This window comes from Falco cherrug, chromosome Z (genome assembly GCF_023634085.1).
Source record: "Falco cherrug isolate bFalChe1 chromosome Z, bFalChe1.pri, whole genome shotgun sequence".
NCBI lineage: Eukaryota > Metazoa > Chordata > Aves > Falconiformes > Falconidae > Falco > Falco cherrug.
The window spans coordinates 11,065,522-11,204,810 of NC_073720.1; the positions used below are offsets into that span (position 1 = coordinate 11,065,522).

General features: G+C 52.0%; 6 protein-coding genes and 1 long non-coding RNA gene across 31 annotated transcripts in view; 1 reads left to right on the forward strand and 6 right to left on the reverse strand.

Moving 5' to 3' along the window:
• Positions 1-5,125: 5,125 nt before the first annotated feature.
• On the reverse strand, positions 5,126-25,932 carry VCP (valosin containing protein). The gene is made up of 17 exons (XM_055699341.1): positions 25,756-25,932; positions 20,690-20,801; positions 20,143-20,315; positions 18,510-18,652; positions 17,409-17,539; positions 15,521-15,652; positions 15,002-15,104; positions 13,063-13,196; positions 12,678-12,813; positions 11,529-11,641; positions 10,701-10,865; positions 10,470-10,592; positions 9,161-9,373; positions 7,575-7,883; positions 6,482-6,637; positions 5,985-6,139; positions 5,126-5,585 (listed from the first exon to the last, which is right to left on the reverse strand). The coding sequence occupies exons 1-17, from the start codon at positions 25,770-25,772 to the stop codon at positions 5,480-5,482; spliced, it is 2,421 nt and encodes an 806-aa protein (XP_055555316.1). The 5' UTR covers positions 25,773-25,932; the 3' UTR covers positions 5,126-5,479.
• On the reverse strand, positions 21,316-25,742 carry LOC129734734 (uncharacterized). Its single transcript, XR_008730267.1, has 2 exons — positions 23,994-25,742; positions 21,316-23,160 (listed from the first exon to the last, which is right to left on the reverse strand). It is a non-coding gene; the product is annotated as an uncharacterized LOC129734734 (long non-coding RNA).
• Positions 25,933-27,312: 1,380 nt separating the features above from the next.
• Positions 27,313-37,361, reverse strand: FANCG (FA complementation group G). 2 transcript variants are annotated; one of them, XM_055699342.1, is made up of 14 exons: positions 37,235-37,361; positions 36,955-37,045; positions 35,320-35,451; positions 34,486-34,679; positions 33,646-33,799; positions 32,386-32,516; positions 31,873-32,019; positions 30,893-31,053; positions 30,585-30,651; positions 29,804-30,129; positions 29,609-29,664; positions 28,903-29,040; positions 27,893-28,025; positions 27,313-27,544 (listed from the first exon to the last, which is right to left on the reverse strand). In XM_055699342.1, exons 1-14 carry the CDS (start codon positions 37,319-37,321, stop codon positions 27,427-27,429), a joined length of 1,935 nt encoding a protein of 644 aa, XP_055555317.1. In that variant the 5' UTR covers positions 37,322-37,361; the 3' UTR covers positions 27,313-27,426. The 2 variants fall into 2 exon arrangements, with proteins under 2 accessions (XP_055555317.1, XP_055555318.1); XM_055699343.1 differs by lacking the exon at positions 27,313-27,544 and having other exon boundaries at positions 27,888-28,025; positions 28,903-29,038.
• Positions 37,362-39,497: 2,136 nt separating this feature from the next.
• Positions 39,498-54,330, reverse strand: PIGO (phosphatidylinositol glycan anchor biosynthesis class O). Of its 3 annotated transcripts, XM_055699338.1 has the most exons (11): positions 54,283-54,330; positions 53,499-53,992; positions 51,967-52,110; positions 50,346-50,469; positions 49,181-49,340; positions 48,533-48,706; positions 45,058-46,630; positions 44,328-44,531; positions 43,814-44,016; positions 42,946-43,016; positions 39,498-42,340 (listed from the first exon to the last, which is right to left on the reverse strand). In XM_055699338.1, exons 2-11 carry the CDS (start codon positions 53,989-53,991, stop codon positions 42,220-42,222), a joined length of 3,267 nt encoding a protein of 1,088 aa, XP_055555313.1. In that variant the 5' UTR covers position 53,992; positions 54,283-54,330; the 3' UTR covers positions 39,498-42,219. The 3 variants fall into 3 exon arrangements, with proteins under 3 accessions (XP_055555313.1, XP_055555315.1, XP_055555314.1); XM_055699340.1 differs by lacking the exons at positions 53,499-53,992; positions 54,283-54,330 and adding an exon at positions 51,530-51,748 and having other exon boundaries at positions 51,967-52,102; XM_055699339.1 differs by lacking the exons at positions 39,498-42,340; positions 42,946-43,016 and having other exon boundaries at positions 43,834-44,020.
• Positions 54,331-54,725: 395 nt separating this feature from the next.
• On the reverse strand, positions 54,726-60,007 carry STOML2 (stomatin like 2). Its single transcript, XM_055699356.1, has 10 exons — positions 59,855-60,007; positions 58,809-58,961; positions 58,374-58,473; positions 57,698-57,756; positions 57,263-57,364; positions 56,581-56,715; positions 55,916-56,060; positions 55,493-55,572; positions 55,130-55,258; positions 54,726-55,021 (listed from the first exon to the last, which is right to left on the reverse strand). Exons 1-10 carry the CDS (start codon positions 59,903-59,905, stop codon positions 54,890-54,892), a joined length of 1,086 nt encoding a protein of 361 aa, XP_055555331.1. The 5' UTR covers positions 59,906-60,007; the 3' UTR covers positions 54,726-54,889.
• Positions 60,008-60,084: 77 nt separating this feature from the next.
• Positions 60,085-102,119, reverse strand: ATOSB (atos homolog B). Of its 11 annotated transcripts, XM_055699347.1 has the most exons (12): positions 102,045-102,119; positions 95,216-95,305; positions 83,853-84,063; positions 70,405-70,497; positions 69,622-69,823; positions 66,669-67,918; positions 65,011-65,069; positions 64,595-64,691; positions 63,960-64,118; positions 63,470-63,538; positions 62,206-62,411; positions 60,085-61,864 (listed from the first exon to the last, which is right to left on the reverse strand). In XM_055699347.1, exons 6-12 carry the CDS (start codon positions 67,734-67,736, stop codon positions 61,711-61,713), a joined length of 1,812 nt encoding a protein of 603 aa, XP_055555322.1. In that variant the 5' UTR covers positions 67,737-67,918; positions 69,622-69,823; positions 70,405-70,497; positions 83,853-84,063; positions 95,216-95,305; positions 102,045-102,119; the 3' UTR covers positions 60,085-61,710. The 11 variants fall into 11 exon arrangements, with proteins under 11 accessions (XP_055555322.1, XP_055555325.1, XP_055555320.1 ...); XM_055699350.1 differs by lacking the exon at positions 83,853-84,063; XM_055699345.1 differs by lacking the exon at positions 70,405-70,497.
• Positions 102,120-123,003: 20,884 nt separating this feature from the next.
• The window catches only part of UNC13B (unc-13 homolog B), a 214,306-nt gene continuing 198,020 nt past the window's right edge, over positions 123,004-139,289 (forward strand). For 5 of the 12 annotated variants that reach the window (XM_055699323.1, XM_055699327.1, XM_055699328.1 and 2 more), the window contains exon 1: positions 123,004-123,162. In XM_055699323.1, coding sequence (XP_055555298.1) covers positions 123,141-123,162 — 22 coding nt within the window. In that variant the 5' untranslated portion in view covers positions 123,004-123,140. The remainder of the gene's footprint in view (positions 123,163-139,289) is intronic. The other 7 variants (XM_055699329.1, XM_055699330.1, XM_055699331.1 and 4 more) reach the window with 2 other exon arrangements.

Sequence of the window (139,289 nt, forward strand, 5' to 3'; positions counted from 1 at the left end):
CCAGCAGCATCTCCATGCCTGGGGATGCTGGTGGTACCTGCAGAGAGGAAAGAGCCCCAGCCTCCCCAGTTCTCACCACCTCTGAGGAGGCTTTTCTTGAAGAGATTGGAAGGCTCTTTCCTTGCTCCCCAGACACGGTGTGGGGTAACCAGGACAGTCACAGCCACATGCCCCCCAGCTCCTGTGCTGTCCCCCACAAGGAAGCCCTCAGCGACCCACCAGGGGATCTCCATCTGCCCAGGAAGGTGTCTCTTGAAGAGGGACTGAGGTTCTTTGATAGTGCCCTGGAGGCGTTGGGGGGCAGCCAGGAGGCTCCCAGCAGCATCCCCATGCCCAAGGACCCTGGGGACCCCTGCCCAGCCATCCCCTACTGGGACTGTGACTTGCTTGTGCTGCCCGAGGAGCTCCTCAATGGTGACTGCAGCGTCCCCAACATCGCTGACGCCATCCTGAGCTCAGATGAATTCGACATCAGCTGGATGGAGCCCCAACAGCTGTTGGGGGGATGTGGGCATGGAGCTGCCACCACCCCAGCCTGCCATGCCAGAGCAGCAGCCCAAGAGACAGTGCAAGAGCCCCTTGCTGCGGCCACCCAGGAAGCACAAGGCACTGGCAGCCGGCACAGGGGTGGCAGGGGGGGACTGGAGCCAGAGCAGCCCCGGGACAGGGACAGACATGGGGGCGGCAGGGCAGGGGGCACGCACACACCACAGCAAGGGCTGCAAGGCCTTCGTCACCAACACCACCAGCGTCCCCTCCAGCGGGGACAGGGCTCGGTGTGAAGCTTAAACTTTGGGTCAGCCCTGCAGCTGGCGTTCTGGGCTGCATCTTTTCTTGCGCTTGCCTCCCTCTTGCCAGCAGAACTCTCTGTGGCCCCCGAGAGCTGCAGGCACTGGCAGTGCCGCTGCTGCAGGGCACAGGGGCTTTGGGGCAAGAACGATGCTCGATGCTCGGGGTGGGCCAGCATGAGAGGTGAGGTGCTGAGCAGCAGCAGCACCAGGAGCTGCGGCGTGCTGTGTTGGACTGCACCTGACTGGACTCCAGAGCGGGTCCCAGTGCCCTAGCAGCCTCCCTGGGGCTGCCCTAAGGAAGGGGCTCAGCCCCCGAGCCCGGGCACTGGGGACTGCCCTGGTGGGGATCTCACCCCACACCTGCAGCCAGAAACAGAGAGGTGAGGCTGCTTCCCGAAGGTGCCCTTAGCCCCACTCTCTGGAGCTCGGCTGGGCAATGGGCAACGCTGGAGAGCCAGTTCAGGACACTTTGTGGCCGGAGCAGGAGATTCTTTCTTTTTCCTCGATTCCCTCCTTGCTGGTCTTGTGGCTGCCCAGGGTGCAGGCAGGCGAGGGGAGGGGGGTCCCTGGCTGGCCTGCAGCTCCCTCCCTCGCCAATCTTGGGGTGGTCTGTGGGTTTTCTTGGGTGTCTGTCACAACGGAGGGAAGACACAGTCACTCAATATGAGTGATCAGCAGACTTCGTTTATTGTCCCTTACAGTCACCTTTTATGCCTTGTTATAATTAGCTCATACATATTACAAAAGTTAAGCTCATTATTGGTTAGTTGCCTAAATACCAAGCCCGCCCCTAGTTTCTCTTCTGTAGTTATCTGTTCCCACCTGCAACATTCTTTTCCCACCGCGATCTTCCTGATATTGTGTAACGAGAACAGCCAAAGACAGTGTATTTTGCTTTACTTCACATAAGCTGAGAGCGATGTGCATTTTTGTCCAGCCAGCTGGACTATGTCTGTGTGACCCTTTTCAGCTAGCCAGTTATCCACAGATGTCTGTCAGTAAGGAACATCCATTGGGCAGGGGCTACTTGTGGAGGAGGAATGCCTGTGGCAGGGGGATGCCCTTGGGGCAGGGGCAGCCATGGGGACATGATTCACAGAGCCAGGGCTGCCCCTGTGGAGGGGTACCCTTGGGCCCAGCGGTGGGCATTGCAGCAGGGTGGGCACTGCAGTGGGGTGGGCACTGCATCAGGGGTGGGCAATGCATCAGGGTGGGCACTGCAGCAGGGGGGCACTGCAGCGGGGGGGCACTGCAGCGGGGGGGCACTGCAGCGGGGGGGCACTGCAGCAAGGTGGGTACTGCATCAGGGGGGCACTGCATCAGGGGGGGCACTGCATCGGGGGGGCACTGCAGCAGGGGGGCACTGCAGCGGGGGGGCACTGCAGCGGGGGGGCACTGCAGCAAGGTGGGTACTGCATCAGGGGGGCACTGCATCAGGGGGGGCACTGCAGCAGGGGGGGCACTGCAGCAGGGGGGCACTGCAGCAGGGTGGGCACTGCAGCAGGGTGGGCACTGCAGCGGGGGGCACTGCAGCAGGGTGGGCACTGCATCGGGGGGGCACTGCATCGGGGGGGCACTGCATCGGGGGGGCACTGCAGCAGGGGAGGCACTGCATCAAGGGGGCACTGCATCGGGGGGGCACTGCAGCAGGGGAGGCACTGCATCAAGGGGGCACTGCATCGGGGGGGCACTGCATCGGGGGGGCACTGCAGCAGGGTGGGCACTGCAGCAGGAGAGGCACTGCATCAAGGGGGCACTGCATCGGGGGGGGCTCTGCATCGGGGGGGCACTGCAGGGTGGGCACTGCAGGGTGGGCACTGCAGGGGGGGCACTGCAGGGGGGGCACTGCAGGGGGGGCACTGCAGGGTGGGCACTGCAGGGGGGGCACTGCAGGGGGCGCACTGCAGGGGGCGCACTGCAGGGGGGGCAGGGTGCATCTGCGCCCGGGCCGCAGTGACAGGCGCCGCCGTGCGGCCGGTGCTGCCCTCTGCTGGCAGCTGCACGCGCAGGGCCCGGAGCCTTCCGGGGCGCTGCAGGAGGCCCCAGCCCTTGGGTCAGGGACCCACCTCTAACCGCAACACCTTGTCCAGCGAGGGGGTCTCCCATCCTGCACCCACCGTGGCTGGGCTGCGGCTCCTATGGGTTCCCATGGTCCTTGTGTGGCCCAGCTGTGGGGTGGGATGTGGCTCTGCAGCCGCACGGGGAGCCCCGGGTGGCGCAGGGAGATGCCAGCCACAGTGGCAACGGAAGGGCTGCCCTCAGCTGCCACCTTGACTAGTCTCACGCCATCCACAACAAGCCCCAGCTACCAGAACCTTCCCCCCCCAGCACCTTTGGGTGCTGTGCAGGGGAGGAGGGTGCCATGGGAAGGCTCTTGCCGCTGCAGCTACCAGGGGTCTCTGCTGGGGTCGTGGCCCCTGGAAAGGGGCATGGGCTGGCGCCGACCCAGTCCCCAGTGCCAGCTGCTCTCCTGGGACTGCTGGGGGGTTGGGGAGGGGGGGGAAGCCAGCCAAGGTCCCTTGCTGCTGCAAGTACTGGTGTGGGGGACAGCTTCAGCCCCCTAGCAGGTCTATACACTACTCCAAGGCATGGGCAGGTGCCCTCAGAGCCCCCACGGGCACTCTCCCCACAAAGAGCCATGTACCATAGGTGGCAAGAAAGAAAGATAAGGTTTTCCAGCGCTCCTGCTGGATTTAAATAGCATCCTGAGTTAAGAGAGGCAGCAGGGAAGACGGGCTGCTGGGAGCTGGGACATGCTCACCACCGTCCCATGGCCTGGTTGTCCCAGCCTCCCCAGCAGGCTGAGATGCCAGGTGGGATCTCTGCCCAGCACTTGCTGGGTGGTAATGTGCTCAAACAGAGGGAAGAAACCCAGCCCCTGTCAGAACCAAGGAAGGCTTTGGGAAGAGTCCTGGAGAGCTCCTGGGAGGGTGCAGAGCAGCCCCTTCCCCCTTCCCGGGTGGCTGAAAGCAGCTGGTTCCTGGTGCCCCCACCCCAGATGGAGCTGCCTCTCTCGGGGGTCGCAGTGGGGAAGCAGTAGGACACGAAAGCAAAGCCAGCATCTGTCCCGCGGGAACCATGGGGAGAAGGGCAGGCAGGGAAGTGGCCCTGGGGTCAGTGTTTCCAGGTGCCACCTAACCCAAAACCAGAGCTGGTGGGGGGCAGGGAAGCGCCAGGCCCTGCTGCCATCGGAGCTGGCAATGGCAGGAGCAAGCAGCAGTGTTTTCTCTAATAGAGGTGGCATGAGGACAGGGTAGACATCTCTGAAGTAGGACAGAGCACCTGAGCCACCCACCCTCCCCAGGGACCTGCGTGGCCTCCTACCCCAGCAGGAGCTTGTCCTATTTAAAGGCAGCATTCCCGACTCCAGCGCATTCCTCCCCGCTGCCATGCACAAGCCCCCTCTCACAGACAGCCCCGTCCTTCTTCTGCCATCTTGACACTCCCCTCTCCCCTTCAATCCAGCTGGTTTGATGGAGCCCTCCAAGATCTGCCAGGCTTTGGGGCCCCACATGGGCCCCACACAACTCCTGCAGCAGGGGAGGGGAGGCAGGGAAGTCAGAAGGGCCCAGGGCAACCTTCTGCCGCACCATCTGCATTTAACACTCTTTGTGGAACCCTCAGCTCCTGCACCCCCCAAAGGCCGACGGCACACGTATCCTACGGCTCCTGCCTCCAAGAGGTTCCGAATCCAGCCTCCCACCCTGCTCCTGTGTACATGATGGGACCAGACCCAGGGCTTCTCACATAAACCACCAAGAAGTAACACAGCAGCAATTTCCTCAATTCAGAGAGGGAAAATAAACCAAGGAGCAAGGCAGCAAGACGGAAGTGGAAGGGAAGGAGAACCATGGTCAGAATCCAACTAGTGTTCAGGGCACAACCAGAGATCCAAGACTGTCATCAGAAAGCCAAGGGGATGCACGAAGCGCTGTGCTGAAGCTCCCCTCTTGCCCAACCACAGCGGTGTCACCCCAGCCCCAGAGACAGCCCAAGTGCCACCAGACAGGACAGATGAGACACGATTCGTTGGAGAAGTCCTTTGCTGCAGAGGAGCCAAAGCAGCAGGAGAGCTGACAGCTCACGGCAAGCATCGCAGCAGCAACACCAGACACCTGCTGCCAGGCTTTCTTGCCAAGCCAGGGCAGTGGGGAGGCACAGCCAAACCCGCTTCTTCAGTTAACGCGAGCTAAGAAGTGTTAAGAAGCGCAATCCCGTACACAGCAGGGACGTGCACATACAGATGGACCCCACCAGAGGAGCATCCCACGGCATCCCAGACACCGGCTTACAGACAGCACCAGCACCACACAAAGGAACTGCCAGGGCCTGGCTAGAGTTTTGTGGGATTTTTATTATTTTTATGGGGTTTTGTTGTTTGTTTGTTTTTTTTTTTTTTAATATAGGCTAGCGTTGTACCCTTTGCTAAAAGCTGATTTCTGCCACATAAACTAGAACAGAAATTTCTCAGAAATTAAGTCAGTTCCCCTCCTTGTTAATTCACTGTCTGCCTCCCAACTGAACAACGGTCTGGATTTGTGCCTGCAGAAAACATTCCCTGTACAAAGTCTGACGTGCAGCTACACTGTTCTGACTGAGGAATGAAGAAGCCAAGAGTCCATTGAACATTGGATTTTTCCCTGTACAACGTGGCCTAGTTTGGAGGTTGGTCGACCAAGGACAGCAAGTTAACCGTAGAGATCATCATCGTTGTCTTCACTGTACACGTTGCCCCCGCTGCCACCTCCTGTGCCTTGGCTCGGACCAGCACCGCCCTGGCTGCCCGACGGGAACCTGTGTGCAGCAGCGCAGAAGAAGAGATGCTGTTCAAAAGCCTCCGCACAGCTCAGCACCATCCCCTCCCTCCACACCAACACCCTGGTGCCAAGTAGGACAGGCAGAAGAAATGGGATGAAGCCTTAGGACAGGTCACACAAAAAGCTCACTGGGCTGCCGCTTGTGTTAAGAGGAAAAAGGGTTGATGGAGCTCAGGAGCACGAACAGAGCAGCTACAAAACACCTGCAGCACAGCCTACACCTGCAGTGTGTACTGGCCGTTGTACACACCGGGGAGAATCAGAAAGCATAGTGGAAAAGGGGTTTGTTATCCAGAATCCAGCAGAAATCTGCCTTGGTGCCCTGCTTTGGGGCCAGCTGAGCCATGCTGCCCTCCCTGCACCTCCCCATGGTTACCTGAAGCTGCCAAAGCCACGGCTCTGCTGTAGAGTCTGTGCAAACATCTCGTATTTCCTGATGTCGTTGTCACTGACAGAGCGGCGAGCAAAGCGCATGGCCTCCTCAAAGTGATCCCTGCGTATCTCGGGAACCGGGTCATCCTCCTCCACTTCCTGCAGCAGGACAGAGGGGCCAGGTGAGCTGTGTGCCTGAGCTCCACGGCCCAACAGCCACCCACAGCCTCCCTCCAGGCCAGGATGCTCCAACACCCACCAGCGAGGGGGCTGGAGAAAGATGCTGCAGCAGAGTGTGAGTCAGGGCTGCAGCAGGGGCCTTCTGAGCAATACTGACCATGAGCCACCCCAGGAGGGCCTCAACCTCCCACAAGATGAGAGCAGAGCGCTCCAGCTCCACACTCTGTGTAAAAGTCCACTTGTCCCCATATGACAATCAGAGGGAGGAACACTTGACACCTCACACACCTGAGCAGGGAAAGCTCACAGTGCCCCACTCACCATGGCAGAAGGGTTGGTTTGCCTCTCGCGTTCTCGCCTGATCTCACTCTCAATGGACTCACGAATGGCCAGTTTGCAGGCACGCTGGCAAATTTCTGTCAAGTCAGCCCCCGAAAAGCCATTGGTCATCTTAGCTAGGAAATCCAGGTCAACATCCTAGTGGGAAAAGACAAGATTTAAAAAAAAAAAAAAAAAAAAAAAAAAAAAAAAAAGGCAAGCAAGAACTTCTCCTTAACACCTTACATCCTCAGGTGACAGAGAAGTGTTTTCAGATCCCATGGTATCAAGGTGCTGCCTTAACTCTGGCCACTTTTGGAAAGATCAGCTTTTAAGGTTCCTGTCTTTGGAAGTTAACCACACAAAGGCAGGCCACACTCCCCACACACCCACCAAGAATCCACGAGGTGGCTCTAAATGCCTCTGCACTTGTGGATTTAGGATATGATTTGCTCAGGTCTCAGCATTAAGAGTCAAACAAAGCACTGTCACACTGGAAATGGGGCACAGGCAGACCAAAACAACTGACAGTTCTCCTTCCCCTCAGCTGAGGGCGTAGTACCACAACCTCCTCTGAAGCTTTCCTTCCCAACAGAACTTTAAAAGGTAAGCTTGGCATAAAAAAAGCTTGAGCTCTCACTTGACATCTGCTTTTCTCTGATTAACTATCAGTTGAATGATTGCCTACTCCCCAGGCAAAGAACATAGCTCTTGCGTACGATAAGAGTTAAGCAACAATTAACTGCAATGGTTCCTCTTTCCCCTTCCCACCCCTGTGTCCTACATTAACTTTTCTTTCAGAGTACAAGGATCTTTTCCATCTTGCCACAGCAGGCTTCCCTGTTCCCGTGCTGCGGGCAGAACTCCACCATGTGACAAAGACCTGCTGTGCTTACAGACGGACGCCTAGCTTTGTTAACACCTACCTCAAAGATAAAGACTCCCCCCTACCTCTTCATTTCCATCCTTCAGGGACTGAAGGTTTCCCAGCTCTGCCCCCAGCATCCACAAGCCCTCTGTTCTGTCCACTGCTTGTGAGGAACACGTGCAGCACACAGCAAACCCAAGTCAGGCACGCTCAGGTCACAGATCCTACCTTGGCAACTGGTGATTTCCTCAGGTTGGCCTTAAGAATAGCAACCCGAGACTTCTCATCAGGCAGGGGGATGTAGATGAGCTGATCCAGGCGGCCGGGGCGCAGGATGGCTGGGTCAATGATGTCTGGCCTGTTGGTGGCTCCAATGATGAAGACATTCTTTTTGGTGGACATGCCATCCATCTCAGTCAGGATCTGGTTGATGACACGGTCTGCAGCACCACCACCATCACCAATATTCCCACCTCGAGCCTTTGCGATGGAGTCCAGCTCATCAAAGAAGAGCACACAAGGGGCTGCTTGGCGGGCCTACAAAAAGGAAACGGGAACAATTAGTCCATGTTAATACCACCCAGTGAGGAGCATGCTGACTTCACACTCAGCCTACCCTACTATTACAGCAGCTCAGAGGAGTACCAAAGCACTGCTGCTGCAAGAAGAGCTTGAAGGAGCTGCTCCAGAACAGTCTCCTGCCACACAAACCTTCAATTAACTCCTCCTGAACAACAAGCTGAATTTCAAGAGCCTTGCCGGAGTAGGCAGAAGCGTGGAAACTCCAGTGCCTAAAGGGAAAGCTGGAGTCAGTTTGCCTTGCAATTTTCCTTGCAAGGCCAGGGGACATTAACTGGTTATTTAGGGCCTCAAGTATCAGTAGGCAAGATATATCCAATGGAAAGGGGAAATCCAATAGCTGTCTTCAGCTACCTAATGGGTAGTCACAGGGAAAAGGGAGCCAGATCCTTCTTTGAGGTGTGCAGTGAAAGGAGGAAAGACCACAGGCACAAACAGCTGCAAAGAAAACTCCAGTTAGAAATAAGGAAAAAATAAATTCTTCACAGTGAGAGTGCTCAAATACTAACACACATGCCCAGAGAGGTCAGGAACTCTCCACCCACAGCATGTGTTAAGAACATGAGGCACTGAGCAACCTAATCAAACTTCCAAGTTATCTCCCTGCTCTGGACAAACAGCTGGGCTAGATGGCCTCTGAGGTTCTCTCCCAACCTAGGTTCTTCTCTCTCACTCTCCTTCCAATTTTTTTTTATCAGCACCTTCCCTGACCACAAAAGTGAGGATTGCCAGGATAATCCACACAGATATGTTCTGGAACAGCAGGCAACACTACCTATGGAGAAACTGGGCAGGAGGAGTGAGCTCCTTTCTAAGCCATGTAAATTGCAGGACAAGAACCTGAGAAGATATTTTGCAGATTTTTGACAAGATATTATGCAGGACAAGATATTCTGAAAATCTGTAGATGGTGATGGCTAATGAGGTGTTAGGTCTTCAGGGACGTGGATGATATCTACGCCATTCTAATGCTAGCCTCACTGCTAAGGCACTGGGGCATCTATCACCCTGTAACAACAGATGTAAACTGTAGCCAGAGAAAAGGGTTTAAATAGCTATGTTGCTGAAGAGGGTTAATTCCCCAACATCAGGAAGGCAGCTCCCGCTCTCAGTGCAAGTGGACAAAACACAAAGGACACAGACAAGAACAAGGCCAGTAAGGCAGATGCTGTGGAGACAAAGTTCTGGGGGTACCTCAGCACAGACACAGCACAGGGAGCAGAAGAAATGCTTACCTTGTCAAAGATCTCACGCACGTTGGCTTCAGACTCGCCAAACCACATGGTGAGCAATTCTGGCCCCTTGATGGAAATGAAGTTTGCCTGGCATTCGTTGGCAATGGCTTTGGCCAGCAGCGTCTTACCACAACCAGGTGGCCCATAGAACAGAACCCCTTTTGATGGGGTCATACCAAATTTAAGGAACTTGTCTGGGTGCTCCACAGGATACTAAGGGAGAACAAAACAAATAAACAAAAATCTCCTGTGATGAGCCAGGACAAGCCTGTACCTTAGAATCACAGAATGGTTTGGGTGGGAAGGGATCTTCAAAGATCACCTAGTGCAATCCTTCTGCCATGGGCAAGGACATCTTTCTGTAGATCAGTTTTATTTCTCCTCCTACCAGAAACACTACGTGCGATTTCTGATGGGTTAAACACAAAAGATCCTGCCTGCTCAGTGCCACTGGAGTTTTTAAATGGACACTGGTTCAAAGACTGGCTAAATTGGAAAGCTGCCTTAAACAACCTATTTACCTCTAAGAACTAAGTACCAGTTCAGGTAGTTTTCCAGCACACTTAACCCCAACTTCACTCTGCCCTGCAGAAGCAAAAACGAACAGCTCATTATCTAACCTATTCCCTCTGCTCTCCAGAATCAGGCAAGATGTGTGATGTGAGCATTTATCCTCAGCAACGAGGTCAGAGATAGGTGATGATTTTAACATCAGAAAATTAAGACTGAAAATTAGATTCTTTTATTCACAGACAGGATGTTTCTACAGTGCCAGCTGAAAGCAGGAACGTATCAAACCCTAACCATCCCAATGCAGTCAACAGGAGTTTCCACAGAGCATTCTTGACTTTTTGTCCCAGTCTTTCCCTCACAGAAGCCTTCACAGTTACTTCTCACCTGTCCCTGTACTAATGCTGACAGGAAGCCCTTCAGAGGCTCTCTGTGTGAGAATCTTCAACCACTTTCTGGCATATAAAGCCACCACATAACAGGACTCTCACAGTGGTCCCACTGCTGGTCTCCACTTAAGAGAACCAGAATGCTGCTGTTTCAGCACGTAGCACAACACCCACCTAAGATGCCACTGTAGACTCAGCTATGGAAAGCCTGATGCTGCATCCCAGCACTTTCCAAGTTCACTAAGATGGAACAGCATGGTATTTTTAGTCCATTACAAGCAAATACCATAAAAACCTCTGCATTTAGCCAGTTCACAGCCCAAACAGGAATCTGAAGAAGTTCTGGATTTTATTATTATAATTCATTTTTCAAGCTGACTAAGCAAAAAAATGTGTTGAAAAATCCTTACTTGTACAAGCTCCTGGAGTTCTCTCTTTACGTCCTCTAGACCACCAATATCTTCCCAGGTAACTTGTGGCACCTCCACCACAGTCTCCCGAAGAGCAGACGGGTTGCTCTGGCTCAGAGCCCACTACCATTATAAGAAACGGCATTATATGAATTCTAACATATTATGTTCCACTTGCTTCAGATAAGAAATTAGACATTGCAACAAAAAAGAGGGGCACTCCTGCATTACCCTGAAGTCATCCATTGTCACAGCCAGTGAGTTCATCACTTCTGCATCGATGGTTTCATCTTCTAGGTCTATGAGATCCATCTTCTTTCGGATAGCCTGAAGGGCAGCTTCTGAGCAAAGAGCAGCCAAGTCAGCACCAACATGGCCATGGGTCTCGTTTGCCACCTGAAAGCAGAGCACTGACTATGACTCACAGGGATACACGCAAATGCTCTGCAAGGGCAGCGCATGCTCTGGTCACTCACTGGGAAGGGCAACAAAGCTCTGGAGGACAGCAGTATCAGTGCTTTCCTGCAGACTCAAGCCAAGCATTACCACATATGTAACAGGCAAAGACACCACTGTTCCACCTCCTACTTGAGATCCAAGCTGCAACTGGAATTCAGATGGTATACAGAAAGATAACCCTGAGGACTGCAGTTCTTCATTCAGGACAGAGATTACAGGAACCATCCAGTTTACACAGGATGTCCAGTATCACCACAATGCTCACCCAGCTCTCAGAGAGCTGTTTCAGGCTTGCTTTACTGTTAAAGAGAATGCCCAGCAAACAAACCCAGAAGAACAGGGGCAAGGCATTTCCAGACTGGACTGATGATACACATTTGTTTCTCTTAGCCATGGCATTCTTAACTAGTGAGTAAGGATTTTTGTTCACTGGTAAACTAGTTAGAAGGAAGCCCAGAGATCACACATTCACAGTTTCATGCTGTCCTAAATGAGCAACTGCATTTATGCGATCAAGGCTTAACAACTCTTCCACTACAAAACAGAGCACTGGGAATGTCTCTGTGCAAAGACAAGCTTTCCTAATAGCACGCTACTCACCTGTTCCAGATCCACATCATCAGCCAGTTTCATATTTTTTGTGTGGATCTGCAGGATCTCCAGGCGCCCGGTGGCATCTGGGATACCGATATCTACCTCTCTGTCAAAACGACCTGGGGAGCACAAAACATACGTTGAGCTGCTGATGCTGCAAACTAGCAGAGCTGCGGTTGCTGCCTTCCTCTGACTGAACATGATGACAAGCCACAAACACATACAATTTCAGAAAATGCCAGAGCTTTGGGTTTCTCTGCAGCATCTGTCAGCACAGCAGCAGAGTCAGATCAGAAAAGGAGGAAAGGCTTTAGCCATTTAGGGAAAGTGAGACTACTGCATTAACTAGAGTTCAAAATTATGTGACACACTGGATTGTTGGTTTAGTAACTTTCCAAGCCTCATTGTTATGAAAATATGCTCCCCTGAACCAACACACCATGAGATATTTTTGTTTATTTCTACCTTTGTGTCCTCATCACAAGAGTCCGCAAATACTGACAGACTTCATTTTTCAGAACTTTCACAGCAGTACTGAAGTGGTGAAAAATATAAACTGCCCCAGCATCTGAAGAGAGGTATTACTGCAATATCAACCAAGGTACATGCACCTGTAATTTTCCTCTGGCTATAGACGGGCATTCAAATGGCTCGCTACACATTTAAGAGGCTGTTTTCCCCTGCACATGTGACTGGTTTGCTATTACAGACTTCATCAACTGGACACACACCAGACATTCATTCACAATGAAAAGTTTAGAAAACCTGGATCTCAGAAACTACCAGACTTCTCACCAACAGAAGAGAAATCAGACAGTTCAGAGCCTTCTGCAACCTAAGGCATGAACATCTCCTTAAGCACTTACTCTTCAGTGTGTCCTCAACCAGCTTCACTTAATAGAAGCTAGCACACTTTTCCACTCTGAATTATTTTGTTTATTTCTGCAAGTTCTAACCTAATACAGCATGGAAAATGATACCAAAGTGTGGAAGCCTAGAGATGAATTTCAAACAAGCAGCTGGAGACAAGTTGATAGTTTATGTAACACACAGAAGATGTTTAATATTAATTTCTGCTCAATTCTTCCAAGGCTCCTGAAGCATAGCCTGTAACAAAGTATGTGATACACAAGAAAAAACTGCAATCATGGTTACCAAATCGCCTGAGTGCTGGGTCAATGCTATTAGGTCTGTTGGTAGCTGCCATAACGATCACATGCGCTCTCTGTTTCAGTCCGTCCATAAGAGTCAACAGCTGAGACACTATGCGACGTTCCACCTCCCCATGTGTCTATGGAGAGAGATATCAGTGGTTAGACCAAAAGCTCTACAACACAGCACAGGGGCTAGTACTGCACCAGAGTGGACAGATTCAACAGCCAAAAGCTGTCAAGAAACATTGTGAACTACATCTAATTCTTCTCATGTCCAAATGAAATCGAGCATTAAGTACTGCTTTACCCTATAGTCAAATGCAGAGATTCATGCCTGCTGCTACCAAAAAGATTGTACTTCTTCACCTTCTATATGCTTTCTTTACCTTCTCTCTCTTAGGAGCAATGGCATCCAGTTCATCAATGAAGATAATGGCAGGAGCATTCTTCTCTGCTTCTTCAAAGGCTTTCCTCAGATTGCTCTCAGACTCACCAGCCAGCTTGCTCATGATCTCAGGACCTGAAAAGCAGCAGCACTGTGGCACTCAGAGAGGCAACTAGCCCCAAGACATGCAGCTGAATCTGAATTCTTTTAGGTCAATGCTCTTGTGGGACAATTTGTATTTTAAACCAAAGGAAATACTATCAACAGAGTTCACTAAATTTGCAGCTGAACAGGCAAGAAGGGCATGCAGAATTACTTTGTATCATTATTCTGGTGTTTTCAGTTTACTCTAACAGATGCAAATGCAGCACTAGTCAATAAGCTCTTTAGCTGCCTCTTTCCTTACCTTATTTCACACTTGGTAAGCTGCTCTGTAATGTGCTACCACACACTGTTAATGGCAATCGTAACTTGTAAGAAGAGCAAACAAATTATATGGTGATGAATTATCAGGGTAATTAAGGAAAAAGCTCCAAGATACTGAAGCTGCCTTTAGCTTACATTACCAGGTATACATTTACCTCTCTAAATTCCTACAAATGAGTTTTTTTTAAAAAAAAAACAAGAAAACAAAACCAAAAATCCAAACTCCATCTCCTCTCAAACGACACATTAAAAAACATTAAAAAAGTGTAAGCAAATGAGTCCCAAGAGAAAGGACAGCACTCCTCTGAGATCTCCTACAATTGCTGAGAACTAGTGCAGGCTTACAGATTTTTTTCTGTTTTTAAAGATTTTTCCATCATGCTGATGGGAGTGGTAATGAACAGAAAGTATGCTTCTAAAAGATCCAAGAAAAAGAAACCTGATCCTCAGGAGTGCAAAGCTGCTGGCTGACTGAAGCACCCTAGCTGCAGAGCCACTGGTGCAGGCAGGTAGTAAGACTGCTTCAATACAAGTAATTCACCAGTTCATGCCAGCTCTGCTTACAACACTGCCTGCAGATCCAGGCTTGGGACGAATGCATCACTAACCCTGACAATGTTATTTTTATTATGCAACAGAAGTACAAGTGTCTATAAAGAAACGGCTGGCTCATTAGCATTCAGTGACAGCTTCCACACACTTTAGGAAGTATATGACAAGGGTGACATATGGTTAAACTGAGCCCATTTACATCTGATATCTTGAGACACAAAGCAAGTCACATCCCTACTGCTGGTCACTGCTATGCTGTGCTATGCAGTTCTTCACTATTGCCTTCATGGGTCTATGTGATTGAAAACAGAAAAGAAAACCAGCACTCCTTAAGTAAAAATGTTCAGTTATTCCAGCACTGACTGTAAAATGGGACAGAAAATTCAGAATGTGGTCCTTACCGGACATAAACCAGTAACAATCTCAACTGCAACATATGAGAGTTCTCAATAGGAGGTTCTCTCACCTGTAGCTAAGTCCCAAGGTACTCACAGCTTTCAGGAAAATTCCTCCCAATGGATGTTACGTGAAACAAAACTGGTCTTGTGCTTTACTTGAAAGGAAAGAGAAATCCACAGCAGACCACCTTCTTTTCTAAATGGAACATGGTGCAGCAATAAAAGCAAGTGTCCTGCACCCATATACTTAGAATAATCTCAGCACTTCGCTCCCAGCTCTGCCCTCAGCAACATAAATGAACAGACAGACAGACAGACTTCAAGTCCCTGTGTCGCAAAGCTGTCTTCCAAGCACCCTACTACAACACAATCAAGCTGAAGTGCCACTACAGATGCTTCCACACAAGTGGCCTCCAAATGTCCCCAGAGGCATGCTTGAAAGAGGTAAGGCAGGATGTCAGGCAGACACTGTGGCTCTACAAGCCCTATTAACACCGTTCATTACCATAAGATGGATGAATAAGCACATAGCAGATCTGGGGCCAAAGCAACCACAAACCTTACCATTTATCAGGAAGAAGAAAGCCCCTGTTTCATTGGCTACTGCTCGGGCAATCAGTGTTTTACCAGTGCCAGGAGGACCATACAGTAGGATCCCACGTGGAGGCTGAAGACAAAGACAAGGGACTTTGGTGAGCTAGTATCTGAATGCCCAAGTAGCTTCACAGTGAAATTGTACACACTTCATAAAGCTTGTCTGAAATTGAAATTGATGCAAACTCATGCAACAGCTGTCATCCCAGCATTGCTATCAACACCCTCACTACTTTGCGTGTCACATGAACAAAAACCTTGCCAGCAACTGACAGCACTGATTCAAGGCATCGTTCTGCTTTACAAGTTGCCAGTACTTTAATACGTGTCCAGAACATGTAAGCAAGTACTTTCCTAACACCATCATTAAAAAAAAACAACCAACCACAAATCACTTATTTGCCCTGCCAATGCCTCATAAACCTCTGACATCAAGAGTCATCTGCAAGGGCAAGCTCACTCATCCACCTGGTGCACACGGAGACCTACCTTCACTCCTATGGCTTTGAAGAGGGCAGGGTGTCGGAGGGGAAGTTCCACCATCTCTTTGATTTGAGCCAGCTGCTTCCGGCAACCACCAATATCATCATACCCCACTTCATTCAGTGACTCCTCTTCATCCTATCCAGAAGGAAATACATCAAACATTTGAGTGAAAACAACAGTTCAATAACCCCTCCTAGTCTACAGAAGCCAGGAATCCAGGTTTTTGCTCCCAGCCACTTCTTTGCTGTCTTGATATTCTCACTTTAAAGTCTTCCTGGTGTCTTCTACAATTGTTTCTTAGCTCTGTCTTCCCAGACATACAAAGGGAATTGCCTGCACATACCTAGACCTTACTAAAGCTCAGACTCTTGAATGACAGCCTCTGCTGCCAGGCTCCCTACAGACTCAAGCACAAAACAAGCTCTGGGACACTCTGACATGGCTAACAAAGATAGTAATAGACAATGAAGCTCAGTATAAAATACACTTTATTCCTTAAACTATTAAGCAGTATCTCTACTTGACATACTCTAGCTATCATACAGTTCTGAGATGTACTGCTGTCTTTTAGGATTGACCCAAATTAACAAAGAATATTAAGATCAAGATATGTGGATAAGATCAACTGCAACCAACTCTTCCAGTATAGCTCTACAGCATCCACTCATGTGGTTGTCCAAATTTCTACTTGGCCTTAGTTATCTGTAACATTAGGCCACAATAAAACAGTAAAATAACACAGCCTGGAATCTCAGAGGGGCTCAGTCAAACCCCACAAACAGGAACTACTACCTCAAGCAGGTCACTCACAGTCTGGACCTACCAAGCAATGAAGGACTCCACATCTGGAGATTCCTACCCTCTCTGGGTCCTGCTGCAAGTTTGGGGGGAACATTTTTCCCAGTATCTACTGGGAATTTCCCTTGATCCACCTTATGGCACTGCCCCTGGCCCACTCCCTGGGCACAGCTCTGAGAAAGAGCTTGGTCATCTCCCCATTCCCATCAGGCAATTGCAAGTACACCTGCCCTTTTGCCTTCCAGGACTCTCCAGACTGCATCATCCCACTCTACCTTCTGACCTCCAGCTCCTCATCATTTCGGTGGCCTTGGCTGAACCTTCTCCTTTCCGTCTCTGCTGTGTCCTGAAGAGCCCAAAGTGGAGTCATGGGGTGCCCAGATGCAGTCTCACAAGTGTCACACAGAGGTGAATTTTTCAGAAGGCAGCTAACTACAAACTAGCACTCACCCTGATCTGCAGGCAGTAAAAAGGCTTTTACTTCATGAAGTATGCAACCACCTTAGCTCATTTCTCTGAGATTCCCTACTCTGTAACAGTAAGGTGGTCAAAATCTGACAGAGAAGCCACTTGGGCTGCCTCAAACCTGGGACATTCAAGGCTAGACACCTTATGGGACTGGGGATTCATTTATTTATTTATTTTATTTTTAGAAGTCAACCATTTTTGGATTTCAGATTTCTCACTGAAAAAGCACTAATTGCTTTCTTTTCACGTGGCATGAAATTTAGTGACATTGTAAGCTCTTCCTCCTATGGAACAAGGCAACTTTGGAATTAAAAGACGCACCCAAGTCCAGCATGAGATATCTGGAAGCAGATGCAAAACCAGCTGCTGCCAAAGTATGTCATCTCATCAGCAAACCTACGCACTGGTTGCTATCTCAGCATATGAGGAAGGACACTGGAAGTAAATTTCTCTGACGACCTCCAGCAGCAGCTCATGTCCTGAAACTGGAGTTTGTAACCATTACATTCAATACACAAAATGACAAAAACAGGAACCACAAACACTGCTGCTCTCATCCCCTGTGACAGAAACAGACTTTGGACAGAGTAGATTCAGGAGAACCATGTGGCAGGATTCTGCTCACCTCTCGTTTGATCGGCTCTCCTTCACAATGGATCACTGTGTCCGGAGCCACTATGCAGTATGGACTCGGATCTGTCTCCACCACTTTGAACTCCACTGCACGCATCCCTCCACGCACCAGGAAGATGTCACCTGTAAAACCCCACACTGCAGTAGCCTGCTGCAACTGACAGCTGCAAAATGTTGACCCTTGTACTACCAGCAGCCCCAGAGGACGAGGAAGTGGGCTATGCAGGCATACACTGCTGTCATTTGAAACTGCTCTGCATTTTAAACTCCAGAGCTGCTGGAGTTGTACTGTGACTACCCGGGCACCATTTAGATTCGCAGCAGTTAAAAAGTTCTCAAATTTCATCCAGTAACAAGCAGCAAACCAAACCAGCAAACAATAGAAAAGAATACTCTGCCTAAACACAAAACACAAAGACAAGGAATCACATTTCTTTTCCATTCAGTTTCAATTTAACGTTCCTGAAACAGGCAAAAAGAACTAGCTTAATGAAAATCTATTTTGAAGTTATTATAACTAGTTGGTACTAGTTATAACGGGTTGTCTCCAGAAGCAGAATAATACTGCACTATGACTCCTGGCTAAACCAGGCCACAGCATAGTATATTAGGACCTATTTGTTCCAGCAGAAATGCTACTAGCACAACTTCTAAAGTGCACTTACTTTTCTACACATTCTCCCAGTTATTTTGAAGAGGTGAATTTATCAGAGCAAGCTGATATACCCAAGCAATTGCTCAATATGCAGGCAACTCCCCAATTCCATCAAGTGGTAGCAACTTAGTTTAATGAGATTTTCTCCTGAGTTCTACCCTGAGCCTTTTCTGATGCTCTCCCATCTCATGTAGCAAAAAAAAAGAAATAATTAAAAAAAAAAAAAAAATCAAGCTGCTCTGCCAGCCAGCAGCAGCAATCATACTTTCTTCTGAAGATCTGGAAAAAAATCAGCAACAGCAAAATCTCACTCTACAGATGTCAGTCTAATGCTTCGCAGAGATCTCTGCAAGCTTCTAGAAATTCTCTTTATTCAGAACAGTCTCAGGACTAGCTCGCACTCGCTGCCATCAGGACTTCAATAACAGGCACTATTACCTTTCCTGATGGGCCTGTACGCTTCCAGGAAGTACGGCTTGAGATAGACCTCAAACAGATTCCCCGTGATCCCTTCTACCGTGTCATCAATTGGAAGCACATGGATACGTTTACCGTATTTCACATCAGGGCAAGGCTGGATGCTACAACAGAAGAAAACTCCAGTTAGATGGTAAATCCACAAAGCTCACAAGCCTCGTAATACACAATAAAACACTTGATACACCGTGAACAATTGTTTACAATTGGGTTTAATCACAATTCTCACTGGTTCTTATAAGACTTGTCTCCCTTTAAAGGCATAGCATTATTTTTTTTCACCCCATGTTCTGTGCAGAGGGGGCTTTGTCAGCAGGGGGCTTTCTTTGCTCCAGGCTGGATCTTTTAGTATGCTAATTAGGATACACACATAGTTCAAGTAATTTTATGTTTGGTCTCATTATCTCCTTAAGCCTACCTTGTTATGTCTCAGCTTGACTTACTTTATGGCATCTGTTCCTTCTCGTATGACCATGACCGTTTATAACATCCCCTGTTTTTCAAAAATCTTTCTTGTTTTTCATTATAGATACTTGCGTATTTTGTCTAAAGTTAAATAAGAGACTGACCTTCTATTAACCACATATACGCAAGCCAGTCCAGTATGGATCCACAGACCAACACAAAGCACTGTTCTGTTCTGGCTACTGCGGTGTTTAGAACTTGCATTTTCTAGTCATAGGGGTATGGGTGGAACAGTCTCATTTCTCTCCTCTACAAAGTTTGTATGAAACACATTTTGCACTTTGGAGATCATTCCAAGTACCACCTCAGAAAGTTTAGTGTCAGAAACCAATTCTCCCAGAACATGCAGGACATTCCAGATTAGGACAATGCTCAGGAGGAGTAGCTATTAGCACTCCCATATTTAAGCCTGCAAACCAGCATCTGTATGTTTAAGAAATGCTGACCTGCTTTCCCCCACCCCTCCCACCACAGAACAGAACCTGCGTCCCATAAGCTGAAATACGTACTTCACTACTTTCTGCAGGTATTGTGCAATAAAATTCCTGCAATGCTTTTTAAAGCATTTCTAAATTTAAAATCATTTTTATATCAAGGACTGGAATATAAACATCCTTTGGGGATGTTGTAAACTTGTTATGTGACTGCTTTATGTTTCTGTCACTCATTTCCAAGCAAGTTTTAACTTCTTTTTGCCACAGGGAAGCTCAGCTACTACGAGATCGATTACAATGTTGCTTTAATACCTTCCACAGTTTACACTGTGGACATTTAAAAATTTAGACAAGACAAATGACAATATAAATTTGAGAAGATGACTGTGACAACAGTGGGATGAATGAACCACTCAATTTAATAGCAGGACATGGGCTCCTGAAGGTGCTGAAGAGATTTGAGAATCTTTAGCACAGATTTTTAGTATTAATTTGAATATGCATATAGCCAGAAACACAAGCAAAAATAAATTGAGATCCCTGATCCTGAAAATGCTTCTGTGATCTCCTCTGGAAGATGTAAGAATATTTCCTTGCAGACCCTGCTTCTGCTGCTGACTCGATCAATTCAGGGGCAGCACACAAATTATTTAGGTAGCCCAGGGCTATGCAACAGTTCGCAAATGAGTCCTCACCTGATTACATCACCCAGGCGCACTCTCAGGTTGTTTCGAACAACCCTATTCATGCGGATCTTCTCATCTGAGCAGGTGTCATCTGACAGAACAATACAGACTGCTTCTCTCCTCTTCTTTCCTTTTAGCAGGACAGTGTCCCCTCTGAACAGCTGCAACTCGTCCATTTTTGCCTGTGAACAGTAACAGCATTAGAAAAACCTTTTGACCGAACAAGAATTCAAGCACTTGAAGGAGAGTTACTTGACTTTGGAGAATTACATCTTGGAAGTGATAACACTAAATTCACAAGGACAAGAGGCTCCCACTACGCCGCTCAAGAGCTGATACCGAAGCCAAACTGAGGGCACAAACTCAACTGAACCCTACAAATGGAGAATCATTGGAGATACATTTTATCATGGAAGAGTGTTAGGAAACCAAACAACCAGCAGCAGCTTCTGACACAAATACTTAGGCTCATGTTACAAAGTTACACTTCAAGTTAATACACAGTAACAACTTGCAAATTACCAGATTAACTGCTTTGATTTTATAGATGACACACCTGGGACAGTGACACAACACTGTTGTCTTCGTTGATGGCCTCATCAACAATTAACCGATTGGGCCTGTTCTTCTGCTTCAGAATAGCAGTCGATAAATCATCCACTTTAGAACTGGAAAAGAAAACAGAAGTTATGAGTCTGAGCAATACTGCTCCTCACTTTCCAGCCACCCTGTTTTCATCTCCACATTCTAAAACTTTCTTTGTTATCTTTTAAAAAATATGCTTGTTTGTAAAATAAAGAACATTTTTGCCTGACACCAGCTGCAGGAGTTCAAAGCACAATGCTTTCTGTCAGTAAATATAACTACTTTACTAGCCTCAAATGGAAATAGCTATGAAGCCACCTTTGAAAAGAAGTGGTCAGTGAGATGTTGCTGACTCTAAGATGTTTTGCCTAAAAGAATTAGTCAGACTCATCTGAAATCACATGTAACCACTGCCACCACAACAAAAGGTCAAGTCTATTTCGTGTCAAATCCCAAATAAATAGAGGAATTAAAGGACAATGCTGCAGACCCCCTGACAGGAAGAGTTGTAAGAGTTTAGCCTGTCAAGGCCTATTAGTTAAACCCAGCAAGCCAGTAGAAATATTCAAGTGCTCATGAAAAATGGGGGGGGGGGGGTGTTTATTTGGGGTTTTTTGGTTGGTTGGTTGGGTTTTTTTAGGATATAAGCACCTTTCCGTAATACTTTCACAGGAGTCACTGCAGCTCTAGCCCACTATGCCACAAGAAATATGACGGATAATTTGTTTGCCTTGACAAAATGAAGCAAATCAAACAGCAAGGAAATGGAAGAAAGGCAGATTAAATGTTTTCCTTCAAATCTAATACGCTCCATTAAAGAAATATGAATTCAAATCTTTTGATTCCCAAGGAGCTCTTGGAAGTTGTATATTTGCCAGCCACAACAGTGGCTGACTGCTGTAACTTTCCTTGACAGGCACCTGACTCTTTCTCCAGGTATTCCAGATGTGCTGGAATGCTAAGGTCAGAACAGTTCATTTAATTCTGACAAATAAGACATTTGTCCTAAGCAAGCAGCAAGGGTAGGAAACTTTGTGGACAATGGTGATGGCCACACACTTTGGCTCCATTTCGCTCTTTTAGGGACAAAATAACCAGAAGAAATCACACCTTGAATGGAAGTGGCACAGCAAGCAGCTACACAGCATGAAGGCAGACCGTGGCAGCAGTGTGTCACGTGGCACACTCACTGCATTTTTCAACGTCCATAGGAAAGGGGTGACATACCTACAGTGTGATGCTACCCAAGGGCCGCCCACCTCTCAAGATAAGGGTTTCTCCAAGACAGGCTATGCTGTATTGGCTCCCTTCTCTGACACATAAAAGGGGGAACAATACCACGCAAGCCTCTGAAGGCAGCCAGCTTGTTTCCAAGAGGTTTTAAAGAAGCCCTGGAAGCATAGGAAACATGTTGCAAATGACAGACATTATTTTAAGTGAACAAAAGGAGCTGCTGTAAAATATGTCTTTCCTGGACTGCTGGTACTGGGAAAGTCGCCTTTTTCCCCTCTTCATTAAAGAGTGCAAGTGGTAAGACATTGCCATCCATCCATTTCACTGTAAGATGTTACAGATCCATTCTCCAAACCCAAAAAGACACAAGAAAGGCTGCTGGGCACATCCTGGAAGAAGCTCATGAATTCCATCCGCAATCTAAAATGTGGTCTTGGTGAAGTCCTGAAAAGGGTGGTATTTCTAGGAAAACTGAGAGAGCAGTAAGAAAACCAAACAAATACACTGTCAGGCCAGACAGGATCATGTGGTTAAAACAGAAAAAAACCTCAACAACCTATTTGTAAGGACCCTTCCTCAGCATTAGCTCCTGGCCACTGGAAATTAATTTAGCAGATAAGAGTTTAAAACTTGAGCTAAGTGACACCAGAAAGAAACAATACTCCTATTTAGCCTGTTCAAAGTATGAATGTAACTCATACTCCTCCACACATGAGATGTGGATCCAAAGGCCTTTTGATAAGAAACTGCTGCCAGACTTTGACTACAAAAGCCATTACTGAAACTGAGTGGCTATCCCTTGGGATGCAGAGACTGCCGTGTAGTCTAAAAATCAGTTTGGGACACAAGATAAAAATAAATGGAAAAGGAACTGGGCAGCAAGTGGAAGCTTTTGGAACTGTCCACAAACCAAGAGCTGTATAAAACTGCAAAAAAGTTCAGATACCTCCGACACACAGCAGTGCTGAAGAGCACAGCAAGAGGTCCACTTAGTTCTGCTGAATGGAAAAAAAAAGTTTTAGTACTGAAGAACTGAACCTACAGTTTCCTAAGTAAGAAGCAAGGGCTGGATCAATGTTGCTAGTACATTACTGCGCTTAAAGCAATCAAAAAGCTTGGAGGTATTAAAAATGGAATGAAGGTCTCCCAGAAACAGCATGCAGCCATCTCAATGTGCAGGGTCAGCTTCAGTTATCTGACTGGACATTTCTGCAAAGAAACAAAGGTGTTATGAAATTGTATGTCAGCTACACAGGAAAGTGATGTTATTTCTCCTACAGACAATGGTAAGGACTCTGAGAGACAAGCATCTTCCAGTAGCAATTCAGAATATTATTATCATCACTATTTGCCCTCCTTGCATCTTTCCTGGGGGTTCCTTGTGCTGTAACTGAAATGACAGAGCAAAATATATCTGTGCACCTCAACCACGCTCAGACAATCCCTGACATCTGGGTACCAGGGAAGGAGAGCGTGAACTGAAAACACTAAGCAGAAAAGCTTAAGGCATGGGTTGGGGCTCTCTTCTGCCAACTCTCCTATATGTGTTGGCAAGACTTCAGTGAAGGGTGGGACAGACAGCTAAGCTACGTAATTTTTAAAGCTCCACCATGAGTTTCCCATCAGAGAAAGCCTGGTGCAAATCCTCTAGATCATCTCTACTCACCCCTTTTGTGAGCTCCCTCACTCCTTTCTTTCACTGACTCAACAAGGAGATAAACTGAACACAACATAGCTTTAGAGCTGTTTTGGAACTAAAAGGAAATTCAAAGCCTGCATCAAGCCTGCCCCTAGAGAAAGGTCAGAAGCGAGGACATAACCCCTAGGCACAACTAATGGCCGAATTTGTATATGAAGTGCAAGACATCAATAATATTGAAGCAAATACATACTAGCCCTAAAGACCAACAGTAACAGGTTCCCCGTTCCCACCCTGAACCCCCTCTTCTCTTTCAGTAAAGCAGTCCAACAGCCCCATTTGACACAGGGAATGAATGGTAGGGGGGACAGAACATGGGGACGACGAATTTGCTACAACTTACATCCTTTGTCATTTTTCTCTATGCCACAGCTCTCCTTGTTCAGCATGTGATAAGGCCCAGAAGTTATGCATTGTGGTGGATGGCATGAAGAACAAGACCAGAAAGTAATTACCAATTAGCAGTTCTTCTGAGAAAGACTACCAAGCTCCAAGGCTCCACTTAAACTGAGGAAGCAAGTTCTTCCTGTAAGACTGTGCTAAAACTATAGCAAAAATTCACTGACTCAAAATGATTCCTGCTGCAGTAACGAAAGTGAAAACGGTCAAACCCTCTGAATGCTGGTGTGCCTTTTTAGCTATATGCTCAGGAACTTGCTTCCAAGATAAAACCTGTTAGTGGTTTCTTACCACCCTGAATATCCACATTACAGACTGAACTGCTTTCCCCAAGTATGTATTAAAAAAAAAAAAAAAAAAAACCACCACCAAAAAAAGCTCCAAACACATTAAATATTTTATCCATTGAAGTAAATGAGTGAGGTATCTGATGACTGCAGCCACTCACTGGAACAGCACATGACAACCAAGCAGTGAGTTCACACTCACGCTTAAGATGCCAAGTTCTCAAACACTGTTTCAGACAGGTAGGCACATGAAAACAAGAATCCCTTCAGAAACCACACTGCCTTAGCTCTTGCAATGCTACTCGCTGTGGTAAGGCTCAATTCCGTAAGATGGCTGCCAGAAGCACTGACCCAAAAAAGGCAACTAAGAAGTAACTCTTTTCCAGTTGCAGAGTAACTTTTGTTGACTCCTATGTGGTGAGAAGAACTTTGCTAAAGTAGAAATTTCTTTTTAAAGTCACTGTTCACCCCACTCAGCTGCAAGACACACCTCTGAGACTGTCACTTCCACCACAAGCTCTACCATGGACACCAAATTCTTGGCACAGCTTGCTGGAACTCACTCAACAGGACCAAGCAGATCTAAGTTTCAGGAGTTGCAAAAGAAAAGAAGAACATCAACGAAGGACACTGAAGGACCAAAAGCGCCTCTGGCAAGCCCAAAATGTCACTTCAAGTAGTCCTGAATTTGGGCAGTTTCTCTTTAGGTGCTATTTTTACTCCTCTCAACGTGCAATGAAGTAGCTTACACACATGGGCTAGGAGCCAAGAGACCACTATTACTCAATTCATTTTTGAGGAGCACGAAAGACGATCCTCGGCCTGGAACAGAAAACCGAGCGAGGCAAGACACCAGAGATGAAAATATAGCCTATTGCCTCAGCTGGCACAGAGGGCAACCTGGCACAACATGTCTGCCTCTGCTAATGCCAAGTCACTTGCCAGACCGGGCCCGAGGGCCGCTGCGAGGAGGAGGCTGGGACGTGCCCCTCGCTGCCCCACCAGCCACTCCGAGGCCTGGAAGACAAAGCCCGCTCCGGCTAACGGCCTAGCCCTGGCGGGACGGCCCGGGCCGCGCCGGGGCATGGCAGGCAAGCGGCCCCAGGGCCCAGCGGGAGGCTCGGCCAGGCCTCGCCTCCGCCCCCCCACCCCCACCCCATGACTCGACACTTCCCGGGGAGGCCCGACCGGGGGACAGGGGGGCGTGGGGAGCAGCACGCAGGGAGGTGCCCATCCCCCTCCCGGCAGTACCCCCGCCTCCTCTGGGCCTGCATGACACAGCAGGAACGCGGGACGGATCGGGCCCGCCGACGGGCCGCGCCGCGCCTCGCCGCGCCTCGCCGGGCTAGGCCGGGCCGGGCCCAGCGCCGCTGCGGCGGGGCCTAGGCCGCAGCCTCCCGACCGGCGCCCCGCGCTTACTCTGATCCTGAGGCCATGGCGCTGGGGGGGAAGGGGCGAGGGGAAGCGGGAGGCGGCGACTCCTCAGGGCGGGCGGCGGCGGCGGGCTGCGGGTCCTGAGCAGGCTGGCGGGGACGACGGCGGATCCGGGCACTTCGTGCTGAGTGAACCTCAGAGCCGACTCATCAGAAAGGGGAGCTCCGCCGCCCACCGCCTGGCCTGCCTAGCAACAGCGTGCGCTGACCAATCGGAAATTCCTCCCGGGCGGCGTCTCAGCCAATGAGAAGGGCGGAAGTGGGGGGAACGGGGGGTGGGGTGTGGGGAAAAGACCGGGGGCGCTCCTTCCTCCGCCCCTCCCCTCTCTTTTTACCTTGCCAATCGTCACGAGCTAAGCGCAGCACCCGTCAGCCAATCGCAGCGCCGCCCCCACCGTCTCTGTTCTACCGGGCAACAGGGGCCGGGCAGCAAATGGCAAAAATCCGCCAATAGGAAAATCCGAACAGGAGGTCCCGCCCCAGCGGCCTCCTGGGTTAGTCTCCCCTCGGATTGGCTAGCGCTCGAGGAAGGGGGAGAGGGCAGCAGGGCTGCAGCCAATCGGAAGGGGCAGGGGGCGGGTGCTCGGGCGGAAGAGCGGGTGCTGAGGCGCGGGGCGGGCTTGCCCGGGCACGGAGTCGCGGCGCGTGCTGTGTGGCGTGCGGCGCCCGCGTCCCTGCTCCCCCATTTATTTGTTTATATTCCTGGCGGCTTTTCTTACTGGTGGATTTTTTTCCGGCAGGCCCGGCCGCACAGCCCGCTGCCCTCCGAGCCGCGGTCCCCACGCCCCCGCCTGGGTGGCGTTTGCCTGGAGCCTGAGCGCGGCCGGAGCCCAGCGGCACACGCAGCCCCGGCCCCGCTCCCCACCTGCCGGCGCCGGGCGGCCGGGGCAGCTCCTGCCGCCAGCTCCCCTCGCTGCCAGCTCGCCCCTTGCCATGCTGCTCCCAGCCGTTCCTGCCCCCTCCTGCGAGGCAAGGCTCGCCCAAGGCTGATCTTAGGCAGTCGTGGGACCTTCCGCACCCAAAATTAGCTCCAGCAAAAGTTGGGCAGGAAGGTGCCCCTTCACCCCTGCTCATGTCACAGAGGGACCCAGAGCCATGCAGTGCGGTGGGCACAGACCCCCAGGGATGCCGAGGACAGGCAGGCACAAGCCTGGACCCTGCCACCATTCCTGGCTCATGCAGCACACTGGAATTCAGTCCTCAGCGCTGCGCGCTTCAGCGCAAACCACGTCTCTGGGCTCCAAAGTATGCCGAGTATGAAGCCAGTATACAGAGCACAAGTAGGACAGATGATCTGACAGCCCCTTCCTTCATGAGGCTGTCTGCTCTGCCACCACCTCCCTGGAGCCCGGAGCACAGCCAGCCCCACCGCGCACAGCTGCACAGGCGATGAGGCTGCCTCTGCCTGTGATCTCCCACAGCATAGCCCACAGGCTCGCAGCAGCACCAGGCAGCATCAAGGCCATGACTTCAAAGGTCTGCTCCTGAAAAAAGGGCACAGAGCCAAGGTTTTTATTAGAAAAGAAGATATATTACATTTCAGTACTTTGGAAATCAAGCTTTATTCAAGAGTGATTGTGAGTCTTAGAGCAGTCCTTAAAGGCTTCAGGCCAGCTTGTGCAGGGAGACTTCAGCAGGTGAAGATGGTGAGATTGGGTTAGCTCAGGGGGTCCTGGCTCGTAGTCTCCAGGTAATCCTGTATGCTTCTAGCAAGAGATTCACTGTGTGGGAACATCGTCTGCTTCAGACACGAAACCAGGTACAAAGGGAAGGGTCTGAAAGAGAAGGCAGCGTTGCTGCAGCAAGGACTGCAGCATTCCCTTGCCATGCTCTGACGAGGAAGTTCGCTCCCTGTGCGCTGTGCAGAGCCCCCCAGCTCTGCCCCTAGCCTCTGCGCTCCCATTTGGCACATGTCAGCTCTTTTGTGCTCTGGGGAGTCCCCGCAGAGCCACAGCCCATGGTTTCTCCCACAGCAATGTGTCTGAGAAACTTCCCCCTGCATCTGAGCTGTGGGTGCAGGCTAGCAGGAGCTGCGCTAAACCATCCACGCAGTTTTAAACAGGCTGTGCTGCTGGAGCTCTCACGTGGCCAGTTGAGATCCCCCCCCCCTTCCCCCTACACACCTTCTCTGCCCTTCCTGCTGCCCATCCTCTCCAGGGGGGCTGTGGGACGACTTCTGCCAGCGAGCAGCCGCCTCCTGCTTTCGGTTCAGTTTCCACAAGGTCTGCACCAGGTAAGAGGCAGCAGTTGGGTCACCTGCAAGACACAAAGGGGAATTTCAGCCCTTAGCAGAGGAGGAGCAGGTCCTAAGCACTGCTGTGGTTTGCAGGGTGTTGCAAAAGAAGCTTAGAAGCCAGAGGAGGGATGTGAGCATGAGGAGAGGTGTCATAATGGGGAGGAGACCATCCTGGTTGCATCACTGGCTCTAATTAACTCTGGGGCTGGCAGCCAAGGCAGATGGCATTAGCCCTGCAGCACAGCCAGCCACACCTCTGTTTGGACACAGGTTAGGGTTTTCCTTGCAGGCAGGTCTGCACCCTGAAAGGTGTGGAGCCTCAGTCAGGACTGGGACCGGCAGGTTTGGTAGATCCTGGTGAAGCTCACAGCCCTGCAGCATGTCAGCACAGCTGGAACACTAAACAGGGCAGGTCACCCCTGGGAGCAGCACTAACCATGCCTCAGCTGTGCTTAGAACATGTACAGCTCCCCGTTCTGCTCCCCTCTCCCCAACAGGCCTCTGCACTTGGCCTGTAGACTGCTAGGCATGGATGTGCTGCTTCCTAGGATAAAGCCAGACTCCAGCTCCTCTGTTTTGGGAAAGCAGACCCTGTCTGGGAGAAAGCTGGCTGTGCCAAGCTAGGGTTTGGGCAGGAAGAAGAGAGATTTCCAAGCAGGGCAGGGTTATGATACACTCCTCTGACAACAGTTTTGGTCTGCTTCTCCAGGGCAGTGAGCTGACCAGGCCCCAGAGAAGCATCTCAAGTATGTAATATCACTAGTAGCCTTACTGTAGTCCCTGACATACAGGTAAGTGTGGTCTAAAGCATAAGGCCTTTCTGCTGAAGGCAGCAAAGCAGCCTAGGACAAATTACTGGAAAATCGCTTCTGTTCCTCACCAGAATGACCCTCTTACCTGGTGAGATCTGCAAGCCGTGCTGGAAATCCAACAAGGCTTCCTTGTGCCTCCCCAGCTCCAGGAACTGCATACCTCGCCCAGTGAGAGAGAGAAACCTGATCTTCTGGAGCACCTCCACTTCTGGCAGGGGATCCTCTGGCACAGAAAGACACACACACCTGGAGACAGCATTCTCCAGACATTCCCTCCCTTGTTCCAGCAGGCTGAGCCAGGTTAGCAGTCAGGACAGGCAATTTACTTGGGCTGCTCATCTTCCAGCTCCACAAACCACCAGTGGCAGAGCTCAGCCTCTCCGCCAGGCCAGAAGAGGCCAGGAGGTGGCTGGGGGCACGTGAAGACGGCCCTTACATTGGTACATTACATAGCTGTGGTGAACAGTGACCTGGGCAGCAGCCTGGCCTTTGGCTGCCCACCTACACAGCTGGTACAGATCCCTTCTCTGAAATCTGGATTGGAGAAGCTTCCCAGTTCACAGCCCATTTAACTGTAACCTAGAAGGCTGGGAAGGAGGCAGAGCCGAGGTCAAACCCTGCTCCAATCAACCCAGTCTCTTCAGAGGCTCCAGTGTGCCACTGAGCTCAGCACACATGGGACAAGTGCCTCCTGCCACAGGTGACACTGGGCCTGGCACCTTGCTCCTGCCAAGCTCATGGATCCCAACCCAGCCAAGCCCCACACAGCTCCCAGCTGTGCAGCGTCCTACCTGCTGGTTCCACACCAAACCCACAAAGCTGGACTCGACAGAGATCGCCAAGGCACCTGTGGGTGGGAGGACAAAGGAGCTTCATGGTACCACTACTGGGCTGAGAAGCCAGCTGCAAGTTGTCAGGCCAGCGCCTGCACCCTGCCAGCTGTTGCTGCCTGCTGGGGAGGCCTCTTCTCCCAGTGACGCTGTCACCTGCTGAATTGCGTTATTGCCTCCTTGCTCTTGCCCATTTTGGCCCACGCCCAGCCCTGGTGCAGGTATCCAGCTGCTCTCCAGGCAAGGCAGCAGAGACTCTCCTTCTTCTGGGACAGGAGGCCACCTGTCAGCCCTGCCCCTGGCGATGGGCACTCTGGTTCCTTCACTTGAAACACCCGTAGGATGAGGCGAGTTGTCCGGCTGATGACCTCCTCACACACAGTTATGGCGTCCTCATGCCTCCCAGCCTGCTCCAAGGCAGATGCTGCTTCCAGGAACACCACGGGGATCCTGGGCAGAGCTGAGCTACTATTTAAGGGCACCTGGTGAACAAAAGTGATATCAGTGCTCAGATACAGAACTGCAGAGCACCCAGCCAAGCAGAATGACTCCACACTTACTGGGAACCGGGAGCTGCTGCCCAGCAAAGCTCATACCCACTCCCACAGACACTGGAGCCTGTCAGAGGAGGCAGACACTGAAGTATAATCAAGGCAGCAGATCCCTATTCTTGAAGTGAAGGACATCCAAAGCCAGGCCGACAGCTGCTCCCCACAGGGAAGGGGAAGCTGTTTCTCCACCACTTGGTCTCTGGTGTGAATCCAAGGGCACCCATGCCACAGGTCAGAGGTGCCAGCCCCCACCTCCCGTCCTTCACATCTCAAACTAGACACTGAAACTTAAGAGTCCAGGGGTGACACCTGGGCCCAGGCCTTTGCACAGGGATCCAAACCTCATCTACCAAGTCACCAAGGGAGCTCTCCACCAGGACACCTACCTGCTGCTGCAGCCCCTCCTGAAGCAGAGCCAAAAAATCCAGGTAATGTTCCACTGCATCAGCCACCCTGCAACAGGGACAGGACATGTGGTGGAAGGAGCAGAGGGACCCCAAGAAGTTCCAGCAGCCAGACAGAACCTGGATCACCAGCCTATAGACTCTGCCTGCAACACACTCGCTCTGATCATGATACCCTTGCTTTGAGCAGACCTACAACAGCAGCTGAACTGCACGATTTCCAGGAGCACAGAGAAAATGGCAAAGCCCAAACAAGCAGCATGTTGCAAGCAGACCAGAGGCACTGTTACCTCCCTTCCTGGAGACACCGCTGTGCCAGCAGGTACTTCACTTCAGAGGGATGGCGATGGCAAAGGAGAGAAGCTAGTATTGGTGTGTGGACCAGAAGCTCTATTCTGATTAGGAAATACGGACTACAGGAAGCAGCTGCTGGAGGGTTTTTTTCCAGAGCCTGTGAAACAGGAACAGAAAATATGGTCAACACAACGCAGGCCAAGTCCCAAGCAGCTGCAACCACTGGCCATTTCCGGCACCTGGAGATGCGCCAAGACAAGGCACTGCACTTCATAAGCACAGCTATGCTGTTCTCACTTGCTACAGCACAGCCACTTCCAGGAAAAGCAACCGGGACCACACAGGGACAGGCAGACTTTTGATCTCCACCCACCATCAGGAGATTTGCAAGATCACCCAGATCACTTGAGGTTTTTATTTCAGTGTTCTCCGAGCTGCCTGGAGTGCCATCTCCAATTGCAGCCACAGACCTAGTTAGACCAGATTTCAGGCCATTTGTAACTACAGACCCCTCTCCACAGCTGAGTTTGTCTTACAGATTTCAAACAGCTGACAAGCTAACCTGGTGTCTACCACTGTGACCTGCTCATCCCAGGCAGACTAAGGTTGCTATGGCTAATGCACACCCCCTCACAGCCACAATCTGCCCTTTAAAGGCCTCTTTACTGTTAGATACTTTATTGAAAGACTGATAGCTTCTGACCTGAGAGCATAACCTCTTCTCCCAAGCCACCAAAAACATGAACTCAGACCCAAAGGTCTTGCCACATCCAACTGCCAGGTGCTGAGCAGGAATTCTAGATCTTTATGGGCTCCTTCCTGCCCACTGCTTGAAGGCACCACCATGGCTGGATTGCTATGGTCTATTCTGGGGAGCCCTCCAGGGTCAAACAGCCCCTCAGAAGGCAGGAGCCTGCTTAAAGCTTTGTGCAGGCTCTTATGGGCAAAAATAACCCAGTACAGGAAGCAGACAAACCTCATAGAGCAGAGCCAGGGCCTGCAGCTCCACGTCGGTCTCCCCCAGCTCATGGTACACCTCTGCCGCGTGGGACAGGGCGGGAAGGCACTGGAAGTCTACCTGGAGGGCCCGTTTCAGGTGCTGAAGGGCTGTTTGAGGCTTGCCCTAGTTAGATGGGAAAAGGTATATGTTGCAAGGGCATCTTGCTGACTTCTTTACTGTTTGGTGGGATCCAGATCCCTGCTCTGCTTCCCCAGTGATCCCCACTAAGCAAGGGCAGCGCTTTAGCCAAAGGCAGCGCTCCTCAGGCTGCTTTAGAGCTTCTCTGCAGCAACCATTTGCACTCAGCCAAAATCCCTCCCTGGATTTTGCAGCTGTCCAAGGAGGCTGGGGCCACAAGGGCAACTTCTTCTCAAGACTTTACCTTTCTGCAGCACCCTAGGACCACACAGAGGCAGTGTAAGACATCAGCCTGAGCCTCCCCACCCTGCTCTAGGCTGTGTTTCCCCCCTCCCCGCTGACAGCCGTTACCATTCGTTGAGCACAGCAGCCGAGACAGGTATAGATCTGGGCCAGGACTCTCTTGGAGCAGAATCCTCCTGCAGCCTCCTGAAGGAGGGAGAGGGCAGTGGTGAAGTTCCCAGCCTCCAGCTCCTGCAGCCCTAGGACAGACCCAAAATCTCAGCTCTGTGGCTCCCCTTCCCACCCTTCCCCAAGCAAGCATACATGCCCTTTTCTTCCCAATGTCATAGGTACCCATCCAATCCCTTTCACACCCAGCAATGCAGAGCAGGACGGTGCCAAGCTGCCATCTTTGGTTTGATGGTGTTGCAAGAGAACAAGTCACGCTATGGAAACGTCCACCAGAAATAACAGCAATTTCCAAACCCAGATACCAAAATGCCTGCCTTGGCCCAGAACAAGGACAGAGGTAGGTGCTGGGAAGGTCCACCTGCACATTCATCCACAGTGGTGATGGTGCAGATGGGGAAACACACACAGACTCTCAGAAAGACTTTTTCCATCACCTTTAGGCTATTTCCCAGCAGGACGCTTTAGGATATTAATACACGAATATTTATTATGAATGGTATTTGCTTTTTCAGGCTTCTGTTTGAGGCTGCTCTCACATGCCTACTTCACATTCACATCTGCCACCTCCCTGCTGGAAGTACTATTGCCACCCTAAAGGTTTTTGAAAGGTCTGTGGGCAGGAGCTCCCACCCTCCCTCCTTGCAGGAAGGCCCCCGTGTCAGCCTGAGCACAGTGAGGCAGTGCTGGCTTCACCCAGCACTGCTGGGGTTGTTAGGACAGTCACCAAGGGAAAACCACGAGCTGGATAAGATCAATCACCTGTTACAAAGCTGCGTAACAGCTTTGGTGGCTCTTGCAGCTCTGTCATTTGACAGGAACAATGTGCTTGCAACAAGGCAGGTGCCAGAAGACAGAAAGAAGAAAGGAAAATCCTCATAAGTCCCCTGCCAGCCTTCCACTTCATACAAAATCACTGCAGAGCCCAGACACCCACCTAAAGCCACAGGCAGGCAGAGGAACCCTGTGACAGTGAAGAAAGGCTTAGCTGAGGAAAAAGCAGAGAAGCTCTTTGAATACTAAACAGCAAAGCTGACACCCAGAAGCTCAGCCCAGACTCTCTTCCAAAGGAACAACCCAGAAAAGCCCAAGGGATGGCTTGCTTGGGGAGAGAAACCAGGATAAGGGCAGGGAGAGCGGGTCCTAGGACAGGAGCGCAGTGGGAGGCTGTCCTGGCATGAGCACCTCCTCTACACAAACCTTGCAAGAAGGCCACTGCGGTGCAGAGGATCTCTTTCAAGTGCCTGGTGCTCTGTACAAGGGGCAGGGAGGCCCCCTCAGTAGGTGCTTGCCATGCCTTAAGCAGAGAGAGGAGTTTGTTCTCGTCCTTGCTGCAGTGAGCTCTTCCTGGGTCCTGTAAACACAGAGAGCAGAGAGAGCAGGGAATGCTGAAAGGAAACAGGAAACACTGACCCCAGGGCATAAGGAAACGGAGCTCCCACCAAACACTTTGACAGTGCTCTCTATGCTGGGGAGCAATGTCCTACCACCCCCTCACTTCAACTACAATCCCCTCACCACAGTGATTCCTGCCTAGCCCAGGGCAGCACCTCCCCACCTCAGAGCCAGATGCACCTCGAGGGGCTCCTGGCAAGACAGATCCAAGTGCTGTTGGAGGGCATTTGAAAAACTGTGATGCCTCACCAGCCTCACAACCAGCACAGAAGGTTCCTCTGCATCGCACTGCTTGCAGAGGCTGCAAGTCTACCTGCAGCCCCCTTCCAGCCTGCCCAAATCTCCTGTCTCCCACCTTGAGGTCCAGGGCCTGGACAGGCAGGAGATATCCTGGGACTCATTAACACACTCAGGGCCACAAGGCTATGCTGGGATGCCAGAGAGAGGGTTACTTACACTGTCTGGGCAGCACTGATGGGTTCAGGTTTCCAAATGTCACAGCAATGTTTTAAAGAGTAGGGTTTATGACAAACACAGTATTTATGTCAGTTCTGCCTCCTTTACCAAACCTGTAGGTATTTATATCTGCACATACTCCGGTGCAGGTATCTGTGAGCTCTGCAGCATCCGCCTGTGCCCAGTTACCTCAGTGTTGCTCAGGAGCCTGAAGAGGCCAGCAACGCTTCCCAGGCGGCTGGCTGCCAGCCACCATGCTGCTTGCAGGGCCCTCAGATGTTGCAGAGGTGCCTGCAGCTCCTTCACGGTTACCTCCTGCAGCACTTTCTGCCACAGCTCCTCAGTGCTAAGGTCCTGGCCACAGGCCCCACAAGCCTCCAGAACTGAAAAAACAAAACAAAAAAACCATGAGACAACAAGTTGGTGCCCTCTAACAGACGCCCTCCCAAGAGGGAGATTGAAAGTCTCAGGCAAGCACGAGCTCCTTGTAATAAGGGATGGAAGGGGGTTACAGTGCTGTCCCAGCCTCAGTAGCCTGGAAACCAAGCTCTCAGACAGTGGAGTTAACAGCAGCATGCTCAGGAGACAACATGCAGTTCAGAGCTACTACTCCAGCTCTGCCAGTCCTCCTGAGGCCATCTGCCCCTGGGCAAGCATGTGCCAACACTGCAGATCCCTGTCTGACCTGCAGCCTGTTTTGGTGTGTTTTCTTTGAAGCCAGCACACCATAATTACAGAAAACACCAGTTTTCTACTGTCATTGAAACTTTACTAGAGACTTGGCACCTCACGCCTCAAAAACTCTCATTTTCCTTAAAACCTCTGGCCCATCCCTGCAAGGAGCAGCAGGTAGGCAGCCAGGCAGCTGCACATTGTCCCTGGCCACAAGCTACCCCATGTCCTGCGCTTCCCACAAAGCCAGGCTTCCCTGCTCACAGACACCCCCACCCCCAGCACACCTCCCAAGAGGAGAGAATGCTACCATCGACCCAAGGAGCCTTGTACAGAGAATGACCTCCTTACCCCTGAGGAGCCCCTGGCGTATTCCTTCTGCTTCTCCTTTGATGGCAGACTCAGAAGCTCCCACAGTAAAAAGCAGGGAGTTGCAGAGGACGGTAAGCTCCAGAGGCAGGGTGGGGAGGGCAGCCGGCAGCCCTGTGATCACAACCAACCAAACAAGAAATTGAGCTGGCTAGGAAAAAACCAGCAACTATCCATGCTAAGGTGTCATGACCCACCTCTGTGACAAGAGAAGTGCCCTGGCAAGTAATTTCTTTTGTTGTTGTGGTGAGGTTTAATAGCCTGGGGACTGCAGTATGAAGAGAGACAGCAGGTGTCACCTCTCCAGGTGCTTTGGACATCCATTCCCCAGCTATGCAGGTGCTGCAGTCCTCCAGGACTGAGATTTTTCAGCTCTCCCAAAAGAGCATCAATAGCCTACCCTCTTCCAACACACATCCATCCTTTTGCACAGAAGTCCCACACTGCATCTCTCTTCCCCTCCCTTGCATCAGGCTTCCTTTATACCACAATTGTGGCAGAGAGCCCCTTCTCCAGTTTCCTAGGACAAAGGTTGTCTCTCTTTTTCCAGAAACCCCACAGCTCTGCCCATATAGCCCAGCAAGATTAGCTAGAGGTTGGGGCTGGGTCATAATCCCTTTGGAAGCCCAGTTCAGTTTAGGGCAGCGGGGAACATTTCACCCTCCTCCGTTCCAAAGTTTGCTTCCAGCACTGTGCTACCAGAGCTGCAGCCAGGTAAACACCAGTGCTCAGGAAATGGTGCTTCTGTGCCCACCTGCTTTGGGTCCAAGACAGCAGTGGGACAGAGGGTGATGGCAAAGTTGACTAAAAACTCCCAAATTCTTGAACTGTGATTTAGTGCTTAATCATATGTGCACAGAGTTTAGGTCAAGCTGACCTTGTAGAGTCGTCAAGAATGACGAATAAAGGGACTTCTAATCAAGGGAGTCAGCTTTGGGAGAGACAAAACAAAGAACATCCTATCTTCATGACGCAAATCACACATGCTTAGACTAAGTTTGTGTTACATTCTGATTAGTCAGCTGTTACGGTTTTTAGCCTTGCCCTAGAAATCAACTAGCCTTACAGTGATACTAAAAGTCACACCCTCTAAGGCAGGGGTCCTCAAACTGTTTAAACAGGGGGCTGGCACGCGGATGAAGTGGCAGGCAGTCATCTGCGGCTGCTTGGTTTCCCCCCCAAGCCCCAGCGGGGGGGGGGGGGGGGGGGGGGGGGGCGGATTGAGGACCCTGGGGGGTCCGTATCCTGCCCGCGGGCCGTAGTTTGAGGACCCCTGCTCTAAGGGAAAGATCTAGGCCCACCAAGAGACCCTTTCTCAGGAAGCATGTGTAGTAGTAAGGCAAGTTAGGTAATGGCTATGTAAGTGTGTAGCAAATCATCATTCTGGACCCACCCTCCGGGCAGGGAAAGCGCGATAGGATTTCGCAGCGATATTTGTAACTTTGATTGCCCTACGCTGTTTGCTAGCACCCAGACTTGCGCAACTCTGTAAGAACAACTCACACCCGTCCCAGCATGTAAGACTGGCTTGTCGGCACACTGGGAACGGACCGGTATTTTAGAGACGACAGCAAGGCCCGGGGCAGGGCGGCCTCTGGCGACGGCGCCGCCACTCACCCCGCATCCTCCGGAGCAGCTGCCCGAAGCCAGCCCGCTGCTGCCGCACCTCCTGCGCCGCCGTTTCGCCGTGCCCCGCGCTCCACGCCGCCTACAAAGGAGACATTCACCCGCCGGCCTGACCACCGGGCCCCGACACCGCTCCCCCACCCCGCGCCGCGGCCGACGGGCAGGCCGCGGCCTAACGCCAGGCGGCAGCGTTCCCGCGGCTACCGCCAGCGGAGGCGGCGCGGCCCCGCAGAGGCAGCCCCGAGGCCGAGGGAGGGGAGATGGGCCGCACCCGCCAGCGCTCGGCCCGGGCCCGGTTCTCGGCGGCCCAGGCCCGCAGGCAGCCCGGCTCCGGGGACAGCCCGCGCCGCCGCTTCATGGCGCCCGCCGCCCGCCCCGCCGTCCCTCCCGCCTGCCCGCCGATTGGCCGGCGCCCGCCGCCGCGATTGGCCGGCAGGACGGAGCGGATACGGCGGTCGCCAAGGCAACAGCCAAGCGTGGAGAGGGCGTGGCCAGCCGCTGTCCCGCCAAAAAGGTGGCGGCCGAGCACGGCCAAACTTCGGCGATAGGCGAAGCCGCCGGCTGCCGTGGGGGGTAACCCGGGCCGCGTCTGGGCGGGTGTCTCGCCTGCCCGCGGCCCGCACCGAGGGTGCGAAGGAGGAAACGACCACCGTCCACTTTGGATCTCACTGTTTTATTTGCAGATATCTCTTTTGCAGCCACCCGGAGCCCCGCGCTACCCTGACAGCAAATATACCCTGTCCCAGGATTCATTAATTAGTAATTTCATAACGAAGTGACCCCTCCCAGGCTGCCTCCGACGCACCGGGCACGGCGCAGCCCCCGTCGCGCCAGGTCAGCCACAGCCCAGCCCTGCAAGCGGAGGTGCCAAGGGCCACCGTGGCAGCCCAGGAACGTAGCTGTTGGGTGAATGAGTGCTGCCAACTTCCCTGTTTGGGGGTTGTCTTTTTTTAAGGAAAAAAGGCTCTACTTCCTAGCAGAGACTCCAGCATCACTCCCACCTTCCAGGTATAGCTGTTGAATGGGAACAAAAGCGTTAACAGGCAGAGATGTAGAGACACCCAGGGAAGTGTAGCACCAGACTGCAATGCAGAGCTCCCAAATTGCTTTCCCAAACTGGGTCCATCCCCAATATTTGTTTTTTTCCCAAACAGGGTATTGAGGCACAGAGAGGTTTATAACAAAAAATAAAACAATCTCACTCCCAGCCAAGTGGCGAGCCAAGTTAGAGCTCAGAGAAGACAGCAGTGCTCCACAGCCCAGCTCCCGCACCTCGGCACTGCTGCTTCCCAAGGGGAAGACGAGACGTGTGCACTGAGAATGTGACTGTGCTGTGCCATAAATAACCGGCCTGAAGCATTGAGGGAAGAACAGAGACAGGACAGAGAACTGGGTGTGGGAATGGAGACAGACCAAGCCGTGCTCTCCCTGAAGCAATGCCATCCCTCAGAATGGCTGTGCGGGCAATGCCAGCCACATGGATCAGAGCGGGCAGATGCTCTGGAACAGCCACAACCTTTCGCAGTGGTGGTGGCTTTCAGTCGCCGTTTTCCAGGTGGCACAAACAAGACAATTCCACCCCTGCCCCATGCCAAGGCCACGGCACACATTGCCCCACCACTGGTCTGAGCTAGGTGTTTCCCAGCAGAGCTCTCCCCTGGCCAGAGGGACAGGGCACTGGGCAGAAGCCCTGCCAAGGAGCACACACACCGTGCTTGCAAAAGCCCAAGTGCAGCAGGTTTGTGGAGTGCAGCATGGACACCACCCTGCTGAGCATGACACATCCCCTGTCACACTCAGCCAAAGGTCACTGGGACCAGAAACAAACTGCTTGGAATAACTGCCCCAGGAGAGACAAGTAGGCTCCAGTGACAACCTCAGTAGGGGAATGTAGGGCAGAGCCTGCTCACCAGCATGCCAGGTTTCCCAAAGAGCCTTGGTTTGGACCAGCAGGCACCTTCCTCTGTGTGGATAACTGGCTAGCTGAAAAGGGTCACATAGTCCAGCTGGCTGGACAAAAATGCACATTGCTCTCAGCTTATGTGAAGTAAAGCAAAAATACACTGTCTTTGGCTGTTCTTGTTACACAATATCAGGAAGATCGCGGTGGGAAAAGAATGTTGCAGGTGGGAACAGATAACTACAGAAGAGAAACTAGGGGCGGGCTTGGTATTTGGGCAACTAACCAATAATGAGCTTAAATTTTGTAATATGTATGAGCTAATTATAACAAGGCATAAAAGGTGACTGTAAGGGACAATAAACGAAGTCTGCTGATCACTCATATTGAGTGACTGTGTCTTCCCTCCGTCGCAACACCTCTGGACACTCTCTGGGGCTTTAAAGCAGCAACCACAGCCATGTCTGCTCTAGCATCAGCCGCACATCCTGCTTCCAGGGTTGCCAAGCCTTGGGCCAACGTTAACTGTCACACCCAGCACACGCGGGAGAACAGGAGCCAAACAATCAGCTTGAGGGCAGCTGGGGAAGACTGTCAAAGATTAAAAAAGTCAAAGAAAGCAAGAAAGAGCATCTCCAGTCCTTGGAAAACTCATCTTGAACTTAAATTCTTTGGTGTAGTAGCCAGTCTGCCTTGGCTGAGCAGCTAGCATTCCTTGGCATCTCTGCAGTGACAAGAATGTACCTGCAGCTTTGTTACTGCAGGTTTTGTTTAGCCTCCAGCAAGGCAAGCATGCATATTTTCATGGCGCTCCAGCTCTGCTGTCCCCTCTGCTCCACCCTGGCCTCTCAGGGCTGTGAACCTACAGCCCTAGCAGGAAGGCAGAGGAGTGATATGGAGGGATGAGGAGAGGATGCCCAAGTGCTGGCTGAGCAGTCCAACCATGAACAATAGGCAGGGGAAGGCTCAGCAGCATTATGGTGGCTGCTGAAATAACAACTGCTCCCAGAGATGGGAGAGGAGGAAGCCCAAGGGCCTGGGTGGCCGCTGCAAGGACATCAGGGGCCAGCTCTACAGCCTTAGTGACCATAAGGATTTCTGCCAGCACAACTATATTCAGGCAGCAAGCTCCTGACCAGATTCTGAAGTTACAAGACCTACTTGGGCTCCGGCCTTGGGGTTTAGCAATGTGTGCTATATAGACTATCATCACATTAAATGAAAATTCAGTGGGTAGCTAACTCCATCCCCTTCCTCCTCTCTGCACCAATGCACCCCTCATCCATCAGCACGGCCCCCTCAGCACCGAGAACCATATGGCCACAAGGAGTCAGCAAATAACCCATTTTAAAGGGTGGGACTGCCTAAGCCCATCTAATTCTGGATTGATGCATTCCTTCCGCCTCAGTTTCCCCCACTGCATGCTGCTACTCCTTGCCTTGCACTAGCAGTGGTGTGCATGCATCTACGTGGCAACGCAGCCCTGGGAGTCATACCATCTACAAACCAGTCCGTGGTTGTGTCAGGTGAAGTTAAGCAGGACAAGCCCCCAGGGCAGGGGAGATGAAAGGCTGAGGTGGGAGACCACAGCCAGCAGGCCAGGGGAGGTCCCACAAAGGAAATGCAAAATTAGAGCAGTTTAAGACTCCCTGGAATTGCACCCCATCACCTGAGCAAGCATTTTGCAGGGGTAAAATACCAAACTAAACCTGCCTTCAAGGGCCGTTTTCCACAGTGACTGGGCATTGGGCGTAACAGCAAGAACTGAAAGCGATGAGAGAGATGACGAGACACTTTCCCCATGACTCTCCAGGGCAGATGAGATGAAAAGGCTTGAGTTACGCCAGCAGTCTGCAGTGAGCAACTCAAACAGGGGCTATCATGGTGCATAACTTAAAAAACAAATGGGATCAGAACAAAAATCAACGCAGGAATCATAGACAAGCAGTCCTCAGCTCTTTCCAGAGGGGAAAGAGACAAAAGGTTTCATAGCACCAAGTAATGCCACACAGTGGTTCAGGGCAGTAAGGAATGCCAGATCCCATCAAAACTGCAGAGGGAACTTTGATGGGATATGGCCAGGCACCATGGTCATGTCCTCTACCCCTGCCCCTAAAGAAAGAAATACGATGTCTCCTGACCGTCAGCATCCAAGGGTGGGTTTGGCGTAGCTCACTTGCAGCTTGAAGTCCCACACAGAACACCAAGGTGAAAAGGGAGACAAGCACCATATACGGGATCACAAATGCCATCAGCTGCAGTGCCTGACGTCCCTTCAAGCTGACATAACCCCCAGCACGTGCACAGACACCAGTGAACTAAGCCACCTCCCAGAAGAGTTGTTGCCCACTCAGGGCTTTCCAGCAGCAGCTCCCAGGCACCGCAGCTCACACCACTCCTGCAGTTGGGACAGCTGCTCCAGCCTCCCCTTTTGTCCTGACCAGACTCAAAATGGGGATGACCTGATGTTCTGTCACTATATCCTGCTGCATCTCAACTGTTCACAATCAACAGCCAGAATCCAGCAGCACACAAAGACACGGGGAGCCCCAGCTGCTACAGCCCAGTCCACGGGGACAAACAGGCTGAGATCATGAGTGGAGAATTTCTTGCCCATAGACACAGCTCTCCCTGCTACCACCCCCTCAACAAATACGCCTGCTTCAGGCTGTACAAGGCAGCCCAGAGTGCTCCCTACTGCCCTTCACAGGGCTGAGGAAGACCAGGAAAACGTGAGTGAGGCAGGAGGGGCCTCACTACAGAGCAACCAGTTGACTTTACAGAGGAGCAGCTGCTACCAAGACCCCAGGAACCATCTGCATGCATAACCATGTGTACTTTGATTCCAGCATGAAAACTGAGCACGTGGAGAGAAGTGGTGGCTGCAGGACCTTCGCTCTTCTCCCATCCTCATCTCCACTCCTCAGCAGGCCCCTTCCCATCAGTCACTGTCTCTGCACAGGCAAGGTGATGCCCTGCCAGCCACTGAAGCCAACCAACTGCACAGTGGGGACAGTTGTCAGGAAAGCAGCAGCAAGACATCTGTTTGGTGTTTCTCCAGAGGAGCACTTCAGGACTCCCGCTTCTTGGGCTCCTGCAGCAGAGTCCTCCTGCTGCCACAAACGCCCAGTGAGAGCTCTGACCTCCACTTCTGAGAAACACCACCGCAATAAGCGGGGAACGGTTGGCTCCAGTCCTTTTGTGCAGCGCTGAGGCAGGGAGCTGGGGATAATCCCTGACTGCTGTCGGCAGGCACTCGTTGCTGGTGGCTGATGTATCCCTCCCAGCCTGAGGGAAGCCAGGAAACAACCACAGCCTTGGCCAACAAGCAGGTCAGGTTCCCCATGTCTCCAATGCTACCTGAGCTGAAGCTGGCTGAACCAGGTGCTGACAGCACAGTCCACACGCATCACCAGAGAGATCCCCAGCAGGAGACAGATGCTGCTCACCATGAAGCCCAGCGACTCAAAGAGGAACCTGCAGGCACAACAGATGCAGTAAGGATATCACAGCCAGCATGCCCTGGCCTGGCGAAGGCAAGCTGCTACCCTCACACCCAGCAGACAGATCTTCCTGACAGTGAGAGGCTGGTAGCATCCCAGATCCTAAAACTTGAATTACAGTCACTCGCCAGCAGCTGCTGCCTGCAACGTAGAAGCCAAGCACACCTCTGCTTCAGAGGTTGTTCAGGACAACATCCAGGTAGGATTTTGAGTCCCTCAGAGGCTGAGGCCACCCTACACACCTACTAGCTCAGAGGTTTGCTAGTTTAGCATTTCTGCGTTTATCGTTTCTGGTCTGGTATCCCTACCTTTGGCTCTCTGCCCTGAACATTCCTAGCTTCCAGGTGAGCTCTGTACGTACTTAGAAATCAAGATAAGGAGAAACTTCCAGGTTCTAGCTCAAGTCCAGCTTCTGAACTTGAAGCAGGAATTAGTTAACGACACTCCTACAGCCTCTACTACATAAGAAGTCTGAAGATCGACCACAGTGTCTCTTCCAACATTACTGTCTATGAACTCTAGTCAAAATGTCAGTGGTATGAACCCTAACCCACCATCAGAGCAACTCCTGGGACTTACTTTGGGGCAAAGACCTTCCAGACCATGAGGTGCCTCCTGAGGATCATAGCTGCACAAACACAGGCCAGAAGCTGTGGAGGAGATCAGGAAAAAACAAGTTACAAGTGACTCTGGAGAGACCTCCTGGGCACTAGGTTCACATCTGAAGGTGGTACTAAACTGCACACACCTGAGATGCTGGTACAGCACACACCAGAAATAAGCATCCCAAACAGGATTCCTTTCCATCATGTCCTAAAGTCAGGACACACAGGCAGCTTGGGATATATGCAGGCTTTCCTGGGGTCAGGCTGGGACAGCACAGAGGAGGGCTCACACTGTGGCTAACCTGACCCAATATTTCACTGAGCGGAGCACTCCTGCCTTCCGGCTGCGGGGCCTGCCCCGTCCCTTGCACCCTCTGTGGTCTGACCACAGGAGAATGATTTCAAGGGCTAAACCCCAGAAAGTTACTAGCTTCTTCCACGGGATTAAATTTCTGGTGTTTCGCTCCCTGTATCACCACAGCACAGGATCAGATGGAAATCACAGCTGGTGCAAAATAGAAGGCATGGTTGGGAAAAGGGGGAGCAGAATTACAACCATGCAGTTTCTGAAGAGGTGTTCCTACTCTGGATCGATGGGTATGAAAAGCAGTCTAACCTGTACTTCAGCTTCCATGCTGGAGCTCTCCCAAAGCACAGAGCAAATGGCATGGCTGAGAAGAGGACCTGTGCAGCTGCTCTTCCACCTGCAACTAGGCATATTACCCCAGGGCCTGTCTGAGCCCTGGTGGACCCCCTTCTCTCATCAAAGTGCCCTACGGCTCTCACAGCACCCCTACTTCCTCTAGACAGTCTTCCCACAGCCATCCTGCCTCTGTCCGTACCTGCGTCCCAAGGACAAAGAGGTACTTCAGCCCCAGCTGCAGCAGAGCAGTGGAGAACTTCTCTGGGGACTCCCGCAGCCTCATCTCCATCATGTGCTCCTCTACCTCCTGCAGCTCCTCCCGGGACTCCTTCTTGGGCTTCTTCCTCTGCGAGTTGGGCATCTCACACACAAAGGGCCAAAGCAGGAGCAGAGGGCAGCCAACTACCTCAAGGACAAAGGCACATGAAATTACTGGAGCCCAGGAGGTGAGGAGCAGTCTAGGCTCTGCCATCATGCCCTGGACATGCAGGAAGCATATACCCCAGCTCCAGTTTGCTGGTCAGGCACAACTGCATGGAGGCTGCAGGCCACGGGCAGCTCTGTGGCACCAGAAAGGGACAGCAAGGATGCTGCTGTTCAGCTGGTGCCGGAGCTCATCGCCTCATGCTCGGCCTGCAGGCCTCCAGACAAGGCAAAGAAAGCAGTGAGCCCTGTCTGCTCAGGCTCAACAGCCCAGGAAGAAATCGATTTACCTGCAAAGAGGATATGGGAGGCAAAGGTGTTGGCGCCCACCAGGACAGCAGGCAGGAGTTTCGTGCTGTGGTCAAGGTGAAAACCCACAAATGCTGCATTCCAGTGGATAGCAGGGAAGATGGGCTGGTGGCCTGTGGAATAGAAGAACTGGGAAGCAGCAAGGAGCCAGGAGATGACTGCATACCAGGGCACTGAAAAAGGCTCTGAGAGATAAAAAAATTAGAGACAGGTATCAGCACCAGGGAACAAGACAGGTCCACAATCGAAAAGAGCCTACTGACTTCTCTTCCAGGTTCCCTTTCCACACTCTGTCTTTTGAGAGACAGAAACCAGTCAGGGTCCCACCACAGACAGACTGAGGGGCCAGGCATTCCGTCTGCTGCCTGCCCTGCTACTGGACTCTGTCAACAGCAGTGAGGTCTGGTGGCTGTGAGCAGCCCAGGCAGAATGGATGGGTATAATAGAGCCCCCTTCCCTAAGGGACTCCCCCACCACCTCCTCCTCCTCTTCCTCCTCCCACTTTACATCCCTGCTGCACACACCTGTCTCCTACTAGAGAATTTAAGCAACTCTAAAATAAAGCTAGGAGGATCCCCTGAGGATCAGTGCATTGCCATTCCCCAAAAGCAGCACATGGACCCTGCCTCTCCCACTGGACATAAAACAAGCTTGCTGCAGATGACGCCCACACTGCATATCCAGAGGAAGCTCTACTGAGCCCTGACTCACCAGCATCTCCAGCAAGGCCTCTGGCACGCGTGTGGATGTGCAGCAGCACAAAAGCCTCCAGGAAGAGGAGCAGGAAGGCGAGACTCAGCCGTTCACTGTGCAGAAGCATCAAGAGGAAGCCCAGCAGGGTGAGCGCTATGACCAGGGCTGCCGAGTAGACGCTGCCCAGCCCATAGGCTGCAATGGTGGCCCTGCAGTTACCCCGCTCCAGGCAGCTCTTCTGAGACTCCTGCATCCTCTTGTAGATCTGAGGGATGACGTGGAGGAAGTTGACTTCAGAGCCGGGAACCCCCAGGTAGGGAGTGACGATGGATCCTGCTGACTCCCGTGTGTCCTTCGCGAACACTGTCATGGGATTGCACAGCAGGAGCAGCAGCCCCACGGATGCTAGTCCATAGACAGCCCATGGAAAGGCAACAACTGCCACCTGCACCAGCTCCTGCAGCTTCCCAAGAGAGTCATCAGCACTGGAGGCAACGGCCCAGTAGCAGGCAATGCAGAGGACCACCAGTGGGAAACCCCAGCGCACGAAGAGCACAAGGGGGTCCGAGCTGTTCAGGTTGCCGTAGCGCCGCAGCCAGCTCCGCACTGCATAGACCAGCCCAGCCAGCAAGGCAACACACAGGAGGTAGAAGAGATTCTTGGCTCGCGTGTTTCTCAGGCTGGCAAGGGGGGAGAGGAAAAGAGAAGGCCGACACTGAAGGATTTCTTCGCGGCACTGGTGGAAGAAACCAGAGAGGCGCACACAGACCAGAAGCATGGCCACGAGGCACAGCAGGTACCAGATCTCTCTCCGATAAGAAGAAAAACCAAGGAGCTGCTGCTTGGGGCCTTCTGGCACAGTCAGGCGACCATCCCAGTGGAGCTTCCCTACTAGCAACATCACCAGCGAGGCCAGCAGGAATGGGGCCACCCTGGCCTCAGCCACGACAAAGCTATCAGAGAACATAGCTCCGCAGCGGAAGAGCAGAATGCCCATGGGGAAGGCCAGCCCCAGCCACTCTCGCAGCCTCTGCCTCAGGCCAATGCTGGCCAAGGGTGGCTGACTGCCCGCCAAACGGGCTCGCTTGGGATGCCGGCCCCACCAGTGCCAAAAAAAACCCAGCTGAGAAGCAGCGGCTGCCCATGATGACATCAGGAGGAGATCCAGCCCCTCCTGGGTGAAGGCATGGGCCAGCCCAAGCAGAACAGTTACCACGAGGCCCCAAAGCAGCGGGTACAGGAGGCAGCTGCGATAGAAACAGTCCGATGATGCAGCCAGCTCTGAGGCCACATAGCAGAGCAAGCAGGAAGCAGCAATAAGGGTGCAGCCTCCCACCATACGCAGGGGATGGAAGCGGGCCCAAGACTGGGTGCACACAGCCCGTGCCTCCCGCAGGTAGAGCTGGAAGCGACTGATGAGGCTTCCCAGCCTGGACTCCAGTTCCGGAGGCACCAGTGTTGACCCCTGCACCTGGGCCAAGAGCTGACTGTGCTCCTCCACAGCGCTGGAGAAGAGCTCCTGCAGGTGCTGGAGCTGCTCTGCTGGCAGGTCCTGAGCCACCAGCGAGTAGGAGTGCAGGAAGCGGTCCACCTATGGGAGAGGGGACACTGGGTCAGACAGCGGCACTGGGACCACTGGGAACGGGATTCATTGCCTCGCACAGCCCCTTCAGAATGGAAACAGCCTCAGTCTGCCAACCCCTGCCAGGACAGACCTGTCCCCAGCCACATAACCCAGGGCTGGTCACTTAAATCCAGGATGTGACTTGCAGGAAACACAATCCCTCTGCCAAACCCCTCTCAAGTGATGTATCCATCCTGACAGCCACACTGACTCCTCTCAGTTCTTCACCTGCAGGTGTATGCCTGGTAATGCTGTGTATCAGTAAGAACTTCTACACAGAGTTTTTGGTAACAATAAGGCAAACAAGCCCCCAGAAGTCTGAGTCATTACTACCTATTAATCTGCACCCCATGTTGACTTTTACATTGTTTGTCTGAGGACAGACAGCTTATAGTTGATCAGATCAAATTGCTCCCCCTTCTTCAATACAGGCACATTAACCCACTGTACCATAAGCTAAGGACAGCTCACTCTGCTTTCCACTTCAAGAGGACAGGAACAGAGGCAGCTATGATCCCAAAAGTTGTAAAAAAAGTCTTACCAGGGCATTAACAGGGCAGGGCACCCATACAAACATCCAGCCGCTCAGCAGTGTAGGTCTGCTCAAACACTGAAACATCCCAACACCTTCACATACTTCCCAGCTGCCTCAGAGCACAGACAGAATCAGTCTGCCCCTACCCATGAATGGCAAACATAGGCACCAGCTCTCCCACAGGCCTGCACAATTTTCCTGGTGTGCAAAAGCTTCTTCACCACCAACACGATCGAGCCAGAAAACTCCTCAGACAAATGAGTGCAAATATTTAAACAGGCAGGATTGGATAACACTAATTCCTAACAGAAGATGATCGATATTCTTGGTGACTAACAAGACAGTAACGTACACTACACTATCATCTTTAAATGACAAAGCACTCTGCTGCTCTATAAATACACAGCAGAGATGCTGAACACTTCCGCCCTCCCATCAGCGATCATATCCACTCCAGCTCCTCACTGCCTTGCACCAGTGGTGTCCAACTGTCACCAAAGAACTGGCTGGGGGCTGCAGGAGTTATTGTTGTGCTCCTAGCAATCCAAGGGTCCCTCAAAGGCAGACCAGCACTTAGCTGAGACACATGTTGCAATGCATGTGGCAAATCTGGTTCTGGACCATGAGATCCACCGAGCCACAACAGATGGCCCTCATGCCCTCCATGGAGGCTCTGGCTCGCCCTGGTAGATGGCCTGCTCCATTGCCTGGGCTTCTTTTATACCTGGTATAGTCACTCTCATTCAAGATTTGTCCTTCAGAAATTAGGGTTCTGTATTTTGTTGCACTTGGTATAAACTGTTCCTTCTCTACTCCACTTCACTGGCACCTGTTAAATGATGATTCTTTTACTCAGTCATTCATTACTGTTTTCCTTCTGCCACTGGTCTAGAACTAGAATAGTTCTTTAGCTAACACTTTCTCTTTCAAAACTGAAGCAGCATCGAAACATCCATTTGTACTCCTGAATCTCCATTAACAAGACTTGCCCCTAGCCGTCTTCAGCCTTGAGGAACCAGCCTCCCTGCCAGACTCTCCAGTCACCAAATCCACCTGTCTGGGACCAACCCTCACCCTGAAGTGAATACCACCTTCCCAGCCAGTATTTTACACACTGCAGCACTCAACATCTAGCACTAAACAGGTAACTCTCATTTCTCTTTTGAGAAAATGATGCAACCTTTTACTGGAGTAAACACTGCAAAGGAGGTAACTCTTCAAAATAAGTTCCCCACGAAGACAACACCTTGCCACCACGTCACCTCCACCAAACAGAAGAGGCTTGTGCTTAAAATGCCATTCCTTCTCCTCTCCAGTTCAATGGGGAGGCCTACCTGCTTGGCGTTGATGTGATAGACCGAGAGCTGCTGCAAGGCTGCAGACACAGCATCGCCATCCCCGGAGAACAGCTCAGCCATCACCTCCCCGATGTTACTGTAGGGGATGGGCACACCCAGGAGCAGGGCCACAGTGGGCACCAGGTTCACCTGGGCAACAGCCTCGGGCTCCTGGAGAGGGAAAAATTGGAAATTTGGAAAGAACACAGCAACATGGCTTTTCACTGGGACTAGAGGATGATGGGGAAGACTTTCCTCTTCAGAGGAGAATATGGGTGAGCCAGGAGTGGGAAAATGCAGGGGAAGGCAGCGGCACAGCTCTGCCCTCCCTAAGCGCCCTGTGGAGGGGAGGATGCTTGCTGGGAGCTGCAGGTCCTTAGGTATGCCCCTGGCTGCTTAACAGCTCACCGGGCCCTACTCAAACACCCTTCACAGCTGGAGGGGCCTGAACATGGGTCCCAAACACTTTGGTTACCAGCACCCCATGTCAGTTTTTCCATTGTTCTCTCCAGAAAGGTGACAGACTCCTCACCTCCTCTCAGTCTAAATGACCCCAATGGAACTGTTACTCTCTAACCCCAGGACACATTTTCCACCCTGAATGCCACCTCAAGCAGTGACAGCTAAGGATCAGCTCCTTCTCACCTCTGGAGGGCCCGTGCCAAACAGGGGCGTTCTGCTGTACACAAACAGCGCTGCGTTCACTTCCTTCTCGCTGTCACCGCCGTGGTCTCCAGTGTCTGTCATACCATGATCCCCAGCCACCAGAAGAAGGGTGTCATTCCCCAGGTGATCTACCAAGGATCTGTCACCCGAGATAAGGAAGGTCAACTCCTACCTGGGCAGAGGCCCAAACAGCCCAGGTGGGAGAGGGCATGTCCCCACCAAGCCTGCCTGCACCACAGAGGTGAAGCCCACAAAAGGATCTGAGCAAAACCAAGTGCTGACACAGAGCTGTAACAACTGAGCCAGGTACTAAGGCAATGGATGCTTTACAACCAAAATGAAAATTCTAAGCCTTGAGACAGAGTGGACTGCTCTTGCTTAGGTCCCCAGTGAATGGTGGCTGGTTCCTCTATGCCTCCAGGGATCTTGACAAAATGCAATTCAGAAGAACAGTTCCCAACAGGAATGCATTTTAGGCTGCATCTATTTGGGTCTTGTATACTGCATCATGTTGTGTGAGCTGTCTCCGGCTTTTATGGAAAAAAAGAGGGGACTTGCCCCTGAAGAACACATTAGGTATGACACAATATGCACTCTCAGGTGCAGCAGGGGCAAGTTACCCACTCCTTCTAGCAGCAAGAATTAAAGCAGTCCTAACTAGGAGTCAAAAGCCACAGCATTTTGGGCTGAGGCACAGCTGTGTGGATTTCTGGATCCCATTCTGCCCTCTGACACAAAGGTGCAACTCATGGGCCTGTGCAGTAAATGCATCATTCCCTAGCCAGGGTCCTCCAAGTGCTTCTCAAACAGACCTCAGTGTGAAAATCTCCCTTTTAAAGATGAAAAGAGTGAGGCTCAGTACTCCAGCTGCACCATCACCTGATGGTTTGGCTGAGAAACAAGGCCCCAAGACCTGAAGACAGCCTTACCTCTGAAACCAAACCTCTTGTGAACATGGGTCTATGCAACCGAGACCACCCCATAGCTGAGGCTTCAGCTGCTGCTGACCAAAGCCATTCTCCATTTTAACAGGCACAGTAAAAGTCCCGTTGCTCTCTGCATCTGTAAACTCCCTGGGAAGACCCCACCAGCCTGGGTCAAGGAAGAGGCCAGCTGGCAACCCCGCAACTGCCGCACTAATCACCTGAGCATCTCATTCATCTGGGTGAGCTTCTTAGCCATTTCAGGATGGTCAGGTCCATGTTTGTGCCCACAGTGGTCCACGCCGAGGAAGTGAGCAATCAGCATGTCCCATTCACCACTGTCCACTGCAGAACAAGAGCAGCCTTATCACACACACACTAACCCGGGATTCAGGCATGGGCTCTACATCTGGATCGTCTTGCCAGAGCTTTCTGGTTGCCTCTGGAAACTGCTGTTTCTCCCCCTCCTGCCATTGTCGCTCCTAACTCTCAAGTGGACAGTGCAGGTTTTAAAAGAAGCACACTCCTGGATTGCTGGTGCCTGGGTACAATGCCATGGGAAGCTCAATGCCCATAAGTGCCCCAGTATCCATGTTTTTTGTCCACCACTCCTCAGGAGGGGAATGGCTCAATGTCACCCAAGTCACTTTGAAATACCCTTAACTCAAACTGCCACAAACTGAGTGTGTATAAGTATATAAACTTATAAAGTATATAATGCTATTATTGCCCCAGCCAAGCCCCCAGGTTTATATACCCAGCATGACACCCCATGGTATGGAACACCCCTTTGGCTGGTTCAGCTCGGCTGTCCTTGCTGTGTCCCCTCCCAGTTCCCTGTGCCCCTCCAGCCCTCTCGCTGGCAGGGCCCGAGAAACTGAAAAGTCCTTGACTCAGTATACACCCAGCAATAACTAAAAACATCAGTGTGTCATCAACATTGTTCTGACATCAGCCAAAACACAGCGCTGTATGAGCTACTGAGAAGAAAGTTAACTCCACCCTAGCCAAAATCAGGACACTGAGCTAAACCAAGGGGACGCTCAGGAAAAGGAGAACCCAGAACTACAGTCCTCTAGAGATATTTCATGTCAGACTCATCAATGTGCCCCTCTGCATCCAACCTAGGCCATGTGCCTGGCACACCAACGCTGTCCCTAGCTAGGGAGTTACCTGGGCCTCTCCCCTCTGCTTCAGGGCCTCAACACCTAAAAATCGACATATCTGGAGTTAAAATGATGAACTGCAGCTCTCCCACAGGGCATAAGGACTTCCCCCTGAAGGGCCACTGCGCTCTTGATTCACTTTGATTCACACAGATAAAACAAAGAGCACTCCCCTTGGTCCCAGGACCGCAGAACAATCTGAAATCACCTAGAACTCAGAAACCAATCTCACAATTCACCTTCTTCTGACAGCTGGGAGCCAATGACCCTCTGCTGAGAGCAACATTGTGCCCCAGCCTCCCAAGCGGGTAGCTGCGCTGTTGTGTATTTCCCAGAGCACTGTGTGCCCCTGCACAGACACGTGTCAAAGTTAAGCTGCTCCTCTGGCTCCATCCTGGCAGCGTATTTCTAGGACAGATATTGAAGTCTAACCTCGTCCCATCAAGTTGCACTCTCTCCTAAACAGAGGAAAGGCATTTACAGAAACAGTTCACAGGCTCCAAAAGCTGGCTTATCTGTGGAAATGCAGCTAGAGCACTGTAATCCCTGTGCAGCAGTGTGTGACTGCCCAGAGCCACTTCATAACAGAAAGAACTCTTTGGTCCTACCCCAAACTTGCAGTAGGACCCCCACAAAACATATGGGCTATTCAGGCCCTGGGGAAAGAGCTGCTTACCAGTTGGATAGAGATGTTGCAGGATCCCATCATCCACAGTGTGAAGATCCTTCACATTAAAAGATGGGAAGAAATACGAGCGGAAGAACTTCTTGGGGAAGAGTCCTTCCCAAGTGTCATCACCCATGAAGACCACTCTTCTTCCTAATTCAGCAAGAAAGGAATTAATGACAGCAGGGAGCCCACATGAGTCATGCTGTTACTCTCACTACAGCAAAGAGCCTGGGCAGGTCCAGGTCAGGGTCTAGAACTCTGGCTCCTTTCCAACCCACACTCAAGAGCAACCTAAAATTAAAATGACCATGTGGCTGTAAATGAGTTTGAATACAGGGAAAGACCAGCCCTGTTTCTAAGCCCACAGGTCCTGTCCCCCTCCGAACCCACCTGCACAACATCACGACTTATCTTTGACCTCTGACATGTCACCCCAGCAGAAAGACCAGTGAGTTGAACAGGCGAGGAAGCAGGCAGGTACCCACTTCACTACAGCACTTAGGAAGATGCAGCACAAAGCAGACGAACCTTTGCCCAAGGCCTGCAACCCCACTGTAAAACACAAGGCAGCAGACTGGCTGCTGACAGGGGCTGAGGAGAATCTGTGAGTCCTGGGTTCTGTTTTTTTAACACGATGGTGGGTCTTCACAAGCAGAAAGGAGAAGGCAAAAGCACTGACACTTCCCACCACCCTCACTCTGCTTGTCCTGCCTGCTGGCAGGCAGCTCTCCATGTTTCCACAAAGCCTCTCCAGCCTGCAAGCAGGAACTGTTTCTTCCGAGGCTGCTGCTCTGGCATAGGGTGTACCAGTGTTTTGCACCTCAGTTGATTTACCACATTTGCCCACCCTGTCACACTCAGTGGAGCAGACAACCCCATCACACTAACTCATCCCAGGTACTGGTATGTGTGCCACTCTAAGCCCTGGAACGAAACACCTCTGGGTAACACAAGACTGCATCCTGTCCCCTTCTCTTCACTCCATTGTCCTCGTCCCAGCCAAAGAAGCCCTTTTCTGCAGCACTAAGCACACCCCAGCAGCACCAAACCACAGAGGAAATGTGACGAGGTCTCTGCCAAACAGTTGCAGGCAGCTGGCCAGGCAGGCTTGCTGCCTGAGTGACAGCCCCGCAGTACACCTGGCACCAGCTCCTCCCTCGTCATGTGTCTCACCTGAGCGCAAACATGGACACAACTGACTGCCCTTGGCTTCAGGAAGCCATTCCTGGTGGTGACCTTGTGACATCACCGTCAGTGCAATCACTTTCATCTGCTTCCTCGTCATCTTTGAAGACACTGAAGATGAAGCCATGGTCCCAGCTACTTCTTACTCCCAGTATAAGATGAAGAAACCCTACCTGTCTGACAGCTCTGCCTGAGGTAATTTTCATCTGAGTAGGGCAAAAGAATTGTCTGACAGGGTGGATGTGTTGTAAGCAGTTCCCTTCCCAGTGAAAGAGGAATGAGAGTGCCATGTGAGCACTGATCAGTAGCTTGCACATGCTTGGCCCCGTGGGACACTGCCCCTGCCCGCCTACCGTTCTGCACCAGCTGCGCCAGCAGGTTGTCCTCCTGGATTGCGTAGGTGGCAAAGTTGCTGCCCACATCGATGAAAGTGGGCAGCGAACCGGTGGTGAGGCCCTTGATGCGCTGCATGGTGGCAGTGGGGGGGTCGGCTCGGAAGCGGTACAGGCGGGCATGGCGCGGCTGGGAGGTTGCAAGGTGGTGCAGAAAACTCAGCTTGTTCTCATAGGGCAGCGGGCTGGCCTTGGCTGGATTAAAACGTGCAAACTCGAAACTGAGGGCATCGATGATGACAAGCACGGCCTTGGAAAAGCGCTGGGGTGCCCAACAGGAGCCCAGCGGGAGGCTCTGCCTCTCCCAAGGCGGTGGCACCAGCGGGTCCGAGCAGGAACTGCTGCTGGCGAGCTCGATCCGGGTGAGCAGGAACCCGCTCATGAAGAGCCCGATGCCGGCGAAGAACAGCAGGCACACCCAGGCCAGGAACAGCAGCACCGGCCACCGCTGCATCCTGGCGGGGGGACAGCAGGCTCGGCCGCCGCGCCGCCGCTGGGCTGGGCCCGACTCCGCACCCCGCCGCGGCCCGCACCCCTCCCCCGGCCGGACCCCCCCTCCCTTCCCCCCCCCCCCCTCCCGGGCTCGCCCTCGTGCCCCCCCTCCCCCCCCCGGCTGCCCTCGCAGCCCCTCACCCCCCGCCGCCCCCACAGGTCTCTCGGCCCCCCTAGCACCCCGTGCCGCACCCCCGGCCCCCCACCGCTCAGGGCCCCCTCGGCCCCCCGTGCCGCCCCCTCCCCTGCCTACCTGCGGCCGCCGAGCTCCAGCGCAGGCCGCCCCCGCCCCCCCGGAAGTGCCGCGCGTGGCCGCGCAGCGGCGCAGACAGCGGCTGGTGGGGGTAGCGCCCCCTGGCGGCCGGGAGTCGCACCACGCCCCCGCTTCTCTTGGAGGACCCCCACCTCGACACATGCTTTGCTTTAATTAATTAATTAACCGCCAGAGGCGTTTCTCCTCCGTGCGGCGTAAGCTACGAGGCGCTCGCTATAGAGACCCCGCCGTCACACACCACGGCGGCAGCTACTGGGAGGGCAAGGGGATGATGACAGGAGCTCACACCCCTGGAGAGGGGGGTGTCCCCACAAGGAGACGGGGGTCCCGGTTCCTCCCGCAGGCCACTGGGAGCCGCAAGAGCCCGTTTAGGGGGTACAGTGGGGTCACGGGTCAGGCTCCCAAGTGCCAGCAGACATGCCGCAGCTGCACCTGTACCATTTTATTACGGTTACAATCCAAATAAAAAATAAGGACCGAGGGAAGAAGAACCAGAACAAGAGCGTCTGACCAGGGAGGGCGGCAGGACAGGCCCAGGGCCTGCCGGGCTGCCAGCAGTCAAGGGCACAGGATCCTTCTGGCCCCATTAGCTGGGGCTGGCCTGTTCTCTCTTAAGCACGTCCGTGGTGGGAGGCTGGGGGTCCTCACAGGCTGGGGGCATCTCATCCTGAGTCTTCACAGCTTGCGGCTTGGTCAGTGTGGTGTAGATTCCCAGGGCCTGAAGGGAACAAGAGGCATGGGGGAGGAGAGGAGAGGGCCAGGCCCCTCCGGGCTGCCACCTTCACCTCCCCCAGGCAAGAGACAGGGTCCCTGTGAGCACACTAACCTGCGCGACCATGTTGGTGACATCGCCGGTGTTGGCGGGCAGCAGGACAGTGTTGGAGTCTTTGGCAAGCTTGGAGAAGGCGCTCACATACTGCTCAGCCACAGAGAGAGAGGCGGCAGCGCTGCCATGCTGGGGGGAGAGGGACGAGGTTCAGCAGCAAGTCAGACACCCCCAAGAACTCACCCGTGCCCCTAGCCCCACACCACCCCGGCTGGTCATGGCCCCCAGGACAGCAAAACTCTTCACTTGCTACTGCTGAAGATGCCAGGGAGCATCCAAGAGAAAGCCAGGTGCCACCCCAGCCATGGTTTCACCTCCCCCAGTGCCAGCGCTGAAGCTGTGGTGTCCCAGGATGTCGCTCACCTGCTGTGCCAGAGCAGCTGCCAGGAGCTGAATAGCCTCCGCCTTGGCTCTGGCCCTGACCAGCATCGCATTGGCTTCTCCTGCAACGAACCACAGCAAAATGCACATCAGAACCTCGACAAAGCACTCAAAAGGAGCGAATCAAGACAATTTCAAGGAGAAAATCAAGACAAATTCATGCATGCAAAGCCTCCTTTTCCTTCAACACCTGCATGGCAATACTCCTGCCACACACCTCCTGCTGCACCAGGCTGTGGGGCAGCAACGCGAGCTGGAGCTCAGCGCGAGGGCCCCAGCAAGGAAGGATCAGTGTAGTTGAGGAAGCCTGGACCACAGCGACGCGGTCTCTCCCTGGGGGCATCACCCCTCAATGTAGAGCTACGGATTTCCCCAGGCCCCACATGTTGTAGCCCAGGGCACTACCAGCAGCTTTGTTGATTTGTTCGGCCTTCTCAGCTTCTGATGCCAGGATCTGGGCCTGCTTCTGCCCCTCAGCTACATTGATAGCCGATTCCCGTGTTCCCTCTGACTCCAGCACTGTCGCCCGCTTCCGTCGCTCTGCCTCCACCTGCCAACACAGGTCAGACACCAGTCTACTACAGCCGTGCTGGGGAAATCCCACCCGTTGGGCAAAGCGCAGCGAGGACAGGCTCCTACATCCTGCTCTGGCAAGCATGGCTTAGCAAAGTATGAGAACACAGCATGATCCCCAGTGAGGGCTGGTTCTGCTCCCCACACTGCACAGTCCTCCATAGCCTGGTCCACACCTAACAGGACAGCCACTTCCCCCTCCTCCCCTTCCAGTCCTGAGATCTGGCACCTGGCTTTTCTCAGTGGGAGATCTTCAGCTCTGGGTCTTGCTTCCTACAGAGCCCAGTGTGAATTTTAAAGGGAGCTGGCAGGGCCCATGTGTACCAGGCAGTGGCCACCACCACTGAAATAAGGATGGGAATTATTTATTCAATAGCTGTAGGTTTGCAGCCAAAGTGTCAGTGGGCTTCCCTCACCACAGGAGGGGTCAGCACTGCCAGCTCTGGACAGTTGACAACTTCCCTCTTGTTCCAGATTGTCATCCCAGAGAACCAAACCTGCATCTGCATGGATTCCTTCACACGTGGGGGTACATGGATGTCCTTGATCTCATAGCGCAGGCATCGGATGCCCCAGCAGTCTGAAGCCTGGTTGATGGCATCCACAATGTTGGCATTGAGGGACTCCCGCTCCTGGGAGGCACAAAAGGAATGGCAAAAAGCAAAGAAGAATAGCTTAGTGTGAGAAAGAGGTCAGGAGGGAAACAGACACATCCAATCACAGGCCAAGGCCAGTCAGAAAAACCCATCTCCAGAGGAACTAAGGCAGGATCAAGTGCTTTCCACATCTCTTCAGGGGGTTACTGTTCTCCTAGAGGGAGCAGTGCCCCAAACTGAAATTGCTGGGATATAAACATCTGGTGTACATCTGGATACAAACATTGTCCAGGAATGCCAACTGCTTGTTTCTCCCAGCAAACACAGCATGAGGGCTACAGCCCCCCACGAACTGCGACAGCCAGGACATTCATCACTGCGCCTGAGCAGAGTCACCAACTCCAGAGAAACACAGCTGGACCAGCCGAGTCTCCAAGGATTCACCAATAGGTCAACTGTAACAGAAGCCAGAAGCCCTCTAACCAAAGGGCATTTTAGTGTTAAGTGTATCAGCCTGGCTGTGCAGATTGCCCCAAGGTTTCAAGAGACACTGGCAGCTCTGTGATACACCTCCCCAGCTCACCCGGAACACTCTGTCGAGGGAGAGTTTGCCAAGTTCAGATCTCATGGTGGTCTGGGCCAGCTGGGTCACTGCATACTCAGGATCTTCCACCCCATAGCTGGCCTAGAGAGCAGAAATAAAAAACAGAGTCAGTGGCAGTGCCAGGAGGAACCCTGAACAAGGCAGGATGGGCAAACATAGCGCTAAGATGAGAAACCTGCCACAGATACCCCTGCCGAAGAACAGCAGAGTCCAGAGCCTTGTGAGGGGCTGGGGTGCTCAGCCCACCCACCTCACAGGGCATAGCAAGCTGGGCAGAGGCTGAATCACGTATCATCGGGCAAAGGGAGTCAGCAGAAGGCTGCCAGCTGAGCAGTGCAGCACACACAGACCATGCTGGGTGCAGCCATGAAGGCTGCAAATTTGGGCCAAGTGTCAGTGCAGCAGGGACAGTACCTTGTAGGCGTCCATAACCCGCAGATAAAGCACGCCATCAATCTGCAGGGTAACATTATCTGCAGGGAGAGAACATGTCGTTACTGAAGCACCAAAGACAAAACATGGCAACTTCCCCTCCCACAAGAGAGTAGGGCATGACCCTTTCCTTCCAGTGGCAGCAGCGTAGTACAGAAAAAGGACTGGCTGAAATGGATCTCCTCATCTAAAAGACTTTGTTAGCACAACCTTGACATTCCCTAGAAAACACTGTGTTTTGGTGTTTTAATATGCAAGTCTCAGATTTCTAGACCAAAACATTTCATACTGTAGTTATCTTCCTAAATTGAGACCGGGGGGGTGGGGGGGTGGCAGAACAAAAGCTTAGTGCTAGAATTGTAACAGAGCTGTCCATTAACCTGATCTGAAACCTTTTTTACAGAACAGAGGTTTTTTTGTGGCCCAACACAGGAAAACATCTGAAAAATTGACTCATGCCCAGGTGCATTCGTCCCAGCAAGAAGAGGCAGCCGCAGCCCTGAGAGGAGAAATGGGATCTCCTGCTCACAGCAAAGCCCAGGTCCCCATGGACAGGGCTGAGTGGTCTGGGACATTTCCACTCACCCTCACGCTGTCCATTGCTTATCCCAGCCACAGCAGAACGAAAGGGAGACAGAACGCAGAAGCTGTTCCTTACCGAGGGTGACAGCTGACTGCTCTGGGACATTAATGACGATTTCTTTGAGACTCTGCACATAACGAATACGATCCAGGAGAGGGATGAGGAAGTTCAAACCCTGGGAAAAGGGCAGGATTAGATGCCTGAGCCCTCTGATCTAGGGTTTTCCTCCCAGAGACCTCAGTCGGACTAGAGGGACCTGTCTAAACAAAGCCCAAGTACGCTACATGCTACAAATGCCACAGGTAGAGCAAACATGCTTTACACGTTGGGGGAATTTAGGTTTCCCTGTGCTTTTAACACTCCACTGAGGAAAAAAGTCTACAGGCATTCAAAAGGATTGCAGTCTGGAAGAGTAAGCACGCGAACCCCCAAATCCTCATGGAAAGGACACGCCTCGCTATAGCTTGAGGAACCTGCTGAATCCAGAGGGGGAGAAAAGTGGCTTCTTACAGGCTCAAGGATTCGGTGGAACTTGCCCATCCTCTCCACCACCCAAGCCTCCTGCTGCGGCACAAAGAGCACCCCGATATTCACAGGTAGGCCAGAATTCAAGCGCCGTGGTGCCAAGGCCAGCCATGCTGAATGCTTCAGCTGCTGGGAGCGCTAGAGAAAGGAAAAGGAGCATGAGTGAGCCCAGCTGCTGGCACCATCTCTGCTCTCCCACCTGGGATCACTGCTTGCAGCCTCAATAAACCTGGGCACAAACCAGCTCTGATGCCCCCAAAAAACCCATGCTGTGCAGGGACACGGGCCATTCCCACAGGGATGTGACCTGGATGGCAGGACCAGTGTGAGTGTCAGAGCCTTCCCTGCAGATGCAGGGGAGCCTGTCCTTGTGCTGAAGGTTTCTCCATGTCTCCCCTTCTCCCACAGCCCTACTAGGGCAGGTAGAAATATAGCCTCCTGGACACCATAAAGGAAAGGAAGGTTTGCACATGGTCCTTCTGCCCCACTCAGCCCCCCGTGACACGGTGAGACACCTTCTTCCCGTCCCTTCCCCCTCACACCACCCCACTTCGACAGTCCGTCCCTTCCCAGCTCTGGCTGCCTCCTGGCCCCCTCCAAGGACCTGTTTCCCTCCCGCACCCCCTCACTCTCCTCCCCACAGCCCTTCAGTCCCACAGCTCTCCTCAACACGCCCCCTGCCCAGCTCTCCCCAGCTCCTCCCTAACCTCCCCCCGCACACCGCAACCCACTGCTCAGCCCTCCACGTCCACCTCTCCAACAACCCTCCCCCCGCGCCCCATCAGCTCACCCCACCGCTCCCGGCTCCTCCCGGTCCCCCAACACCCCCAGACACCCATTTATCCCCGGGCCTCCTCTGCGCCCTCCCCGCGCCCCCCTACCCTCACGGGCGCCCGTCTCCCCTCAGCCAGCTCCCCCACGGCCCCACCACCTCCGCCCCGCTCCCCTCAGCCCGGGATCCCCCCGGGTCCCCCCAGCCTCTTGCAGCACCGCCTGCACCGGGCACCCCCCAAAGCCTCCCCCGACCCCACCTGCAGGAGGCTGAGGCCGGGCCCAGCTCGGAGCCCCGCCCGCGCCAGCATCGCTCCGCCGCCCGCTCCGACCGGTGCCGGTGCCGCCGCCGCTACTACTCCTGCCCCGCCGACCCGGAAGACGTGGCGGGAGGCCCCGCCCCTTCCGGGACGCCGCTCAGAGCCGCCCGTCCCGCCCCGGCGGCCGCTGCCCTTTGTTCCGCCCGCCCCCGCAACGGCAGGGGCCGGCCTCCGTTTGTAAACGGGTTTTATTAAAGTCATTAAATTAAAAACAAGCACGAAAAGTACCGGTACAACCTGTCTGCCCACGCTGGGCCGCGGCGAGGAGGACCCGGGGCGGGACCCCGGTGATGGGGGGCGAGGGAGACCCCGGGAGCCGGTGTCCTGTGTGTGTCGGCGGGGCCGGAGCCCCCCGAAGGCCCCGGGGTGTTGGGGGTAGGGGGTGCAGTTCGCCTCCGGCCGGCCCCCAGCCGTGGGTGCGGAGGGGAGGGCCGCGGATACGCGGTACGATCCCCCTACAACGGTGGACAGCCCTGGGAGCCCCCAGTCCTGGGGGTGCTGCCCACCGCGGGGGTCCCAGCCCCACACAGGCTGGCACACGGAGGTGTAGGAAGTGCCCCGCTCTTCCTCCCCGTTGCAGAGAGGGGCTGGGGTCCCCGCAGCCCAGCGGCGAGCACGGGTTGGGGGCGATGCAGGCCGCGTATGGGCCTGGTTCCCCCAGCCCTTCTCCCCTCTCTGGCCAGCCCACAGCTCGGCCCGCAGCTCTCCAGGCAGCAGCAGGGACAGGCCCTGTTCCAGCTTATCCCCAAACCTCCTCCCGAAGGCCTAACACAGCTCCCGCTTGATGTCCTCCATTGCTTTCTCCCTTCCCCGTGACTAAGCTAGGGCTCAGGCTCCTGCCCATCCTCTGGCACCTGGTCACTGTGCCAGGCTCCTGCCCAAAACCAGCTCCTGGAGACAGAAAAAGGCCCTGTATTTTTTGAAATGTCCATGTGGGCTCCAGAGGTTCCTGCCAGGAGGGCTGTCCCTATGCTGCTGTAGAAAGCCTCAGTCCCCCATGACCATGGTCCCCAGCCATGACTATTGCCGTGGATCATGGGGCTGAGAGACCCTTCCCTGCCAGCCACGGGCTTCCTGGGGCTGCAGGACAAGTCCAGGCTTCCCCCAGCCTGCCTGAAGCAGGAGGGCTGGCCTCACAGAGCTGCTAAGCAGCAAGCCTCAGCCTGTCCTGGGGCTTTAAACACAGCCCCAGCCTGGGAGCTATGCCCTGGCCAAGCTGCACCCTGGCCCTACCCTCTCCTCCATGGGCCAAAATATCCCCATAACTCCAGTCTCTCACAGTAGCCATAGCCCTGCCCCAACCCAGGCAATCCGAGCGCCACCAGGGGCCTCATCCAGCACTGAAAATAACAGAACAGCACCTCCAAACCTCTGCACAAGCCTCCTCTGCGCTCCTAGCAACAATAAATACTAATAAATACAAACTTTTCTGCACTTCCTGCTCCCAGCCCTGGGACCAGTGTGGGTAGCCTCACCTGGAGCCTCTGGCCCAACTCTTCACTGCCACCCACCCACAGCTACAGCAGAGAAGCTGGTGCAGCTGGGAGCAGCAGTGGCAGAAGCTTTGGGCATGTCCTGGAGTGCCAGGGCTGCTCCTCAGCCCCTGCCCCTCCAGGTGAAGCCCCCTCAGTGATCCCAGCCCTGCTGCAGGGCACGGGCACGGTGTCTGTGCTGCTCAGGAGGAGCGGGGCATGTGGAGAGGGTGATACTTCAAGGCAGTGCTTGTTTTTGGCCCTTTTACTCTCTCCAAAGTGCTGGGCTGGAGGCTCCCTGGTGGACCTGGGGCTGCGAGAAGGTCAGGCCCGGGGTGAGTAGCAGGGGTTCCTCGGCATCTCCGTGAAGGATTTCAGTTCATACGGGATCCCCGAGTCGACCTCGATCGACTTGCGGGAGAAAAGCATCCGGATGTCATTGTGAAGGTAGATCTTCCCCGACTTGGAGCTGTGAAACCTGAGTGGAGACAAGAGCAGGGTGGAGGGACGTCAGGCTCCCAGACAAGGGCAGGACAGCCTCGGCAGGTGGCATAATCCCCTTGCCTAGTGTGCCCCTGGTCAAGGTGGCCATGCTCTGCTCCAGTTGCCTTCGGAGGGACAGAAGCCACTGCCCTTGTGCAGGGTGGCAGCTCCAACCTCCCTGAAGGAGCAGCTGGTCCCTGCTCCTCCCCAGGGTGAGGGGGTCAGGCTGACATCCCCCCGCCCGGGCCTCTGGGCTTGGGGGAAGGCAGGGGCACACAGGAAAGGAGCCCAGGGGTGACGCTGGCGCAGGTGTCCATCCCTCCTCGCACACCTTACCTTAGGTGCATAAGATAGCAGAGGACCTTGCGGGGTGGGCCAGCACCTGGTGGGTTGTGGGTGGCCACGACGGCCTGTTCCTCCTCCCCAACAGGCACCAGGAAAATGCGATGGCGTAGGAAGGTTATGTGGTTGGCTGGCATGTCCTCAAAGTCATACGTCACCAAGAACATCTTCACCACAGTCTTGTTGGGGTTAAATAAGGTCTAGGGAGCAGAGGGTTAGGAGGTGAGAATGGGAAGGGCACAGGAACAGATCCATAGGGCAGGTCTGGGGCACCTGGGGGCAGCAGCAGCAGGCCCAAGGACCCAGAAAGCCCCATACCAACCCCAAAGGGCTTAGCCTGAGGCCCACAGGTCACTCCTTTCCACCCACCTCCACTCCTGTGCTCCCACTCCATGGTATCCCATCCTCATTCTCCTGCTGAGACCCCATCCCTTCTCATCCACCTCTCCATTCCTTGCATCTCCCATCACCCTGTCTCCCTGCCAGCACACTGGGGACCCCCTGCTCCCCTCCACTGTGCTGCCTTGGTGGCCACGTACCGTCTCTGCACAAGCTTTCTGGCTGCTGCCCTGACAAACAACATAGGACCATTTCTACCCCAGGGGGTTGTCCTGGTTTCAATTGGGATAGAGTTAATTTTTTTCTTAGTAGCTGGTACAGTGCTGTGTTTTGGATTTAGTGTGACAATGTTGGTAACACACTGATGTTTTAGTTGTGGCTAAGTGGCGCTTACTCTAAATCAGGGGCTTTTCAAGTTTCTCATGCTCTGCCAGTGAACAGGTGCACAAGAAGATGGGAGGGAGCAGAGCCAGGACAGCAGATCCAAACTAGTCAAACAGATATTCCATACCATAGAACATCATGTTCAGTATTTAAAGCCAGGGGAAGAAGAAGGTGGGGACAACATTCAGAATTGCGGCATCTGTCTTCCCAAGTAACTGTTACACGTGATGGAGCCCGGCTTTCCTGGAGATGGCTGAACACCTGCCTGCCCATGGGAAGCGGTGAATGAATTCCTTGGTTTGCTTTGCTTGCATGCGCGTCTCTTGCTTTACCTATTAAACTGTCTTTACCTCAGCCCACGAGTTTTCTCACTTTTACCCTTCCAATTCTCTCCCCACTCCCACTGGGGAGGGGGGAGTGAGCAAATAGCTGCGTGGGGCTTAGCTGCTGGCAGGGGTTAAACCATGACAGGGGTAAATGGAGCCCACCTGGCCCCCCTCCCCATGGAACTACTGGATGCCAGGGAACAACTTACCACTTGGATGGTTCCAGCTTTGGGGACACTGTAACCCTTCTTTCCCAAGGCCTCCAAGTCAATCACTCCCTGGGGCAAAACAAACAGCATGTGAGAGAGGGAGAAAGCCCATGGAGAGCCCAGCTGGGACCAAACACGGGGCTGAGAGCCCCCCTCGCTAAGAACGCCTGGCACAAGGTGGCAGGAAGACACCCAGCTCAGTCCATCTCCAAAGCAGGGGATGAACAAGCAGCAACATAGAGGTGAAGCAAAGCAACAGCCATGAATTAGCTGAGCAGCAGACCACCCGTTTATATGCCTGTAAGGGTTTCCTCTTCTTTCCCTCTTTGCTTTTGTGTTAAATACTGTTCCTGGCACAGCTAGTGGTCTCCTCAGGTAGGTGTGCTTGAACCACACTCTCCAGAGAGGAGAAGACCCCCAGGATGCGTGGTGCCTGGGTACAGCCCTCACTTGCCTCCCTCATGGTCCCAGCCCTCCCTTGTCTGCATACCAGGAAAGGCGAGGGCATGCTGTGTTCGGAGATGTCGAAGTAGGTGACATCAACAGGCAGGGTGACGTGCTGGGGGCAGTAGGAGCCACTGGCACCAATCTCTGCTGTGAATCCCTCAATCCTCCCCGATGGTGCAAAGCACCCTTTCAAGATGGACTCCTGAGAGAGGAGCAAAATGTTAGGGACCTTCAACCACCAGTCCTACCCCTTGCCTCGAAGCTGCAGGTGAGATCACTCCCACCTCCACTGCAACCACACGTCTGCTTGCCCTCACATGTCCAGAGACCACCCATGACAGGCCCTGGCTGCTCACTCTGAGACAGACCCATCCTGAAGTGGTGGGCTAAAACCAGCCGTCTAACACAGAGAAGCTGCGAGAGCGGCTTGGCTCAGCCCCACAGCAGCCATCCCAGCAAGGTCCAGGGTCCCAGCGCATCACCCAAGGATCTGCTGGCTGAGCCATCCTGCTGGTGGATGGTGGCTATGTGACACAGCCACTGCATGCCAGGCCCTTGGGGACAATCAGCTCAGCCCCACATCAGGGCTCCTGTCAGGTTCAGCTTCTCGTGACTATCACTAGCCCAGCCTGCAGCCCCCAGAACCCACCTCCCGCCCTGGCAGGTGGGCACCATTACCTCAAAGTTGCCCAGCAGAGCATGGCTGACAGTGGTAGTGGCCCAAGGTGCTGCAGAGGACCTGGTGCCCCGCCAGAGCCTGCTCCGGAGATGTCGCCTTTGACAGAGGAGAGAATGTTGTGTGTCAGACTGGACAGCACACAGCCCTGGGCTGCCCATATCCCTGGGGAGGTGGATCCCTCTCCAGGTCCCCCATCCCTTTCTTTGGTGGAGGTTGAACCCACTTAACTAACCCCCAGGTGCAGAAGACACTTCCTCCTCACTGCCCCACAGCCTGGTGTCTTGGTGGAGGGGAGACGGCTGGGGCAGGGCAGTGAAGAGGATTAGACCCAACCTCCTGTGGGGCTGCAGGGTGCTGTGTTGGCTGGGCACCCTGAGCCACCATGCCCATCCCACAGGGCTGCCAGGACACTCACGATTTGAGATGCAGCCCACTCTTCAGCCTCCTCTCAACTGCACTGCAATCCGCAAAGCTCTGGAGGGGACACGAAATCAAGAACCATATTAGGGCAGCAACTAGGGACTGAGCACCCCTGGAAAGTACCATCACCCCTTGCTCTACCCCACAGACCCACGAAGGTCCCAGCAGATTGGACAGGCTCCCACCCATGGAAAGGCATCAGTAGCCTCTGCAGGGGCGGCCAGCATGAGGGCTGGGATCTCTGGTGGGGACATGGAGCTGCCCAAACCCCAGAGTGTCTCTGCTGGAGATGAAGGTGTTGGTATCCAAGCTGAGGGTGCAGCATCAACCTCCCACCTTGCAAAGCAGGTCTTGGGACCAGCCCTAGTGACAAGACACCCCCTAAAAGGGCCATGTACCAACATCCTCTTGCACGTCCCAGGGAGTGGTAACACATACAATGGAGCTCCCTGACCAGCCCAGGAAAAATCCCGTCCCCTGGTGATTCATGCAAGATCCTCGGTAGTGCTGCCAGGCAGAGGGGTGTGCTGCTCACCCCTGCTCACAGCCAGGCTCCTACAGCTGTTGAATGGGAGGGTAAAGCCAGAGCCACACTGCAGCCTCCTTTAAAAGATGTCCCCTTTTCAGGGGTTTTCCCTTCTGGAAGCCACACAAAGGGCAGCAAAACACAAAGGGATGATGGAGCTGGCTGGCATGACCGGGCGGGAAAACCCAGGGAAGCTGCTGGAGGCTTCATTGTGCAAGGGCAGTGCTAGGGTAGCCAGGCTGGGGGACAGTCACCAAAAAGGGCACACAGGCAGGGATGGAGCTGTGCTCCATGGCCGGTGTGTCCCAGCTCCAAGCAGCAAGAAGCCAGGGTAGCTCTGCCATTGGTCCCTGCACCATGGGATGCCCCAGGGAAAGAGAGGAGTGTGCCAGCTCTGGCATGAGCCTGCTGCAGCCTCAGCAGGCAAGGCATGGTGAAGGCAGGGAGCTGGTCAGGAGAGGCAAGTAAGCAGGGAGGAATCACAGGCAGCTCCTGAACTGCCAGGGTGGTTGCAAACCTCAAGAGTCTACCCCATTTCTGGGAGCCTGTGGCACCCTGGGGTCACGCCACAGGCACCTCAGAACTGCAGAAAAGCCAGTGACATCTCTGCACAGAGCACTGGGGCTCCCACTACTTGGCCAGAGCATGGCCAGTTCTGCTTCCTGCCACCAAGCCCTTGCCCTGATGGATATCATGGCCAGGGGCCCAAGCGTTCCATACCTCTGCCTTCCTCCCCACCAGGCAGGCAGAGGCCATCTGCTCTTCCCAAGCCTGCTGGTAAGTCTGACTTAGCATGCAGCTGTTACGACACCGAGCGTGGCCCCTCACCATGTGTCCAGCTCTCGCTGTCATGCGGAGGTCGTGTCCTGTCCGAGCAAGGCTCTCCAGGCTAAAGAGCCGGTTGCAAGCAGAGGGTCCAGTGACTACAAGGTGTCAAGAGCTGGTGACAACCTACGGACCATGTGTCCCAGGGCTGGCTGTCAGCTGCTGCCCTGTTCACATCAGTGCTGTGGCACAGAGACCGGACAGGGCATGCTGCCATGACAGACCACATTGCCCACGAGGACAGCCCTAACCTCTGGGTGTCCCCAGGCCATTCCCAGCCTCCACCTGCAAGCAACACTCACCTGGGCCTTGGGAAGCAGGTGATTCCAGAAGGGGGCCCCCTTGGCATCAGTGCTGCGGCAGGCCGTGGCTGCCATGTGGCATGGCAGAACCCTCTTCTTTCTTGCCCATGGGGACAGGCTCTCGTCCTCAGAGTCAGTCACAACATCACCAGCAGGCAGCAGCTTCCTTTTGGCCTTGCAGCTGCTGCTGCTGCTGAGCTGGCTGCTCCCACAGGGCATCTTCTCCAGGGAGCTGAGGTTGCCGGGCTTGGGGCTGAGTGCTGTCTGCGAAGCTGGAGGCTCCCTGCACCCATTGGACACTACTGGCTGCTCCTCTTCTCCACTAGCCCTGCTGTTGTGAGCTGGGCTGCTCCCCGGCTTCTCCTTCCCATCAGAGCCCAACTGGGCTGTTTGTGCAATACTGTGCAAATCAAGATGAAGTAAGTTGTGGCCACTTGCCTGCTCCCCATTTTCTCCATAGTCTGGGTGCTGATCCCCCAATGAGACAGGGCAACTGTCTCTCATGTGCAAAGTACTGCAAGCAATGTGCTGAGGCCAGGAGGAGGAGGAGACATCCTGCAACTTGTCTTCTCTGCTAGCTTTGGGGCTGTGGCTAGGGCTGCCCTCACACCGGTGCTCCACCACTCTCAGCCCACTGTGGGAGAAGTGCTGGGCAGAGCCATACAGGGATAGCTCCTCCACCAGCAGACCATCCTCGAAGGTATCATCATCATCCAGGGAAGCCTGCCCAGGACCTCCATCACACTTGCTATCCACTCCCCTGCCACCCCAGTGAGTTCGTTTGGGATCTCTCCCCCTCTCCAGAGTTCGCTGCTCAGGGTAACTCCTCTTTGCCGCCCGGCTGCCTGCCCGCTGCTCCATGCTTTCAGAGGAGCTGGAGAGATGGGAGAAGATGGAGACCTGGTAAACCTTCTGGCGCTTGATCTCTGTCTTGTAGCCCATGAGGATGCTGTGGTGGGCGCAGTGCTGTGAGGAAGGCTCCAAGGGTGCCTCTCCACTGGGCTGGGACAGGCTGGAGTCCGTGCTGCGCTCCGGGGGCAGGGATGTCTCTGCGTGGATGTGCCTCATGGAGCCTTACTTGCCTGGACTCCAAGCAGAGCCGGAGTCAGAACAGCCCATGCAACAGTGGACAAGGGAAACTGTAAAGTGCCACAGGTCAGGGTGTGAGGACAGGGGGTGGGAGTGGGACCCGGCCTCACTCAGGATGTCTGGGTGAGCTCTCCACTACAGGGTGCGATGCAGCACAGCATCTGGAAAGAAAAAGCAGGAGAACGGAGATTAGCCCTGGATCCTCGTAATTGTCCAGGCTTTTGGCTGCAAGGGGCCTGCCAGGATGCAGGCAGCTGCCTGTACAGTGCCACTCAGACCTCCCTCACGGGAAGAGGAACCAGGCTGGTGTGGCTCTCGGGGGAACCCTGTGGTGACACCCACATGCAGGATCAGCACTTCCCTCCCAGCCTGGGCACGGAGAGGAGTCTCCAGCTGGGCCAGAGACTACTGGGGACAAGTCTGGACAAGTGCAGAAAAGGAGACCTGCCCTCTGCCAGGGACGTGATGTGCTTGTGCTGTTCTGGAGCACAGGAGTCAGGCAAGTCAGACCAGTCGCAGGGGCTCAGGACTGTAATCACCCCTTTAGGCAACAGCAACAAGATCTCCCAGCAGTTGCCAAGAAGATCTGTCCCAGCCACATGCACTGAACGAGGCAGGGCTGGTGCCCTGTGCTGCCAGCCTCATGGCCGGGACAGGACCCTGACCCACCACGACAGCTATCTCTGCCAGCTTGGACCATGGACCTCCACCACCTCAGTTAGCACCTGGGTGGTACCAGAGGCTGCAGAGCCCACCATGGGCTCCTGTACCATCTGCCCTGAGGGCCTGACCACGTCCATGCTGCACGGCACCTCACTTAGGATTTTTCAGCCCAGTTTGAGAGCTGTGGGAATCCTGACCATGAATTTTTCTGGCATGACAAATACTGAAATGGCTGCAAGAGCTCAGAAGATGCAGGAGAAGTCACCAGAGACCAAGAAGCTCCAGAGCCTGACAAATGTGCCCATGCTTGGCAGCTCTGCCCTTTGCCTGTACCTGCAGCTCTGCATGCTCTTGCACAGAAAAGGCTTAGGGGCAGATGAGCAATAGGGGAATTGGTTCTCCAAGTGGGTCAAGGCTATCCGGACAGAGAGGCTGCATGTGGTATTTTGACGTCACTATGATGAGGACAGGAAAGTGGTGGACTGGGTGGTTGAGCCCAGGGATTTTGTTTAAAAGAAGCAATGAAAGGTATTAACCATGCACCAGGACATGCTGGGCACCAATTAGCTGGAAATCAGCTTTGCAGAAAAGGCCCTGGAGGTCCTGGTGGAAACCAAGTTGACCATAAGCCAGCAAATGTGCCCTTGCCACAAAGGATGACAGTGTCCTGGGCTGCATTAGGCACCGTATTGGCAGCAGGTTGAGGGAGGTGACCCTTCCTCTCTGCTCAGCACTGGTGAGGCCACACCTGAGGGCCACGAAGGTAATTAAGGGACCAGAGCATCTCTCCTAGAGAAAAGGCTGGAAAGCTGGAACTGTTCAGTATGGAGAAAAGAAGGCTCAGGGGGATCTTATCAATGTACATAAATACCAGAAGGGAGGGTGCCAAGAAGATGGAGCCAGGCTCCTTCCAGTGGTGTCTAGTGACAGGACAAGAGGCAATGGGCACAAACAGGAGGTTCTGTCTGAACATCAGGAAACTTTTTTTTTTTACCGTGAGAGTGACTGAGCACTGGAACAGGTTACCTAAAGAGGTTGTCTTTGTCCTTGGGGATATTCAAAAGCTGTCTGGACATGGTCCTGGGCAATGGCTCTGGGTGGCCCTGCTTGAGCAGGGGGTTGGACGCAGATGACCTCCAACCTCAACCTCTCTGCATAATCTACCACAATGCAGCCTGTCCTGGCTGCCCTCTGCACTCACCCCTCTGCAGCAGAACTCCACTTTGCTCCGGATTAACTTCCCTGTCCCTCAGCAGGCGGTCGTTGGCACAACTAGCTGAAGACACCTGCCAGCCAGGCACCCCCCAGAAGCGACGTGGCTGCCGTGGAATGGCTCCAACCATCACGGTGTGCCCCCGAACCTCTGCACCGTCCTCTACAGCTCTTCGGTTTCCTCAGTGGCTCTGAGGGGAAGGAAAGTAGTAGAGGCAGGGCTGGAGTGATTCAGATGCTTTCTAGAAGAAGGACAGGAGGGTACTGCCTGTGTGGGGTCACACAGGCAGAGCAGACAGCATTGAGGCTCCGCCTCGCCCAACCTCCCAAACCCAAAGGCCACCTCAGGCAATGCTATCACCTTGATTTCCATTTAAACCACAAACACTTTAAGCTATGCTGTGAACTTTCATACCTGGCTTGTATTTTATAACCTTTTTGCATGCCTTCCTGTATGAAACCCTTGCATATGAACAGAACCCCATTTCTTTCTGGTGACCATTTCATGCCTTGCTTTCCATGACACTGCAGATCACCAGCAGCCTCCAGTTAGCTGCTGGTCTCATGTCCACCTCCTGTCCCTTTCACCCACAGCACAAGACACTTTCCAGCCCTATGCCAAGGAGAAGAGCTTGCAATTGTTTTCTTCCAGTAAGAGATGCCTGGCAGGGAAGACAGAAACCAGGAGCCTGACAGCCCTGAGCCATAATGGCCCCCCTACCAGCTTCCCCCAGCCCAAAGACAGCAGTCCTTTCGTGTGCACAGCACTCACCTGCTCAGATATGTCCTTGATGCACAATAGAGATTTACAGATGCAACACAGCTCTTCTGTGGTCACAATCTACCAGCACCACAGCCTCGAAGTCTGGAAGAGGGCAAGGAGGGGCATCAGCTCAGGCAGCAGCTGGTGGTGCGACACCTTCACAGTGGGCAGGAGCCCTTGGGCGCCTACACCCTCAGCCCCCCTGTGGCAGGGGAAGCCCATGAGCTTTACTGGCCCAGGAACCTCCAGGTGAAGGAGGAAACACTACCCATCACTAGGGACCATGACCTCCCCGTGCAGCCCTCAGCCAAGGGCTCACTACAGCAGCTGTCTGGAAGGAAACCACCATCTGTCCCACTGGGCATCCCCACCCAGCAGCAAGCACTTCCCTGAAGGCTGGGAACAACAGGGCCAGGCAGATGAACAAAATCCCTGCAGGGATGCGCAGAAGCACTGAACACCCAAGTGCACCCCCTTTCTGGCACCCTGGTTCAGCAAGTTCTGCATCCCATTGTGTTTCAGGTGGGAAGCCAGCTTCAGCAGGTCACTCACTGTGCTTGCTGCCTGACCTTGCCTGCCCCAGGAAACAGGTTGTGCTTTCATCACATTTCCAGTAAGACTTGTAATAAACAGGCAGTCACAGCCAGTCACCAAGACTCAGCCAGCCCAGAAGCCACCACCAGCAGTGCTGGGAAAGGCCACTGCCAGTGACCAGCCACCAGCCAGAACAGAGACACAATACACCAACGCCCAAGGAGCACTTCCAGCAGGACAAATCAATATCACAGCATAACAAACCTCTGGTCCAAAACCTCAAAAAAGCTCTTTGTAAAGATCAGCTCCGCCTGGTACCCCACATGGGGCCTGTACCAAGGCAGGTAGAAAAGCAAATGAATGTCCACAGCTGTGGGCAGATGCTGAGGTAGTAACACGCTGCACTCTCCCTGCCTGGAAGGTTGCTGCTTCCCTCCTCCATCCCTGGAGGAGGTTTGTACCACAACTTGTGTGGCACAGTCAACCACCAGGAAGCAACGTCAGCAACCAGCAGCAAAAGTCAGCATGGTGTGGTGAGAGAAAGCCACATCCCTCCTGCGCGTGTCCATGCCAGGGCAAATAGGCAGTCTCACCTGCATCCTTTCTTTCTGTTTTCCACATCCCTCCGCAGTCACAGCCCTTTGCTCCCCAGCAGAAGCTGCCTTTCAGGGGAATGGGTCCATCACAAGAGGCTGACGCTACAAATCCATCCCAGCTGAGACCTCAACACCAGTCACCAGGTGATGCCAGCACTAGCCAGTACTGCACACGCCTAAGTACAAGGGGCTGCACCACGTTTTGCCAGACCGAACACTGTCAGTTGAAGCATTGTGCTAGGAAATGCCAGGATTCCACAGCCCATTGTAAATGCATCTCTTGGCTGTTTGGCTCTGCCTCCCAGGGCAGTTCCTCCCTGTGAGAGCTCAGCCTCTCACAGCTCCCAGCGGGAGCCCACTGCCACCCTGTGCAGCAAGAGACCAACACAGGACAAGGGACTCCTGCACTCTAAGCAGGGATGGGGAAACAGCAGGGGGTCACCTCTCCCTTCACCTGCCCTTGAGCCAGGCATCTCCAGAGCCCTACTTCTGGCCACCTGGATGGGTCCAGGTCCTCACCAGCTCAGCTGGGCAGCAGAGGTACCATCCCCTGGATGCAGCACATGGAGTGGGTTGTGGGCTCCATGTGCCCAGACCGAGGGTTTGGCCCCTCCTAAGCCCAAGTGATGGTGATTTTGCCAGTGTTTCCGCTTGTGCTGTTGCTCTGACTCCTAAGACAGGACTCGAAGGGCCTTGCCGGTTGGAGGAAGCCCAGCCAGAACTCCTCCTGCTCTCTGTCCTGCTCCTGCCAAGCTCCCAGCCCCCCCCCTCAATGCTCAGAGGACAGGGGGGGGGCTGTGCTTTTGCCAGCATCTCCCAGCACCTGAGTGCAGAGCTATGCCAGGCACAGCTTTCCTCTCTTCACCCTGCCCATCATGGTCTGGCTTCAACAGCCAAGAACACCCAACTCCAAAGGACCTGCTGGGAGGGACCGTGTCCCAGGCACTGGGGCAAAGACACCGCACTCTCCAGGGACACTGAGCCACCAGACCCTGATACAGGATGACACAGCCAGGCCTGTAGCAGGTCGGGGACTTGGCTTACCTGCTGGTTTCATTCCTATTAGCACATCCAGGGGCAACCCAGGATTAACAAACCATGATCTCAGTCTAGTGGCAACAGAGCAGGGTGGCGGGTGAGGAAGGGTGCCTGGCTGGGCAATGCAGCAGCTGCACCGCACGCCGGGCTGCAGCCTGCAGAAGGAACTGTTGCTGCTTTAACTGCACTGTAGTAGTCAGAAAGAAAGTGGGATAGGTGGGGGGACAGCTCTGCCAGCTGGGGTGGCGGGGGCATCTGTTGCAGGGCAGGATCAGCAGAGCCTTTGGAAAAGGGAGTCTGGCAGGGCTGGCAGTGCAGCGCTGGTGCAAGGGAGAGAGCAAGAGCTGTGCCTGAAGGGGCCACGCTTACCCACTGGGGATCCATGCGGCTCCGCAGAGCAGCACTGCCACTGGGTCAAGGGGACACACAGCCAGTGCACGAGAGGCTTTGGTCTGGGCATTGCTGCCTAGGGCACAATGCCATGCTTGGGGCCTGGCAGGGCCAAGATGCATCCTTGCACCCTTTAAACCACAAAAAAAACCCAATCCAACCCCAAAGAGGCTTTTGCTGCCTGCCTTCTTCCCTCCTGCTCCCTCTCCTGGGAAGTACTAAAGAGACCTTCACAGCCTCACTGGGGATGAAGCAGGAGCCACACAGCTAGGAAGAAGAAGGGGCGTCATTACAAGAGGGCAAATAATCATCCTTGGTAGGACCAGAGCACAAGGCAAGAGAAGCAGCAACATAAACTGCTGGAAACAGACTGCCTGGAGGATAAATCACAGTTCCACTGGTCCTATATGAACCCAAGGAGAAGGAAGGAAATCTAACCAGTGCAAGTGCAAGCCTGTGCCAAGGAGCTTCTGGGTTAAGAGCAGAGCTTGAGAAACACCAGCAGGCAGTAAGTTTCCATCACAGCCTTGAAGGACAGCAACATTAGCAGCAATGCTGCCATCAGACAAGGGTTTCTCCACAGGGCATATTACCACTAGGAGAGAGAGGCTGGGGATCTCCTCCAGCACCATCCACTGGAGAAGTGGGAATCCTGGAGAGAAGCTGGTTAAAGAGATGCTAGAGGAGAAAATTTTGCCTGCAGGGAAAGACAACCAGCGTGGATGTGGCTCTGGTACTCCCCTACAATTTAGGCTTGGGGGGAAAGGAGCTTACACATGGTGGAAACAAGGGAGAGGGAGGGAGGCGCGGGGTGCAGAGGGAGGAAACATCCTTGCCCCACTGCAAGGGCAATTGCTGCTCTCGGGGCTCAGGAGGCCTCCTACTGTGCCAGATTTATGCAGCCGCAGAGCCTTGCTATGTGACGGCCCCTGTGCTGATAACAAGGAGGAAGCCCCAGCCCAGAGGGGAAGGATGGGGCAAGAGGCAGTGCCCACGTTAGGAGCACAAGCTCCTAGGAAACACCAGAGACAGCTTCGACAGAGACAGACCCGACACCCCCCTCTGCCCCCAGAACCCATGTGCATGAGGTACTGCTGCCGCTGCTGCACTTGTCCCATCCCGTGGGAGGGGGCACTGATGGGATGCAGAAGCCCCTGGGGACAGACCAGCCCTCTCCGCAGGGCACCCTGCCGGGGCTCCAGGCTGCAGCAGGTGCCTGAGGAGCTATGGTCTGCCCAGCAGCGTGTGGTGCCTCCCCAGACCCACACACAGGTGCCACAGGGACTGAGCCCTTCTGCTCAGCCAAGCCAGGATAACACAATGAAACCTCTCCCACGAGCTCAGGGAGCCAGAGCAGAGCTCCCAGCCCAGGGGCTTACCCCTGCTTCTTCTGACGCCCCGTGTCCTGGCGTGGATCGCCTCCACACACACCTTGTCCGGGTGCCTTGTGTGCAGGCAGCGACGCTGACAATAGCCTGCAGCTGGGAAGGGGGGCTTTCAGGGTCTGCAGGCAGATTCTGCTATGCAACGGCCACCTGTGTACAGCTTTCCCCCACGTCCAATCCCACCCCCCCACCCCACCAGCCTCCCCTCCATGCACGGCTGCCCCTCTCCCCAGGAAAGCGCAGTCAAAGAATGACAAGCAGCTTAAAATCCGGCAGGACAATCAGGCAGCTCTCCAAAGCCAGCAGCACCCCCTGCCCACCCAGCACCAGCAGGCTCAAACCTCAGCGACACAGCCCACGGCCGCCCAGCTCCAGCATTCGACCGGGAGCCCAGGAAACCTGCAGCAGGCAGGGCAGGGAAATCCCATGCAGCAGCCGCTCACGGGGAGGACAGCCCAGGTTGAGGACAGACCTTTGTCTCTGCCTGCCTGTCTCGCTTGCTCGCTGCCGGAGGAAGAAAAGGGGGGCGGTGGGGGACAGCGAGCAAAGATAACACCCCTAGGAGGGATGTCACAGCCACGTTAATCACTTGGAATTCCAGCCAGCACAGACCCGGGCGCCGCAAATATGGGCAGCAAATGGAGATGCTCAAAGCTCTGAAATAATTGGATCCTTTCACAAGAGCCGAGCCCAGAATCCAGCACAGGAATTCAATCCCCGCTGGAAGTCGAGAGATCAAATACAAGGAGAGGCAGGCGCAGCACAAGCAATCCTCAGCCACCGCCGTATCCGGCTCTGCAGCCCCTGGTGCTGCTCTAATCTCAGGTGCCTTCTCAGCGGGAGCAAGGGCGAGGGAGGACCACGGCAGAGAGCCCAAGCCCCCAGTGGAGCCGAGCTGAGGACTGGCCCCTTCCCATCCAACTTACTCCACTTGTGGCAAGGTGCAGAAACGCTGTCAGTGCAAAAGAGGGTTTTGCAGAGGAAACCAGCGGCCTCCAAGCCTTGCTCAGCCGGAGGAACAGCCCACGGAAAGGAGACCCCTGAAGCTGCTAGCTGGCCTCCGCAGCCTTGCGAGGGAGATGCCCGGCCCGGCAGGCTTGCCAGCCCACATCACATTCCCAGTGAGACGCACACACGGCACATGTAGGCTCCTGCTCGGCGCCTCAACGGCAATGAAAAGGCACAGAGGCTTCTGCCAGAAAACAAAGAGGCAGCGGCAGAGCTGGGGGTGGGGAAAACTCTCCGCTGCCCAAGAGGATCCCTGCAGAGGCATCAGGATGCTGCTGGGCTCCACCGCAGCTATGCAGCCCCACAAGCCCCGGTGGCACCCTCTTGCCCGGCACAGGGACTCGGAAGGTGGGCCAGCCCCACTTCCCTCCCTCCCCGAGGCAGCACCGGGTGAGAAGTGCTGGAGGACGCAAGCCAGGCCCAGGACAACAGCTGGCCGCAAGTGGAAAATTCCTCTGGGCTGGCTCCACTTCATAAAAAGCTGTGTCTCTTCACCTCGGGGTAGCTGCTGCGCACCACTGCTCCCGGGGGGAAGGCACAGCCGGCTCGGCGCCCGCAAGCCCCACTGCCAGGGCCGTCCGCGGAGCCCACTGGTGCTGGCCTTGCAGCGGCACGGCAGCCTGGGCAGTCACCCCGGGGTGACAAAGATAGTGCCTGCAGTGAAAGCAAGCCCCTGGCCACCCAGGCACAGGGACATGTTGGCCAGCTCCCTTTCAGTCCTGACCCTCTCCAGGGGCTGTGGCCTGAGGGACAGAGACCTCAGCCACCAGACGACCATGCAGACCGGCTGCTTCACTCCAGACCTTGGTGCCAACTGCAACTGATGGAAAATTTTCCACCGTTGAAGATTACAAAGTCACGTGCCTGTGCAGCCAGTCACAGGGTGGCCGCGAGAAGGCAAATGGGTCCTGGCAGAGGGGCAGGGATCACTTCTGCTCTGTGCTTGCATGACGCCTGGGGTCTCCAGCCATGACCAGGGCACCAACACAGTGCCAAGTTTCAAGCTCAGGAAGGACGTTTATTCAAGGGAGGCATACCCCAGGTCCAAGCAGGACTAGACCCTTACTGTACTAAGCGATGCACCAATGTTAGCATTAACAGTCCTTTTTACCTGATGTCCCAAGAAGAGGAATGATGCCCTGGGGTTGGCGTCTGCATCAGAAGCCCTGCAAACCCTATCTTGACCCATTTAACTCAACCCCAATGGAAAGGCAGTAGCTTACTGGTAACTCCCATTCCATCAGCTCCATGTCCCAGGCTATGTGCTATGGGAAGTGTGATCTAACCATGCGGCGTGAACAGCCCAGCCCACTCTCCATCACTATGAGCCAGGTACGGAAACATGAGCCTCTGACAGGGAGCTCTGGCAGTGGGGTGATGCTTTCCAAGCCCGGAGAAGACAGCACAGCAACCAACAGGTGACGGGAGCCCTTTTGCTCTGTTGTCTCCTCTCTTCTCCCTCCAGTCACCATCACATACAACCACAGTCATCCACAGCCCCACCTTCCCTCCTTACCAAGCCAGTTCCTTCTGCACCCTGATGCCTTGTAGCCATCCACACCGCCTGATCGCAGATGCACAATACTTCACCTTCCCCACAACCTTCACATGGCAGCTGGCCTCTGCATCCCCACAAGTGTGCTCCTGTTGGCTCCCACCCCAACCCCATCCTCCACCACCACCACCAGATCCTGCCTTGCATGTCCTCAGTGTCCCCAGCTCTTTACCTGGGCTATGTTGCCTCCCGATTGCTGCAGCTCATACCATAACTCACCCCAGTCTCCCCTCATCCCTGACTGCCACACACCTACAACCCTGTCAGCCCAAGCCTCCTCACACATACTCCACTGATGAGTCCCTGACAGCCATCTGGGGAGGGCCACAGCAATGTCACCTTTCCCTACCACAGGCATCAAAGCTACGCATGGGAAGAGGGAGCAGGTGAAGTGCCTGCACTGGGGAGGGCAGCAAGGATTGTGCACGCTGCACTTACTCCATGGGAACTGCCCGTCTCCACCGCAACTCTTGCAATACACTTCCTCTTACCGCAAGAGCCCTCCAAGGGAGGTGCTCGGGCACAGGCACTCTTGCCTCCAGCTCAGCATTACCAAGCTGCAGCCTGCAGATAAAGCTGCTGCAGCTGTGCAGACATTCAGCATCTTTTCCACTCCCTGTGCTAGACATCTGTGTGGCACAGAGGGAGGAGATACCACACACACACACACACACATGGCCGTGCACACCCACCCAACTCACCCTCTTCCAGCAGCGATTTAAGAAAGTCTCAAGTCTAGCACAGGCCAGAGCAGCAACACAGGCTGGGCAGGGATTCAGGCCATAAGGGTGAGTCTTTGTCCACCTTTGATTGTCAAGAGCTGGACACAGCCAGGGCTACTCAGGGAAAGGGGATTTCCACCATGAATTCAATGTCCTGTGCCTTGTCACGGAAAAGTCTCTCTTCTCATGGGACTGAAGATGAGAGAAACATCCTGCTGGCATCAGGAAAAGGGTGTCACAGCTGTCACCTGAACTCTCACGCTGTTGCCTGTAATGGAGGCAAACACACGCACGCACGACCCCCTTTGAAATGAGGGGACACGAGGGACCAGGATGTCTGACTGCAAGTATATCCATACAGAGGGCAGTGGGAGACACAGCCTAGCTCCTATTTCATCCCCTGAAACTGGCAAGCCTCCGTGTCCACACACTCTGAATCACCTGCAGGGTCCCTCCAACAGCAGGGCCCTCTGCCTGGTGCACCTGCCACCCCCTTCACAAGGACCAGGCTCCTGCAGGGCTGGCAGGGCTCCCAGCAGCACACGTGGCTGGGGAATGCCCTTGGGATGGAAGGGGGAATCCACCTGGCACCTAGATGTTGCACGGAGGCAAAGGAAACCAAGGCTCGGCTGGTGCTTCAGGTCAGGAAGAGGCCAGAGAGGACGTGCCCTCAGGGGCATCTGGCAGGTGCAGCCTGCAGGGACTACATGGCACTGGGGCACTGGCACATCAGCATCTTCCCTTTTCACAGAGGTGACAGTGAACAGGGATTGGCTTGAGACGCAGCTGCATCCCCAGACAACGCTTGTGCGCAGGACATGAGCCCCCACGTCAGTCCTTGCAAGACACGAAGGCCCCCACGCAAACTCTGCTTGCTGCCACATACATTGCTGCACTGATTCTGCAGGAGCACACAAAGCTCAGAGACCTCAGAAACCAGCTTCACTATGGCAGCTGGGTCCAAAAGACCTTCAGCCCGGGTGGCAGCTGTGCCACCGGGGACACAGATGTCCCGCAAGACCTGACCCTCCTAAGGAGATGGAGCCTATGAGGGACCCACGGGCTCTCCATGGACTGCCAGGAACAAGCTCATTCCCGGCCATGCAGTGATTTACCCATGCAGCTGAGAATGGACCCCAGGGGCCTCTTGGCTCAGACCACTGGACCCTGCCGCTCTCAGTGCGCACGGGTGTTGTAATAGGGACATCCAAGTAATGCAAGAGTGCCCAGAGCGGTGTTGAGTCATGAGCAGATGGCCAAGGGAGAGCGCACAGGGCTCTGAGCGAGATGGCAGCCCAGCATCAATAAGCCCAAGGGAGAGGCTGAAAGAAGCAACTTGCGCAGCAATCTGGGGACTAACACAGGCTCATGGGAATGTCCTAGACCTTGAAAACCCACATAAAAAGCACCTGGGAGCTGGACATCCTCCCAGCCTCTGCCAGACGAGGAGGCAGATGTAGCTACTACTGCAGGTCAGCTCTGCCCATGCATCATGGCTACACGCAGCCCTGTTTGCTCTGGTTCATTACTCTTGCAGATGGGATGGGGCAAACACTGAACACCCTTTGAATATTTACACACTGGACACGGGCTTCTGCAGCATCAGGCACCAGGGTCGGAGCTCAGAGATACAATAAATAACAGAGTAAAGTTGTTTCTGAAGACAAGGCTGATAAGGCTGCCAGCAGCCAGCCTTGCAGAAGGACAGGATCAGGAAAAAGAGCAGCCATGAGAATAAAAGGCTGGCAAAGAAACAGAAAATACTGGGAGCAAGTAATTCTTTCCAGACAGTCCTTTGGGCTCATCTCAGCCTCCATCTGCTTGGGATGGTCAGGCAGCTGGAGCCTTTAAAAAGGCTACTGGTGACTTCCCCTGCAGTCGCCACTGTCTCTGGGACAGGCACCACAGGGAAGATAAGCCTGGAGCCCTTCCAGCCGGAGGGCTGGGGGCCAGCATCCTCCCCAACGTCCCGACAATGCCAGCACCCCCCTACAGACCATGGCTCTGCACTGCCAGCAGAGCAGGGCGGATGGTTTACACCCCGTGCTTCCCTGCCAACAGGCTTTTTGTGCTTGCGCAGGGAGGGAATAATACAGACCTCTGGAGAGATGCGCTGTCCAGCTAAGATAGGTTGGGGTGAATCAATGAGATGGGAAATGCTTCTAAGGCAGCGCCTCCATCTCCTGGCACCGCTAATACCGTACAGATGAAACGACCAAGCCAGGAAAAGGTGAGGAACAGAACAACGCCCCTAAGCCCTCCGCTGGCCTCCAAGCTGGTCAGTCCAACAGGCTGTAAGATGCTCCATTGCCAAGTGCCCTGAGAACTGCAGAACTGGGGAACAACAGTGGGAAGGGACCTCGGGGGGGGGGGGGGGGGGGGGGGGGGTCAGTCCAATTCTGCTAACAGCAGGGCCAAGCCTGAGCAGGTTGCTTAGGGTTTGCCCCTGACAAAGGCTGAAAGTCTCCAAACACAGAAACTGCCTCCCTTCTCTGGGCCCTGCTCCAGAGTCTAACCACCCTTGTGGGGAAATATTTTTCCTAATATCTAATTGGAATTTCCCTTGTGTGCCATTGCCTCTTATCCTGTCCCTGGGCACTTCCCAGGGGAGCCCAGCTCCGGCTCCTCTCCAAACCCACAGCTGCCAGCAGCAGTGAGAACTCCCTTCGCTGCCTTCCCTTTCCCAGGCTACACAAACCCGCTGCCCCCAGCCTCTCTCTGCTGCAGCACACCAGAAGCCCCACGGCAGGGCCAGAGCTCCAGCACATCTGTGGAGGCTGCTGGAGCCTGCTAGTCTCCATCCTGCCCAGCCAAGGGTGCCAACAGGGAGGACAGGAGGTACCTACTGCCAGCACTGAGTAGCAGACACCTACACACCTCGGGGATATTGAAAAAAAGAGACTTACCTCAACACTGAGACCAGTGGGGCTGGTTTTGTTCAAGTATTTGTTCCTTGCTGTGGCTGGTGGCAATACCAGTGCCTGCTGCAACACACCTAGGTTACCCCGAGCTACAAGTCCCGAGTACCTGCTCTGAGAAGTTTGGCCCTAAATAGAGAAAGCTTTGGCTTCACCATTGTGGCACTGACACCAAGCCTACCTCCATCACGCCCACAAGGGACCAGCCCTCAGGAGCGATGAGCAGGACCATTAGGACTCAGACTCAGCACCGACCAGCTGGGCTAGACGGAAACTCAAACAGCCCAGGGCAGGTCCCTGGATGAGGCAAGCAGCCATTGTGACGCACTCACACACACACAGAGGATCTGCAGCAGCATCCACACCACACAAGGGATTTCAGGGCGAATGACCAACCATGGCCCCAGATCTGCAGTGCATCATCCCTCCCAGCTCTTTCCCTGGGCTGCATTCACTTAATTCAGAGCTATCTGTTTATCACACTCTGCCCCATCAGGGATCATTCATTTTTCCATCCTCTCACCACTCTTTCAGAGCAGATGGGAAGGTTACTGGGCAAGATTTGACCACAAGAGACCTGCTCAGCCTGCCCAGAGCTGGCTGGACACCTCACTGTCTGTGTGAGGACAAAGATCCACCCCATACCTGGTCACCACACTGCTCCCTTGCAGTGCCTGTCTTGGGTCCCTCCTGGGAAACCTCAGTACAGAGGATGCCCCAGGACACTCCAGGGCAGCAACATACCCAAGGCTGGAGGAGACGTAGGCAGAGAATGGGTTTGACACGTGGCTGAGCTGGATCCTGGCCCATTCCCAAGCCACAGGCACTGCCTCCACCTGCTAAGCCTTGTGGCTTTCCCAGCTTTCCTCCAGCACCCTCACCACATCGCCCAGGGACCCAGCATGGGCTGCCATGCCCTTGGGCTCCCTTAAAGCCCAGCCCTGGGCAAGCACCTGCCTCCTGCTTCCCACTGGCTCTCGTTCCCTTGTGATTCACCCTCTCCTCCTGCCTGACTCACCCATTTCTGCCACAGCTGTGTGCACACACACACACACACACACACGTGTGAGTGTGCAACCTGGCCGCATCTGTCAGGGCAATGCCACAAACTCCGCACAGCAGTGAACTGGGCAGGGAGCCTGGGCAGGCTGTGCCAAAGCCCTCACCTCCTGCAGCAACCAGCGGCAGAAGGGGCAGAGATGATGCCGCCGGCTCAAGTCCGTGGCAGGGAGATGGGGCAGAAAGGCAGGCCAGGAGTGCTGCCATGACAAGTGCCAGCACTGCCAAGATAAGGAGCGATGCTGGGCGAGGGCTGCCTCCATGCTCCAAAGCTGCCTTCCAGGCAAACACTCGCTTTATCAGCCCTGCAGCAGCCTGACTCCTAGCACTGGCTGTGGGAGGGTTACCCAGCACTGCCGCAGCTCAGACCCCCAGGCAAGCCATCTGCCAACTAAACCTGGGTCTGGGTACAGCCAAATGTGCCCCCTCCCAGCCTGTGCCTCTTCCCAGTTTGGCTGTCCAGGGTGGAGAGACTCCTGGGATCCAGAAAGGGATTTCTTCTAAGCACAGCTACAGTCACTTGGCATCAGCTAGTGCCACTGCCCATGCAAGGCCCACAGGCTTGGTCAGTTCCTGAATCTGGACAGTACGAGTCACGCACATTATGCTATATATACATGTTCTCTGCAGGCTGCTTCTCCAACTAGCAATTCCCCTAATGCCCTGGCAGGGCTGAAGCTCAAATGAGCTTTGCCCCACATCCCTTCCCTTCATCTTTCCCCCAGCATCACTCATCTTGAAGGCTCTCCAGCTAACCTCAGCCCCCTTCTTGAAGGGGACCAGAGCAGACGGAGGCGGTAAGTGGAAGACCGCACACCACAGCTGCGCTGAGCCCAGCGAGAGCTGCGGCACACACCTCCCAGCCGGCAAGCGGCTCTGTGTACCAAAGCACATCCATCTGTGTCAAGGAGCACACGAGAGCGCCGGCGCACATGAAACACCAGTCTGTGCAGCACACCCGGTCATGGATCTGCACCTCTGACTGTTGCAGCTGGAGCATCTATTTCCCATTGACTACAGGAGCAAATTAAGAGTATCAGTCACAGGCCCTTCTCTCACCCCTTCCTCTCCACCTTCCACTTGTCACAGCCACTCTGACAAGGGGCTCTCGTCCCTTCCACCCAGGAATGCTTGGCCAGCCGCAGCATTTTGCCAACAGGCACACACAGAGTACTTCGGACAACCCTTGCTGGTGCTGCAATAGGGCAAGTCAGTTGAGCATCAAGTCTCCAGCAGGGTCACGCAGCCCCAGCAGGGTCAGGGGGCCCTGGCACCCAGAAATTAAGGCCAGACTAAACCATCCTTTGGCCAGGGAGGGAGGGAGGGACAATGTTTTGGGCTCAGATGTCATGTATTAATAGAGACAAAGAACAATTTTCTGCCAAAGCACAAGACTGCATATCAGATCTGATGGTTCTCCCTGTATTTTAACATTCCTGATACTCACCATGTACACACAGAGCCTTTTTCCCCTTCTCAGGGCAAAGAAAACCAAGGGTCCCATGGGCTCCAGCAGCTTCCCCTGCACACCACCCCTCCTCTCATCAGGATGCTCCAGTCCCTGGGGTCCCTCCTAGGGAGGCAGAGGGGGAGATCCAGAGTTCTCACCATGTGTCATTGGCAAGGCCAACACTTGACCAACACTACAGTCATGGTGTCACCAAGGTCACAGTAGTGGGCAAGCACCTAACGAAACTCAGCAGCTACCAGCAGGACAGACCCAGCAATTTAAATGCACATCCTTAAATCAGCATGTCATCACTGAAAAGACGGGCATCGCTACAAGCTCTGGGAGACCCTGAGAGAGCAACAATAACCTATGTGAGCTCTTACACAAGGCCGGCTCCCTGCCATCGCCCCCAGGCAATGGAGAAGCTGAGAGATGTGCCCTACACCCAGTTAGGGCAGACAGACACTGCTCCAATTTGAGCCAGACTGTGACTATTTCCTGCCAGCTCCCTGTTTGTGACTAACAGAGGGGTAACACCCCACCTACGACACCTGCCTCCAGCCAGGTTCGGGGGAAAAGCAAAGAAGAGACAACAAAGGTGCCCTTGCTTCTGCCATCTCTTGCACACCAAGAGGATCCCTTGCAACAGCCTTGTGTTCCCCTCCTGCAGCTCAGGTGGCTAAGGAGAGTGGCAGAGCATCCCTCCAAAGTACAGCGACAAGACCTTGCTGCCTCCAAATAGCACATTTCAGGTCAGCAAGTCGGGAACTGTCAGCAGAGAGAAGGCAGTTTATTCACCCACCTTTGTGTCAGTGGCATGCTTCTGCAGCACAGGTGATGCCAGAGGACAGGATGAGAAGATAAGATTCTGGACAACAACAGATGGAGAGGTTCAGGCTTTCTCAATGTCAGTGTTAAGCAGCAAGAAGTAAACAACGCTGACACTTCAACTGAAACAGTTCCTGGTTCACAAGGACAGGCGCAGAGAGCAACTCTGAGAACAGGCCATCTACCTGTGAACAGAAGGCATTATGGTTTCCAAGAGCCCCAAACCAAGCCTTCCGTTTCTGTGTTCTCCTTCTCACAGCAGCTCTGCGCTCCCTACAGTTCTCCCTTCATGGTGCTTGAAAAAGCAGAGTAGCCACCAGGCTTCTAACTTAGGTGGTGGCTGCACTGACCTTCACGGTCATATTTACTGGGACCAGCTTTCATCTCCTAGATGGAGCCGAATGAAGCATCAGCCCTTTGCTCCAAAATCACATCCAAGGTCATCTGATCCAACATAAAGACCAGATGTGGGATTTCTTTAAATGAAAGCTTAATGGGGGAGCATGCCTGTGCCAGGGAAAGGAGCTGAATGGCCAAGTGCCTCGTAACCCAGCCTGAAAGTTTTAAGGACTAAACCGCCTTTTCTGGTTGGTAACACAAATCCATGTTTGCTAAAATTGGAAAGCCCACTGTGTGGTTCGCAGCTGGCGCTCACCCTTCCTGCAAGCTGGAAACCCCTATTGTCTTGGCAGCCCTGATCAGCCCCCCGCCCTCAGCAAGGGGATGCTCTTGTTGACTCAGCACATCCTGCAGCCCTCTGTACATGTCCTGGGTGGGCTGGCCAGCTGGCTCATGCCATCCAAAGCTCAAGATGGAAACTAGCTGTGTCCTCTTTCAGCCTTGCTGTGGGAAGGGAAACAGGTCTCTGCCATCCACCCCCTCCCTAGCTTCTTTTGCTGGACCCTCTGGTCCTGTGCCCCACAGGGCAACCTGAGCAGACGACGTTAAGCAGAGGGGCTAGGAAAGCAGCTAGAATCAGGCTCTCCTCCTTAACTTCACATGAAAAAAAATCCAGTTTTAGCTTGGGCAGGCATTGAAAAGTCAACTTCCCTCTTCTGTCAAGGCAAAATGTGCCTGCAGGCACTCAGGACTGTCTCCTCTTCTGCATTCTGGAGAGACCCTCCCTTGCGGGCATTGCCTTTCACCCTCTACAGCCTTCACTGGCTCGGAGAAGGCTGGAGAGGCCCAAGTGCTGGCTACAGCAGTGACGCTGCAAATTCAGGTGCCATGTGTGGGGGCAGATGCAAATGCAATACGAGGGGGAAAACCAAAACCAAACCACCCAAAACTCCCCGGGCAGGAGGCCTGCACAAAGCCTACAGTCCTGGCCTCCTGGCTCCCAGCCTTGTGTTCAACACTCATTCATCTCAGCATACAGTTCCCGTTTTCATTCTGGTTTTAAAGCTTCCCATGAAGTTGCTCACACTGACTTTCACAATTCCTTTTCTCTCTGCCCCACTTCCAGCAGGGACCTCAGCCACCATTGCCTCCCAGAAAAAGGGTCTCCATGACCTTTGTAATTCAACACACTGGGAAAGGCTCAATCCATTCCCTCTACTCCTAGCCCAACACAGACCTTAAAAGCCCTCTTTGTTCCTGATACAAACCCTATCCCACTACTGTGGCTTAACCCTTAGGGCACTGCCTCAAATAAAGAGTGCTTCACAGAAGCAAAGCGGGCTGCAGCATCCATGGGAAGCTGGACCTACCCTTCACCTACAAAAGAGCTGTGCTGACAGTCTGCTGGTAGCTTGCAGGACGCATCAGATACACCCAGCGGGGTGGGGGGACAGGGGGACAGGGTGGGGGGAGATGTCTCTGACTGCCCTCATCATCAATACAAACTACTGCCAAGACGTGCATGTGGGAACCCTGTGCCCCACGCTGCTACAGCAACATAGGCAATGGGTTGGGCTTGCAGCTGTTTAGCCTCCTGGTTTTGCTCTGCCTCCCCTCAGTTCAGCAGGTTTGTTACAAAACGTGCTCCATGCAGGCAGATTTGGAGCTGCAAGGAAGGAATAGGGGTGAAGAAGGAAGCAGGTGGGACCAGGCACTCCCTTGTCACTCCCACAAGGACTCCTCTGCTCCTGCCCCCAGGCAGTCATTGCTCCATGCCCAGGTGCAGACACAGCGAGGGATGCCACGCCATTACCTCCACAGCCTGCATTTAGGTGAGTGCACAGCTAACAGCACTCCTGATTCTTGCCTTGTCTGAGGTAAGATCAGACCCACATCCTAAGCAGCAGCCCATAAATCACGCATTGGAGGAAGCAGAGCCACGGGACTGTCCATAATTGTACACCCTGCACACAGGAATGCAGAGAGGATGGAAGATGCTGCCAGCTCTCCCTGCCCTAGCATGATCCCCAGCACAGCAGAAGGCAGCATGGAGCAAGGACTGCTTTGTGGCATTCAAAAATGCCAGCTTTGCAGCTGGGATGGGAACAGAGCTTCCTGGCAGCACCACAAAATGTCTCCATGACATAGCAGGCTTGTACCACTGGCACACCAAAACACCACTTCTGCAGACAGGATGGGGTAGGGCCACCTTGCAGCACCCCAAAATGCGATTTCCTACCAGCTGCTGTAACTTCCCCTCTGCCCCTTTCCGCTCCCACTCCACCCCTCCCTGCTCCCCAGGCCACAGGGAAACTGAGTCACAGCGTGCCATCCCTGCCCCAAGGATGGAGAGCAGGTGGGCAGCCCCCAGCACCAGGCACAGTGTGGGGAGTAGGGCAAAAGCAGTACTGACACCTCTGAAAACCCCAGCGATGGAGCAAGATAGAGATACCCACGTGGCTTATGCCAAGCAGCTATCCGGATTACCAACCTCCTCTCTTTCCACCTCCCTTGAAGCAGGAGTTGGCCCCACTCTGCTGCTGGCCATATGGACTGCACGCATTCTGCTGGGCTACATCTGGCCCTACGGACTGACCCAAGTGCTCTCTGGCACCAGAGGGGACAGGGACATGCAGGGCCCTGCATCAGATGCACATAGCTCAGCATGGCCCAGAAAATAAAGGTAATACCACGTAGGAATGAAATGAAACAAAACAAGAAAAAAACATTACAGACCCAGAGCCCAGACTGAGCGTTACGAACCAGAAGGGTGCCCTGGCTCCCAAACAGCTGGTGGGGGACCGGACACTTCCTTCAGAGCAGGTCATTGCATCCTTCACCTTAAAAGATTCATGTGTTTGAGTAAAGACTTGGATTCTCTGGTTCAGCTCTAGGAGCTGATTAAGTTTCCAGGTATTGACCTCTGCCTCTCTAGTTTTCATCACACTCCCCCAAAAACCCTTTTGAGTGTTGAGCCTGCTTACCAGTGAAGCTTCCCAGGACCAGGTCCACAGCAGTGTGGAGACACCAGCGTCCTTTAAAATTCCTATGTCTGAAGCAGTAGCAAATCACCATCCAACTAACTACCTTGTAGGCAGAGAAGCTAAAGATAAAGATTTGTTCATTCAGGCTCTGGGTCAGACATCTCACTAATGTTATTGAAGTTACAGTTTCTTTAGTGCATTTCTCAAGATCACAACAAGGTTAAGAGCTCAGCGTTGTCCAGTTCAGCTGGGCCACTGAATGGGAAAGCAGACCTCAAGCTGCAGAAAATGCACAGCTATTATGCTGTTCTTCTCTGCAAATATCCTGGCATCTTTCCTCAGGCTTGTGTCTCTTGGTTGCCTCACTCCACTTTCCTGATGATTCTCTGAAAACAGACCCTTCCACCTCTCCCCGGGGAAGCACGTTCAGGTGGTATTTGCTGTTGTTGTCATGCAAAGCATAATGTTATTGCCAATACCCTTGCCCTAGCTTTATCTCCCAGGACAACATAATAGTGGATTAAATTCATTATCCCCTATCACTTTATGGCACAATCTTTTCATTTCTCTGTTAACACACATCTGAGACACAGTGAGTTTCAGGCAGGCTCAATCCAGAGTAAATTCCCTGCTCTTTCCTTACAAGGATTTGCACAAGCCACACCTTTTATTTTCAGTAGCAAAAAACCCCCAAGTTAAACCACCACCACCACCAAAAAAAAAAAACCCCAAACTAAACCAAAACACTCTGAAAAACACATTTGGACGTTCACTCATAGACAGAAATTGACTTTTCTTCCCAGACCACCACTTCGGTCAGACCTTTCCTAGGCTCTGGAGGGCAGCATTCTCACTACTGCTCACACTGGTGCAGCTCCATCAACAACGTCTGGAGTCATGTAGTGAGGAAGCTTTCAAGGGTGAGATGCCTTTTCCTTCCCAAAAGCGACCAGCACATGAACACAGGCATTTCCTGATAAACTGTTCCTCCTTGCTTCCAGCCTCTGCTACAGGGGTGGCCTCTGATAGCAGCCTTCCTCCGGAAACACCACTGCATTTTGCTCCGTTACTCTAACAGTATGATATTTGTAGGGAAACAGAATTAAACAGAGCTGTAATCTATAATAAATCATTCCAACTGTGCTGCCAGGGAGATAGCTGCACAGAAGAAAGAGAGGAGATGTAAGTCTGTTTCCTCACAAATCTAAGCCACATAACAGCCCTTTGGTTACAGAAAACAGGCACAGCAGCAAGAACGGTGGCAGACTGATGCCACCAGTTTTTGCATTCTCTCTAGCCAGATTTATCATGTGGCTAGGACAAGTCATTGCAAACACCTTAAGATCCCAGACTGCCAGCCCAGGGGAGAGGTCGGCAGACCAAACCCAGATAAAAAAGCCTGACAATATTCTAGTTCTTCAAAAAAAGCTCTTATCTTTAGCTGTTGCCGCTCCTAGAAGATAAATTGAAAGCAAAGCTCTGACCTGCTACTTCATGCCATAACTGTTTTCTTTTGCTGTCAGCCACAGCAGAGAGCACCTTGAGAATTACCCTCTTTGTCCACCCCGGCCCAGCTATGCTAATCTCATCAGTAATGCAAACACTGGTATAGAAAGGACTTGAGTGACTGTGCTAACGCGTCTAGGCTATGCTCTCTCTGCACAGCCACAGCACTGCTGACTGGCAGTAAGAAAACCCCAGTGCACAGAGTCCAGGCATTTTCTCCAGGTCTGAGTTGAAGCAAAAAGTTGGCTCTTGCAGGCTATTCTTCATGCATCTTCCACTGGGCAATCTGTACAGCACTTCTGGGCTTCACTATCTTCTCACAATTTAGGGAATGCAGGTAGAAACACCCACCGAGTCAAAGTTTCCTCTTGGTCCCAATGATCCATCATCTCTCTGCTGAAATCCCCAGCACTCCTCCCACAGCAGCAGCAGCTTTAAGATTGCTCCTGATGTCCAGAAAGGAGACTGGCCTTTTTTTCAGTGACACTGCTCAGGATGGTGTGCCCATCTGACTTGCAGGCATGCATTTGTCCCAGACTTGCCTAAGGCAATGGCAGCAGCGAAGCCAGCAGCACGTAACCCACACAGTACTTTCCAAACTCGAACACCACAGCTCAGCCAGGAGGAAATCTCTCTTGGCTGCCTCTCCCTAAATGCTTATTCCAGCACTGCCTGTCTTAACTCCTCCCCAAACTGGGAGTAGAGTATGTGACCCCACTGCCTTTGGGCTTTTCTGATCCTTTGCACGGTGCTTAAAAATGTGTAGTATGAAGAGGCAAGACAGAAAAAGAGGGAGCAGCACTTCAAAGATGACACAGTTATAACTCATCAGGTCACAGCGCCCAGGAGCTTGAGTCTTAGGCAAGGATCTCAGCATGTAAGGTGCTGTACAAATGGCAGAAGTGAAAATACCCTCTGCCCTAGAACCTGGCAACTCACATCCCAACACACCCATACGTAACCCAGAGCCTTACCTGCTGGGCTCTGCATCCACTCCATGATATTCCATAGCACATCCTGGGGCCTCAGTCCAGTGGAAAAAATCAGAAACAACAGGCTGTGAAAGGGGGGTCAGAGGGAATTAAAGTTTGGCTCAATGGATTCTGACCAAGGTCTGCCATCACCCACACCTGTAATATATTGTAACACCAGTTCTCACACCACAGTGCTGAAGGACACATACATGAAGAGCAGTGCTCGAGCTGCTGATCTGAAGTTGCCTTCAGTGTCAGTTACCAGTGTCCCAGCTTCCTTCATGGGAAAGAAGCTTCAGCTGCCAGTGCAGAGCAAGCTGTTGGCCTCTGGAAAGGGAAGGAACCTGTCAGAAGCAGGAGGGAGGAAACTGTCTACTGCAGGCGGCTTTCCCAAAGGCTCCACATTCCAGCTTCCACCTCCTGGCTTGCTCTCCCTTGGGAACATTAGAGTCTGGAGTCCAGGGGACTTTTTGCAAACAAGTCTAGCCTACTTGGGATTTTAAGATGACTGGAACTGTAGCTGGACAGTGTTGGGCAGTCTATACTGATCTTATAATCACCCTAAATAGGAAATGGACACTATGACAGATCAGAAATAGTGAAACGATTTTCAGGGGAATTTCTGAGGCTTTTTACCCTGGTTCAGAGCTGGATGAAGGGGTCACAGGTCAGGCAAGAATCATGACTTTTATGAGTGCAGACCCATTTGGGCAGCTCACAGACATGCATCCTTGCCGCTCCAGTTTTGCTTGAACATCCTAGTGCCAGATGAAATCCAGTCACAGGTGCTACAGCAGTGTGTGCCACCCCCTGGCAAGCCCACACATCTGACCTCAGAGCATCCTCTGAAGGTGGGGCAGGCTCCTTCCCCTCTCATTCTGGGCTGGGTGCAGAGATGTGGGCAGGGCATTGTAGCTTGTTGCGAGCAGAGCACTGACCTTTGAGAGGTGTAATGAGAGAAGTTTACAGCTCACACAGCCATCCACACTGAGATGGGCAAGCTGTGCTTGCTGCCAGCCAGTCCCTTCCCCCTGGCTCACATCCAGGACTTTAGGCACATCATGGATGACAGGTCAGGTCTCAGTCATGCTCACATTATGGCTGGAGCCAGCTTCCTGACCCATTCTCTCTGCGCAGCAAGGAGCACGGTGTTCCCCACTTCCTTCAGCAACAGAGGCCAGCTCTCTGATAGCACCTGGCAAGAGGTCTGCCCAAAGACAGCTTCAGAAATGTTTAACCACTCTTTTGTGTGCTCCAGAGGATGGTCTCAGACCATACCAGAGGGCTTACTAAAGCATCTGCTCTCCATCAGAGTACAGATATCCCAGAGCAAGGCAAACTGGCTGTGCAAGGTAGAAAGCACAGTACAGGGCTAAGCATCCTGGGAAGATGCAGGCACGGCTGGAGCCACTCACATCGATTAACTGAGGATAAGCAAGGGCAGCAGAATGACTTGCTTTCTTCTGTCGTACAGTGAGAGGGCTCAGGAGATTGGTTTCTTTCTGGCTGAGCCTGCTCTGCAACTTGAGGCTTCAAACAGAACAGGTCTGCAAAGAGAAGCTGACTGCTCATTCCCCAGCGGGAGGCAAAAGAGGGGAGAAGATGGACAAAACATCCCCGGCCACCCACCCTGAAGCTGCTGCCCAAGGAAAATGGCTTCAGGTGCCAGATTGTCATGTAGGAGCCCAGCAGTGCCAAGCCCATGGCATGGCTAGGATGGTGCTGCATCGAGGGCTGCTCCTCCACCATGCACTGCAGAAAGCACAGTGCAGCATGCAGCCAGCAGTGAGTTGCCATAGCAATTCCCCCAAGCATGCCCCGCTACCTCCCTCCTTTGTCTCTGCTCCCCCAAGCCTCACTGCTCCCTCCCTGCTGTCCCACACACAAAACCAGTTGAACAACATCCAGAAGCCTCAACATGCTCCTGAAGGGCTGTTCATTACCCCGAAGAAGGAAAGGGGACAGAGGTGGATGTCCACTCCCACAAGCCATCACCCTCACCTGCTTCACAGGCTACTCTGGACCTGGTGCACCATACCCCACCGTGCCCAGTGCCAAGGCACAACACGGGAGAGCCAGGCAGCCAGATGTGGGGTATAGAGGCCCCTCTAGGTGCATCCCACGTCATGATGTGGCAGGCAGGGATGCTTCAACATCGACGCCTGCCCTGTGCTGCCCGCTCCGTGGTGGTGACACATAGCCCCTGTCCAGCCCAGCCCAGCCCAACACGGCTGCCGGCAGGTCAGAAAGCCCCATGAACTCTTTCTACCTTGTGGCAGTACCAGGTTTGATGGAAATGAGGGTCCCAGATTTGACTTGCTGCAGCCTGGCAGGCACCTCTTAAGTCTCTGCTTTCTAGTCCCAGCCACTTCCACTTCAAGCAGGTCTGTTCCTCTGCACCAAACCTCACTGTGGCTTGAACCAGAGGCAGATCCTGCTTTGCTTCCTGTCCTAAAAACTGCTGTCTACCATCACTGTGCTGCTAAGCAGTTACCCAACCTGTCATGTAAGCAGAGCTCCTCTCCCCTTCACCTCTCCCACAGGGGCACAAGATACAAGGGGAAGACAAAGGACCCTGCTGAACCACACTCAGGTGGGATACCTGCCAATATCTTTCAATTAATGAATTTAACGACTTAACAGAATAGATAAAGAACTTCTAAAAAGCTCTGCTTCCCTCCCCATTCTGCCCTTCCCCAGATCTAGTAGGGCCCACCACAACCAGTTACATCACTTGAAGGTTACAGCAGAAGCTAGCAAAGCCTCGGTCCTGATCCAGGATGAGTCACAGAGCTCAGGAGATCACGCAACTTCCTTCTGATACCATCAACCGTGCCTTACACAGGCTAAAAATAAAGATGTGCCAAAACTGCAGAGCCACATCTTGCCTCAACACGAAACTTAGCTAAGCTCAGTGCTAAGTTCAGTGCTGCTGAAAAATCACCTGAGCAGGTGGAAACCAACAAGTGCAGAGAGGCCACAAGTCTTGGGCGTACAGACAAAGGAGAGGCCAGAAGGTCTCACCCTGTGCTGTGCTGTAGGATGGTGGTGGCAGACAACAAGCAGCCATTCACCCATACAGACAGGCCCAGAGCTGGGCTCCCATCTCACTTGGCTGTGGACTTTGGAGTATTTCCACACCCAGAGGTTTCGTGGAAGACCATTTTCTATACCACAGGCACCCATCTGAAACAACAGGAACTGACTGCTATGAACAGGAAGGATGCTGCATTTTTGGCAGGAAAAGGCTGGAAGGCTGTGGCCTGTTTCCCACCATGCAATGCATGGGCACCCACAAAGCAAAGTCCGAAGGGTGCTTGGAGCTAGGGCTAAAAAAAGGGGTCACACATGCATCTGATATGGCTCAGACGTTTTAGGTAAGTGAGTAATTCGAAGTTCTTCCTAATCCCTGGGATGCTATGCCCCAGCAAAACCTTTGCACATGAGGATACAGGACTCTCACATAGCTCTTAGCAGGGAGCCACAGGATCACACACAAATAGGAGCTCAGAGGGACAACCCGCAATGTTCAGAGACCTAAAATTAGCCTCAGCAGATGATCCTCTGCTCCATTCCTGGGAGCAGTGAGGACCGAACAAGGATCCAGCTGTCCCAACACTCCCATGAGCAGGATCTTTGAATGCCCGACCGACTTGCAGCAGAGATGGTAGGGCAAAGAGGGGATTCCTCGCATAACTCCAGTGCCAATACTCACAAGGAACCCAGAGCTCCATCTCTTGAAGGGAGAAAGCGGCGGGCAGCATTTTCTTGGGGTTTCCAGTGGAAAGACCTACTCCTAGATCAGCTGGTCAGACTGAAGCAATGGCAGCCCACTCACGCTAAAGAGTGGACTGAAGGACATTAGGCTGACCACTTTTTGTCTAAGACATAACCTCCACTTTGCCCAGTCTTCAAGTTCGCCAGCAAAGCATTTCATCCTGTTCTCAACAGAGGCACTGCAAGTCTCTCCAAGGGCCTGCAAGCTGTACCAGCTTCCAGATTACAGCCAACTGCACTAAACTGAATTAACATCATTAATTTAGCCCAAATATAAGTTTACCAATGCCACCTGGCTTTGATGATATCCAAACCAGAGAGGAGGTTCATGCTATGATCAAGTAATGGGAGAAGCTGCTGCATTACACATATTTGCGAGATTTACTGTCCCTGGAGATATTAAGCTATTTGGTCAGCAAGGGGAGGGGAAGAACAGTGGATCTAACACAGTAAACCGTGTGTTAAAATGCCTCTTGTCAAAAGGCCGGGGAGCCTTGAGAGGATACTGTGAGCTTGGTGGACTGGAATCTGCAAGCAGCTCCAGCAGAACCAAGGGCAAACCTTTTCTCTGGTCTTAGCCACATAATATGTCTCTTTTCCATCACTAAGATACACATAAGATCCCAGCATGGAGCAGGTACTAGTGATTGCCACAACTCAGCTGGATAAAGGCGCTGCTCTGCTGCAACCATGTTGGGTGGTTGGAGTCCTCAGCACACACCAACACCAGCAAAGGACTACTTCTTACCTTTAACTTCCCAGGTAAATCTACCCCTGCCTCACTCGTTGTGGCTACCACTTCAGCATCGGGCTGAAGGATGAGATGGCCTGAGTCCCTGTCTCCAGCTGCCTCTGGACTAGCCCCAAACTTCCATGGGGAGGGAAGAGCCACAGACCCTGGGTGACCATGCATCCTAAACAGCAGCTTCCTCATATAACCTCTCCAAAGAGCTAAATCGTACCTGAGCTCTGGATTGACAGGTCTCCCTCGGAGGCACAGTGTTGATGAGGGCTCCCTTCCCAGTGAGAGCACACCGTGCAGGTGGGGCGGGCACTGCTGGGGCCCAGGCATGCACACCAGCATTCAGGCACAGGGCTGGGGCAGGAAGCCCAAAGCTGCCTCAGCCTGCTCCAGACAGCTTACCTCAGAGCAGCAAGGGCCTGACCTTCTTCACATTTCTTGACAGTGGCAATACAAAGACTACCAGTCCTCCTGAAACACTTTGCTGTCACTCTAAGCCTCATACAGCACAGCCAAGGGCCTCCTCAAGCTACAAAATCCTGGGAAAATGCAGGAAGAGCTCAACTGGTTCAGATAGAAAGCAGGATCACATCTCCCATGAGCTCTGTGTGAGCTCTATTTGTTCAGGTGAAGGACAGCAAGCTGCAGAGACCAGCAGCTGGGAAATGTTCCCATTCCATATTGCTGGCAGGCAGAAGGACAAGTGCAGCAAGTAGCACAGACTACAGGTTCTCGAGGGCTTAAAACACACTGCACTTGAGCTCCCGAAAATTGTGTGCAGGGCTCAGTGGTCTTAACAGCATTGGTCACACACAACCAGGCTGCCTTTGCCACACTGCCAACCAGGTGGGAGCCAGGAGCACCCAACAAGCCTGGGCTGTGGGAGCCTCACCTGGGTGACACCTACTCTACAGAGCTGTCCCTATGGGCCAAGAGGAGAGCACGGGGTTCCCCTGCTTCTTCACGCAGCCCTGGTGAAGGAAGAGAGACCAATGACGATTGTGCAGGTACTAACTATGGTGTAGGGCTGAAGAAGATGGGAAACGCCAGTCTCCGCATCCGCAGCATAGTCTTGGAGTTGCTCGTTCAGGCTGTCTTGGGTAACCTGGAAAGACACATGCACAAATAAACATTCAGCTCAGCTTCAAAACACCTTGCCCATGCAAGACAACCTTCCAAACACTAGCCAGGCAGTAACTGCTCATCCAAGCCAAGCACATTAGTGGTCTATGCATGAAATGAGAGATCCCAAGCACCCCAGCACCTCAAAGACCCCACCATACCCCTTCAGCTGCAGCCCTGACTCCCTCCTGGGGTTCCAGTTACCACCCCAGTTCCCTGCAGGACTCCACGTGAGTGCATGGGTGGTTCCCCAGAGAGGGCTGCTAAGGATGTGGCCACCGTCCCCCTTCCCTAGATTTCAGTGGGAAGTAAAGTCCTTTCTGTGCCCTTGACTTTGTTCTTCTGCACCTGCGCAGCTGTGCATTGCTCCACCACACAGGCTTTGCCAGTACTCAAGTGCGTGTGCTGGCATATGGTTTATCTGCAAGAACAGACTCTGGCTGCGGTCCCCATGGGCCACCCACTAAACCACCCTGCAGTGACACGAAGCCAGGGCAGGGAGGGCTGAACTCCACTGCTGGAGAGATACTGCTCCCAACAACTCCAGGCCAAGCCAAATCCAATGCTGCAGTGTTTCCCAGGCTACAGCGAAAGGGGAAAACGACAACTGCTCAATAGAAATCTGAGGGGCCTGCCAACATCATCACAAAGAGGTTGTTCAAGACCCCTCCCAGTGCTGTAATTATAGACTTCTGGTGATCACACTGTGTGGGGGCTAGATCCTCGTGTCCAGCAGATCTTGAAAACCAGGACAGTATCAGCCTCCCCAGACCCAGGTTTTTCGCTGCCCAAAAGCATGATGAGCAAAAGCTGCTTGGGGGCAGTCCCCAATCCCCAGCCTACCCTCCCACATGGGTAACCACCCTGTGGTACCACCGGCGGCACAACCCAGCTCCAACCACAACCACAGCACCAGTGAGCACAGCACTGTGGGCAGCCACACTGCTGGTCCCCCAGAAGCACAGCCTTTACATCATGATCTGGGGAAGCACCATCACACTAGCTTATTGGTGCACCAGCCCTTAAAACAGTCATGAAGGTGATATGGAGAAATAGTTTGAAATAGGGACAATGGACATCGATTGTGATTGTGTATGTCTGCTCAAGGAATGTGGGTATGGTGACTGGTCATGAGTGTGGTGTCTGGTCACATAGCCACACAGCTTTGAGGAGACACTACCCTTCTTCCTCTAACAGAGGGGCTATTTATAAAAAGGATGAGAAAAGGATGAGAGACATTTCAATGTTATCTAGAGGAAGGGAGTGCTAAGTCTTCTTGCTGGAGAAGTTCAGATGGTCACAAAGACATGAAACACCTACAAACCTGCAAGACCACCACATTCCAGGCAAAGGACTGATAAGCTAATTAACATACAAAGCAAGAGTAAGCGGATTTAGGTAACAATTGAATATTCATTTGTTTTATTGTATAAATGTGAGATGGTTCGTCACTTCGGGCATGCACGCTTGTGGAGGAGCGATCCCCCGTGCATCTGCGCGCAATAAACATACCTACTTTATAACTTTCGGGTTATAGAGTCTAATTCCGCACGTCAAAGGCACCCAGAGTGTTTGTGCTTAAATGTCACCTGCATCTACACAGTTAGGAGGTCAGCCTGCACCAGTGTCCCAGGAGAGGTCCCACCTGGGAGCTGTACCAGCTAGTCACTAGGGCTAAGTTTTGGGGGAATTTATAAGCAGAAAAAGCCCCAGTTAAGTGTAGCATCTGTATATGTAAATATATATATACTTATAACCGTCCACCAATTCCCTGCTCTACCACACTACCCTTCACAGAAGGTTCAAAAGGCTCTCAGCCTGAACAGTGACAAGAATTGCTTTGGACACAGCTGAGTTACTGCCACCCACATACCGCTGCAGCACAGGAAGCAATGGCAACGTATCTGACAGGGATGGGTTGAAAACACTCCCCAGGAAGAATGCAATTACCCCAAATGGACTGAGGCCAGGAGATCTGGATTATCACCTCAGCTCTTGCATAAAGGGCTTTGCATCTTTATTCACTTCCAACAAGAAGAATCACAGGGTTGACACCAGCCCTGGCCTGGGACACAGATTTGTTACTAAAAAGCACTTCCAGCTGAATCACTAACTGCACATTTTGCAACACACAGGACTCCTTTAAGGGCCTCCCATTCAAGTATTGTTCTACCATCATGCTGCTTAGCTGGGGGGGTTCTCCAGGCCACAACACAGGCAAGTATGACTGCAAACCACTGGCCAGTCCTGAAAAAGCTCTCTGAAATGCAGAGTATGTGAGCTCAGCTGCTCTTCATTCAGGATTCACAACCAGCTGAAGATAATGACAGAAACAGGGGGAAAACATATTAATTGGCAGCTGGGCATTCACGAGGCCGAGGAAGGGAGGCTGTGAAAGAGAGGGGCAAAGCCAAGAGAGAATAAGGATTTGCAGAGACATTTCCCAGTCAAAGAAAATGGTTTTTAAAACGAACCTCAACCTTTGTGAGAGCAAGTTTTCTAGAGGTTATAATCACCTGGCTCACCTGCTCATAAGCAAAAGCAAACTGGAAAAGCAAAGGAAGAGGGCTGGCCAGAAAACAGGCTCCAAAGAGCAGTTGCCAGGCACTGCAGATGGAAGGAAGGAGCGGAACACCCAGTGGTGTTACTGGGATACAGGGACCCACACAACCCACTGGAAGAAGGGAGTTCCTGGGAGTGATGAGAGGTGGAGAGGCACCAGACAAAACCTCCCCACAGAAGACTGTCACTGCCAAGTAACCTGCAACAACACCCTCCACAAGCCATCTGTTAAAAGTACAAATGCCTCCCTTTGAGTGTTCTCCTGTATTGCCCTTCACACCTGTCCTGCTTCAAACCTGACTCATTAATTCCTCCAGCCATGGAGCCTCTGATAATTTGATTACAGTTCTATTGACAGTGTGCTGAGGACACAACTTCTCTAACCAGTACAGCTTCACTTTTTCCTTTCACATCTGTGGTCATGTATCTATGAACAACACATTTTCTTGTTCTGCATCCAGGCAGCATCCCGGCCCCCAGGCACTGCGCATTTCCAAACAGCACACCACGGTGCCTACCAAATCTAGCAGGGTGAAAGTGTGGGCAGGCCCGGAGCAGTAAGGGCAGGTAAAAGACTCAGGAAGAGTAAAGAGTCTTTGATTTTGAAGAGTCCAATCAATAACTATCCCCTTGAACCACTCTGAGACTCAGAAGCAGTGAGGAAGGTCCTGCCCCTGGGGAGGGACAGCCCCAGGCACCAGCACAGGCTGGGGTGACCTGCTGGGGGGCAGCTCTGCGGAGAAGGACCTGGGAGTGCTGCTGGGCAGCCAGTTGCCCGTGGGCCAGCTGTGTGCCCCGGTGGGCAGCCAGTTGCCCGTGGGCCAGCTGTGTGCCCCGGTGGCCAAGCAGGCCAGTGGGACCCTGGGGGGCATGAGGAGGAGCGGGGCCAGCAGGTCGAGGGGGGATCCTCCCCCTCTGCTCTGCCCTGGTGAGGTCCCACCTGCAGTGCTGTGCCCAGTGCTGGGCTCCCCAGTTCAGGGGGGACTGGGAACTGCTGGGGAGGGTCCGGTGGGGGCTGCAAAGACCATCAGGGGACTGGAGCATCTGCCTGGTGAGGAAAGGCTGAGGGAGCTGGGCCTCTTTAGCCTGGGAAGGCTGAGAGGGGATCTTACCAATGTCTACAAGTATCTTAAGGGTGAATGTCCAGAGGACGGGGCCAGGCTCTTCTCAGTGGTGCCCAGCGACAGGACAAGGGGCACTGGGCACAAACTGCAGCACAGGAAGCTCCATCTGAATCTGGGGAAGAACTTCTTCACCTTGAGGGTGACAGAGCCCTGGAACAGGCTGCCCAGAGAGGTTGTGGCATCTCCTTCTCCGAGACATTCAAAACCTGCCTGGACGCAACTCTGTGTGGCTTGCTTTAGCAGGGGGCTGGACTAGACGACCTCCAGAGGTCCCCTCCAACCCTGACCATGCTGTGGTCTCTGGCGTCTGCCACTTAGCACGGCTGTGCAGAAATGTACCAAGGCAAGCAGTGGTAGTAGTGAGGAGGAAGACCAGCAATGCAGATTCTCTGCCCTCAGAGGTCCCTTCACCTCAGGGAGGGAACTTCCTTTCCTCCTTCTCCGCATGCTCAGAAGACTTGGAACTGTTGACGGCACAGGGGATGGGAAAGCTCAGTACTATAGTGGAGGGAGATGTACAGACTAGGGGCTTCACCTGCCTTGGAGGAAGCCACCAGAAGTTAAACAGCATCCCTACCCATAAAATTAAAATGATCTGTTGTTCCCTAACGTCTGTTTCTGGAGAACAGAGCATCGAGAGCTGCTTTGCCCAGCTTGCTGTAAAGGCAGGTGAGACCCTCAGTGAGCTGTGTCCCAAATAACAGGGTTGCCAAAGTCAGTGCAGTGACCCCAGCAGCTTTCCTCCTGGCAGCAGGTAGGAAACCTTCCACACAGGGAACAGAAAAAAGGCAGGTGAGTAGCAGAGCTGAAACGGCCCCAGCCCTGCCCTGCTTGCTGGCTAGACTGTGGTTCCACATGCCCAGCTTGCCCAGGACCACAGCTCTACAGCTGGGATGACAGGAGGGCTCTGCTGTCCTCACACATCCTGGTCGCTCCAGGGTCCATGGGAAGGGAGGCATGCACATCCCATGGGAGTCAGCAGGAACCTGGCAAAACATTACGGGAGCAGCTGCTGCAGATGAGGCAAAAGCAGGTGCTGCCTCCTCTGCAAGAGGCACCCTGGCAGCAGCGTCCCACCGCGATCCAAACCCCGTATAAACCCCCCTGCCCACCCTGCTCCCACCACTGCCCTGCCCTCAGCACAGGCAGGGCTGACAGGAGGCTGCAGATCCCAGCCTGCCACGATGCCCAGAGGGGCGGCTGGGCTGCGTGGAGGGAGCTGCATGCTGGGACATGTAGTCCCTACCAGGGTCCCCACCGCTCGCTCACGCGGAGACCCACACAATGTGAATCGATGCTGTGGAACAAGGCAGTGGCAACACTTTAAAGGATGACTTAATTCTCCTGGTCCTCAACCCCTTCCTAAAGCCCAGCCCAGCCAAAAGCCTAGTATTATCACACTGGGAGGTTACTCATGTTTCACCTGCCAGACCTTGTTCACCTTCTACATGTGTTACCCGGTTTGCTGAGACTCCTTTGCGTCAGGGTTCAGTCCTGCTACACTCTGCACAAGGTCTCAGCTTCCCCTCTTTGCTAGGACTGACCGACACAATCCGGGCAGAGGACAGGTCTGTAAGCAGATTCTCGCTTGTGCAATGCTTTTTTAAAAGGCACTGAGTGAAAGCAACTTTCAAAACACCCCAAGACGCAGCGTGGCATTCCTCTCCCGCACACTTTCCACAGCATCTGCAAACTCCACGCTCCTTCCTTAAAGAATAAAAGGAGTCTGGAAACCCGGGAGCTAAGTCTATGCCCCTTGTACACATCACCCGAAGGATCACATTTACAGGTGGGCTGCAGGCAAGCCCACCACCCCAGCTGCCGTCATGCAGCCATCTCCTCCGTCTTCCCAGCAGCCGTCTAAACAGCACGTCTGGCACTGCCAAGCACCGCCGGCGTGATTCCTGTTGGAACCGGGCGCCACGGCCACAGCGAACCGCTTGAAAACCCCGGGAGGTCGGTGGCGGCGGGTCTGGGGTGGGCAGATGTCCCCCCGCCGGGCCCTTCCGCCGGCGGCGGCGGTCACCAGAGGGCAGCAGGCCGGCCACCAGGCCACATCCGCCCGGCGCGGCGCCCGCAGCCCCACGCTGGCGGCCGCCGGGTACCCACGGGGCAGGTGCCGGCCCAGGAGGCACGGGCCGAGCCGCCGCTGGCCGCCCGGGCGGGCTGCGGGCCGGGCGACGGCGCGGCGGCCCCGGGCCTCCGACGCGGCCCCAGCACCATGGTGCCTCGGGCACGGGCCGTCCCGGGGGGCCGGGGCTGGTGGCCGGTCCCAGCCGGGGCCGGGTTTGAGCCGATGCCCGCGGGGAGGTGGAGGCCCCGTCCTGTCGGCAGGGCCGTGGGCAGTCTGTCCCTGCCCGTGTCACGGCGGGGAGGACGTGGCCTCGGCGGGGGAGACCGGGGGCAGCGCAGGCTTCCTGGCTGCGGGGCTGCGGTGGCAGGCCAGGAGCGGGGGTGGGGGCAGAGCCCCGCCGCACCAGCCGCAGCGCGCCCCTCCCGGGCAGCGACTGCTCACAGCCCCGCTGCGTGTGTCCCCCCGCCCCGCTCCCCCGAGAGCTGCCTCTGCCAGACCCTCCCCTGCCAGACTCGCGCTCAGCCCCCGCGATGGCGCAGCCCTCCCCCGCCGGGCACCGGCGACCCTGGCGGGGAGCTACCCCACCTCAGCACCGCCTGCCACGGCTGCCGCCGGGCACAGCCCCCGCGCCCGTCCCAGAACTACCGGCTACGGTCCCCCCGCCCCGGCCACGGCCCCCCCACCAGCTCACAGCCCCCATCTTGGTCGCAGCCCCTCACGTACTACCTGGTCACGGTCGCTCCCCGCCGCGGCCCCCCCCCCCCCCAGCTCCCGCTCGCCCTACTCGGCCAGAGCCCCCAGTCCCATCGCCCCCCCTCCCGAACCTTCTGGAACCGGAGGGGGCGGCGGGGACGGGGCGTATTAACCCCTCCCACGCCGGACAGGCGGCCCGTCTCCCGCCGGTGCCCGGTCCCGCTCCGTGTGCCCCTCGGCCCTGCCCGCCGCGGCCCCGCCAGACCCACCAGCGCCCCCTCCGCCACTGCTGCCGCCTCGGCCCCGACTGCTGCGCGGCTCCCTCAGCTCCTTCCGGGTGTCGGCGGGGACACGCCCCCCGCGCCCGCCTTCCTCGCGCTGATTGGTGCGCTGGGCGGGGCACGGCGCGGGGCGAGGCGCGCGGCGTGGCGGCGCGGCCAATGGGCGGGAGAAGAGGTGGTGACACGCGGCGCCGAGATCCCGCCCTGGCTCCGCCCGCTCCACGTGCGGGTGTGTGATGACAGCGGGGACGGGGCGGCCCCAAGCGAAGCGGCCCCTCATTGGCCGCCGGCGGAGGGGGCGGGGCCTGACTCAGCGCTGGGGTGGGGGCTGCCATCGCCCTGACCCTCCGCTTCTGACCCGCAGCCAGGCCGACCTTTAATCTCTGACCTGACCCCGGCCCGCCCTGGGGGGCGCTGGGCCCATACACGGCCCCGCGGGTGCGACGTGTCCCGCCCCACGGGCACGGGGTGCCCCCCCACAGCCGCAGCCCTCCCCACCCCGTGGACACGGCACACCTCGGACCCATGGGCACCCCCTGCCACCCACCCAGCCCCATAGACCACCTCCCCCCGGCCCCACGCCCAGGGACACACACAGCCCCCTGCCCCCCACGGGCAAGGCCTCCCCAGGTGAGACTCCCGCCGTGTCCCTGGCCCCACGGACATGTCCTGAGTGGAACGAGCCAGGTGTCCTCCACCCCCCGGGTGATGCCGGGACCCCCCCGTGCCAAGCCTGCCAGCCACCCACGCAGCTGGGCTGGGCTGTGCCGGATCCGGGGGGGGGGGGGCGGGGGGCAGACAGGACCCGTGGGGGCAGCTGCCCCCGCAAAATGGCTGATCGTAAATACTTGGGTACCGGGGCTCTGCTACCCGCTGGAGGGGTCATGGGCAGGACCCACCGCCCTGAGGGGCAGCAGCCTGGAGCTTGCCAGTGTGACTGCGGGCCGTCTGGTCAGGGCAGAGACACCTTGGCTTCAGCGATTTTGTGTGAAGCCCAGTAAAAACCAGACCCCCGGCCAAATCACCTCACTCCGCAGCAAGCTGCAGCTGCAACACCACTCTAAAAATAGCGAGGACCGGTACCGTCAAATGATAAATATAACTGAGATCTCGTCTTCTGTCAGTGCTAGCATGCAGCAAGCTGGATGCAAACCGGCAGCACACCGGCTGCTGGAGCCCCGACACCCCCCTCGCCTTGCTGCCAGTGCCAGGGCATTATTTTTGGAGGTGCCGTCATGGACAAAGCCACGCCGGGTGCTCTCTGCGAATAGCCATGCTGGGGGACAGCGGGATGGCCAGTCCTTTCATGCTGCTGCCCTACAAGTGCTTTTCTGCAGGGATAAATGGCAGTGCAATGCAGTGCTATGTGGCCATGGAGCAGCTGCCAACACGGGACCTCATCGCCTCCTGAGGCCGCAGCCTCAGCCTGTGGTTGTAGGAGATTTCTTGCCAAGTCTCCCCTGACTGTTCCCAGATTTGGGTAGTGGGCCATTAGAGGGTATTGAAAGTACAGAGCATTTTAATTTCTGAGTGTGATGACAGCAACATGTGATCCTTGGGTGCTCCTGGTGGTTTAGGAGCCACTGCCTTGGACAGCATGTGTGCAGGTGCTGGTTTCAGGGAGGAAGAGCCCAGGAAGCTCAGTTCCCCCACACCCCTGCTCATCCCTTATGACAGGGGTTTCCTACATGCTCCCAGGGAAATATTTAGCTTTTCTGCCCTTTGGTCCTGTGTGTCAGCTCTGCCAAGCCGGTGAGAAGCTCTGGTGTCCAACTGGGATGGGAGCAGAGGCCATGGAAACCAGAGGTGGGCTGGAAATGGCTCAGTCCCCATCCCACAGCCACTTCCACAGGCTGAGTTTTCCAGCTTGAACTGGCTGAATTGAGTTCAGGGTTAACAAATGGTTAATGAACCATTATTGGCCTGAACGGGAACTGAACTGGAACAACTTCAGTCACAGCTGAACCCGCTGTGGAGCTGAATCCAAAAGATTTGCTGGTTCAGCTCCTCGGCTGCAGGGAATATGGGCTCCTTTGTCCTTGACAAGAATAATAACATTTCTGTTTATTGTGTGGGCAGCGAAGGATTAATAATACCCCAAGTTATTTACCTCCTGCTTGTGAGTGCTGAGGGTCTGTGAGCAACGTCCCTGCTGAGCACACTGTCCCTTAGCAACCTCCCCTGATTTTTAAAACATATCCTTGTTCCAGAAGCAGGATTAAGGAGCAGGATGTAAAAGCTCCTTTTAGCAGTCTGGGTGGGGTGAGGGTGCTCCTGCTTCTCCCAGGCATGGGGCAGAACCTCAGCTGTGGCCATTTGATGGGGATTGGTAATGCAGGCAGAAGACAGCAGTGTTTCAGAGAGCGTCTGGAAAAGCTCCAGAGGCTCGGAGGGGATGGGGATGGGGGTAAAGTTACCGCACGAGCCATACTGCTGCCTTGCAGAGGGACAGCCCACCCAGGGCTTGCCAGGAGTGAGCTTCATCCACTCCCTGCAAACCCTGGGGGACCTGCAGAGGACTTCACAAGTGTTAGTGAAGGCAAGCAGGGAGGTTTAAATATGTTAGGCAGGGTTCTGCACCATGGCTGGCCACCTTCCAGAGGCTCGACTGCCAGGGGATCTGGGGGGAGGGTGTTTCCCCAGGAAGATGAGGTGTCCCAGGCAGTGCGTGGTGGAATGACGTCCTTCCGTGATGAGCTCTGCTGCCTGCGGGGCTTCCCTTTGAAGGGTGCACTGGTGAGGTGACTGGGTACCGGTGAGTTCATCGCTGGGTTAGCTCCCTCCCGGAGCTGCCCAACCGGCCGGCTGTGGGCTGGGGCTGCTCAGCCTGTTTGCCAGGCTGGCTGCTCCTGCTAGAGAGGCTGTTGTGTGCTGAGCTTCAGCAGGCTGAGCTGACACCAGCAAGGCTCCTGCTGCAGTTTTAATTTAATCGTTTTCATCATGGAAGGGTGACGTCCACACACACACGCTCATTTTCTTGGCGTGAGCAGGTTTTGCAATAGCAAAAGCGCCTTCAAAAAATACACCCATCATCTCCCAGAGCTGATGGGGCAAGATGTGCCTCTGTAGGGGTGATGCACCCCTGCACTACCTGCATGCTGCCCACGCTGGCAGGCTGGCCCACACCATGCACACCCGATCCAAGTCCATGTAGGTAGAGCAATAAAAGGACCCGTGTGCAGAAACGAGCCCGGAAAGACCTGGAGAACTGCCAGGGAGAGATTGCGGGGAATTTTAAAAGGCCTTTGGAGGAAGCTGGTGGGAATCAGCTGTCACTTTTCTTGGGGCCCCTGGCAAGCCATGCCAGGCAGCGAGGTGCAGAGCAGTGGCAGGGCTAGACTGGGCACCCCATGGTGACTCATGGCCTCATCCCAGCTGGCAGAGGAGATGCACAAAGCCCAAGGGGAAGGTGTGTGAGAGAAGCGTTGGGTGTCAATTCCCCTCTTAATGGTGGGCCGCACAAGCATCTCTTGGTCAGGCTGCCACAGAGAGGCTTTGGCTTTTTTATCTCTTGCAGCCACACCCCTCCACATGCTGTGGAGAGACCTTGGCTCCTGCAGCACTGCCTCCAGGGGTTTTGACGCTTCTCATCCTCCCCGTGTTTAGCCACCAGAGGAGAGAGAAGCCAAATCCTGCCTCTCTTTCCCTGCGGCTGTCACAAGGAGGCGATGCACACCAGTGCCCCATGGTGCTGCGCTGGAGCCATGGGACGTTCCTCAGGTAACGTGAGTTGGTGCTGCAGAACCTTTCCCCCACTGGAACCTGTTTCCACAAGGTGCTTGGTTTACCTGTTTGGCTGAAACAGCTGTAAAACTGGAGATGTGAATCACGCTTGGAGAATTTCCTGCTGGAGGAGTCCTTTGCCTTATGGGGGTAGGGGTGGCATTCCCTCCCGGCACTGCAGGAGTCCCTCCCTGCATGGCTCTGAGCAGGGCTCAGGGTCACAATGGAGCTGAAAGTCACTGCAGCATCCCGACTGAGCCCTGGCTGCCCACTGATGCCTCGTGCCGAACTGGGGGCATCTGCTGGGATTCAGACCCCTGATGGGAAAGGGGGAGGTGAGAGCACTACTAAGGAAAGATGGATCTCATACGTCTTTAACAAGCACTGGTGGTAGGGTCGGGCTGGGCTGCTCACTTTCTCCAAAACCTCACATGACCCTCGTAGCTCCAGTGTTGCCTCTTTCCCATCAGCTGTCTCCCAACACCTTGCAGAGGACAGCAGCATTGGGACCCCCATGGGACCATGGAGGGACTTAGGCACCATGGAGAAAAGGGACAATTACAGGCTACACAGCTGGATGCAGGTCATTGATCCTATACTTTAGCCACCACACTTCACTGCTGCTTTGTGTCTCAGATGCACATGGGTTTCCCAGAGCCAAACAGGTCTGTCTTGGCTGGGGGCAGCACTCCAGAGGTCCATCCTGGAGCTGCTGGCAGACAGTCTAATGAGGGGTGAAGGCTGCTGCTTGTAGCTTGGCAGGTGGAGGATGCTCGGCAGGAAGAGTTTCTGCAAGGGAGATGTGCGGTCCTGGGCTCTCCAGGCCTGGGGGTTTGCAGTACAAAGCCACAGCAGATCTGGTGTCTGTTGGTTGTGTCCTGCTCTGAGCAGGAAGGAGGTCAGGCTGGGAATGTGTCTGACGGTGGTGCTCAGGGAATGCCCAACTGCAGTCCTGCACCCAGTGATGGGACAACACCACCTGGGGACAGTACGTGCCTGCTCGGCACCAGAGAAGTAATCCCTGCTGACCCCTCACTGTTCGGCACGCAAATGTCTCCCTGCTGCTACTTCAGCCCTGGGGATGACCTGTCAGCCTGGCCAATTTGACTTCACCTAATGGCCCTCTGCCCTGACCTGCAGCTGGGCAGTTGGGGGATGTGCTGCAGGTTTAGGATGGCAGCAGGTACAGGCTCCAAGGAGGGTGCTGCTGGTCCTGTCAGGCTCTGGGGAGAGATGTGCTGTGCCCCACTGCCAGAATGAGTCCCTCTCTTGTTCTCGAAAGCCTAAGCTTCTCCTGCCGCAGCTTCTCTGCAGAAATGTTTACTTTTCGTTTTGTCTGCCTTAAAAAAAAAAAAAAAAAGGAAAAGAGAAAACAAGGGAGGAACTGATTAACTCCGTTTACCCACTCAGATAGCATTGGCCCCAAGCTGCTGGTTGGCATGGGCCGTGCCGGGGCTGGTACGTGCCTGGAGTTGAGCAGTGATGTCTCAGCCTTGCTGCTAGTCCCACAGCTGCACTGGCAGCCTTCACTGATGGCAAGTGTGTGAACCAGGGCTGACAGCAGAAGGTGAAGGTCCCCTTGGTATCACCTTGGTAGGGTGGTGGAGGCTGGGACCACGCACAAATGCCTCGCACTGCGACAGGCCACCACACGGCCCAGGACTGGCCAGTCACTGCGGGTCCTTGCCTGTATGTAAATTTGTAAATTTTGGCATTTCTCCCTGGCCACACTTGGCGTTTGGGGCTGTGCCCTTCCACTGGGCTCTGCTGCTCAGAGCACTCGCAGGGATCCTGCACCCCATGCAGCACCAGCACCCTGGGGTGTTGCACTTGGCTGCACCCCCTCTTCCAGCACCTGGGCATTTCCCCGAGGACACAGCTGATGGACGGCAAGGCTAAGCTTTGCACAGATACAGGATATTTGAACCCTGGGTTGTGGATAAAGATGTCTCCAGGGCTGTGCTGTGTGGAGGGTCAGCAAAGCCCCTTCCCTAACGCCTGCTACTGGAGAGGTACTGAGCTCTGTGGGGTTCATATGCAAACTGAAGTCCGGGGGTATATCCCCACTTAAGTCGCTGAAAACTTGGGGTGATGGAAAATCACTTCCCATGCCTGCCTTGGTCAGTGGATGCTGCCTGTTGGCACAAGGTGGCAGCCCAGCCCAGCTTATTTTCAGGAAGGCCATGGCCAGCACCTTTTAGGGGGGTGCTGGGCTCTGCCATGACCTGCCAGGGTGGCCCCTGTCCCACAGACCTGGGGTGCATGTCCTCTTCAGGGTGCTGCCCTTGCCCCTGCTGTAGGTCAGCATTACAGGAAGGACAAGCCCTGCTGCAGGAGCCAGCCCCACCAGGCATGGGGGGGAGCATCAGGGGGGCACCACCTTGGGTCAATTGGTTGACCTGGACATAGAATCATAGAATCACAGAAACATTTAGGTTGGAAAAGACATTTAAGATCAAGTCCAACCATTAACCCAGCACTGCCAAGTCCACTACTAAACCATGTCCTTAAGCACCACATCGATGCGTTTTTTAAACATCTCCAGGGATGGTGATTTCACCACCTGCCTGGGCAGCCTGTTCCAATGCTTCACCACCCTTTCCATGAAGAAATTTTTCCTAATATCCAATCTAAACTTCCCCTTCCCAAGGCTCATTACTGGGGCCAGTCCTGTTTAATATCTCTATCAACAATCTGGATGGGGGAATCAAGTGCCCCCTCAGTAAGTTCACAGGTGACCCCCAGCTGGGGGGAGCGTTGATCTGCGGGAGGGCAGGAGGCTCTGCAGGGGGGTCTGGGCAGGCTGGAGTGATGGGCCCAGGCCAGTTGTGTGAGGTTCAACCAGGCTCAGTGCCGGGTCCTGCCCGTGGGTCACACCAACCCCATGCAATGCTACAGGCTTGGGGAAGAGTGACTGGAAAGCTGCCTGGCAGAAAAGGACCTCATGATGGCACAAATCAGAGCCTGGCCCTTGCCAGCACCAGGAAGCCTTGCAGAGTGTGTCCCCTGTGAGCACGCACCCAGCAGGTCGGTGCAGGATCCAGGCAAGTGCCTGTCTCATACCAGATCTGACATGTCCCTGGAGAAGGGCTCCGAGGGCAGCCAGGCAGCGGCTTGAGGGTTGCACCCAAACCACCCACTCTCTGGAGGAAGGATTGCCCCTGGGCGCTGAGTTCTCTCTGCTCAGATGCATGGCAGTGAGGCCCCCCAGGCATGGGGCAGCCCTGCCCGTGGGCACCCATGGCTCCATCTCAGCTGTGCTGGCTCTGCTGCACCTTCTCTCTGTGAGGGGATGTGGGGGCAAGGGACATGTGGGTGGGCTCTAGTGCTGCAGCTCCTGGACTAGAGAGGGCTCAGGCTGAGGTTACACCAGGTACATAGTTGCTACCAGGACCTTCTTTCAGGGCACTTCTGAGCAAGAAGGAGCAATGCAGGCATGGAGAAAGAAGCCAGTGCAGCAGTAGAGGATGATGGGCTCTTCTCAGACCGTGGGGAGCAGGGACACCCTAGGGTCTGCAATAATCAGCCCAAGATGGGAGTGTTAGGGTGCTTTACAAGTGTTCACAGGCTTCTCACCCTGAAGTGGCCATGTACCTCCAGCAAAGGGATAGAGAGATGTGTTCTAACACAGCCATGAGGCTGTGGCATCAGATCAAACTTCTTGGGATTCACTGTGTTCCCCTGTCCTGTTGTTTCCCTCTTCATGCTGCAGATTGGAGGCTGGTTTGTGCCTGAGATTCCCTGTGGATATGTTCAATGAGACAACCATGAGGAGGCATGGCAGGCTTCAATTTCTTCTCTCCATCCATCCATGCATGCTTTGCAGGTGCATTTCTGTAAGAACAAGAATAGCCACGAAACTCCTGGCATGGGATAATTCAGTGGATCTTTGTGATGATGCCTGGCTCAGGCTTTGGTCACCCTTGGTGATCTTCCTGATGGTGCCTTGGCTCACCCTTGTCCCCCAAGCAGCCAAAGCTGCTGTGTGTGGTTGCATTGCTGGACCAGCTCTGTCTTGACGTGCACCCTTTCCCATCTTCTGTTTGTTCATCTGTAACAGGAACAGGAGAACACTGCTGCTGTGATACACCTTGTTAGAAGTCTGCACCAGCTAGCATTTCCTTTGGATTTATAGTCAAATCTCATGCCAGACCGATTTACCTCCTTGTTGTTGCCATAACCTGAGCCTTGACTACCTGAGGCTGGGAGCTGGGCATCCCCAGCCTTTCCTGTCGTTGCAGGACCCTGCTTTCCAGGCACTGCACGTTTGTCTTAAAACCATCTTTTTGGGGTAGGGGCTGCTTCTAACTTCTGTAGGAAACTGGCAGAAAGATACCTTACTGAACAGTTGCTCTTCCCTTCTATACATCTTAAGCACATCTGCATCTTTATCTATAGACAAAACCAGGTCAGAAGGAGCCCATGGAGCAGAGGGGCAGATATGAAGGAGGGCTGAGCTAGCTGCCAGCATTATCAGGCAGGGCTGACCAGACGAGCAAGCTGCTGCACTGCCAGTGTGTCTATCGGCGTCCATAAAAACCCATTCTGAGCATCCACCTACGTACAACTGACCCCCATGCTTAGATCTGCAAACACACACAGGACCACAGACTCCACTGACACGGGCATCTCTGTGCTCAGCGGGCAGCAGGCAGCAGAGAGGGCAAACCCTGAATCACGGCTGCTCATGGCCTGTCACTTCTTCTGGCACTGGGCTGGGGGCTGGGACCCTCCCTAAGGTTTCAGCGTGCTGCTTGAAGGCAGGATGGGACCTGCCAGCTCTGGCTGTGCCACTGGTTTGCTGGCCAGAGAAATGCCCCCTCTGCCTGTTATCTCTGTCTTAGCTTCTCCTGCTCAAAGTGATGTTTGGGAAGAAACTGCTCTCACTGGGTCCCTTCAGCTCCCAGTGCATGGCTCTGCCCCTCATGCCTACCCTTCATTTCAGTGAATGCACTCAATCCCTCACCAGACTTTTGGGAGGACTGAGAATTAAACGATACAAAAAGCTCTGCCAGCTGCCTGTGTGGAGCTCCCTGGATGAGCTCAGGTGCAGGCGGTGTGCGAGCAAAGGTCATGGCCACGGGGGAGGCAGAAGTGTCGCCCCCCCTGGCCCCAAGCACCAGGGCTGCCCCCACCCCAGGGAAGCATCTGCTGGGATGCAGATCCCTGGCACCACACTGGAGACGTGTGAGGGGGGCTGGGGGCTGAGCAAAGCTTTTCACTGCACTGGTGGGGGGTGCCACAGCAATGCTGGCAGTGAGAGCAATGGCTGGGGAGCGGTTTTGGGCTCTCTGCAGGCATTTCCAGACTGGAGGACCTGCCTCTCTATCTTTCACACTTAGATCTGCAGAACCAGAAAAGCCCCACTAGCAAAGTTGGGTTGGTTTTAGTTCAGAGGGGAAAAAAATGCACCCCAAATGTGAACTAGCGCTGATAAAGGTCACCTGCTGATGCACCTTATGCCATTGAGTCCTTTGGCAAAAGGGCACAAGCAGCGTAGCTTTCATCAGCAAAGCTGTCCAGTGTGAAAGAGATCACAGTGATCTTGTTCCAGGTGCAGGTGGCTGCACTGCGGTGGGAGGCACTTGACTAATTTTGGGGTACCTATCCCTAGTCTGTGCTACCTAAACATGCTCCACAGGGATGAGCTATTTCCAGAAGATGGCTTCTTGCCCCAGCAGAGCTGGCTCTGGAGTTTCATCTCCAGTGGCTGCAGCCTGAATAAACACACAGGGGAGCACGGGGGTGCATGCAGCTCTCATAAAAGTGCTGCTCTGCAGCTGTGCATCCACTTTGCTGCCAAATGGGTGATGGAAGGAAAGAGGATAATGTTTATGAATAAAATTTGCAGCCCTTCCCTCCTCCATTACTAATCTCCATTCAGATTTAATTAGGCAAAGAGTGTATTTCAGTCCTTGCGGTCTGAATTATTGCAGCAACAACCCGCTCCAGAGGAGCTGTACTTCAGTGGCTATTGTGCCAGTTCACAATAAAGAGACAAACCTGCCTCTGAGAGGTTGCTATCTGAAACACAGCAGCACGTAGAGACAATGCTAACAGACACCAGGGAGGAACAAAGTCAGGCAATGCTGTATGGATCCAAGCATGCCAGCTGAGCTAACCAGTCAGCTCACATTTGGGGAGCATTGCAAGATGAGTGTGGAGGGATGTTGACAACCTCAGAGAGGAAAACAAGCAGACAGTGGAGAACTGAGAGAGCTGTATGATAAATGCAGGAGGTTCATGAGGTTTTTCTTTAGGACTGTGTAAGCCAGATGGGTCTGGCATTTGGCTAGGAAAAGATCCTTTGTCACGCAGTTCAGAATAGCTCTGATGGGAGCTTTGATGACACTCGTTCCTGCGAGGGAGTGGGAAATCAGCCGTGTTCTGCTGAAAAGCTCTGTGAGAGCTTGGTGTGGAGAGGCACCTGGTTTGGAGATGACATGTTGGTTATGGCCTGAAAAACTGGCAGGATAACGATTTGGTACTCCACCACAGAAGGATCTGATGAATGTGGAGAATTTGTTCTAGCCAAGTTGAACTTGAGGCCTTGGGGTGGATCTGTGAGGAGAGAATCATGGCAGATCGAGGTTCATTTTGAACAAAGAAATCTGGGTCTGGGACGAGAGGCAGATCTGTGAGTTCCCAGCATGGTGCTGTATGAGCTGGTGTCTGTATTCAGAGATAAAGCATTACATTCATCTCACCTGAGATTTTCTTTCCTCTATGCTAAGGTCCCCAGACTCCCTTTCAAGACAGTGGAGAAAAATACCACTTTCAGGACATCTGATCTAGTTTGAACATGTATTTGAGGGTGAAGGGAACTGTTCCCAAGAAGTGTTTCCATGGATTATAACGAGGGACACAGTGGGAAGAGCTCAGAGACAGACAACCACGCTGCAGACACCTGCATTTGCACATCTCACAGAAAGCCCAGGGGGTTGTCTGCTCCAAAGGACACCCCAGGGGAATGACCAGTGAGGGCACAGAACACAGAACATGAAGGAAAATGGGCTATTCAGGAGAAAAACGTGGTTAATGACCCATTGGTGACAAACTGAGGAGGACAAAGCATCTGCTCACCCTCTAACGTTGTTTCAGGACAGCAGCAGGGCCAAGAAGGGGCTAGAAAATGTCCTCCAGAGCTTTGCAGGGGAGCAGAGCAGTTGTACAGGCTTGCACAAACTCAGTGTCAGGAGAAAGCAACCCCTCCTGCTTTCACTGTGTGGCCAAGGCACTGGCACATCCCACCTCTGTGAAACAGCTACAACTGCCGGTGGAGCTGCATGAACACACAAAAACGTAGAAATGATGAGGCTGAGAGCATTCAGTGCCGATGGTCTTGGAAAAAGGTGCAAGGATGAGTTTTGCGAAACCCCTGTGTGCAAAGGGAAAGTTTCTTTGTCTTGGTTTGCTTCTGCGAGAGAGCTGCCAGCTCCCAGCTGTGCTGTCTGCTTGGCTCTTGGCTGGAGACGCCAGCATGCATCACAGCCCCTTTCTCCCTGCTGTTGGAAAGGGCTCATGCTTTGGTTGTTGGTCCAACACATCCCCAAAGCACTAGAAAAGCTCTGCTTTTCTTTCCAGAAAGTTGAGGCAGGATATAGATGTCAGCTCCTCCATCCTCACATGCAGATGTAATTACTACTAACACTTAGTACCTAAGGGTCATTCATGCTGCCATCACAGCATCCTGCAGTTAGAGATTTTGGTCTGTAGAAACTCACTGTCAGTGCTAAATTGGTGAGGCCACAGGGATAAACTTTCCCTAAACGACACCAAAACTGGGCAGTTTTCTGGTAAATCCTCAGATTACAAACAACCCCGAAGAAACACATTAGGTTTGACCTACAAGGCTCCTTAGTACTTTCAGTCTCTGCACTGAACCTCCAGATCCTGCAGGGAAACATGCACTTTATTGCTGCTGGATGCTGTATGAGCAGATCTTTCCACACAAAAGCAGGATTTGGACTGCTTGATATTTTCATGGGAGACGTCTAGAGAAACTTTGCTGCCTTATGGGAAGGTGGATTCAGATAGGGATACTTTTCTTCTACGTCTGTGCTGTCTCTGTAGGGGGCTCGGGGGCCAGAATATCTGGCTTTTTTGCAGTCAAGCTTGCCATGGATGCTGCAGGCTGTAATCAGCCTGAGGAACTGGGCTTTGCCCTGTGGATGTGTCAGCCAAGCCTTGGCTTTAAGGGGCAGCTGAAGGCAGACAACAGCACCAGTGTCACCACATGGGAACAGGAGGTGATAGTTGGCTGGATGAGAGCTGGAGACTATAGCGTGGAATTCCTAGGTAGGGGAAGAGTCAGGTGATGGATAAAAGGTCCCGTTACAGAAGCTAAAAACCTCTACCCAGTATCTTTGTGAGCCATCAAGTTTTGGTGTGTACACAAAGATCTCCTGAGAGATAAATGGCTAGCAATTCAGGATCAAAAGACGGGGCAAAATTATGGTATCTGCCTAAAATTTCCTGCGTTTTGCATGCTGACTTTTTCTAGATTTGTGCAGTTGCCAGTACTCAACATGTTCCTAAGCAGAATTTTCTATGTTAATGTGTGTAGCTCTGAACATGAAAGCAAACAGCATCTGGAAGCAAACTACTTGTAATGAGTGCCATTAAGAATTTCAGTCAGTAAACCACAAAATGATCCCTCACACATGTAAATGACTCTGCCAATCTGTTTCTTTCCTACCCACTAAGCATAACAATGACACCGGGTTCCTTTTCCCAGTTGGAGGTCTTACTGCTTGCACCTCAGCTCTATGAGCAAGCTCACATCAGACCTCTGACTACCGTAGGCAATATCCAAGTCACCCAGGCAATGCTCACCCTACAGGCAGGTCTACAGTGGAGCCATTCCCCAAGCTCTGCCAGCATTTAGTCTCCCACTGGCAGGGGAAACAGCCTTGCTAATGACTAGAATTCCTGAAAATGTCAAATAATGTAGAGCCAGGCTCCCTAGGGAAGAGAAATAGCATATGCAAGCCGTTACCTAATCATGGTCTAATTACCCAACTGGAATTCGGCCAGGATGCTGGGACTAAGAGCAGTACCCCAAGGAAAGGGTTGTAGGGTCTCTGATGAGTGCATCCACTCGGGATCTTGGCTTTATACACTTAGCAGAAAGTGTAAAGGGGCAGAAAGCATGCCTCATACTGTCAAAACCCACTCTGGGCTAAGCAAATTACATTGCAGTTAAGGTTGCTTCTTCATGGCTTCTTGTTTCTATAAATTAGACAGCAACCTCTGTCTGCCTCCTGGCAGGTCTTAGGCACCCCAACTATCAATTGGCGGGGGCAGGTTTTGGTTCAGATGGTGGGTCCCAGCTTAACCTGCTACGGGGTACCCCTGCCACGATTGTATCGGCTTGCGTTGATGGATGTCACTACAGGCTGTGAGGTTTTAGTGCTCAGTGTGAGAAACTACACAATCAGGAACAGGGAATAGCATCTCAGCAGACAGGAAAGTTCATTTCCCATAGATGACAGAAGGCTAGACCCAAGCTGCCCTCCAGCCCCTCCTGTACCACCCTGCTTTCCACCACTGCACCTGACCCGATCTCAGTGGCATTGTTCTGTTGCTGCCTTTTTCTCCAGGGTGGTTTTGCTGTCCTTTTCTTCAGCAAGAATCACCAGCTACTTGCTTATGACAAGACTGGGCAAACTCGTGCCAACATCAGCCACGAGTTAGAGGTATTGACTGCAGTCGTGCTCTGGTTGTAGGCTCTGAGAGATGCTTCAGCCAAGCCCTTCTCAAGCAGATGGGAAGAGACGAGACAGAAGTGAAGCAGGGAGGGAAAAACAATAGTCTGAGCATAATGCAAGTGCTTTTCAGGGTGGAGATGGGGGCTGGAGGTATTGGAGGCCCTTGCTCCTTCCCTTTGGGTGCATTTGGACAAGTCCCCCAGGTGAGCTGAGAGATGGCTGTGGCAAAGGGTATCAGGCATTGCAGCGAGGCTCAGGGCTGACTGCCCTAGTGCCCCACAGCTGCGATCTTACTAACCAGGGACGTCTCACTCCCCAGCTTTTGCAGCTTGCTGCCAAGGCAAACCTCGACCATAGCAGGATCCTTGCAGATGCCTTATCACAGCCCCAATGTTTAAACAGCCATATCTCTGCCAGGCTGTTTCTCTCCAACCTTTGCTGATTTTCCTAAGCAACTTTATGTAACCAGCTGGGTTGGATTTCTATTAGTATAGAACAAAAGCTTATTGCCCTTTTTGCTATTTTATGGTATAAAAGAAAGTTGGAAGAGCAGTATTTTCCTCCTTTTAAATTTTTTTTTTTTAATCCTCAACTCTTGGAAGAGGCTCAAAGAGCTCGTGAATGGTGTCTGTTCTGATTGTAACATGAAATTATAATACCCAGACCAAAAACCAGAGGAAATCTGGGATTTTTAGCTACAGTCTTGAATTTTGCTTTGTATTTGCTTTTTGTCAGTTTATTTAATTCAAAGATGCAGCAAAAAGTATAGAGAAATAGTCCCTAAATGATACTCATCTTGTTCAAACAGCTGTTACTCAAGGCATTCTGGGGAAGATTGCATGAGGAACCTCTGTTTTTGTCATTCTTTCAAAACCCACCCTCCCAGACCGACCAGCAGGAGGTATCAGTATCAGTAATACTTATGGCCCATAAAAACAACGGCTTTCCGACTGTAACGCTACATCTTCTGCAACTTATCTTCACTTGCAGCTTGCTCTATTATTAAGGAGACCATGGTGCTCAGCTGCCAGGCAGGCTATATTGTGGGCACAAATAAGTAAAATCTGGAGACTCCTAATTTTTATTTTGCTTGTTTAAAAAAGGGGATTTGAGGGAGGAATAAGAAAAATTACAATCTGGACAGTGAGATGCTTCCTAATTTTTAGTTACTGCTTCTCTTAAACGGCAACAATCAGCAGCACAGTGCTAGACATTGCATGGGCATTTAATGAAATGGGTAAACTTTGCATTTTAAATTCTTTTGAAAAGGATTTTTCTAAATCCTTTGGGAAAAGGCACAAAAAGGGGAGTCAAAATGTGAACTAGAGAGACTCCTGGGTGAACCTGGGAGGACAGAACTGTGAAATGCTTGCTTTCTGCACAACCCTCTGAGAAGAATAGTGGCAGCAAGCGTTCACAACAGGGCTTTTATTCTGCTATCGCAGCATTGAGAGCTTGATGTGTGTGCCCAGGGGAAGGCGAGCCCGCCTGCTCTTCCCCCTGTTCCTCACGTAGCAGGAAGGCACGGTACACATGCATGCCACTTGGACTCCAGCGCCTACGGAACAACTTGCCTGGAAGGTTAAACAGCCTGTTTGCATTGGAAATTGTCAGTCACTTGGCCATTTCTAGAGGGTCAGTGGCTCTGCTAAACTGTGTGAGGTTAGCCTTTCCCTGCAATGTATTTTATTCCTCTAGAAAGTAATTTTACAAGAACACTATAAAAATCCTCTGAAAACAAACATGTTACTCACAATAACAGGTAAATGCCTTCCCATACCCTTCATGAGGCTTACCCTGGCATTTTTTGCTTTAATGTAGGAGCCCCCCTTCTCTCTGGGCTGCTCTCAGATAACAGATAAGCTATGATACAAAATTACACCGGAGGGGAGAAATTCTGGCCAGCTGCTGCACAGCTAAGTGAGAGGGATCCAGAATGCCTGAGGGGTAACACCATTTCCCTTATGCCTGTGATGCTCTTTGCTAGAAGTTAACTGACTTTGTGCCTTTTTAACTGTGGTCTTGGGATGGTGAAGCAGGTCACACAGAAGAGTCCTTTGCAGTCTCATGATGCTCCTTCCTCAGAGCCCATCGCTTTCTGTATTTGCCAACAACTTTAACTTTGACAAATAGCTCCTCTTTTATCTCTGACAAATGTTCCTCTTCAATCAATAAAAACTACAAAAGCAAGAGAAAAGCTATCCCCCTAGGTTTCTCTATTGAAGAATAACCTTCTGCACTCTTCAAGTATCTGTTAATGCAAACAGTTAAAGCAAAAAGATACAGCTTTAAGGCAGCAAATAGGCCTGGGTGGGGTGAGGGGTTTTGCACCTTGCCAAGTTAAAAGTGATTCCTCTTGGAAAGGCAAAATATCTGATTTCTTTAAAATAAAATAGTTATTCACTCCCTTTTTAATAGGGAAGCCATGGCTCAATTTAAATATGAATCCAATCGAAGTGAAGTATGAAATAGCAGAATTGAGTTTCACCTGTTCCTATTAAAACCGAAGGTGACCATCTCACAGGACTGCATAGATCTGTGTAGCTAATTTGAGGCATCAACATCAGCAAATACTGCCCTGATTCTGATGTGACAAGCTGTGCACGGATACGTGCCATCCATACTTGAGAAGAGCTACAGAACAGGAATCATACAGTCACAGCCAGTGGTCTCTGGACTACCTAGAAAATACACCTTTTTTAAGTCTGGCAAACCAAAATTAGAGAGGGGGCGAGGCTGCTGTCTCATGGCTAAATATTAGGAAGCCAGAAACACTGTTTTAGCTGAAAGGTGAAGCTGGCAGGAGCATGAAGAATGTGAGTATGTTGGAGATGGTGGCCGCTGAGGGGTTCCTGTAAAGTGCCAGAGCAAACCCGCAAGCTGTTTGTGAGGGAGACAGAACTGGGGAGAGGGGGCAGTGTGACTGCAGGGACAAGACTTCTGATCCCAGAGGTCTCTTCAGTCCTATGTCCCCATGTCCCTAGCTCCTGACTGCCAGACAGCAGATGTGTTGAGGAGGGGATAGTTGAGGCTAAAAATGTAGCCAAGTATAAATATTTCTCAAAGGACACTATTTCAGCTGATGAAAGATCACTTCACCCTAAGGCAGAGGCTTTCAGGGCACCTGAACATCCTTCTGCTCATGCATATGTTATGGCACCTGCTTTTGGGGGAGCAGCAATAGTGTCAGTGTCCATGCTGGCCAAGTGAGGGACTAGCAGACAGCACCAGTCCATGATCAGATCCCAGGAAAATATCCCCTGTTGGGATCTCTGCTTCACACAGACCCTGTGCTGCTGCCTTTGCTGCTTGCTGCTTGGACAGACAGGGACCCCACGCTGCACATGTGTAGCCCTGGGGGTACGCTGCAGTACAATCCCCCCACTGCATTGCTCAAGGACAAAGCATCCCAATATGAACAAGAAATGCTGTGTTTGGGATGCTTGGGATAATTGCATGAGAAAGGGGTTCACTTCTGTCGACTCTGTCATGAGCAGTTGAAAGACTTTTCTGCACAGCAGCTGTAATTGAAAGGTCAGTTCCCATGGAAGCTGCCCTCTTATGCAGAGAGTTTTTTCCCTGAGATGAAAGGATGCTTCTCATCTCTCCAGCCTTTTGAACGTGGATTTGTAATCTAAAAGCTGGCAGATCTCTTTGTGCTATCTGTTTTAAATGGTTATGTGGTGACAGTGTCCAAGCAATCTCATCATTGCTAACACATTTATAATCAAGACACCCTCTATCTTTAATACCTCTTTCCTTAAAGAATTACCACAACCTCCATTTTGTGAATGGAGAATTAAGGCACAAAGACTAAACCCTACCCAAGTGCCCATGCTATGCAGGGAGGAAAACTGAATGGCTGCAGAGAGTTCTTGAACATGCCAAAAAGAAAGACTCAATACAGGGACTTCAATGGCATGGTGGCAGGTTGATCCATGACAGTCGGAGAGTCTCTGATTCAAACGGCAATTAAAATTAAGACACCAGTTAATGCCTTAAATTGCCAGACCACTGTCACTTCCAGATGTCATGGATCCTTAAGAAAAGACAAGACTGGGACATTAGAAAGAAGATGCCCCAAGATGCAGCCCCAAGTCTCGATGGTTGTTTGGTGGGGACTGCTGCCCCTCACTGTCCTGTTCACCTCATGCCCTGCAGGTGCCGAAGTCCTGTTCGTTCCTGGACCTTTAAAATTTCATGAGTATTATGATGGTTGAGCTTTTCTGAGTGTTAAACCCAGCATCCTGGTTTACATATAACTGACGGGATTGCAGGCTGCTTCCCTGTGGGTTTCAGTGCACGTTTATGGTGCTCTTCAGCTGGTGCACCGATTATCATCTGCGACCCACTCCAGAGAAAGCTGTGTTTCAAGATACTATTGAAATGACTCCCACACACAGGTAGGACAGCCTGTGGTGAGAGAGATCCTGTGATCTCTGCAAATGTCTGTTCTGCAAATGTCACATTTTATTAGTAAAAAAATAGAGTAGAAATACAGGTGAAAGCCATTTCAGTAGCCTGTTACCTTTACAGTCAAATCTGAGGGCTGCTTTCCAATAACAGAATATCAATCAACCGCTCACTCTATATTCAGCACTCAATTCCTGCCAAATGTCGTAGGGTAAATTAAAAGCTTTTTTTCCTTATCTTTAGAGCTAAGCCCCAAAAACCAGGTCTGAGATGACTTTTTTTTTTTTTTTCTTGTCAGTTGCATAACAGAAAAATGGTTTAACAGACCTAAACCCTTTGATTTAAAATAAAGCCCATGTGGGTTTGCTACATGTCAAGTTCCAGCTTCAGCCATTCTCCAGCAGCAGAAATACAAAACTCAAAAAAGGCAGAAGAACAAGAACAGAAGAAGAAGAAAACACAGTTTACCTAGACTGCAAATATAGCTACAGTATTGCTCTCTGAACAGGGGAACTATGGCAAACAGGCAGGTATAAAACAGCTGGCAAGCTGCATCGAGTGGAGGATCACCCATTTATTACTATCCAACAGCAGGTAAACTGAGACCAAGACCAATGGCTGGTGTCTGAGTAGCCAGAGAAAATTAACTCTTGCTTTGCAGGGAGGGAAAATTGGGTATCACTTTGGAGTTGGCAGTAACTCCTTCTTTCTGAGTTTGTAGAGTACCTCATTCTTTGTTCAGAAAGACATACAGTTTCAGTGTGTGTGAAGGTTACTGTAGTGTGCCCGCTGTGCTGTATTTTTCCTCCTTAATTGGGTAGAATTCTCCATTTAAAAAAAGATACACTGCTGACAGACTGCTGCCTGTGCTACCAGAGCACGCTGTCAGCTGCAGAATTTAGATCCAGTCTGCTACAACAGGATTTGGGGCTTTGCTTGTAGTTAAATGTTTATGAACCTGGCATTCCTTTTTGTGGATATATAGAAACAGATCTGGAAAGTTTGTTCACGTTTAAGAGGTTAAGGACAACACAGGAAGTGGTACAGTTTCTCTTCCTATTGCAGCGCTTTTATTGCTAAACTGTTTTTGGATTTATGAAAACAATGTCCAAAGGAACAACTAGAAAAAATAACAAGAGGAAGATGCATTTGGGGAGTGTCACTTCAGCTGGGAAAATAAGGAAGTTGATTTCAAGGAGCAAGCATAATTTAGAAGAGGGTAATTCTAATTTGCAAAAGTTTTGCAGTAGTGTCATGGTGCTTCTTCTAGCCTATCTGAAGCAAAAAGGAGAGGAGGGATGGACTGACACACAAATAACCACTTTATTTGGGCCTGGGAGTTACACAAATGGCCTCTTTTGATTAGATAAAGACTGGTAAAACAGTTGCATCTAATTAGACATCAGAACTCTGGGGAATTCTTAACAGCTATGATAATCCCAGCCTTCACAGTTATTGCTCATAGTAAGATATTTCATCCTAGCTACAGGATGCTTACTTGATTGCCATGCTTGCTAATAACGCATTACTATGATTTTAAAATGCATATGACATCATCTGCCCTTGATGAGATAATTTCTGTATTATGGCAGCATTACAAGCTGTGGCAAGATAGGTACCAGGTGCTGTGTGAGTCTTCCCTGCCTGCCTCAGTGCTGGCACTTGGGAGCTGCAGTAACAGTTCACATTCACACTGCAAAGTGGAAGTGTTCTCAGTCCCTCAAGACTGCTTCTGGTGACACCTTTAGCATGCAGTCTGCTTTTTTGTTTATAGGAACATCACGTTTTTTCCTCCCAAGTGGTTCCTCTTGGTACCTCAGAGCAGCTTTATAAATCTTTTTGACATATTTCCTTGACTGATACACTTCTGTGCCGCAAACCTAAGGGCAAGAAAACACGCTGTACTGGACGGGGCAAAAGTAAGTTCTCTCCTGTCTAGGTCTGAGTTTTGGAAAGGTTTGTGGTGTCTTTGAAACGCCCAGCTAGGAGCCTTGTCCTCTATCCTCTGTGTAGACTTTTGGGCTATTCTAAACATCAATGCAATAGCAATCAAATTATATGACACTTTGCTGTTGAGTTTCAATATTATAAATTACTTGTTTCACCTTGGATCCTCTGTTTGGAACTAGAAGCACATCCTGCAGTGTTATGGTTATTTATAGTTTGGGAAGAAGCAGCACTGAAAGCATTAGAGGTCGTCAGAAAAAAAACACTAGAATTCCTAGGCTCAAGGGACACCAAAGTGTGGTTCTTCCTGCAACAGGCAGCAGGTGGATTGTCTTGCCAGTAGACAGGGAGGGAAGGACTTTGCAGGGGTCTGAGAAACACGTATCAGCAGAGAGATGGATTGGGGGGTTACTAACTGCACAAACACATCAGGCTCTGGAAACCCTCAGAGCTGGAGGGGTACTGAGGGAGAGCTTCAGACACAGTGTCACACCTGCTTGTCCTGTCCCTGCTCTTTCCAGAGTGTTCCCTCTTGGCTGTTGCTACGTTGGGGGATATGGGTGGCCACTGCTGTGCATCAGTCGAGCATCGCACCGTGATAAAGCAGAGCCTGTTCCAGGGCAGGTGGGTGGGAACGGTGGGAACGGCTCCGGCAGACACAGGCAGGACGTCACCGGTGCAGTTAAGTGCTCTTACCTTGCGGGAGTAAAAGTGAGAAAGCAGAAAACAAGCAAAAAAAAGAGGCAAAGTACCACCCCGCCACCCCCCCGGCCAACAGCCCTGCCTCTCCTCAGGGACCGGGGCCCTGTCCCCGCCGCCCTGTCCCCGCGGCTGCCGGCGCCCCCGGGCCCTCTCGCCCGCGCACGACGCCCCGGGAACCCGTCCCGGTGCGGTCCGCCCAGCCGCGGCCTTTCCTTCCCGCTGTGTTAATTGCGGGGGGTTAATTTCGGGGAGGGGGGGGGTCGACGGCGACAGCTCCAGCCCGCCGCAGCCCGAGGCCCGGGCGGTTGCCGTGGCGACGGGGGGGTGGGGGTGGGCTGCGGCAGCGGCGCCCCCTGTCGGCCGCCGAGGGGTGGCGACGGCAGCGCGTTGGGAGGGGGGGCCCCGCCCTGCCCCGCCCCGCCCCGTGGCGCCCCGCCCCTCCCCTCCGCGGGGCGGTTCCGCCCCGGCTCACGGCGCCGCCGCCTCGCCCCCCCGCCCCCCCCCCCGCCCCGACCTGTGGCAGCGGGGCGGCATGAGGCGAGCCGGGGGCGGCTGGCGGGGCGGCAGCTGAGGTGCGGCGGCCGCCGCCATGTCGCTGTTGTGTGTGCGAGGTGAGCGGGGCGGCGGCGGGGGGCGGCCGGGCTCCCGCGGGAGCGGCGGGGGGCGCCGGCGGGGCGGGGCCGGGGGTGGCCGGTGCCGCGGGCGCCTCAAGCCGGGCCGGGCGCCCACGCGGTGCCGTCCCGCCGCCACGGTGGGGAGTTGCGCGGGACGAAGCCGGTGTGTCCCCCCCCCCCCCCCGGGAAGGCCGAGCCTGCCCGCCGCCGGCACCTGGCTCCCGAGCGAGCTGTCACCTGGCGCCCCGCTCCCGACGGGACGCGGCTGGGAGCCTTCGGGCGTGTGCGGCGACCGTTTTCCGCGTTAAATCAGCGACTGTGCCTGCGGGACGCGGCGCCGGACGTCCCGGTGACCTCTCGGCTGAGCCCGCGTCTCCGTCCAGGGCGGCGGACGGGGCGGGCGGTCCCCGGGCAGCCCGAGCCCCCGGCATGAGGCGCCCGCCCCGGGGCTGCGGGGCCCGGGGGCTGGGGGTGCGGGGTGCGGCGGGGCAGCGGTCCCGCCCGGCGCCGCGGCCCCGGCGGCCGGGAGGAGCCGTGTTTGACTTTCCGAGTTCGTTTGAACACGAGTTGAAACGCTGCCGCCGAGTGAAACTGCGCTGGCAGGAGGCAGGCTGCTGTCACCCGCCTGAACGCTGCGCTTGTCGCACTCCGTGTGGTCGCTCGTAACGTGCACAATTATTGCAGATACGTCGCTAATTACCCCCTCGTCCTGCTATCGAGCCTTGCGCCCTTGCTGACCAGGTTACTGAAAAGCAGCACTTTCTCACGCAGGCTGCATTATAGTGCCAGCGGCTTGCTCTCTATCTCCGTTTTTCAAATTCTTGCTCTCTTGTGGAGGAAAAAAAAAAAATCCCGGGGAAAGCCATCTGCCAGGGCTCACGCCACTGGGACGTGCCTCCTCTCAGCGTTCTGCACTGAGCACTGTGATCACACTACATCCCTGCATGCCAGTCGTGCCCCGCGGCTTAAAAGTACAGTTTTAATGTTCTCAACTCCTTTGCCAGGTATGATTAAAAAAAAAACCTGGCACTGGTGTGCTGGTGACAGTTTAACTCTTCTTTGGTTCACATCTGTTGATTTGATAACAGCTCTTCATCCAGCTGTTTGTCACCTTTTTGAATCAAAATCCTTCTTTTGATGATGGTCTTAATAAAAAGATGCCAGCAGAGTATCTTGAGTGTGTGTGATTTCGGGGAGAGTGCTGTTCTTGCAAGAGGGCGTTCTTAAATTAAGTTTCCGTCCTTCTCTGAAACACATATTGTGTTTAAGGAGTTAGGAGAGGTGTATAACTGTGAAGTTTATCTTAAAAATGCTTTTGATGTAGTTCTGTGTAAACTGTGAAGCATGAGTAGCATCTCTGGTAAACTTGTCTATTTTGAAGGCTTTGCCAAAATGCCTTCACTGAAGCTCATTCTTACTAGCTCAAAGATGCTTATACGTTACAGGTGTTTCTTCATTCTTCTTGTTTGTTTATCCTCAAAATGTTCGCAGGCTGTCCTTTAAAGAAATGTGGTTTTGATGCTACTTGGAGCTGACTGTGTTAAAGAGGTACTTACACCCTAGCTACTAAGGGTAGTGAAAGATCGTGACTGGATGACTGAGTCATTGAAACTGTCTTGCCTTTTCAGGGTGTTACTTCTTGGTCCATGGAGTCTTTGGGACAAAAGCATTTCAGCAGCCTGGAATTATGTGCTTTTGTGTTTGGCTTACTCTTTAGTTATGTGTAAAGAGCTAAGGAAGAAACTTGAGGTGGCTGGTGACTGTGGGTGATGGAGGATTACTGTGAAAATTATATCTTTAATTTTCAGTGCTGTGCTAAGACAGTAGAAAATGCCAGCAGTAATTTAGATAGATGATACTGAGCAACTTACAAGAATGCAGAATGTAGCCAATTTACTAAACTTGAAGAAACATGTTTTCTGAAATAGCCACGGCTGAAAGAATGAGCTGGTGAGATCTCACAATATGAACCATTACACCTAAAATGGAAGTATGCAGAGGCAGAGCCATCTGAAAAACAAAATATATACAAGGAGCTGAGATAAAACAGTAACTTTTGGGGCAAGGAGAAAAAAGCTATATTAACTGTCACTTCTTTGCAAGTAAAGTGCCACTTTTACAATGTATTTTGCCTTTCTACTGAAATTAATCTTGCTGAGAAAGCAGCACAGCTGTTAATAAGAAAGTTGGAAAAGCTGGGTTTTTTTTTCCATTAAAAATGGTGCACACATAAGACTGTGTAATAACATGAGGTTGGATGCTGTAGACCTGAGGTTAAAAAACAAAGACAATAAAAGGAACTGTGAAATAAGTGTAGGTGACTGGGACACTGTTAATAGCCTCTGAAATGCAGTTTAACAGATAAAGGGAAATGGGGAAAACCCCCTCAATGGCAGTGTAACAAAGCCTGGCAGCCAGAAAGATAGTGTTGTAATTAATTGATTTATCCCCGCACATAATATAGTATTTTAATGAATAGTTAATCTAAAACAGTGCACACCAAACATGTCTGAGTGCTGCCTTTGTTCCTGAAAGAGCAGCTAACGTGCATGGCTTCTTGATCTCGTATTTAGTGGTACATTTCTTTTACATCTTCTTCCTAGAGAAGAAATCAGGGGTGGTTTTTTGGTTGTTTTTTCTTCAGAATCATTGAGCTCTTTCTGCCATAGAAGTACCTGACAGAAAACCTAAGCCCAGAGGAATTGCGCATCTGGGCTCACCTGCAAGTGTACAGAGGATGTGTGACGTGAGCCAGTGGTAACAGGCTGTTGTAGAAGCAAATTAAGGGGTTCTTTTGGAGCAGGAAAATATGCAGAGGGTATAAGTGAAGTGAAGGAGAAAACAAATCCTGAATATTACATGACTGAGGCTTTTAGAGGAGACTTCTTCATATTTTGATTCTACTGCTTAAGTGCAAAAGAGATTGCATATACTCCTGTTTAGAGCAGCTGTGTCTGGATTATGTCTGATAATCTTCTCTTGGCATAGTTTGCTTTATTTAGTTTGCATTTAGTGTTGTATTTGTGAAAATAGCACATATTAAATAAAACTAATCCCAGTGAAACAGTCTAGTTTTTCACATCAGTATTGTGTCGTTAACTTTCTTGGCCTTTTCTTGGAAGTCTTGATTTTACCCGAGTTCTCAACTGATTCTTGTTCTGAGCTTTCCTGTCTTCTGACTTACAGATAGAAGTAACTGCTATCTCAGCACCACTTGCAAGGTCATAGCAAAGGAGGACCCTGCTGAGGCTGGATCACCTGGTTACAGGTGTTCTGTCATCGGCTCCTTTGCTCTGTTTACATTGTAGTCCCCAGACATATTTCACACTGCTTCACTTGCTCACCTTTATTATATCTCACTTTGTCCCCAGCTCTTGCTGTCTCGAAATAGTGATGGTTGTCTTCTAGTTTTCCTCCTCTCTGCTTTATATCAGTTTATGCTGTGTCTTCAGTGTTGTTGTATTCCTAACTTCATGACCTACTTTATCCACCTGAGAATTGTAGTAAAAATTGTGTCTCTTTGTTTCATAACTCGCCTGTCCTGTTCACTTCATCGACGTCTGACGTACTGTGCTGTTGCAAGGCTGTTGGCGGTGGAGATGTGCCATTATCGCTGTGCAGGGTACCTGGCTTGGCCCCAGGAGTGCCTAGTGCTTTTGTCTAATGTGCTTTTGTCTTGGGGCCTGATTTGCAGTATCTGTACGAGATCTTGCTGCCTGAGGTTTGCAGGAGATTGAATTAGGTGATCTCTTCAGGTCTTGCACTTAAAAAAACCCGTCCCTAACCTCTAGAATTTTATGCCTGCTGTTTATCTTTCTGCTGCTCTGAAGAGTTACTAAACCTTGCTTATCCAGTTGCCAGAATAGCTGGAGTGTTGGAATGCTGCTCAGTGAACTTAACTGTGCGTCCCTGTATTGCCAGAAAAATTCAAATTACAGTGCCCTTCCACCGAATTGAACTCTGACGTCCAAGTGAAAGAACCAAACAGGGAAAATGGAAATGGTTGTTAACAGTAACAGAAATGAAAACATGTTCCTCTTGTGGAGTACTTTGAAATCTTTGTAACTAGAAGTCTGGCAGCCAAATGTCAGGGCTTTTTCCTTGTGTTAAAGGATTTCCACCCCCACCCCTGAAGCGGTAGCCTCAACTCAGGCTGTTTTCTCCCTGTAAGGCGGAATGGAGTGGCTCCAGCTCTTTCTGTCTCACGGGGGGAGAAGGTCTCTCGCTGGAGCTCTCTACATTGCACACTTGCAAAGAGCACTCATAGCAATCGGGTGATTGTATTGCTGTGTTGTGACAGTATTCTGAAATGGTTACAGAACTGAAAAAAACCCTCCCTGTCTTTGTGTAAATCAAAATGGCAAACCCCAGAATTTGACTCAAATTAAATTAAAAGTGGTAGCAGAAGTAGAAGTTATAAAGGTAGGGTATTAATAAAAATGTAATGCTTCCTGAAGAATTTGGTCGTAAGCATTATGAACTTGGTTCCTCTAGCTGCAGTTAGTCAGGAAGCTACCAGTCTATGTAGTGTTGGAACAAAATAAAATGTGTTAGAAATTTGGATAATAACACTAAGATAAAAGAGTCTTCGCTACTGAAGGAGTTTCTTTGCGTTGAGACTTAAGTCTGGGGTTTGTAGACTGTAATTGGTGGCTTAACTGGAGAGAAAACTCTAAGACTTTAAAGCTGCTTCTGTTGTTAAATAATAGGAATGTTGGGGACCTGTAGACTGCATTTGCCTTGGGATGCACGGGTGGTCATTCATTTTTCTGTTTCAAACCCTCACTCCTTCAGCTTTGAACACTGTTACTGCAAAAGTTTCCATGAACAGTGTGGAATCTTTGTTTTAATTATTTAGAGACTAGGACCTACTAATCCCCCCCTGTAATTTTCAGTGGGATGAAGGAAACGTACAGAGGTTCTTCCTGGATTTGAATAGTGTCTGCTTTCTTCTTGCTCACTTGGTGTCCTCTCAGTTGACTCCTTCAGCTTGGGACCTGCCAGGTCAAACTTAAATTTAAGTTGTTACTAACATACAGTGTTGGATTTAATCCAAATGCTGAAAGATCCTGATTTTGAACCATAACATTCTCAGAGCTATTTGCGATTTACATGAAGGCATATAAAGATCAGGCAAATGAAATTGCTTTTTTAAGCCCAGCACCTTATTTCAAATATTTGACTTGGAGGCGTGTGAAATGGATATGTCTGGTGGCAAATGATCTTCTTATAAATTTCTCTTGAAATTTCTTCCTACATATTTTTTTCATGCCTTGTGATCAAATTTTGCTCAATGTTTTGGAAAATACTTCAGTCATTTGGTAAAAGCTGTTCTCAGTGCTCTTCCAAGAGAGCTTAAACCAGAGTGATATGCCTAGTAACTTTCTCTCTTGCTTTTTCATTCAGTTATTTCATTGTTTGGTCTTGCAAATGAATTGCAAGCTGCTGTTAGGTTGTGTAGGTTTTTCCCTTACTCTGCCTCTTTGGTAGGTTAAAGCTTGCTAGTTAGTACCTCGTATTTTCTTGGTGTGAAAGTATGTGAAAGCAATATGTCTCTTGTTAGACAGAAAGACTTCTGGAGTCTGTAGTTTGAAAGGATTCTCTTCAGCATTTGAATTTGCTCTTCTTTGCAGTCTGTATTTTCTGACCATACTTCTAAAGTTTCCATAGAAATGAAAATTGCATTTAATATTCTTGGGTTGATCTCATCATCATTAAATGGAGAACTAAAATCTGCTTTATTCTTATTGCCAGCTCATGCTTATCTGTGCATGCATTGTCTGTCTTTGCCAAGGACTTTGCTGAAATAATGTTTTGCTTGTCTACTGTGACCTGTAAAATTTGGCAGATGCTTTCAGTGATACAGATTCTTATTCTGTAGGTATATTCTGGGTGTTTGGATCAGATCTTTCTGGATTTAGCAGGATTTCAGATGGATTTTCTTTTATCTTAGGGCCACCTTATACCTGACTAGGCTGCTGTGCATAATGCTGCTTTTATTATTTATGCCTTCACTGCCTTCTGTTTCCTGCTTGGTTTTGTGTAAATGGCAAATGCTCAATCTAGGAGTGAAAAAGTTGAAACATGGCAGGCATTCGCTATGTGAAACTCCACTAATCATGACTGGTCAAGTGGCTAACTGTTAAACGGTTTCACTGGCTTTCCACCATACTGTGTAGTTTTACACTTTAATGCAACTGTCCTGCGCTCATGAGTCATGTCTCTCAACAAATTGCGTGTCCAATCTGTATGGTTTAGATCAGTCTTTCCAAACTGGTTGTGAATAGTAGGCATAATTTTTCCAGAACGTTAACTCCTTAGACATTTGAGGCTTTTGTCTGGTGTGCTCAGTCATCTGCAGGTACCTGTCCTACAAGTGTGCGCTGAGTGTCGAGTGGCCATACTCTGATCTCCTTGGAGTCTGTTTTCTAATCTCTCAGGATGCATTTAAAGCAAATGTCACTGGGCTACAGAATTCTTTCCTAATATCTGAATGGCAGTTGTCTAGACCTTCTGGTTTTTATTATTTGCATCTTGGATATTTAACGTCATCTTCATTTATTGATGGGCTGGAAAATACCTGATCTCACAGGTACTTGCCTCTTCCAGAGCACAGGGAAATGTTTATTGGATGCCTATTGCTTCTTCACCATTAGCAGTTAAGTCAAGTGATGGAATGTGAGGGCAGTATCCTTGTTGATGTTTTTTCTTTAAGATTTTTTTTTTCTTTAAGATTAAGATTTTTTGTTACATTTAACTCTCATTTTCCCCTGCCATCTAGCTTCCACCACCTAGGGCTACCCAACCTGTATTAATACTGTTTATTTCTTGTATAGTTTACCATGGCTTATAGCTCTGTGGGGTAGAATGGACGTCAGCTGATCTTGCTTGAGAAATGGCTTTTTGACCTCCTAGAAAACTTAATAAATGATTCCTGCTTCTGATATCACAGTTTTGGTTTATTCTTCTCAGCCGATTTTCTAACAATTATCCTCAACTTTATGAAATTAACCACCTCTAAAATGTCCCTCGTGCATTGTTGTTTGTTGTATTTGTTTTGATCACAATACTGCAGGTAACTTTTAAATAATTGCTTTGTAGAAGTAAATCATGGTGGGGATCCAAAATAGTTGTTTTCTGTTTAACAGTTTTTGAGTTGGAACTCAAATTTACAAGTTTTAAAAGAACTGAAGAAGTACTGGTAGGCATATGAATGCTCCAGCATTTCTCTGTTCAGCTGTTTTCATATGACTAATATTGTCTTTTGTGATGAGATCACAGATTTCAGTTAAATACATTATGAAATACATGATAAGCATCTATATTTCTACTTCAGCTAGGAAGAAAGCATCAATTTTAATCCAGATTTTTTTTTTTAAAAAAATTAAACTGAGAAAACTCTGGTTGATAGCTTAATTAAAAGATGCAAGTGAGATTTACTTGGTGTATCACAGAAGGTTGAACTGCCTACCTCCTTCACCAGGCTTTCAAAATAGATTCCTCAATGTCCTTTTAAATTATTTTCCCATTATTAACTTTGAAAAATTGATTAATTACACTTCTGACTACTATATAACACAGTGTACCTACAGATACTAAGTTTCCTTCTTGTGCAGTGTGGAGTGCAAGAGACCAGTGGTGGCCATGGGATCAAGTTAGATGATAAATCCTCAGCTGAGGAATTCTTTTGGCTGGTGTTGGCTGAACTTCATAAGCACCATGCTGTGGCATGGTTTCATGTCCTGCTGTTGTGGAAAGTGGCAAGGAACTGAAGCATGGCACTGGCAGGTACACTGTCTCTCTGACAGCTAGGTGAGGGCATCTTAAAAATGAAGGAAACTGCTAGGTAATGGTTGTGACTCAGTTTATGTTCCCTCTAGCACACTGCTCTTGAGTGTCTATATGTTCATTCTTTTGTCAGATGAGTTGGGGTGGGATTTGAAAAGAATGGTAAGGGGGTTGGGTACATGCATTCAACATTGAAGCATATGTTCAGAGACCTTCAGTTTATGGAAATCTTATACTGGGAGAAAATTAAACTGAGCTGGTGTCAGGTGTCTATAAACTTCACCCACTTAGCACAGGATTCACTTTTGCTGGCAAGGCTTGAATTTGTGAGGGTCTTAACATTGCTGGGCAGGATGCATGGCTTAGAAAGTGTGTTAAAGGGATGAAAAAACTGATTCTCCCTCACCCCCTACCTCACCCCCCCCCCCCTTTTTTTTTTTTTTTCTTACCTGTGTTTGGGGAGTTGGGGCATTTAGAAACCTAAAGAAGGTATGAGCTTACAACAACTTTTTGCTGGCCTCAGACTCCTGATGGTCTTCCTTGTAGTTTGGCCATCCCATATGAATGGAAAGTGAATGGGACTGGGAATGGCATGTGAGATGAGGGATAAGAGGGAATGTGGTGTTAGAGATAATCTCTAGCATAAAACTGTTGGCGAGTTTTAAAAGAAGTTTGGCTTCCAGGCTTGACCATGTCCCTTTAAGGAATACTGGTTTTAACCTTGTTACTTAAAGCTCCTGTGATTTAACTCTGTTAATTCTTTACAGCTAACTGCTCTGCTAAACAGACTCCAGCATTTCCACCGTGGAGACATAATCATTAGGTATAAAATAACTGCAGAATTACACTTTCAAGTATTGGCACACGCAATGCTTATTTTCTCAGCTCAAGCCCATGTAGTCAGTTTAAAAAACATAATTTAAAAAAAATCTACATGCAAGGACTTTTTGGGTTACCCCTCTGTCCAAATGAAGGCTGCAACATGTAACCAACCTGCTGTCCTCTTTGTTGGCCTCTCCTGAGGAAAGGAATTTGGATCTGGAGCTAAGTTTGGTGGCCCATTAAATCCTTTCATTCTTCTAAGCTTTTACGGCAGCAAGTGGTGCAGGCTGTGGCAGGGATGCAGGCATGCTTGGGTAAGGCAGAATGGACTGATGGAGGGACTGCATCACCTGAAACCTCTTCGGGAGGATGATATAGGGCTGTTGTCCAAGGCCTGGGCTGGGAGATGGTTTACTGGTTTGGAACAGACAAGCGTTGCTTGAACTTTCTCTATGATGTTGTAGCAAATGTGTTGTCCTGCTGCGTGGCATTTTTGTGATGTTGTGCCACCAGGCGTTCTCTCTGCTCAGCTGTACCAGGGCAGTGCTTGAGCTGGGAGGGGGGTGGGTAGCGGTGCTGTGCACAGAGAGCAAACCCCCAGTCAGGCACTGGTTTGGAGCCTCGTGTGCTGATGAACATACACTGTGCTTCTAGACCTTCACAGGACTTTTCCCTGGCCATCTTTCCTGGCTTGCCATAATTTTTGGAGTTGTCATAGATTTATTCTATTTTTTGTGTCAGTGGATATCTAACTGAGGCCAGACAGATTTATAAACTTCAAGCATGGGGAGCTGTGGGCTTTATTCTTCTTTGTACTGATTGTTGGTGTCCTGAGTATCACAAAGAGGTTACTTACTGTAAGGCACTTTTTTTTTTGCCTTTTTTTTTTTTTTTCCACAGCAAATCCTTGACCAGATTGATAGAACTCAGTTTGTACAGTGGTTTTTAAACAGAGTTTGGTGGGGTTTTTTTTGTTGCTGATTTTTTTTGATGTTTGTTTGCTTTTGGTTTTGTTTGTTTTTTAATTGCTCTAAAATATGTTTTAAGCATATTTCAAAACAGTTCCATATAGTCAGGTAGCAATGGAAAGGCTAGGTGTGAAGAAACTGGGGGTCAAATTTCACTTAAGCTATGTTGTAAACTGAAATTTTCTGCTTAGCAAACATACTAGTTTCCAAGTATATATATGAATATGTTTAAATTTCTGGAGAGAAATCTTTTAGAGACATTTTCCTTTCCTGAGGGCCTGTGTAAACCTCAGAACGTGTTTTCAGGAAATGTCCAGGGACTTCAGACTTCCAGTTCTTGTGATGATCCACGTTTAGTTGTCATAGTTTTCTGTTGCAACAACCACAGGCCTTCGCAGATGAAGTCCCTGTGGAGCGTTATGGCGGCAATTATACACTGGGGATCTACAAACTGTTGGGCTGTAAATCTTTAATAACTGTTTCTTCCTATCAGGCCAGGAGTAACAGACACTAATTGAGATGATGCCAAGGTAGCTTATCAGCTTTGGGTGAGGAAGGAATTTGACTGCGGAGTAAACTGCTACACACGTGTTAGAAAATTATGTGTCATTCCTGTTTTGTTCACCTTCCTAGTTTCATGAGTTACTCTTTTTCACGAGACTTCTTTAAAGGCAAGCAGGTGGTGTTCAGAAGATGCTTTGGTCTCTGTGGAAGGCACACTTCACGTGCCTCCTCTTTGAGAAGTCTGAGGGGCCATAAATTACTAGAAAGCTGAGACTGCCGCCTTTTTTGGTTGTGGGAGTTCTAATGCTAATAAAATCATAATGCCATTTTATAGATAAGTAAAGTCTTAGTTTTTAACGAAATAAATTCTTTTTATTTCCTGTTTCAAACATCCCCCAACCTTGAACTCCTGATCTGAACCTAGACTTGTAGTATGTGACTTGAATTTGGCACACAACGTGGATATGGATTGGTGGGGAGGGAAAGATGGATATGAAACAGTAATTTTATTTCAGCCTTCCGTACCTGGTACGTACTTGCTGCATGTGCAAAATTTTATTAGATTTTGACATATCAAATTAAGTAAGTGGAGTCTGTGTATGCTCCATTTTAGTAGGAGATTTTTTGAGGAGATTAACTGCTTAGAAACTCTATGGTTGTAAGGCCAGAATGGATTGTTGTAATCATCTAATATGACCCTCTGTAGGACATAGCATTTTTTAGTAAAACAACTTAGAGTCTTCTAGAAAAAGATCAGATTCTGAATTAAAATTGAGGGATTTTCTACAGATCTCAGCAGCTTTGTTGATTATCATCATATGTGACAAATTCATGCTTTTTAGACTGGACTGAGTTTCTAGCTTCAGCACCACCAACAGCAGAAGCTGGCGTGCCCCTCCTTAGATCAGAGAAGCTGTCACAAATTTGTACTTGTCGCCCTTACAGTACTTGTGGATTGGAAAAAATGGAGTTTGGTAATGTCTGTTGCTTGAGTAGAGGTACATGGCTGTTTTATTATGACTAATCTGACTATAATGAGAAATGTTTACATATTTTTCCATGGTTAAAAAGCGATCACAATGTGCCATGACCTATTGGGTTGCAGTGTTAGGTCAGTATTTTGTTATGCTTGGTCCCGTGGAGGAGTGTGGTTTCACAGAGCTCTACTGACAAACCTTTTACTTCCATTGTAAACTTGAGTTTGAAATTACTATTCTGTGTATCTCTGGCACTTTGGTCAGAGATACAGAAATGTGTTGAGGCTTTACCAGAGCAGAGCAGCACATGACGGAAGTCTGAATATTAACCCTGTGCGTGCTTGCTGGGGGCCTGCATTCTATTTTTTTTCCTCACAGAGCACCAGGAAAGAGCTGATGTTGAAGATAAAATAGGGATTACGTGATCCTGAAATGACAGGTGATACAGATGTATAAAGTAAACAGTGAAAAACACTTTAATTAGTAGTTTTGAGTTTGTTTCCAAGAAGGTGCAAACACATTAATGTTTTAAAGCAAAGTGGGGAGCTTGTGTCTAAAATGGGTGGAAGGGGGGTGTTGGTGTAGGACTCGGAACTAGCCCTCGTAAGATTAGCAGGAGCCACAAGGAGTGGCCATTATGAGGGGGACAGAGATGTTGGAGGAGATGCTCTGCTCTGGGAAGAGAAGAATAAAGGTGACTGGGAAAATTCCACTGTGTGTTAGTGATGCAGAATTGTAAAGCAGCATTAGTGTGGATAAAAGAGAACCAGCTGGGCTGAAATTGCGTTGGGAAGAGCTGATAAGAGATTTTGCTGTGATAGCGCAAGAGATCTGCTTGCACGTAGTCCAGGATTTAAATGTGGGTAGAAATCTCGTAATATGGTTAGAGAGAAGTATTTCTGGGTATTGTCACTGTGAAAGACCAACTCCCCACACCAGAGAATGAGTGCTTTTGGCTGGGTATAGAGAGCTGTGTTATCTGGCATTTTCATCATCAGATAGTGACTGAAGCCATAATATCAATGGAGTTAACTGTAGATGTGGCTTTAAAAAGCACAGAAGATGCTTCAGGGAAGGTGGACATAGAAGCGAACTGGTTTTGAGTGATCACAACTTAAACTAGGTTAAGTTAAACAGATTAACATGTAGACTAGCAGCTGCCTAGAGAAACATGTCTCTAGAGAAATTGAAGAAGCTTTTTGGTGAAGCAAGGAGCTTGGATACAGAGGAGGGCATGAAATTCAGTGAAGCTACAGGGGTAAATATTAGCATCTCAAATAACAGAAAAGTCTCCACCTAGGAAATGACCCCAGAGCTGATGATTCACCTGATCATTGCGTCATGATATGGTGAGCAAACACAGAACCTCTGAGAGGTGTGGGCAAAAAATCAGTTTGTTAAAGGAAGGTGTATCTTGAGGATCAGGAAGTCCAGGGCTAAGGCAGGGGCTTCTGCCTCTGCAGACAAGGTGACGTCTTGCAAAGAGTATTAAAACAGATAACAGAAGGTGCTTTGGTCATGTGAAAAAGAGAAACGGGCAGTCTTACAAAGGAAGGAGTTGAGCTGCAGTGGATAGGGACAGAGATGTAAAGATGATCTAAGTATGATCCCTGAACTGTAGGAATTGTTTCTTAGGAGGATGACACTCAAAACTATGCACAGATGTATCAGGTGGGAACAAAACTTTTAATGCCTTGAATTTCGAGTGTGGTAATCAGCAGCCCAGAGCGCTAAAACATGCAATACTTGGAATCTGAGTTCTGTTTGCAGAAGTTTAGCTGCAGTTGCACCACCGAACTGGAGAACAAGAAAGGTAGTTTCTGTGGGTTGGCAGGAAGATAAGGAGGTGGATGATAAATGTGGGCAAGTACGGGTCTTGACTTCAAAAGGACTGATAATATGCAAGGTTTAAAATAAACTTTCAGGAGAGAATAATAAAAACTTTATAAACAGGTGGAAGCAGTGTGGAAGGTCATAAATTGTGAAGGTATAAAATGTGGCACAAGTTTGCGAGAGGATGATCGTGCTGGGCTAACCTCTTGTTTCTAGGTGAAAGCATGCATCTGTTTGGACTTTTGTAGTATCTCACAAATCACCATAGCAGACATTTCTTTTTGAAGAAAATTGGAATTGGCAAAGGATGTGTAAAGTGTGTAAAGAACTGGCTGCAGCAGAAGCTGGTAATGTTGCAGACTGATGGGAAGAGTGGTAGGTGTCTTGTGGCATGGCAAGAGAAGCAGGAATATGCATGTCAAAGTTGTTCTTAAGACAACTTCTAATGCCGTAATCAATTTGGAAGCAGATAAATACAGCACATTAAGGATTCAATGCCCCTGAGGCTAGCAATAATGAAAATGAAGACCACCTATGCACTTAAAAGCAAATAACAAGAATTTCTGAAAAATGCAAAGCTTAGTAAAAGGAGAGGTGTTGAGGGGTCCTTGTGACTCAGCATCGTGGCGCTGATAAACAGAAACCAGTGGTCCATCCATTAAAAACATCAGGAAATTAAACACGGGGTGAGGAAAAACATTAAGGTGGAGGATAGTGTTGACATAAGATACAGAAGGTATAAGCATGCCAGTAATTAAAGTATAGGCTGGAAGTCAGGAATGATTTCGAATGGCTTAAGTGGGACAGACAGGTGATGGGAGAACCAGCATTAGAGTTGGTGATCCCAAAGGGCCCTTCCAGTCCTATGATCCTCACACCACTAACTTCATTATGATGTGAATTACTGCTCTGACAACTGCTTGCTATAGACAAATTGTATAGTAAGGTAAAATTTTGATGTAGCATCTTGCTTAGTTATAATTTTAATAATTAAAAACCCAAAGAACAGGTGAGGGAACTTGCTCATACCCAATTGTTACCTAAGGCTGTTTAGTTTAGTTAATGATTTTGATTCTAATGGCATTTAGCCAGATGGAATTTCACTTCAATTTTTATGGAGGCCCAGATGCAAACAAACAACATGGGTTTCTGGAGAACAGTCCTGGGCATAATTCTTGTCATTAGTAAGACCTGGTTGTGGTTCAGTTCTTTTTGTACGTGCTGTGTCAAAACAAAAATACTGGCAGGTGAATGCTAATGTGTTTGGGAGACACGGCTCCTTCAGGTGCTGTAAAACTGCCATGGGGAGCAGCCATTCGGCTGGAGATTTATCTCCATCTCCCAGGTGGAGGTAAGTTATGTGCCTGCTCAGGTACCAGTGTCTAGGCTGAATTTTATGAAACACATTCTGTCTTTGCAAATGCAAAAACCCCCAAATGCTCCCACACCATCTTTTTCAGCTTCCTCCTGGGGGGAGGTATTGTAAGTGACCAATGCCCCAAGACCTTAAGCAAAAAAGCCCTGCAAAAATATTGGTGCCAATCTAACTGCCCTATTTCTACAATTTGTGTGTGTCCTCCAGGGACCAGTGTGGTCTGAACATTTTTTAAATGCTACGAGCAAACTTAAGCTGCCAAGGAATGAGTCTGCAAAGGGCGTTCTCTTAGATCTCCCAATCCTCCCAGGAATCAGTTACGCTGTAACTTGTATCCTAAACAGTTGTTTTACACTTTCTTAACGGTTACAGTGAGCTTCTTTGTATCTCCTAGATATTAATCTTTTCTCTGGTTTGTGAATTCAACCAAGTAAGTATTTAAGTAACACAATATTAATATTTCTATTAAAACTACTTTTTGAAACTAGATCAGTCATGTTCCATTATTTGGTGCAGGAAAACACAGGTGCTGTTTTTCCTGGGAGCTTGTCATTTGCTGTAGTATGGTGGGATGTTTTTGCTGTTAAAAAAAAAAAAGTTACTGAATGCACCACATATGTGCTGTTGCTTTATTTTTGATTTCTCTTTTGGTGAATATGCTAGACTTCTGAAGTTGGACAATGATATTTTTTAGTGTCAGTTTTTAGCTCGATGCCTTTCAGGGCAGGCGTGTGCTCAGTCCTGCTTGACAAATAGCTGTGTTCCAGTTGGTTGGTTGCTTGCAATCCAGTAACTTAAATCGAAACTACCAGCAAATATACCAAGGCTGTGATTAGGTGAGGTTACTTCTGGTGTGGTTAGTCAGCAACTCTTGTTCCAGGGTGCATCTCATTGGAACTAAATCTGAACAGGGAGTGTAGAAACCTGAGTCATTTGGGATGACTTCAGTGCTTATGTTGACTCAGGAGAAAAGAACACGCCACCAAAGGAAGAGCACACAAGCTGTTTTATTCTATCTGTAATTCCTGTTGGTTTTTTTCTGGTTTGGTACCAGAGTACTTGCGTTTTCTAGCAGCTGCTACCTTGCCATGACCAGGCAGCGTGACTTGCCCTAGTAACTCTGGCAAGATTCTAGTCGATGAAGTGGCTTTTACCTGTATGTAGTGTCTGAGCAGTGGCTACCTATGCTTTGTGTCTTGGAGGAAATTATTCAGTAAAGATGTCTACCTTATTTTCAAAATACTACCCCCCCCCAAAAAAAAAAACCAACCAACCAAATACATTTGTCCATTCATCTGGTTTCTGAATTAGTTTTAAGTTTTTTTGTCTTTTTTTTTCTCTTTGGCTTGTGGTTTTTGCACTGAAACTTTTCTTGTTAGCTGGTTGAACTAGACATTTATCAGCAAAGTCGGTTTACCAACTCAGTGGCTCCTAGAAGACTTAATACATTATCAGTCTGTCTCTTTTCCTGCCTTCTGGTGCAAGGATATGGCTTTCATTATGCATATTTCTTAGTCTTTGACAGCTGGGGGCATATATGAGTTGAAGTCTGTTTTGTGTAAAATTAAGTAGCATGGATTTTGTTTGCTTATTCAATTAAGGCATTTCCACTAACTTAATATATTCCTGAACCTTACAGAACTTGAAAGAAGGAGATAATTTATGCCACTGAAAATTGGAAGCCTCCCTTATTCTCTGCCCAGTAGTGTTTATCTTCTATATCTAAAAATTCTGAAAGATTTGATGGATTTATTTTTTTCCTAATAGGCACAGATTCAGGATAGTGATGCTGTCTCTTCTGATCATAAAACATTTAAAAGTTCAGCAGAAATCTATCTGCAGGGAGCTCCTTAAAGG

Excerpts from the sequence above, each read along its gene's own strand:
- VCP (XM_055699341.1), bottom strand. Across the intron at positions 6,638-7,574 it reads GGAAATCACCAGTTGCCAAG|GATGTTGACCTGGATTTCCT; the intron begins GTAGGATCTGTG and ends TTTTCCCACTAG. Across the intron at positions 6,140-6,481 it reads AAACCAACCCTTCTGCCATG|GAAGTGGAGGAGGATGACCC; the intron begins GTGAGTGGGGCA and ends GTCCTGCTGCAG.
- FANCG (XM_055699342.1), bottom strand. The coding sequence starts at position 37,321 with ATGAAGCGGCGGCGCGGGCTGTCCCCGGAGCCGGGCTGCCTGCGGGCC. Across the intron at positions 35,452-36,954 it reads GCTGCTCCGGAGGATGCGGG|GGCTGCCGGCTGCCCTCCCC; the intron begins GTGAGTGGCGGC and ends TTGTGATCACAG. Across the intron at positions 29,041-29,608 it reads GTTTGGTGTGGAACCAGCAG|AGGATCCCCTGCCAGAAGTG; the intron begins GTAGGACGCTGC and ends TTTCTGTGCCAG.
- PIGO (XM_055699338.1), bottom strand. The coding sequence starts at position 53,991 with ATGCAGCGGTGGCCGGTGCTGCTGTTCCTGGCCTGGGTGTGCCTGCTG. Across the intron at positions 44,017-44,327 it reads CTCCCATATCCTCTTTGCAG|TTGGCTGCCCTCTGCTCCTG; the intron begins GTAAATCGATTT and ends TCCTTGAGGTAG. Across the intron at positions 43,017-43,813 it reads TCTTTGTCCTTGGGACGCAG|CTTCTGGCCTGTGTTTGTGC; the intron begins GTACGGACAGAG and ends TCTCCTCCACAG.
- STOML2 (XM_055699356.1), bottom strand. The coding sequence starts at position 59,905 with ATGCTGGCGCGGGCGGGGCTCCGAGCTGGGCCCGGCCTCAGCCTCCTG. Across the intron at positions 57,365-57,697 it reads GGGTTATGGACGCCTACAAG|GCCAGCTATGGGGTGGAAGA; the intron begins GTACTGTCCCTG and ends TCTGCTCTCTAG. Across the intron at positions 56,061-56,580 it reads AGGAATCCATGCAGATGCAG|GTGGAGGCAGAGCGACGGAA; the intron begins GTTTGGTTCTCT and ends CTGTGTTGGCAG.
- ATOSB (XM_055699353.1), bottom strand. The coding sequence starts at position 67,736 with ATGAGGCACATCCACGCAGAGACATCCCTGCCCCCGGAGCGCAGCACG. Across the intron at positions 64,119-64,594 it reads CTCTGCTGGGCAACTTTGAG|GAGTCCATCTTGAAAGGGTG; the intron begins GTAATGGTGCCC and ends CTCCTCTCTCAG. Across the intron at positions 63,539-63,959 it reads GCATGCCCTCGCCTTTCCTG|GGAGTGATTGACTTGGAGGC; the intron begins GTATGCAGACAA and ends GTTTTGCCCCAG.